The 144,179-nt window shown below is 46.7% G+C and overlaps 1 protein-coding gene across 2 annotated transcripts; it reads left to right on the top strand.

Annotated features, from left to right (window-relative positions):
• The first annotated feature begins 36,705 nt into the window (after positions 1 to 36,705).
• On the top strand, positions 36,706 to 137,591 carry TBC1D25 (TBC1 domain family member 25). 2 transcript variants are annotated; one of them, XM_085629658.1, is made up of 6 exons: positions 36,706 to 36,974; positions 70,096 to 70,205; positions 90,970 to 91,124; positions 103,960 to 104,084; positions 119,405 to 119,593; positions 133,146 to 137,591. In XM_085629658.1, exons 1-6 carry the CDS (start codon positions 36,927 to 36,929, stop codon positions 134,631 to 134,633), a joined length of 2,115 nt encoding a protein of 704 aa, XP_085485784.1. In that variant the 5' UTR covers positions 36,706 to 36,926; the 3' UTR covers positions 134,634 to 137,591. The 2 variants fall into 2 exon arrangements, with proteins under 2 accessions (XP_085485784.1, XP_085485785.1); XM_085629659.1 differs by lacking the exons at positions 36,706 to 36,974; positions 70,096 to 70,205 and adding an exon at positions 89,444 to 89,576.
• The last annotated feature ends 6,588 nt before the right edge of the window (positions 137,592 to 144,179 follow it).

The following is a 144,179-nucleotide window of genomic DNA, read 5'->3' as shown; positions in this document are numbered from 1 at the left end:
TGCACATTCCCCCGTGGTGCGGGCGAATTAATGAGTGGGTCTCCTCACACGCCCACCGTGACGTCGGATGGCCGGGGGCCGTCTGACGCATGGAAGGGGTTAATAATCTAAAATTTTAACACATTTAACAGGATGTCTTCAACCTTTAACATTCAAAGAAACTATTTTAATATTATTGAAGTTAGCTATACCTCAATAGGAATGTCAGTAGAAAAGTACAGAACAAATATAGATAACATATCAAAAGTAGCTCTAGATAAGCTAACTAGGGAGAAAAGGAAAGACAAGGACAAATATATATAAGACAACATGAAAGCATAATAAGAATTGAAGAATCACGTACACGCATGACCAAGAATAACCCACCAAAAAGGAACGCCCATACATATAGCTAATCTGAAAAAAGGGCAAGTTAAATTGAAAAGCAAGACCTAGAAAAATGACACAGAAAACAATGAATAAATAAATAAAGTCAAGTATTCGTAGCATTTGTTTCCATGGACATTGATGATTGTTGATCCAAGAAAGTACGTAGTTTTTCTGGTTGCTGAAAGGCTTTTGAGATGCCATCTTTCCAGATTCTCATAGTAGAAGGATCGGAAAGACCATATTTGAAACCAGAGGAGCGCAGTTGTGGTCTCAGCTCAGTAAATTCTTTACGTAGTTGAACAGTTCCTTTGGCAAAGTCTTGGTGTATGTAGATTTTATTTCTATTTACCATTAAAGATGGAATTTCTCTAGCTGCCTTCCAAATCATCACTAAGGTGCCGATTCCAATCCGGGTAAAAAAATTTGCGTACGAATCGTATCCGCATATTTTCACGTACGAATCGTACAAGTACCGTGCAAACTGCGAAGTACTATTCGTACGTGAAAAATACATATGAATTGCGTCGGGAAAATGGTCCGAGAGTGAGCCGTAAATTTTTACGTCCGCATAGCGTCGGGAATAGTGTCCGATAGGGAGCCGGACATTTTTACGTGCAAATCGTAAAACAGAAGTCCGAGCGCGCAAGTACGATCCGTACCGCCCGTCCGAATACACAACCGCATGTAAAAGGCCCCGTACAGAGCGAATGCTGTAGCACACATGTACACAGGTAAACTTGTGCCCGGATACGAGTCGTACAGCCCCCGCCTCACCTGGGGTACGGTCCTGGTGTACGGCACGTACATACGGGGGCTTGGGGTACGGTCCTGGGGTACGGCGCGTACATACGGGGGGCTGGGGTACGGTCCTGGGGTACGGCGCGTACATACGGGGGTGGGGGTACGGTGCGTACATACGGGGGGCTGGGGTAAGGTCCTGGGGTACGGCGCGCACATACGGGGCGCTGGGGTACGGTCCTGGGGTACGGCGCGTACATACGGGGGGCTGGGGTACGGTCCTGGGGTACGGTGCATACATACAGGGGGCTGGGGGTACGGCGCGTACATAAGGGGTGGGGGTACGGCGCATACCGGGCCCTGTTTTCCTCGTTCTTCGCAGCGTACTTAGCTTTTCCGGCACTTTTTGGCTCCCGTAAAAATATAGCCTTGCGGAGTGCTGTGGGTACGAATCGTACTTGCTGGTCCGTAAAACGCTGCCTGACTCCGTGCGGACGTCGCGTACGCGCTGTCCAGGATCGGAATTGTATGTATTTTTTAGCCGCACGGTGTTTTTTACGATTCGTACGGAAAAGGTATTTCTGTACGAATCGTACTTGCTGGTTTGTACGGTGGAATTCCCTGGTATGAGTCGTATGGAGAAAACGCTCCGTGCGATCATTTGTACCCGGGTTTTACAGGATCGGAATCGGCACCTAAATGATTATAGTGTAGAACTTTAAATATCATTTGTTGTGGTTTGCTGTGACGAGGGTTTCCGTGAGAAGGAATTCTATACTCTTTGTCTATTTAGAATTTCTCAGAAAATTGCAGCTTTAATAGACCTGGCAGCAATTTTTCTAAGTACTGCCACCAATCATTTCCTTCGACGTCTTCTGACAGTTGATAAATAAGTAAGTTGTATTGCCTGTTACGATTTTCTAAATCTAACAGTAACTGACTCATTGGTGACATTTTTGCTACCATAGGGTTACCATAGCTGTGAAGCAACAATTTTAGCTTTATTATCTTGGATTTTAATTGAGTCATCCGAAATTTTCATCGAGAGACTAGCCATGTCTTCACGTATAGTTTTTACTTCTGACGCAATAGAGTCAGTATTTAAACGTTCAGCTTGCAATTCTTCCAGCAAAGTGGACAAAGAAGGTTCATTTGAGTCCACAATCTTAGATTTAACAGGTGGTGGAGAAATAGTTTGTTTACGTTTGTTATTCCCTGTAGAGATGGTTTTTCCTTCCATTTTACTGAATTAGAACAATTAAATATATTTAAAAAAAAATAATAATAATTTTCACGAAACGTTGAAATATAGAAGCAAAACTAAGAGATATTCACCAAGTAATGAAGAGTGCAGCAGCTAAAACTGACTGTGGGAGTGGTTTCAGGCGTCAGCCTTGCCCCTTTGCTGAAGTGGAATCTCAGCAGAGCAGGAGCAGAGCAGCCGGTGGAAGCAACAGCCAAGGAAAATGCACCAAACCTGTCAGAAAAGTCTTCCCAAACCTGCTAAAGGGAAGCGCTGGGGTAAACAAGCAGAATTCTGGGCAATAGGAAAGTAAAAAATGCTTTAATCGTCTGAAATACGTAGTCTGTAAATGGGACTAATTAGAGCGTCAATGGGAGGCAGCCATCTTGATGGGCGCGTTCGTGTGACCCCCACATGCCCATCTCTAGCAACACCCAGAAGACCACCCTGGACACCTGGCCCTCCATCACCATTCAAAAAACCGTAATGACCATTCAGTCCATACACTCCGGAGTACCCTCGTATTCCTGCCCTAACCACATCTTTATCAAAGGACTGGACCACATCAGCAGAGCCCTCACTCCAAACCTGAACAAATCAATCATCACAGCCATCTACCCAGATGCCTGGAAGCATGCCACAGTACTCCCCCTCCTCAAGAAACTCTCAGCAGACCTGAAGAGGCGAGCCAACCACCAGCCTATTTCCCTGTCACCCTACCTGGCAAAAGTAATGGAAAAGATGATAAATGCCTAGCCACCGACCTCACTGACAACCACCTCCTCAACACCGCTCAGTCCGAATTCAGGTGTAACCACAGATTGCCCTAATTGCGGCCACAGATCATTAACTATAACCCGCCACTCTACCATGCACTGTGTTCTGGGTAATAATATAATTTCTGATGTTATAAGAGTTTTATTTACTGCAATAATTTCACATGCTATAACTTAGCTACTATTCAAAAGTATAGGTAGTGTATTGAGAAGGGACGACTTATAGTTAATGTAGTGTACCGAGTGAGGTGACAAGACTGTGTATGGAAGTGCGCGAGTGATATTAATCGAAAGGTGGTGCGTAAGTATAAATCTGAGTTATAAGTGTGACTTAAAGTAATATGAAAGCTGTGCATAAATTATAATTTTGAAAGATAACTATAAAGAAATTGATTTGTTATGGTTGTGTAGTTTAAGGTGTGTTTGGCACAAGTAAGATAGAAATAAAGTCGTGGCCGGCATGACTCGTGGGTGGGTGGGTCGCGCGGGGAAGAAGTTGCGCGGGGTTAAATTTAAATAAATTGAAAAATTTTTAACATACCTTCGTGGCCCCTGTCCGGTCCCGCCTCCTCTCCTCCAAACAGTAAGCAGCCAGCCTCCCACCCCTCCCCTAAGCAAATCAAAACGCTGCAATGGCAGAGTTGTGATTGGCTGGGACGCAGACCGCACAGGCGTCTATGGGGAGCCCGTTATCTTCATGTAGGCTGCATGCAGCCTACATGGAGAAAAGGACAGAGTGGGTATGACTGGTTTGGTAGAACAGTCAGCGCCCTCAGAGTTGACAAGCCACTCCTTCCCTGCCCGAGCGCAGGACCGCCCACCCGCCTGCCCGCCCCCAAACAAGCCCCATCTGCTTTTTCGCAGTGCAAGAAACAGAAAATAAAATGGTATTTATAAAACCATTTTACGTTTCTGCTTCTGGTACTGCGAGAGAGCAGTGGGGTGACGCACATGGAGGATCCGCCCATGTAGAAATAAGCGCATAAGTGGTGCATAAATAATCAAATTAAGAGATAACTATAACTGTAGAATTCTAATGTTTGTGGAGTATAATTTGGGTTTGTATGCCAAACCTAAATAAAGCTTTCCTATATACATTTATAAAAGTAGGAGTTTTGCTTGCCTTAAATATACTTACCTTGTTTTAAAGCATGCGTCGCAAAGGCATATGCATAGTAAAGCTTTGCGTGGGAAATGCGCTGCATGGTAAAGAATGCATGGTACAGGAATGTGTTGTAAACGCATGCATGGCTATGTCATACGACACATTCCAGAGCCTGGGTTTTCATCACCACTACGAATGGGGGCACACTCCAGAGCTGGAAAGTAACTCATCTCAAGTGGATAAGTATCAGGTTGGATAGATATGCTAGCGGGCAAATTACTCAAATTTGTAGAGTTGCCCTCACACACCCGTTAAGGTGTTCCTGCGGTGTCTCTGTCATTTGTTCCTACATGTGTGTGGAAGAGGTGGTGGTCATCAAACCCATGAGCAGATGTTGCCAGGCCGAAGACCACCAAACGCAAGTGAGAGGTACAGAATGGGTGCAGCTTTTCCACTTAACCCCGTCCCAGATATCCGCTAATCCTACAAGAGTTCAAGGCTGTCTGTGTAATCTCAAAAGATTTTGCCAGATTTTGCTAGATGTTAATCCATGGGATTTCAAGAACTAGATCGAAATCTGGCAAGGCTTGGAAACTCTTTGGAGCCCTTCGATGGTGTGTTCTTCCCAGTTTCCACACGATTGAAAGGTGCCATGAGACTCACGGGATGTAAGCAGGCATTACCTGTGCCCCCAGGGGTCCGCATGGCTCTGCCACACTCATTTTCTGCAACAGGTTGGCATGGTCCCTGCAAGGAGACTTGAGCTGTGGCAATTTAGGCAAGAGTAGGAAGGGCCATGGTGACCCTTGGTGTCTCAGAGGAGATTGCAACAGCTGGACCAAGTGTTGAAAGTGAGTATTGAGGTGCGGAGGTCATGGTGACACCCTAGTTATATTCCCATGTGTGGATACGTGCATGCGTAACAAGGCAAAGAAAAGATAACAACACCACACAGTAGATCATCTTCTAGCCGAAGTAAAGGTTTGCAAGTGATTCTCCACAAGGTTGACCTTAACGCGGGTTTCCACAAAGACGTCTAGATGAATCCTCGAGGTCCAGTTCCACATTCTTAAATCATGTGGGCTCTGCTGCTACAAGAGTCTCCATTTTGAAATCACAAGCGCTCCACGAATCTTGCAAATCTGCATAATGGAAGACCTGTCCGGAATGCCCAGTATCATAAATTTAAGTGAAGACATCCTTAGAACACCAGACCTGCCCTCAAGCGTACCTTATATTTGTTTAGCACAGGCGCGTGCCAGGAAGCCACTCCTCAGATCTAAGAACATCCTTAAATGATTCATAACTGTGTCCGGATGCTGTATCGAAGCGTGTTTGAATTGCTGAAGTCGGACATTGAGTTCTTCGGTAATGTCTTCTCCCCAGAGCACATAGCCCCAGATTCTAAGAAAGTTCATGGTGTTAAATCTGCAGACCTTTCATAGTCAGTACCTGAAGTCTCCTTGGTTGCCTACTGCACTTACTTTATTCATAACCTCACATCTCTGACCAAGCCACCACCAGTTATTCAAAAGGCTGATGCTGAGTGGGAATCAGAGGAGGAACCAGTGCTTGCATTTTAAACCACACAGGATGCTCTTTCAGCAGGGACAACATTCACATTTTAGAGCCTCTGAAAATCCATCACCCTATCCCTAGATACTATTTACATTGAGCTTGGAGTTGTCTGACAGCCACTCTTGCATTGAAAAGGTAGTTATCATGATCTTTGGGGACCTGCCACTTCCATTTGTATCAATGGCACTCACTTCAAAATCTGCAAAATTTACAAATCACTGATTCCACTATATCCAGGGTCATCTCCAAATTTACTCCAAGAACTATAAAGTGTACCTTAAAGGCTCAAGAATAAAACCTTCACCATATCCTATAAGTTTTAGGCTGTCAAGCCAGCCAACCGCATGGCATCAAAGACAAATTACTAGGAAGCAACTCAACTAACAAAACAGGAAAATATGTACGCCTGATAGTAAGCAACTCCAAGCCCTGGGCGTCAGCAGTGGAAGGCAGACGAATGTCTGACAATAGGGAAAGGGACCCAGGAACACAGGTGGAAGCCCATTGTGCAAGGACAGCTACACCACACAAAGGACGTCGCACATGTACTACTATGAAGAGGGACTGATCCTTACAGGAATGTCCATGGTTGTGTTTGCACCCCTCATCCCTCAAGTGATGAAACTGACTATCGCAGATTACTAAGGCATTTTTAAAACAAAAATTAAAATCTGCTGAAAAGTCTGTTTCTAAGATATCAAGAAACAAGTGGAAGATGTGATAGCTTCCCATAACAAGCAAGAAAACAGTGAAAGCCACAATCTCCAATCACCACTGACGCAAAACAATCCATGGACTATAGTGAGTGCTTACTATGCTTGCCCCCATGGTGGACAACCTCAGCAGCTACCTGGAGTCATATACTTGTATCAAAGGGTAGTGATCACGCCTCAGTGGGGACTTTTGACTTCCTGAAGCCCACTTAGGCAACCCTATTGGTTTTTTTAAAGGGCTCTCACCCACTTCAGTTTTGTCTTGGTGGCATGCTTCATCATCGAGTCCACTCCTCAGAGGCAAGAGTGAATCTGGGCGGGTGCAACCTTACCAGTCCAAGAGAGCACTTTGTGTGGTACATTTCAGAAAAGGGGATCTTGGATTTGAAATTGCCTCGGGGGCCCTGAATCACTGGTTATGTTTTCTTTTATTCCCAGACCCCCAGATAAGGGTAAACACAGATTCTTGATGCTGTTAGACCTTATTATGTACTCTGCATCAAAATGTCAGGTCGCCATCTTTCAGCCTTGATATGCCCAAACATCATCATTGGCTTTCTGTCATTATTACACTGTGTGAGATGGTTTTAATTTCAGACCCAACACCAAGGCTGTTGTCTGAAATTAGTAATATGGTAGAGGAAGCAGGAACAACAAGGAGTGACATTTTTGAGGAAAAGAGATTCAGTTACCCCATACTACCACACCCTCCCCAAGATCCACAAACAAAGACAACCACCACCCTGTCGACCTATACTTTCGGAGATAGGGTCAATTCTGGGACTTCTTTCACAATTTTGTGAATCTTTCCTGAGACCCGTAGTTCAGAAGACTCCAGCATACCTAAGTGACACAAAGAATCTGCTGATCCTGCTCAGAGAGGTACAGTTTGATCCAGATGAGAACTTCCTAGTGGGCCTTGACATTGAAGGCCTGTGCAAGCCTGCCTTATGAAGATACACTGAATGTTCTGGAAGACATTCTGTTCCAGGAAGCAAGAACACACAGCACACCCCAACACTTTGTATTGAATGAACAAGGCTGGCACTTATGGAGCACATTTTCAAATTCGAAGGTACGATCTATAAGCAGGCCCACGGTACATCAATGGGGATTACCCTTGCTCCTGGTATAGCTACATAACTTTGAAATTAAGTTTATTTTCCATTCCTTCCGGGAAAAAATCAAAATATAGAAAAGATACATTGATGATATTCTTCTTGTGTGGGAAAGGGAGTCAAATTCCATCGCACCCGTCTTCCCTTGGTTGAATATCCAGGATCTATACTTTAAATTTACCCACATAGTTAATAAGAAGGAACCCACATTCTTGAATGTGAATATCTTTGCAGAATCGGGTGGTCTGTGCAGAAACACACACCACAAACCCGCAGACAAGAATAATCTGTTAACATTTTTCATCCTATAACCTTGAAAGAAAATCTGCCCTACGGCCAGTTCTTACGCTTTAGCTGGAATTGGTCAAAGATTGGAGATTACAACCGACAATCTAAGGAACTCATTAGAAAATTACAGACCAGGGAATATCCAGAAAATATCATAAGGAAGACACAAAAGAGAGCAAGAAACCAGAACAGAGATGCCTTGCTGAAAATGACAACAAGAGATGGGACAGAAAACAAACTGATCTCTGGGACAACATTCGATATAGCTTCTAACCGCGTGAAAAGAAGTATCCAAAAACACTGGCAACTACTCAACAAAGTATCACTGTCCTTTGCTTGACCGCTGTTTCCACAGAAACGTAGCAAGAGAGATGTTTTTGTCCAGACAAGAAAAAGACCACGGAAAACCAACTCAAGTATCATTCTAACACTATGGGGCTTCTCAAGGGTGGTAGGGCCTACCCGTTTGGTTAATGGTGGGGTGGGTTGGGGTGTGTGTGGGGGGTTCCGAGAAAATCCATAGGTACTATAACAACACACAAATTGGAATTCAACATATGTTGTATACATGATCACATGCCCTTACCAAACCAATTGCACGGCCAATTTAGTACACAATTAATATAAACCTTCTTCCTTTCACAAGGGAGGATTAATATCCAAAAACAGCCCCCTATATGTCAAAGAGGAATAATGTTGACATATTGCTGAGAACTGTATCCCCACACATTATAGTATTATTATAAAATGATCTCAGTTTTTCATTAGGGAAGATTAATATCCAAGAGCACACGAGAGGCAACTCTTGGGAATGGCCATGCCATATTCCCGCTTCAGTCTTTACCTGTTATATGTAGACCACAATCCTGGGACACTTCAGGTATAACACACTTACTACAGGTAGATTCAAAAAGAGCAATGACTGAGGGTATATAAAGCTAATGATCAGCAACATCATAAGCACCACTTTAGCCAACTGGAGGCTGTGAGTGTGAATTACACTGCAGGACACACAACGATGAGGAGCAGTAAGTAGTGTATGAAGCGCAGTGATGCGTTGTCGCTAGTGTAGTGACCCGGAAGAAGCCATGTAGGGTTTGAAAAGAGGCAGAGAAACTTATCCCTGCAGAATGCATGTAACAGGGAGTGAAATAGGTTCAGAGGCAGGGCAGGGCCTTTGATGATGTGAGTGTTTTTTTCTGATCCTTGCTCTTATCAAACTATGCCACAGCAAAAAACAGGAAATGGAGGTTTCCCGAGGTTAAATTCCATCTTAACATGGATTTTTCCAACACTTTTTACAGTGTGTGACTACAAGGCTGATCTCTCCCCCAATCCCTATGGAGCAATAAGCAGGTAATTAAAAAGTATGGGGCCCGATTCACAAAGGTAAACTGAGACGAAAGTCTAACTTTACGACTTTCGGTGTTCACTAAGGGCATTTACGAGTCGTAAATGCCCTTTGTGAATACCGAAAGTCATAAAGTTCAACTTTCGGTATTCACAGTGGGCATTTGCAAGTAGTAAATGCCCTTTGTGAATACCAAAAGTTATAAAGTTAGACTTTCGTCTCAGTTTACCTTTATGAATCGGGCCCTATGCGTATAAGAACTATATGGCCATTGCGTCCATGTATATGCATCTTTTTGTTCACTTTGACGAGCTAATGATACCGCAATGGAACACAAGACAGATATCGTACTGAGAATAGATGAAGTGTCCACTTGAGGCTACGCCTCACCATATACAGTACATGAGCGTTCTTCTCATAGTTTCCTTCACTCCAAAGGGTAGTACATGTGAACTTGTGTGGGCCCGGGAATAAATAGCACGACCAGTGACTTAGGGCACCCCAAGGCAATTTTAAATCCAAGATCCTCCTACCTGAAAAGTACCACACAAAGGGCTCCCTTGGACTAACAATGTTGAGCTCGCCCAGAGACAGTCTTGCATCTGAGTCGAGGACTCGATGATGATCCATGCCACTAAGACAAACCCGGGGTGGGTGAAAGTCCTTTAAAAAAACCAATAAAGTTGTCCAAGTGGGCCTAATGAACACAAAAGTCCCCACTGAGGTGTAGTCACTCCACTTTGATATAGATATTAGACACTGTGGAAGCTGAGTGTACCCACAAACAAGCTTCTATCTCCCCCCTGTGATAGAGGCTGAAGGTCAGATAGACAACCTCAACGGAAGAAATCCCACCAAGGGTTAAAATCATCCTGTGGACACAGGGACTTCACATCATTTCTCCAATCCCTGAAAATCACTTGTGACTCCAGTACAATGGAGAAGTTGAGTGATTCACAAGGTCTCTAAGAAAGGTCATGTGCATGTGAGGTAGTAAATTCAATCTCCACTCATTCAGGCTTGGGGCGTCTGGTCAGATGATCTAGTGAAAAAGACACTAACAAAACCAAAATGACCCTACAAAGGTGACACCAGTACTGTGATATCGAGGAAGGTGACCGGGTGGTGCTACGGAACTGTCATCCAAGGAGCAAATTTAGAACCAAAACCCAGGAGAGTAACTTCCACAACAGGTTCTATGAAGCCTGTTCAGTGAATCGAGCAACAGATCTCGCTTCAGGATCTCAATGAAGCAACAGAGTGCCATCAGCTGACGTAACATAGCCGCCGACCTAGATGATAACTGTCGGAATAGTCAATCTCCAAAGACAGTGCACAAGCTTTCCTATCTTTAGCAAGCAAACACCACTGCCCTGAGGTCAGACTGTAGGAAGAATCACCTCCAGAGGGGGGAGGAGGGGCCTGCCTCCCATGTCCTGATTACGGGTGGGCGTAACTCGTGTAGTTCTGTGTAACATAATCACGCGTAAATGCTTTAGAATTACTCAAGATCAGTGGCGGCTCCTCCGCTAAGGCGAGGAACTTTGCCCCACTGCTTTTGAGCAGTGTAAAGGAAAGGAAATATAAAATGATAATAACTTTGAGTTCTTATCATTTTATGTTTCCTTTGTGGGCGGGACTGCTCCGCTCACGGAGCAGGACGGGGGAGGAGTGGTTTGCCCACTCCTAAGTGCGCAATTACTGTTTGCTCAGCCCTCTCGGGCCGCCCAAACCAGTTATGTGCACTTTCCCCATTCCCCATGCAGGCTGCATTACAACCGGCGTGGAGAACAAGCCCAGGCCCCCATTCCCTGATTGAGTGTGGAATCAGGGAAGCCTGGGTTCTTACCAATCACAACATTGCATTGCAGTGTTGTGATTGGTCAGGGGAGCCTGGCTGTTCTTCCTGACTTCCTGTCCCACGAGGAGAAAAGGAGAAAGGGTCAGAGACGCATGATCCGGCAGCAAGGTAAGTGCATAATTTATTTATCTTTTTCCATTGCTCAACCCCGCGCCTTCCCTCATCCCCTCCCCACCCCTGCCCCGCCACCCGCAAGTCAAGTTGGCCGCCACTGCTCAAGATTCCACTTGAATCATGCGAGAAGAGTAATTCTGTGTTTAGCGCTATTTCTTAACGCAAAAATACCCCCTTGCGATCAAAATGGATGCGAAGATGCATTTTGCGCTAATAAATAGTGCCAAATACAACAGACCATGAATAGCGAGCACGAGCAGCCACTCACGCTCACTAACTGGGCTCTTGCGGTCGGATTCCCCCATCGAATTACTCTTAATTATGCCAGTAGGAGTAATCGCGTAATTATCAGTAATGTAGTCTTGAGTTTATAACTGGAAAACACAACAAGCATCAAGGATGAATCCGAGACAGGGAGATCCAGTCTTGGCTCCCCTTGAAACCACTGCTTGCTGCTTGGATTTCTTGAAATGCATTTAGCCCATGTGATCTTTTGTTGAGGCAGAATTTATGTTAATTTGAAACTCCTGGATCACATTTTTAAGTTGTATTTGTTGTAAGATCTAAGAAACATACTAGTGTTTAAACTGGCCTCCGGTGCCGTATACTGTGGACGTATGGTAAACACTCACAGAGAAGACAAGTTTTACCACGTAAACACAAGAAATGAGGCACACCTTTCATTCCAAGATGTGTGTGCAGGCAGGTTTATTTTGTGTTGAGTAAAACCCTATACATGTTGTTACACATAAATTAATTTGGTAAGTTGAAATGACAGTTTTATATAAAAGACATTCCTGTGCTCCCTGCAAGGCGAATCATGGATTGCTGGTGAACAATATTGTAAATAGCATTTGCTGAAAGTGTATAGTCTTAAATCTGTGTAATTTTGTTGCACGGACATCTGTTTATATCGGTGTGCTCAAATGTCAAAATAGCTAGGCATAACATAAAAGAATAATGTACATAATTTGCCTGTTATGACTTTATATGCTGGATAATTTGCCTTTGTTTGCCGCATAATTTTTTCTATTTGTGCCATCTAATTAAATCAGCACAACTGCATAATTTGGTCTTTTTGTACCGCGTAATTCAGGTGGCCTGGGCAAAGGTATACAGCTACGCACCGTGCTATCCCAGTACTTGTACTATGCTATCTTTGTACTGAGACCTCTGTAGAGCAATGTCAATGCATTGCTATCCCAACCATAATTGTGCACTGCTATCCCAGTCTTGCAAAATCCACATAGCTGGCACATTGTATTTATATTCTTACCTGAACCGAGCATTGCTAATGCAGTACTGGGCTGCCAGTAGAGATCCCACTATGCATCTTTATCCTGACCTTCATTTTATGTTGCTGTCCCAGAACTGAGATATCCACCAATCTCTCATGAGGCATCTCCACCCTACCCTCATTCCCATTATGAACGCCAGAGAATCAAACAAACAATGGTGGCTAGGGGACCCGTTTGTCACACAATGACATGTTGCTGCCAGTAGAGACGAAATTACCAAATTTTCAATTGCCCACCTCAAGAAATGGTTCACCACCAATTTGAACCACAGATAAATTAACAAATGAAATAGGAATCTGAGAGGCAACAAGGGTCATACATGACACAATAAAGGCAAAATTGCCCGACAAAGCAATTTAAACGAGTGATTAGTATATAGTAATTATGTCCTTTATTTCATGTTCCATCAACAACTGGGAATACAGCCAACACGTTTCGCCCGTATCTGGGCTTCTTCAGGGCTGCAACATATACAAATATGAGTCACATTAGTTCATTGTTCTTGCAACTAAAATCCACAATTAAAATCTGAATTCATAATGTCTAGATACAACAATCATGTATTGACTAGACAAAGACTTCAGTTTTTTAGTTTTTCTGAAGTCTTTGTCTATTCAATACATGATTGTTGTATCTAGACACTATGAATGTTGCCTCTCAGATTCCTATGTCCATTGTTAACTCCTCTCCTAGTCGTGAGATATCTACCGAAGTCTCACAATGCATCTCTTTTCCCGATTTACATTTCGCACTCCTGTCCCACTCCTGACCTGCACTGCACACTGATATCCCAGCCCTGAGACATTCGAAAAGCTTTCACAATGCAATATTGCCCAAAGGCAAGTCCATCTGTGCCTGTCCCCGTCTGGACTGCGCTCAGCGCCAGGAACACTGACTCCCTCGCTTCTCACAGATACACCGTCACCAAGCCCCAAGACCTGGACTCCAGACTCCGCAACAACAACTGGTGCCACACCTTTCCACGATCCACGGAAGGACCTTTTCCTGCTGGCACTGTCTCTTCTCCTGCAACACCGGAGCACCCGCACGCACTACTAATGCCACGCCGACCACACCTGCTCTAGAACAACTCCACTGCAACCTGCTCCATGCACGATTACTCTGCAAGCACACTACAGAGATCTGGGACACCATCACCTTGATCATTCCTGATGTCGTCTTCCTGAGACCTGGCTCAACCCGGCATCTGCACCCAACACCACCTCAGCAACCCCGACGGCTACGAGATAGCACAACAAGATTGCATCAACAAGCACGGAGGGTGAAATTGCCATCATCCACAAAGAAACCATCCACTGCGTGACCACCGCAGACGACACCTCCCCTATCATGGAACACCTCAATTTCCAGTTCCAAACTTCTGCAATGCCATCCCTGAATTAATCGCCTTGCTTACCATTGAATCCAAACACTACATCTTCCTCAGTAACTTCAGTTTTCACCTCAATGACACCAACACTTCCATCCTCCTCTAAAGCATTAAGAATGTTGGCCTCACCCAACTAGTCACCCACCCCACACCCAGTGCAGTTCACACACTTGACCCAATCTTTACTGTCAGCGACAGAGTCAAGTGCAGCCATGTCACTGAGATCACTAGGATAGACCACGCCAAAGTCCATTTCACCATTGCAGGACCCGCCGGCATCGCCACCAAGCCGCCCAGCACCTCCCACCGCTGCTGGAACAAAGTAACAGTGAGTCTATGGACAGGCGCCCTCAACACCTCCCACCGGGACACCGTAACCAACTTAGAACAGACTGTCAAGAACTTCTCCACCTGGATCACTGATTGCGCCGACAAGGTGCCCCAATCAAGTCCACCAAACTCAATAGATCCTCCAAACAGTCCAGCAGATACCCCAAGGTAGTGCGAATGACCAAACATAACTGCAAGTGACTTGAGAGGAAATGGTGCACCAGCAAGGAGCCCACAGGCCGGACCACCTTCAAGACATCCCTCAACCAAAACCACCTACTCCTGAAAAAGTAAAAAAGGAGCACCCTTCAGGACGCATTAAAACCATTTCCAAACAAAGCAAAGAACTCTTCAACTTTGTCAGGAAGTTCTCCAATCCCTCAGCCTCCAAAAACATCATCACCCCTTCACAGAAACTCTGTGTCACCCTGGCGGACATCTTCTACGACAAGATCTCCACCATCTACAAAAACTGTGAACCTCAGCTCACCGCCGCCACGTCCACAGACCCGAACCTCGACCACCTGCTCACTAACCAGGACCAGCTCACCACACAAGACACCACAGCGACCATAAACTCCATCCACTCAGGAGTACCCTCGGACCCCTGTCCCCACCGCAACTTCAACCTCAGGAGCAAGATCATAAGCAACATGCTCACAACCATTTTCAATGCACCCATCACCACAGTCACCTTCCCCGAAATGTGGAAACAAGCAAAATTCAAACCCCTTCTCAAGAAACCATCAGTCGACTCCCCTTCCCCACCAAAGTCCTTGAAAAGACCATCAACCACCAACTCACGGAACACCTGGAGTACAACAATCTTCTGAACACCTCCCATTCCAGATTCCGCACCAACTACAACACAGAAACTGCCCTGATCACCACCACCGACGGCATTACAACCCTCCTCGCCCAGAGAGAAACCGTGGCCCTGATCCTCCTTGATCTCTCAGCAGCAATCAACATCACACACTCATCAACAGGTTTCGCCACCTCGAAATTCAAAGAGACGCTCACAGATAGCTCGCCTCCTTCCTCACTGGAAGAACTTAGAGGATCTGCCTACCCCCTTTCACCTTGGAACCCAAGAACATTGTCTGCAGCATCCCTCAATGCTCATCTCTCAGTCCTACTCTGTTCAACAACTAATAACCCCTTTGGCCAACATTGTCAGGACCCATGGACTAAATATCATATCCTATACCAACAACATCCAGCTCATCCTCTCGCTATCAAAAGACCCCTCCACCACAATGGCCAACTTCCACAAGTGCATGACAAACATCACTGACTGGATGAAAGACAACTGCCTACAAGTCAACACAGACTAAAAAAAGAAGTGCTGATCTTCAGGAACAACATCTCCCTATGGAACAACTCCTGATGGCCTTCTGAGGTAGAACCCTCACCCACTCCGACAGACCATTCTCACAGCGTTGGCATCATTCTGAACAGCAAGTTCACCATGAAAATCCAGATCAATAGAGTCTCCTCTGCCTGCTTCCTCACTTTTTGCATGTGATGGAGCAGGTAGTGCAACATTTTGTATACCTCCTCTATTCTTGCATGAAATACTAATTATATAATCTATTAACTATAATATTATTAAACGAGTGCTGCATGTATATTAATTAACATTATAAAAACACAAACTACACGTGGAATATTGCTATTTGCATGGCTAAATAACTCTTATAACAAAAATCTGTACGCATATTAATAATAGTATATGTGGTAATAGAATATCGCATGATATGTTGCTTTGTGACGTTTGCATCTTCGTGGAGGATCGAAAAAGGTGAGTATAATGGCTTTAAATGTTGCTATATGCTAGATAAACACATAAAGGGATTAGTAAGGGGTTAACATTAGAATCATCATTTCCATGTATTAATTATTCTTTTGTGTTTGTTTCACTTAAATTGACATGTGGGCCTAATTCAAGATGGTGGCTGATACCGCACGCAGAATTGGCCACCGTCTCGAGAGGCGCGGAATCAACTGCGCATGTATGGACAGTATTGTGAACTTCTTAGCGACCTTTACTCATCATGTTCCCAGTCAAGGATAAGAATTTGGTGGTCTGCCAAGATAAGGGAACAATCAACCTTACAGTAAACCGGAACAAGTCGATACTCGAGCGGACTAGTGACCTCACCCCTCGAACTGTACTGAGAATCTGGGAATAAGAATCGGACGATCCCAACCAGCCAATCACCTCTGTTCTTGGCCTAAAAATGTATCATGTTAACCTGGTTTTCATTATAAAAAGGATAGCAGGATAGGGCGGGGGCGACGCCTTTTTCTTGATGGTCCAGATGCTGCCCGACTGCTTGATGACTGCAAACCTTTCAAAACCCCACAGGCTATGATAGATGCTTGCACAATTTCTGGTCCTTTGATAAATTTGGGACTGTAACGTGCTGAGCAGATGACTTTGGACTTTGAGCCTTGGCCTGCTTTATTCGGACAATTTATGACAAACTTGGTTATGCAGAGCCAATGAATTAGAGGACCCCAAATAGCCAGATTAGGTAAATATGATGTTCTGCGATTTATTTAAATTGATCTAGAAATTCTAAACTTTGACGAGACAAATGCAAATATAAATCATTATGAATATTTAGATAAACAAAAATTGATTAACAAGAAAATATGAGTTCGTGGTTTTTCATTTAGAGCAATAAGGATTCTGATTCTTAAAATGTGTTTTAGCTGGTTCTAAATCACCATCAACCAATCCAACTAATTGGTCCGCCGATCAAGTGGGTGGAGTGCCCTGATGTTTAAGACTAGGTATCTATAGGCGATGAATGCTAATGTATATTTTGTAAAATAACTCTTCTCTCCCTATAGGTTATAAGGTGTTCCCCCCACATGTCCAGCGCTTGAATTACTCATCCCTCCTGTGTGTGGGTAGACTTGTGATTGATGACGTGTGTAAGTTGGTGTTATGGGCCCCACCAATGACTGCATGTATGAATGAGTGTGCGTGACGATGGGTCTGCGACGCAGGGAGGATATTGGTATATGTTGTTCCCCATTTTCCCAGTCTTGCGCTGGATCACATGCTTTGAAAGATCTTTGAATGGTTCCTTGTGGACACAAGGTGTACCGTTACTCAAGCCTTAGTCACCAGCTCCTTGGACTACTGCAACACACTCTATGTAGGAATCCTCAAACACCTCCTGAAGAGACTTCAGACCATACAGAACTTAGCGGCCAGACTCATCCTCAACCTCCCTAAACAAACCCACATCACCCGAAAGCTCAAGACACTCCACTGGCTCCCAATTCAGAAGAGATGTCAATTCACGATGCTGATCCACACGTGCAAGGCCCTTCAAAATCAAGGACCAACAAACATCACCCGCCGCCTGAACTTCCACCAACCCTCCAGACACCTGCACTCTGCTACCCTCTTCCTCGCATACCACCCCCGCATCCGCCAAAGCAACAGTAGAAGTCACTCCTTCTCCTACCTCGCGACCAAATCTCGGAATGACCTCCACCTCCGGACTTGCTCCTCCCTGTTTGGATTCAGGAAAGGACTCAAGACCTGGATGTTCAAATGATCACTCCCGAAGCAGCAGGGATCTCAGGGCCTGGATACCCTCATTGGTGATTAGCCATGCTTTAAAAGCTTGATTGATTGAATACTTGAAAAGTAGTTGCCTTCATGCTATATTGTGACATGGAGGCATAGTTCTTGTTGATCTGTTCCATGTGTAGGGTGGAGACTTCTTTTGTGACGATCTTGCCTAAGAAATGTGGTTGGGAAATATGGCAGGGGTAGGCCAGATTTTCTCAGTCCAAAGTCAGCTTCTTTCGTAATGGGCGAAATTGTCATGTCTTGAGGGCATTTGGAAAGGTTCCTTGGCTTTGAGAGGTGTTAACAATGAGGATGGGACGGAAGGTATATTCATGAAGGAAATTGATGATGGAAGGTGGTAGGGTGGCATCTTAATGGTAGCCTTCAGTGAGTTCAGGATGTCGGTGAGCTTTATAAAGAAGATTGTCCATTTGGCTGTGGAGTGATGGGGGATAGAGGGAAGATTAGGCATTGTTGATATAGGATGTTGTTAGCGAAAAACCATTTGTTAGCATTACAATAGACAGCTGACTGAAGGATAGGAGGAACTGGAAGAGGATAAATGTAATGTTTAACAATCTTTAACGAGAGCTTTACTTCTCTTAGTTCATTGATGTTAGGTTTGTAGAAGATGTCCTTAAATGAGGTATTGTTGACTCGGCATGCAGATCTGAGTGCTTTAAATTGAGTGAGGTAATCTTGGAACCTGATCATCTCCTTTCTGTGCTTGTTGTTGGAGAGTTCTGGGGTGTACCATGGTACCGAAGGGTTCCCTTTCAAGATCATGCTTGTGAGGATGCGCTGAATGTGTTTATTTCAGAGTAGTGTTGTAGATGTCGCGTGCTGATACCTGATGTCCTCTGGATGATATACAACAGGTTAATTATGTGTTCTTAAAGGGCGAGCATGGGAGAACCGTGAAGGTGCAAAAAGCTGGATTATATTTCTTTAGTTGCCCTTGGTGTATTGAGGTAGTATGGAGGATGGAAAAATAAATAGTTAAATGATCCATCTAATTGAGGAGTTTTGAGTTTATTTGGTATATTGTGGAGAGTGAAAGATTTCTTCATTGCCTTCGTGCAGGAGTCACCGAGTGGGTGAGGTTTCCAAGAAAGGTAGGGATGGAGCGCTGCATGGAGAATGAGGACTTTTTCAGTGACAATTCTTCAAGTTCTAGTTGTCTTCTGGGTATCTGTACATCAGTACATCAGTTTGAAGGAGGGCTGTCTGGGATCATAAGAGTGGGACGTAGCAAAAGAGGTGCTTGAAATATATGGGTGTTGGTTGAACATTGAGGGTGCAGGACCAAGAGGACTTGTGGATTATGGCTAGTCCATCTGATGCCTTTGTCTGCCCTTTTTAGGTCTCGCCTGGCGATAGCAGCGCATGCTCTGCTTTCGCCATGCAAGTGCCTTTTGCAATCGATTCTCAAAAAGCCTTACATGCATGCGTAGGGATGGACAAAGATGGCTACTCTCGCCATTTGTCCAAACCTAACAGCATGCACGTGTACGTACGGACAGTGGACAGTCCGACGCCATCTTTTGCTAAGCTTTCATTGTCATGGCAACTAAGCTTCTTATCAGAAGCTTCGTCACGCTGCTTCCTGCAACTCTGGCTCCGTCATCAGATGTGCACATGCGCGCGCATGGCGGCGTGGTTTCACTTTAAACAATGTGCTTGGGTAGACCGCGAGCGTGCTGTGCCGTAAGAATACTGCTGCCTGCATGTGTCTTAACAGTGCAATTGTGCACACTGGTCAGCCATACATCCTTCAGATATATTTGTGCACGCTGATCGCTGAGTCGTGCATGCATGCCTCTTGAGGGTTTTTGCAGACAGACTGCACAGCCATGGATGCCTCAGTGCATGCAACCTACCGTACCTTGAATGCCATGTATTGAGTGCTTTCACACAACACGCGCAATCCGGGCCAAGGAAGGCGGCAGCGCGTGCACTCATTTGACAAAGACATTTATCCACATGCAGCGGTGGGTGTTATCGCCTCTGGAGCTTGAAAGTTGATTGCATTGCTTTCGTTGCAGTTTGTCCGCAAGTGTTGCTCACACTAGGGCGTGAGACACAGCATTGTTTGCTGCATGTTTACAAACACGTCAACTAAAATTCTGTGTTTAGCACAGTGTGCCGCCCGACTTGTATTTTGCTGTTCCTGTCATTGCGTCCAGATATATGATACAACAAGTCACATCATACCTACAAGTCAGAACTATTGGCTTTGTCAATGGTTGTTAGTTGCATAAGATAAATAAGCAGCAACAAAAACTTGTATATAATATTGAAAAAACTTCCACTTAAAGCCCTGGTGACACCACGACAATGTTGCTGCTCCTGAGTTTCAAAAACAGAAGGGAAATCCAGAGAGAAAATTACACTCTTGAAAGGATTTTCCTTCCTGTACAATGCTCACCACGCGCACATCGATGTGCTGCTGTCACTGCAGTCCAGGAAAAAGAAACATTGAAAATGCAATAGGTCTTGCCTTTGATTAAGTTAAAGCCATTTGCTTTGCTAATGGTATAGCAAAGCAAATGGCTTTAACTTAATCAAAGGCAAGACCTGTTGCATTTTGAATGCTAGTTTGAGCATGTCTGGATCATAGGATGCCGAATGAAATTAGGCAGAAATAGGGCTACTGATTGGCTGGGATTGGCTCACCTGCTGACACAAGGCTTCTGTATTGGCCTGTGGGGCGCTCTTCCAGGTGTGCTATGGTATGGAGAGTCGCCGCACTCCAGGAGACTTTTAAAAGTTCCATTTATTCTTCAGTATCAATGTCGCCTCATAACCCCCACTGACGCATCCCCACTAACGAGTCTTGCTCACAGTTAAGTGAGTCAGTCTTCGATTTCGACTTTATATACAGGCTTCCCACGCAGTCCACTATGAGGCATTTTGGGATTTGTAGTGAACACAGTACAAAACATTTTAAAACAACGGGTTCCGTTAAAATGTATATGTTTCCACTCAGGAGACCATATACACATTTCATTTTGGTTTCCATTTAATAGTCTTAGCTGTCTGGTCTAGCAAGCTTTCAAGACCCGAGAAAGGTGTTGAGCTTTGGTCGCTCCGATATGGATTTGGAGATAAGTCATGAATTGGATCTGATAGTGACTAGATACTTTTTACAACAGAGGAACATCCGAGACTGACAGCACTCCAACATCTTGATGCAAATGATCGACCTATGTCTCAGAAATAACATCTTTCTTTTCAATCACCAGATATACTCACAAATCAGTGTGACAGCCATGGGAGTTTCCTTCTCTCCAAGCTATGCCAACCTTACCACGGGTTGGTGGGAGAAGACCATAGCTTGGAGAGAGGAAAATGAGGAATACACTGAGAAAAAAGCACTATGGCTCAGATTCATAGACAATCTCATCTGGATTCTTACCTTGTAAAAACTTACTTTTTTAAAGGCATGCGTGGTAAAGGCATGCGTTTTAAAGGCATTCATGGTAAAGACATGGTCGTTGTAATGACGGCGTTGTTAAGGCATGCGTTGTAATGGCATGCGTGGTTCCGTCATACAACCCCTGGGAGTGATGATTGGTCGTAACTTGACAGTCGCTGCTGACTGGCTGACAGGACAGGGGTGCCTGGTGATTGGAGGTTGCAGCGCTGCTTGGGATGTACTTTGGTGTTAACACTCATGCATGTTTAACTCAGGATTGAGTCATCCACAAAACTTTTGTAATGTTATTTTACCCTGATTTCCAGCCCACATTCATCTCTCCAGTCTGAGTTTCAGAGAAAGATGAAGCTCCAACAAATCCCCTCCATCACCACTCCCATTTCATGATGTACTGGTACTGAAACATATAACTGGCTCTAACAGTGTGCCTGCACCTAACATGCAGCAGGTACTGGTACCTCTGCACTGACACACCCAGTGTACTCTTGCAAAGCATCTCTGTTCTGACCTATAGGGCCCACTAGCATGTCAGTCCTGTACCTAAGTACAGGCACTGTCAGAATAGTACAATAAATCCTCTTCGAAGCCTTTCGATATGCTGTGGAAGCAGATTTCCCTTTCTGGTGAAATAGTTCAGGGATTTAGCACATCTGCAACAGAGATCTACGTACCCCTTTATTTTTAATTTTTTTTATTATTATTTTGTAATAGTCACTTTTGTGCCAAGGTATTTTGTATTGTTACATAAAAAAGGCTTATTGTTGACAATTCAATCAACAATTAACATTTTGGGAAAGGGGTGGGGGGACAAGGCATCTTTACAAAATAGTCAGCAATATAATGCACATTGCAAAAAAGACAACACATTATAGGGCAAGTGAGCACAGCCTGTTTTGCATGCACCTGTATGGTATGGTTTGACGTTTCCATTTTCGAATAGGCTTCTGATCTATGCCGGCAGACTTGGAAAAGTTGCGTGCACCTCTAAGTAGGCGTAATTGACTGATGTGGGGGCGTCACTAGGTTGAAGGATACATCGGGCGAGTCAGGTGTGTCTATTGTTCCATGCGCTCACCCATTGTGTGAAGGGGCCCCAAATGTTTTTGGGTCTGGACGCTAGGGGCACTAACTCCCAAAAGACTGATAGTCGCTCTTGACAATAAGTGAGACCATAGGTCCACGCATCTATTGAGGGAGCCGTGATAGTGTCCCAGTGCATGGCGATTCCGCGTTTGGCCAATAAAAGTATCATGGCAGGAGAGCGGCGCGAGGCAGGTGGGGCGCTTTTGACGTATCCCAGTAGGGCCCATGGGCGTAGGAAGTGTGGGGGAGCAAGGTAATTGAAACTCAGTGGCCCAACCCAAGGCCTCAGCAGATCACAACCAGACCATCCAAAACTTCGCCGTCTGGATCACCGACAACGCTGACATAATGGCCCCACTGAAACCTACAAAATCCAACAAGATCCCCAAACATGCCAGCTGGTACACCCCAGAACTCAGAACCACCAAGGTGCAACTGCGACCAACTAGAGAAACAATGGTGCACCACCAAAATCCCCAATGACAAAGCTGCTCACAAAACAGCCCTAAGCAACTATCACCGGCACATCAAAGAATCCAAAAAAGTAGCCATCACCACCCGCATCGACTCCGCAGCCAATCACTCTCCAAAACAGTCAAAGTATTCTCCAACCTGACAGCCACACAGAACACCATCCACCCCTCCTAAGAACTCTACAACACCCTCTCAGACTACTTCCACAGCTAGATCACCATCATCTACAACAATTTCACCCTCCAACCCACCACCCTCAACCCCAACGACCAATACCAACCAGGGAACACCAGCCAATCTATCACCACCTGGTCACCGTACACCTCCCTGACAACCCCAGCCATCATGTCTCCCATTCACGTTGGGGCACCCACCGACCTCTGCCCCCACCACCTCTACAATCTTTCGACAAACAAACCCAATCAGCATGCAGCTCACCAGCATACTCAACACCTCAATCCCCACAGCAACGTTCCCGGACAGAAGGAAACACAGACGTCAGACCCCTCCTAAAGAAAGTCTCTGCTGACCCCAATGATCTAAAAAATTATCGGCCGATCTCCTTGCTTCACTACCCGGCGAAAGCTTTCAAGAAAGCCATCAACCAGCAGCTCAATGAATTCTTGAAACAAAACCACCTTCTGGACGCCTCTCAATCAGGATTCCGTGCCAACCACAGCACTGAGAGCTTACTAATTTCCACCACAGATGACATCAGAACACTCTTCGACCATGGAGAAACAGTGGCCTTGACCTCTCTGCTGCGTTCGACACAGTCTCCCACAACACCCTCATCAAGAGACTCCACAACATAGGCATGCAGCATCCCTCAAGTGGATCGCCTCCTTCCTTACAGGACGCACACAGAGAATCCAACCGCCTTCCTTCGCCTCCACACATCATATTTGCGGCGTACCACAAGGATCATCCCTCAGCCCCACCCTGTTCAACATCTACATGACCCCCCTTGCTGATGTCGTCAGGTCCCAGATTATCTCCAATGCATATGACACTCAACTGATCCTCCCACTCACCAAGGACTCTTCCAACGCCAAAACCAACTTATGCAATGCCATGACCAACAACGCCGAATGGATGAGATACAACTGCCTTCAACTCAACTCCGACAAAAGTGCAGTACTGATCTTTGGAAAGAACACCTCTGCATGGGACCACAGCTGGTGGCCTGCAGAACTCGGACCTACACCCACCTCGACCGACCACGCACGCAAATTCTGCATCATCCTTGACAGCCAACTAAACATTAAACAACAAGTTACCGCAGTCGACTCCACCTGCTTCCACACACTTTGCATGCTCCTCAGAATCTTCAGATGTCCCCCCAACCACCACCAGAAGGAAAGATTGTCACTCAGGCACTCATCACCAGCCGCTTCGACTACAGCAACGTCCTCTACACCGGTACCTCCACCCAGCTTCTCAGAAGACTCCAGACCATACAGAACGCTGCAGCAACTCTCATCCTGGACCTCCTTAAATGAACCCACATTATCCCCCCCCCACCTGAGCGACCTCCACTGGCTCCTTATCCAGAAAAGATGCCAGTTCAAGCTCCTTACGCATGCCTACAAAGCCCAACATGACCTAGGACCTGCCTGACTCAACCATCGACTGAATTTCTACCATCCTGCTAGACACCTTCGCTCCTATTTACTCGCCCTCACACTCCCCCCTGCATCCACTGCAGCCGCAGCGGTGGCCACTCCTTCTCCAACATTGCTGCCAAGACCTGGAATGACCTTCCCCTCCATCTCCGCACAGCCCCTTCGCTGGCAGACTTCAGTAAAACACTCAAGGCCTGGATCTTCGACAGAGACCCAGTGCCCAGATACCCCTAGGGGTGACAGTGCTGCGCTTTACAAAAGGCTGTTTGATTGATTGATTGATTGATATATCCCGTGGCAACAGGCTCAAATCAAAATAGGGGAGATCAGGGGTTGTGCTCCCGCTGCAGAGATTTTTTTGAGTTCTTCAGGTCACAGATTCTAATCCTTGTAAAATAGTCTGACAGATTTACAAACCTGCTCAGTTTTGTGTGTAATTACTCTTCACATCATGATGATTTCCAACGCCAGCAGTATAGGTCGAAGGGGTATACATCTGTACATAAGCTCCTGATCAGAAATGTTAAGCCAGGTGGGTCATCTCAACCTCTCAATGTTGAAAAATATATATTTCCACTAACGCTGCATGCATGCACAAATACCACACGGTAGTATCCTGGTTTTGATGTTATTCATGTCACCTCATGCTCTGCCAGTGGAATGTTGGGAGTCAGAAGTGTCAGTTGAGAAGGGCTGAGCAGCGTGCTGGCTGCTCCTAGTGGGGTCTTGTACTGGACTTAACTGCATGACCTGTAACTATCTACAAATAAACCTCTGAAGATCCTCAACACATCTGGACCCAGTTACTCTACACACGATGTCACTGTAGGAGAGTAGGATCTGCTTCTTACGGTTGCCCCCACTTTATGCTGATGTTTCATTTTTTTTCGACTTTAGTCTTGCTGGGATCCTGCTATCCAGGGCCCTAGCCTAGCTGCTTCCTTTCTAAACTGATTGCATGTACTTTAGGTACACCACAGATTGGATTCTCGGGTACCCTTATAAGTCCCTAGTATATGGTATCCTATATACCCAGGGCATAGGTACCCCAGAGGCCTCTCAGGGGCTGCAGCATGTATTATGCCACCCCTGGGAGACCATTCAAAATGACACAACAGGTCTGCTACAGCAGCCTGTGTAGGGTGGTGTATGCACCCCTTACTTAAATATAGGTTCCCTATATCTATCCATTCCCACTGCACATATAAACCTATCAGTCACCCCTATGGCAGGCCTTATCAATCCTGAAGGCAGGGTGGTGGATTTTATGTGAGAGGGTGCCCATGCATGAGCAGAGCCCCTCTGCAGTCTTCGGAACCTTTATTCCAGGGTTGTTTGTGATACAGCCAAACCATATACTCTTAAGTGCATTATAACCTTGCGGTAAATGCTATCTTTGGTATAGCTGCATGGAAACATGTTGTGTTTGGTATCAAACACCTTGGAATCATACCACCACACCAGTAACTGGTGTGGGAAGTATGATTCCAACCTACTAGAGGGAGAAACATGACAGCACCGGTACACCCGGTTCCAGCTTCACAGACCCTGACATCACAAAAGGGATGCTGCCAGCCACAGACATGAGTCTGCCCTCCTGCTGCTGGACGAAACTCTGGCAGGGGATGGCTGGACAATAGGTTTCCTGTCACAGGCAGGTGTAACCACCTCCCAGACAGGCTTTAGTGTATTGGGGCTGGGTGGGTGCACTCCAAGAGTGCTTTGATGTCTGCACTGGGGGCACATTTGGTGTCCCTGTGCATAGTCCAGCTCAAACTGTTTGCAATGGCTTCCAGCCCCTGCTCTGGTGCTAAACTGGACAAAGGACATGGGTGTAGCCACCCCTCTGTCCTGACCCTCCCATAGGTGGGCCCCCAGAGTTTGTCCCACCCCTTCCTTGTGTATAAAGTAGGAACCCCTGGCTACAGGACTTTAGATTTACCGGGACGAAACTCTGCTACAGAATCCCAGAACTTCTACTATCTACGCGACGTTGGATGACCAAAGAATCTCCCTTGGAGTAAAGGAGTTACTCCCCTGCAAGGCAGGCACCAAAGACACATCTGTCTGGTTTGCAAGTACACAGCTCCTGAAGGACTCCGAAGACTTTGCAACACAGGTGGTGGGTTTCCAAGCTTCCCCGAGGCCGATCCGTGCGCTCAGCAATCCTGAGATCCAAAGCCCTCGTGGGGACTGTGCAACCTGAACCCCTGGACACCATGAACATTTGCAGCAGCATATGCTTTTTGGCGATCCCTGAGGCTGTGCTTTGGGCTACTTGTGGTCCAGACCCCGAGCAGTGATTCCACCGAAGATTGCTGGCCTACACTCCTCGAGTGTACCGTGGGCTGGTATTTAGTGATTCCTCTCAAGGTCCCTTCAGGATCCCCTGTCCGTCGACTTGTGGGTCCCTGAAAAGGGTACTTTAACTTTCAACAGGCTTACCTGGTTGCTCCAGACGTGCCCTGACTCTCCATTGCTTGGGGAGTCCACAGGACCTTGCTGGTCCACACCAAAGCCATTTTACTCTCACCGTGTGCGTTGCCGTTGCCAAGACTTGTTGGTCTCCAATCCGGACACTGACCCCCCAGCACTCGACATCCTTTGTGGGAGAGCTCGCCTGCAGACTGTGGTCATCGTCGATGCCTCCTGGCCCCCGTGGCAGTGGAGTCAAGCTTCACCTCATGGCACCTGAAACACCCGACATCGGTGGGCATTCGTCTGTCATGCCCCTGGTCACTAGCAAGTGACCCAAACTCTGTCCCCTCTGCTTTCAGGTTCATCTCATCTTTGATCCAGGTCTGGATCACACCATACACTTTTCCTTTCCACGGCAGCAGCACTTTGCAGCAACTCTCCATTGGAAATGACGAAGATTCCCGACACCATTTGACACCTATGCACCCGGCTTCCCTGGGTTAGGTAACACGAGTCTCCGGTGCTCACATGGGTGCTGGCCTTAGAACCTTCTAAGTCTAAAAGGGTTTGCTCCAAGTCCTCTCCTAAGTGTCCTTAATCTTTAAAATTCCAACCGCGACTTTCCCATAGGATTGTACGGAGCTCGCGGCTGTGTTCTCACACTGCACGCGTCCCCCGTGGGTCTCCTGTGTCACTACCTTGGGTGGTCCCTTGGGTCCCCAGTGATTATACTTGCTCTAGGCACTGTGTCTAGTCAAGTTGTGGTTCTTTTACCACTTTCTTAATATATGGTTTGGTCTCCCCCTGGGGCCCATTGTATATTGTGCTATTTACTGTCGTTTTAGCACTGTAATATTGTGTGACTTGCCCTCTAATCTCATAAAGAGGTTAGTAGAGAGTGTTGAGTAATAAATACATATATTTTATATATATATATATATATATTCACTGAAAAAACCATAGGTTTCACACATGTTATAGTTAGCTGGACATTTTACTGATAAAAAAACAATGAAATTCCCCCGTTATAGTTACTGTAGGCAACTATAACTCACGCGACCGCAATCCTCTGCTGATGCTAATACTGTATTTAGACACTTATTTGCCCATATCTTCTTCCATTAAATTTTAGCTATACATATATTACAAATATTTTTTTTTCATAAAGACACATATGTCATCAGCAGAGGATTACGGTCGCGTGAGTTATAGTTGCCTACAGTAACTATAACGGGGGAATTTCATTGGTTTTTTATCAGTAAAATGTCCAGCTAACTATAACATGTGTGAAACCTATGGTTTTTTCAGTGAATTAGCAAGGTTTTTTAAATGCTATTTCCTAACTATAACGTGTGTGAAACCTATGGTTTTTTCAGTGAATTTGTACGGTTTTTTAAATGCTAAGTTACTTTACGCCATTTGTGGCGTGCGCGCCCACTTAACGCAGTTCGTTCCGTGCACAGTTTTTATCAACTTTAATAAGCCCTGTACATTTGGTGGCCTTCGGCCACCAAAAGCACAGGGGGTGAGGTCAATGTGGATAGTGTTTTTTTTATTTCGATTTTATAATTTCATGTTGCCAAAATTACGTTTTTTTTCTCTATTAATAAGCACTGCACATTTGGTGGCCTGCGGCCACCAAAAGCACAGGGGGTGGAGTAAGTGTGGATAGTGTTTTTTTTATTTTTATTTTTTTACCGTAAGCGTACGGTAAGCTTACGGTAAGCGTACCCCGCGAAATTGCCGAAAAAAAAATAAAACCGTTTTTGCTCTTGGGGGATGTTTGGGGACTCCCTCAACATGACTATGTGGGAGGGAGTTGTCAAAACAGCCCCGTAACATGTTTTTGGCCATCATGTTTGATAAACAACACTCAGTGCGAGAGACAAAATGGCGGACGCCGCTTCCTGGTTTCGGCCGATTCGAATGTTTACTAAGATCTAAGAGCCAATCAGAATCGCGCTCGCGCACGCCACCGTAAGCTTACGGTAAGCGTACGGTAAGCGTACCGTAAGCGTACCGTAAGCGGGCTCAGATATATATATTGATTTAAAGGCTATTTTCTCAGAATCTACTGAACAGATTTACACCAAACCTACAAAAGGCACTTCCTTGACCTAGGGACTACCTCTCTGCCAAATTTCTAGTAATTCTGTTCAGCCGTTCGGGCTGTAGCTCGTTCTAAAGGTCCTATGGAAAAATGCATGGGAAAAACGCGTTTTGGGACCCCCCTTTTATCTCAGCCCCCGCTTGACGAATCCCCCCGAGACTTTCAGGGTAGGAGCGGAGCGTAGCGCCCCACCTATTTTGAGAAATTCGCGAGGATTCGTCGACCGGCGCCAAAGTTATTCAAAATAGAATGTTGAGGTTTTCCTATGGAAACGTGGTCCTAACTATAACTACCTACTGGCGACCGCCAGTAGGTAATATATATGTATATATATATATATATATATATATACCTTGTGTGGTTCTCCTTTCATTTGGTCATTCAAGAGGTTATAATCTGGTAAACCAAGCTGCTTTACATTCCTTCGAGACTTAGCCTGAAGGCTGCTCTCCATAGCTACCACTAGGATAGCTTTCAATAAAGGTTGTCTTAAACCTAATCATCAATAAGGGTTGTTTGGACTGGTGCAAGGTGCACACTATAACTAGTGGACAGCATATACCAGGCCAACTTCTCACAGTCAGCACTGTAAATAAAATCTAATTATAATTTCTTATCCAAAATATCCTCCTTTTTTAACCTTCTCTAATTGGAAGGTAAATGCTTGGAGATGTTTGACCTGTTTACCATTAAGAACTCCTGCTCCTCTTTCAGTCTTCATCACCAAAAGTGTCTGAACTATTTTTATGTAAATATCTTGTTTAATAGCAGCTTTCAAGCAGATACAGCATACAGTATTAACGAGGCAATGCACAAATAAGGCAAATAATACCCCAGAAGGCAGTGTTTCAGGAATGCCATTTTTCTCACCACTGTGCACATTCCTCCCTGTATTAAAAGAACCCCCAAAGTTAACCTTCCTTCTCACCCCATACCCCAAACCCCAACTTGTTCCTTTTCACACCCGTCAGAGGTAAGGGCAGTAGTATGCGGGACAGTCAATTGACGGCATCTCAGGTATGCCCAATAAAGGAGCTGTAACACCCGAATTAAAAAATTGTGGAAGTATCCACATCAGACAGGAACTAGCCAAGCAGGAGACCAATGATAAAATGCAATAATTCAACAGCATGGGGAATATTCAAGGGGGATGTGTATCACCCTTGACACATCCTCTGAATGCTTTGACTAGGGCATCCCATTCCTGGGCAACGGGGTGCCTGTGTAAGCTCACTTTCTCCTCACTATGAAGGTGTGCACTTACGGACAACAGCCAGGCAGTTGTGGTCTTGTCCCAGGACAGTGTAGTCGTGGTGTAGGGTCCTTCCAGCATATCATAACATGGCGTTTCGCTAACAGTAGGATCAGGTCTAAGAATTTAGTTGAGGTCTTATCCAAGTCTGGGCGAGAGAAGAGGCTCAGTACCAGCTCTTCCTGGTAATTATTCAATCAACGCCCTTTAGCCTGGTAAAGTAGATCGATAATCCCTGCCCAGTAGCCGGTCAGCCACCCACACGGTCATAAGACACAAGGGAGGTCCGCGTCTGGAGACCAACATGAGGACAGAGCAAAGACACCCTCTGAAAGATCCTGGAGATGCAACATGGAGCACGATACGCTCCATTAAGGATGTTGAACTGAATATGCTTGAAGAACTCATTACAAGTGACCCTATAGAGGTAGGATGTGATTTGGTGCCACTCAGAATCATGCAATGAGTGACCTATGTCACCTTCTCAGGTTGCTTGAAGGTGAATTTTGGCCTGATCCCAGTATTGTGTCTGATCTAACAGTAATATATCTAAAGAGAGGGATATTCGACTTAATAAAGGGGAATACATTTTGAGAATTGGGACGTTGTGCCTGAGAATGCTTTAAGTAGGCTGGAAACCATTGGCGGCTCCTCCATAGGGGCGTTTGGGCGCCGCCTCACTGCTTTCTCGCAGTGCGAGAAGGCAGAAACATAAATGGTAATAACTACCATTTATGTTTCTGCTTCTCGCACTGCGAGAAAGCAGAAGTGCCTGGTTGGGGGTGGGCGGTCCTGCTCGAAGGCAGGGGGGGAGTGGCTTGCCCACTGTTGTGCATACTGACTGTTTGGTCGGCCCTGGGGCCGACCAAACAGTTAGTCTGCACAACAGTAGGCAAGCCACTCCCCCCCTGCCCTCGAGCAGGTCCGCCCACTTTCCCTTTGCAGCATGCAGCAGCCTACATAGAGAAAATGCCTACATAGAGAAAATGGCCGGGTGGGGTGCTCTCAGATTCGCCTCACCAGTTGTGATTGGAGGATGGGAGGGAGGGAGGCTGCCTTACCTGATGACGTGAGGAGAGCTGCAGCCGGCCGGCCTGGAATTGGAAAACGCAGGAGTTAGGACCGGATGTCGGTACCCATCCAGAAGATGGCGCGGAACGGTAAGTTTTATTTAATATTTTTTTTCCCATTAAAACCCCTTCCGCCTCACCAGTCCCCCCACCCCCCGTGGCGCGACGACCCAATTTCAAATTACACCCCCCCTGCAACCCGCCCGTAATGCTGGCCGCGACTGCTGGAAACACATTCTCAGGCACAAACCGAAAGATTCTGAATACTCATCCTGAAAAGGTCTACGGGTACAGGGCCAGTAAAATCAGCAAACTTCATAAAGATAATTTCATTATATGACAAGAAATGGAGCACATTAATTTTTCGACCAAGTTGAAAACCCTCAGGTGACAGAGGATGCCAGACACTAAGGGCCTGATGTAGAGTATGGCAGACAGGTTACTCCTTCACAAACTTAAAGTATATTCCTCTGCCATATTACAAGTATGTTAGGCTATAATGCACTTGTAATATAACTGGGGGGATATCTGATACATGTGTGGCTGAGTAGCATGTCTGCCAAACTCTAAACCAGGCCTTAAGACATCCTCTGGTTAGTGGTTGTCATAGGAAAGGGTGAGCAAAGGGCAGGGGTCCCTTTGCATGAATTGTAGGGGGCCCCTCAGCTTTTGTTACGCCACTGGTTCATGTTTTAAGAGTCTACAAAGGCATGGTTGTGATACTTAAAGAGAACTTCATATAAAGTATCATCTGTTTTTTTCAAGAGACATGTTGTTTCGAGGCCAAACAAAATTATCCAGTCAATCTGTTGAAAGTTGTTTACTTGATTCTTTTATTATTTTACTGCTCTGCTGATTTCAAAGTCTCTTAAACAGAACTAACCCAGGCCAACACGTGTTTCGTGACCAAAATTCAATCACTTTTGTGGCTTAATCAGGGCCTTATTTTGAATGTTGTGAGTATAAATACTGGTTTAAGATTCATTGAATTCTATTTCAAATTCCGATAATAAAATTCTGTCTGTGGCACATGAGGCACGCACCATGATATTTTCTGAAGTTACCTCATTCACCGGCATAACTGCTACATCATCAAGTAAATGTTCATACGGGTCTGATCAGTTCTGCTCAAAAGAATTTGGTATCAGGAGAGCAGAAAAATAATAAAATAATCAAGTAATAAACTTTCAACAGTTTGACTGGATGATTTTATTTGACCTTGAAACAACCTGTCGCTTAAATTTTAGTTATATTAATGTGAGGGGAGTTAACCGCTATATCAGTTTCTTGAGATCTGATAGTCTGCTAACTATGCAAAAACAACAGTTGATGGACAGAATGCAGAACAATGTCATACATTCACCCCAGTACAGAGATCTGGGCCTAAATCCATTGTTTTTTTGCTCACCATGCCATTCCAGTTTGAACCCAGCCATATGCAAATCAGTCCTGACTCTGAGCCTCATGGGTACAGTCCAGCCGAACTGCCAAGCCAGGTCATCCTTGGACTGGAAACAAGCATCCTAGGACCGGTTTCGGGGTTTCACCCCTCTTCAGCCAGGATAGTTTGATTCCAGTGGCATGGAGAGCATGGGACCCACGTCTGGGCATACTCTTCCCACTCGGGGTGACAAATGCAAAAACAACAGTTGATGGACAGAATGCAGAACAATGTCATACATTCACCCCAATACAGAGATCTGGGCCTAAATCCATCGTTTTTTTGCTCACCATGCCGTTCCAGTTTGAACCCAGCCATATGCAAATCAGTCCTGACCCTGCGTCTCATGGGTACAGTCCAGCCCGAACTGCCAAGCCAGGTCCTCCCTGGACTGGAAACAAGCATCCTAGGACCGGTTTCGGGGCTTCACCCCTCTTCAGCCAGGATAGCTTGATTCCTGTCCTAGGATGCTTGTTTCCGGTCCAGGGAGGACCTGGCTTGTCAGTTCGGGCTGGACAGTTCCCATGAGGCGAAGGGTCAAGATTGATTGGCATATGGCCAGGTCTAAACTGGGGTGGCATGGTGAGCAAAAGAATGATGTATTTAACCCAGATCTCTTGACTGGGGGTGAATGTTTTGATTTGTTCTGCATTCCGTCCATCAATTGTGTGTCTTTTGCTTTCTCGCCCTAAGTGCGCCAGGTATGCCCAGACGTGGGTCCTGGGCTCACTGTGCCACTGGAATCAAGCTATCCTGGTTGAAGAGGGGTGAAACCCCAAAACCGGTCTTAGGGTGCTTGTTTCCGGTCCAGGGAGGACCTGGCTTGGCAGTTCGGGCTGGATTGTTCCCATGAGGCACAGGGTCAAGACTGATTTGCATATGGCCAGGTCTAAACTAGGGTGGCATGGTGAGCAAAAGAATGATGGATTAAACCCAGATCTCTTGACTGGGGGTGAATGTTTTGATTTGTTCTGCATTCCGTCCATCAATTGTGTGTCTTTTGCAGTATGCTAACTATAGCACACCTATCTCCCCGTCGTCTCTGTAAAAGTCTGTGTTCATTTGTACCATAACTTTTCTGTTTTTGTTTACTTGACTTATCAGTCGGGGATAATTAAGGCAGCTTTAGAGTACATTTTAAAATGATTTCATCAATTAGTTGCTGTTTGAAATATGTACTGATAAGTGGGGAAAAATACCGGCTTTCGGTGATTTGCCTTATTAGGACGAGCCTAGGCAGCGTGCATCGGTTGTCTTCAAGACATGCTGTATTCAGTCTGTGGGCTTTGAACACGCCAGCGCTTTTTCATTGGTTGTTTGGTGTACCTTCCGAAATTCCTTTGGTTTAGTTGGTGAATAGTGTACATGTGTCCCGCCTTGTGGCTGCTTTGTTCCCATCCTGGAGACTGCCCCTGCTACATGGATCCTTTAACTATTTGCCATATGATTAGTTTTAGGCGCACTACTTTTTCTTTCCACTCTCTCCTTGCAACTCACATATTGTGGGAGAGAGGCAGTAGTATGGTGCAGCAGGTATTTCACTTTCTTTTCTGCTTGTTTGTCTTGTTTTGTGTTCTTCATGCTCAGCGAAGCACACGCTTCACGTCTGCTGCACTTTATCTTTTTTTGTGTTCCTCATCTTCTACAACGTCAGCATGATAGCATAGTGCTCCACGATGGACCCGTGTGGTGGGGACCTGAGCACACCATCCTGTCCCTTACCAAATGCTGCTAGTGAGACAAACACGCACACAGGTACCAGAAGAACAATAAACAGCTGCTCTTCCATCCGACATTAGGCATTGTGTCCATTGAGAATTCTTATATGTGAATAAGTCCATAAGATTAAGGAAGTGTCGATCCTTATTGTTATATAACAAGACATTAGGTTCCATTGGAAGTCTCATACATTTAAGGAGAAAACAGTTATTCTTGATACACGGCTATTGTTGGGGTACTATAGCTATACCAGTTTCATTGCACTAACCTGTCCAATATGGCTCTAAATATCTTAGTACACCATAGTCCTTCTTTCACATCTATGAAATTAAAGGATTTGATTTCTCTGAACGGAAACCTGGCGCCCATAGCAGACGCCGATCGAGTACGATGTGAAGTAGTCATGTTATGTTTAACGGGTGAGTGAACCACAAGAGGATGAAGTTTAACACTCAATTGAGGGTGTTTATTCAACTTGCTGCACAAGCACATTGTTGTTCTTGGGACTAAAGTTGGGTGAACTCTTTTTCGGAGAACGCTATGTGTATTCCTTTTTTATTGTTATTCCATCTGCACTTGAATTTGTTCCATTCATACACGATGTAAGATATACTTTACTTTTGTCACCGGTGTGGTGTTTTCATTTTTCATTCTGCCATTTTAATTCTCACTCGCAGCGAGTTAACATGCACGTTCGTATGAGAATCCCTGAGATCACTTCACTGTATTGATTTACTGCCATTCTTGCCCTTATATGTACAGAATGGAACGTTCTATTCGATTTTTGTTTGTGTTTCAGGGTTTTATTTAATTCACGTCACCTGAACACAAAATTAATTTCACCGTGATTCTACCTACTGCTATGCTCACCCATGCATACATATTAACTCATTCTATGCCTGTGCACTCTAGGCCACTCTACTCTGCATCGATCTTGTGGGAAAAAATTGCTTGCAAAAAAGTGTGAATATATATATATGGGGAGCCCACTAATGGCTGTATTGTTTTGCAATAATTAAGAGTTGACAGCATTGAGTTTTATTACGAACCGTGGTGTGTACTTACAGACTACTGATCCCACAATGCAATTTTACACCACGTGAAGCCGCACCTGTTGGCAATAAAAGGTACGAGTGAAATATATCAGAAGTCTGTTGCCATTAATTCATGCTGCCACTCATGCCTGTGATCAAGGACGTATATAAAGTCTGAAACGCGTAAGGCAAGTTTGATTGACCTGTGTATCTGCTGACTGCGCTGCTGCCTTATTTAACGGAGGTTTACTGATGGAGAGTGCGTCCTAAGCTTTGGCACTTGTGGAACTGAATTAATATATATATATATATATATATATATATATATATATATATATATATATATATATATATATATATATATATATAGCTATTCAATCCCTGGCGGCACAGCACCCAGGATAATGTGCTGCATGGCTAAAGACTTAGAAGGTCCCAAAGGCGAGACCTATTGGCTATGACAATGCTTGTTTTTCTACTTGCCATGACATTAAAATTCCGGCCATATGGCAACCCTATCAACTCACCTTCCCTTGCTAGGTGTTACCATCTTTCCAATGATACTCACCCACCCTAGACCTTCATGAGAGCACTCTGGCAAACCATTATCACCTGCCCAAATTTGTTTTTCTCCATTGACTTTAATGGGAGCACCTTCTTAAACATTAGCAAGCTGGCATGCATGTAAAATCCCCAGTGAACACTAGGGGTTTCTTCTAGTGCTGACAAATCAGACGCCAGAGTATACTCTTCCAACACCAGATGCCTGGACAAGGATTGGACGTTTTACCATAGTTTGCCCGTTTGCAAGAATTGCACTACAAGTACCAAAATGCACTGAAGTGAACAATGCAGCAGGACAATAAAGGCAGGAGTTGAAGTATACGCCAGATAAAATATATATATTAAGAAATCTGTCATACGGACCAGGAATGGTAATTGCAATATAAAATATATAGTTGCCTTAAAGGTTCATGGTTTTAGGTATGGGTATACGTTAAATATAAATATAAATTCAGAGACCCGCAATACGTGCAAGGACCGGCAATTGCATTATAAAATATATGGTTGCTGTCAAGGAACATGCTTTTGTTGGTATAATATATTTTTTGTGGCTTTTAATAAGGTGGAGCTGTCTCTTTAAGAGCCCCGTCGGTGACTTCATGCAGTGACGTCACTCCCGGATGCAGAAGAAAGGGAAAAAGCTCGCATAACGGAGAGCATAGCCGGAAAGGAACACTTGACACCGGCGCGAGCTGCAGGGTTCCGCGCCACAGGTCCTGTCGCGCGCGGGCGCTAAAGAGGGTGAGCGCGAGGCGCCGCTGAGGCCAACGGTCCCCTCGCGCTCACCCCTCCGCGGAGGGTTACGGCGGCGGAGGGATTCGCCGGCCATGGCGGCGGAGGAAGAGGAGAGAGAAGTGGTGAGAGTCAAGGTGAAGGTGAGTAAGGTATCTTTCGTGTGTGACCATCAGTCAGGATTGTGGGTGTCAGCAGACCATTATCCCAATGCTGTGCCAAAGGATATTCTTCAAAAAGTAGTCCTTCCCGATGCCTGGTACAGTAAGAGCTGATGGGTACCATCACCCATATCTGGTTGTCTGTTATCAAAAGGTAGAATGCTGTGCAATGGTATGTCAGGGCTTCTCTGACTCACCAAACATCCGTGGAGTCTCATGCACATCTGGATGGCCATGTTTCGACGATGGCTCTGACATCTTTAATTCCCAAGCTTTCATTTGATATCCATACTTGTTTATGAGCTATAAGTCCCACGTTGCGTCAGTTTTCCCGACGTGTCTGATTACAGCGATTTCTAACGCATTCAAGTCCTGGAAACCTGTCCTCATGACCCGAAGCTTAGTGAGGGTCCCGGCCCATCACAGACCTTCCATGCTTTATATGGATTCTCACTTCTTCCTTTTATAGTCCGTCCTTCCACACTTAAGTGGAGTCTTACCCCTGCCTGTCACAGGCCTTACATTTTATTCTGGAGTCTCACACATGCCTGTCACAAGCCTTATACATTCGAATGGGGTCCCATACATGTCTTAGACATTAGAATGGAGCCTCACACATGCCTGCCAAAGACCTTGTACATTAGAATGGAGCCTCACACATACCTGCCTGCCAAAGATCTTATATATGAGAATGGAGTCTCACTCCTGTCTTGTCACCTGCCTTTTTACATTTCAGTGGAGTCTCACACATGCTTCTCTTCAGACCTTTTAGACTTCAGTGGATTTTCACTCATGCATCTTAGACTTGAATTATCTGTCATACATGCTTGGTCACATGTCCTTGTCACTACATCGAATATACACACACACACACACACACATGCACCATGATAGGCCTCGTAAACCTTGATGGAGTCTCGTACTAGCCCTGCCACAGATCTCGTACACCTTAATGTGGTTTCGCGCAGTACCTTCAACACTGCTTTTAGAAGCTTACAATTATTCTTTCATACATCACCAAGTTCTCCTCCTTAAATGGAATTAAAAAATTCTCCCCACCACGTATGTTCCCATGTATGCCTTGAGGGCATCAGTTGCTGCAAAGTTTTGCTGGTTCACTCATCGGATTTGTGTTAACATGTATTGTCAAAAACTACTTGGTCCATCAGCCGTGCCTGTTATGGGCCCTAAAACTTCTCAGGTCTATGCGTTGTGGAGCACCATGTTCCTGATTTTATTATGATGACCGCAGGGTCTTTGGCTTGCGTACGCATGTCCTTATGGTACTTATTCATGTCTGTGGTTTCCTTTGTCCCTAGATTCCAATGCTCCCGTTGCTGCTCTCTGTGATATCTTTGGCCTCTGCTGATGAGCTTATTACAGTTCTTTAGACTGCACCATTGGCCATGTAATGGTTTTCTTGGCCTTGCTGCTACCCTTGTTGTCGTTCTCCCATGCCTACCTATTTGACCCACCTTCGTCTGCCCTTGACCGCTTAACCCTGTTGCTTCTCTTGTGGTAGCCTTTTGGGCATGTTACTTACTGCTTCATCACTGTGGGGGTTTTACTAGGCCAGATACTTCTCCAGCCCAAATGTTCTACTAGGCTATTGCTGCCCCATCCCAGATGTTTTACTAGGCTGTTGCTCCTCCTCCCTATTCGAGGTCAACTAGGCTGATTGCTGCTCTATGCCTGTTGTTCTACTAGGCGATTACTGCTCCATCTCTACTAGACTATTGCTGCTCTGCCACTGTTGTTCAACAATTTTATTGCTACCCCCTTCCTGACAGTGTCCTACTAGGCTGTTGCGGCCCCATCCAGGACGGTGTCCCTCTAGCTTTTTGCTGCCCCATCCTGGACGGTGTCCCTCTAGGCTGTGTCCGCCCCATCCCGGACGGTGTCCCTCTAGGCTGTGTCCGCCCCATCCCGGACGGTGTCCCTCTAGGCTGTGTCCGCCCCATCCCGGACGGTGTCCCTCTAGGCTGTGTCCGCCCCATCCCGGACGGTGTCCCTCTAGGCTGTGTCCGCACCATCCCGGACGGTGTCCCTCTAGGCTGTGTCCGCACCATCCCGGACGGTGTCCCTACCATCCCGGACGGTTTCCCTCTAGGCTGTGTCCGCACCATCCCGGACGGTGTCCTTACCATCCCGGACGGTGTCCCTCTAGGCGGTGTCCGCACCATCCCGGACGGTGTCCCTCTAGGCGGTGTCCGCACCATCCCGGACGGTGTCCCTCTAGGCTGTGTCCGCACCATCCCGGACGGTGTCCCTCTAGGCTGTGTCCGCACCATCCCGGACGGTGTCCCTCTAGGCTGTGTCCGCACCATCCCGGACGGTGTCCCTCTAGGCTGTGTCCGCACCATCCCGGACGGTGTCCCTCTAGGCTGTGTCCGCACCATCCCGGACGGTGTCCCTCTAGGCTGTGTCCGCACCATCCCGGACGGTGTCCCTCTAGGCTGTGTCCGCACCATCCCGGACGGTGTCCCTCTAGGCTGTGTCCGCACCATCCCGGACGGTGTCCCTCTAGGTTGTGTCCGCACCATCCCGGACGGTGTCCCCCCTACGCTACTACCACCATTTCCATGGCGGTGTCCTCCTAAGCTATTGCTGCCCAGTCCATGAGGGTGTCCTACTAACCTTTTGCTGCCCCACCTATGAGCATCCACAAGCCTTGTGGTGTTGTGCAGGCATCTTCTCCCCCCCCCCCCCCCCACACACACACACACACGTTGGGTTTCTGAAGTTCATATTTTGAATCGGCTTAAGTTTATTGCTTCCACAAAAAATGCTTTCCCTCCACACAGCTGATAGTTTTATTTATCCAGCTGCCTGTGCTTTTATCCAGCTGCCTGTGCTCTAAGTTCCAGGGACACACACGACATTGTAGTGAGATTAGTAACTTATGGTGTTTTTTTCTCTGAGAGCAGCGCAGATGGTAGGAGGGTAGTCATTAACCTACATTACATTTTTAGGTCTGGTTTGACAGCGCAGCTGTCACTTGCTCTTTTAATACACAGCAACAATATTCTACAGCTTTTTTTTCTTTCACAAAATCGCAATTCACTTGCTATCTATTTGTAATACTTCACATTCTCATACAACATTCCTTTAAAGCCAGACCTCTTGGCATTGTCCATATTAGTTTTGGATCGTGATTCCAGGCCGCCTTTGGTTTGTATCGAATTTTGCCTTGATTATCCGAGGCCACTGGCATGGCTTTAGTTCCAGCTAGGTCAGCTTGTGCTAACTGTATTTTTTGTTTTCTGTCCTATGCTGTCTCAAGCCTGCTTAGTTAGCTCATGAATTCTGAAGTCTTACTTTGTATCACCAGGGCTCTTGTTTCTCCCGACTTGATAGCTGGTGATAGTTGGTGCATTTGTTAATTATTCTGAGAGAGTTCGAGTAAGTTGCACATTTTATTGAAAGGGTTGTACCTCCTCAGGTGCTATTACTTTTCCTTGTGATGAATGAGTCCTAATGTGGATAATACCCACGAATACAGTCTCCCATAAGGCCTGCTCAAGCTCTGACCTCTCTCGACTGAGACCAACACCGTTTGGACCATTTCTCGTTTGATATTTTTTTTTTTTACCTCTGAGGTATACTAGTCCGTTGGACATAGGACTCAAACCACTGAATCATTTCGAAAGAGGGCAGCCTGAGATTTTTGATCACTTTCTTTTTTGTTTCCTTTCAGAGTTTAATCATTCTCCCAGCGTTTCATTTGTTGTTTTAAATGCATTTGTGTAGCTGTTTTTACCATTTCTATAGCTGTTGGGTCTTTTGGAATCTAGGCACCCTTTCCACATATAGCTGTTTCTTATGGCTAAAGTTATGTTAATGAAGTATCATTGTGTGAGTTGTGGATCGAATGCAGTCCCCGCAGTACTCACAAACTGGACACAAGGAGGCAAATTCCTCACTGCACTGTTTTCCCTGCCTCAACCACCTGGTTTGGATAACGGTCTCAAAAGTCTCCCTAGTTTTGGTCGGAGATTTCTGAGACCTTCTGGTACTGCCTTGGAGGTTTCTTTAACAACCGATACTGCACGGGAGGTTTCTGAGACCTGCAGCACGGGATGAAAGGTTGCTGAGATGGGCCGGTACTGGCTAGGGAGTTTCTGGGACCGACTGATACTTGCTGACTGGGAGAGTTGTGAGAGCGCCCTGTATTGGGTTGGAGGTTTGTGAGGGCGCCCGGTGCTGGCTGGGTGGGAGGTTTGTGAGGGCGCCCGGTGCTGGCTGGGTGGGAGGTTTGTGAGGGCGCCCGGTGCTGGCTGGGTGGGAGGTTTGTGAGAGTGCCCGGTGCTGGCTGGCTGGGTGGGAGGTTTGTGAGAGCGCCCGGTGCTGGCTGGCTGGGTGGGAGGTTTGTGAGAGCGCCCGGTGCTGGCTGGCTGGGTGGGAGGTTTGTGAGAGCGCCCGGTGCTGGCTGGCTGGGTGGGAGGTTTGTGAGAGCGCCCGGTGCTGGCTGGCTGGGTGGGAGGTTTGTGAGAGCGCCCGGTGCTGGCTGGCTGGGTGGGAGGTTTGTGAGAGCGCCCGGTGCTGGCTGGCTGGGTGGGAGGTTTGTGAGAGCGCCCGGTGCTGGCTGGCTGGGTGGGAGGTTTGTGAGAGCGCCCGGTGCTGGCTGGCTGGGTGGGAGGTTTGTGAGAGCGCCCGGTGCTGGCTGGCTGGGTGGGAGGTTTGTGAGAGCGCCCGGTGCTGGCTGGCTGGGTGGGAGGTTTGTGAGAGCGCCCGGTGCTGGCTGGCTGGGTGGGAGGTTTGTGAGAGCGCCCGGTGCTGGCTGGCTGGGTGGGAGGTTTGTGAGAGCGCCCGGTGCTGGCTGGCTGGGTGGGAGGTTTGTGAGGCCGCCCGGTGCTGGCTGGCTGGGTGGGAGGTTTGTGTGAGACCGCCCCCCCGGTACTGACTGCGTGGGGGGGTTTGTGAGACGGCAGTACTGGCTGGGAGGCGCCTGAGTCCCACCCCTGCCAGGTACTGGCTGGGAGGTGCCTGAGTCCCCCACCCCCCCCAGGTACTGGCTGGGGGATGTGACTGAGCCTGCCCTCGGTACTGGCTGGGGAGGGGGGGCGGTTGTTCTGAGACTGCCTGGTACTGGCTGCACGGGGAGGGGGTTCTGGTACTGGCTGGACGGGGTGGGGTTCTGAGACTGCCTGGTACTGGCTGGACGGGGGGGTTCTGAGACTGGCTGGACGGGGGGGGGGTTCTGAGACTGCCTGGTACTGGCTGGACGGGGGGGGGGTTCTGAGACTGCCTGGTACTGGCTGGATGTGGGGGGGGTTCTGAGACCGCCTGGTACTGGCTGGACGGGGGGGGGGGGGTTCTGAGACCGCCTGGTACTGGCTGGACGGGGGGGGGGGGGTTCTGAGACCGCCTGGTACTGGCTGGACGGGGGGGGGGGTTCTGAGACTGGCTGGACTGGGGTGGGGGGGTGGTTCTGAGACCGCCTGGTACTGGCTGGACTGGGGTGGGGTGTGGTTCTGAGACCGCCTGGTACTGGCTGGACTGGGGGGGGGTTGGTTCTGAGACCGCCTGGTACTGGCTGGACGGGGGGGGGGGGCGGGGTGTTCTTACTGGCTGGACGGGGGGGAGGTGTGTTCTGAGACCGCCTGGTACTGGCTGGACTGGGGGGTGGGGGGGGTGTTCTTACTGGCTGGACGGGGGGAGGTGTGTTCTGAGACCGCCTGGTACTGGCTGGGCGGGGGTGGGGTGGTGTTCTGAGAGCGCCTGGTACTGGCTGGCCGGGGAGGGGTGGGCTGTTCTGGTACTGGCTGGATGGGGGGGGGGGGGCGGGCGGTTCTGAGACTGCCTGGTACTGGCTGGACGGGGGGGGGGGGGGGTTCTGAGACTGCCTGGTACTGGCTGGACGGGGGGGGGGGGTTCTGAGACCGCCTGGTACTGGCTGGACGGGGGGAGTGTTCTGGTACTGGCTGGACGGGGGTGGGGGGGGTTCTGAGACTGCCTGGACGGGGGGGGGGGGGGTTCTGAGACTGCCTGGTACTGGCTGGACTGGGGTGGGGGGTGGTTCTGAGACCGCCTGGTACTGGCTGGACTGGGGTGGGGGGTGGTTCTGAGACCGCCTGGTACTGGCTGGACTGGGGTGGGGGGTGGTTCTGAGACCGCCTGGTACTGGCTGGACTGGGGTGGGGGGTGGTTCTGAGACCGCCTGGTACTGGCTGGACTGGGGGGGGGGGTTGGTTCTGAGACCGCCTGGTACTGGCTGGACGGGGGGGCGGGGTGTTCTGAGACCGCCTGGTACTGGCTGGACGGGGGGGAGGTGTGTTCTGAGACCGCCTGGTACTGGCTGGACGGGGGGGAGGTGTGTTCTGAGACCGCCTGGTACTGGCTGGACGGGGGGGAGGTGTGTTCTGAGACCGCCTGGTACTGGCTGGATGGGGGGGGAGGTGTGTTCTGAGACCGCCTGGTACTGGCTGGATGGGGGGGAGGTGTGTTCTGAGACCGCCTGGTACTGGCTGGATGGGGGGGAGGTGTGTTCTGAGACCGCCTGGTACTGGCTGGGCGGGGGGGGGGATGTTCTGAGAGCGCCTGGTACTGGCTGGCCGGGGGGGGGGGGGTTCTGAGACTGCCTGGTACTGACTGGACAGGGGGGGGGGTTCTGAGACTGTCTGGTACTGGCTGGACGGGGGGGGGGGGGGTTCTGAGACCGCCTGGTACTGGCTGGATGGGGGGAGTGTTCTGGTACTGGCTGGACGGGGGTGGGGGGGGTTCTGAGACTGCCTGGACGGGGGGGGGGGGGTTCTGAGACTGCCTGGTACTGGCTGGACGGGAGGGGTTCTGAGACCGCCTGGTACTGGCTGGACTGGCGGGGGGGTTCTGAGACCTCCTGGTACTGTGTGGAGGGGCGGGGGGGGTTCTGAGACCGCCTGGTACTGGCTGGACTGGGGTGGGGGGTGGTTCTGAGACCGCCTGGTACTGGCTGGACTGGGGTGGGGGGTGGTTCTGAGACCGCCTGGTACTGGCTGGACTGGGGTGGGGGGTGGTTCTGAGACCGCCTGGTACTGGCTGGACTGGGGGGGGGGGTTGGTTCTGAGACCGCCTGGTACTGGCTGGACGGGGGGGCGGGGTGTTCTGAGACCGCCTGGTACTGGCTGGACGGGGGGGAGGTGTGTTCTGAGACCGCCTGGTACTGGCTGGACGGGGGGGAGGTGTGTTCTGAGACCGCCTGGTACTGGCTGGACGGGGGGGAGGTGTGTTCTGAGACCGCCTGGTACTGGCTGGATGGGGGGGGAGGTGTGTTCTGAGACCGCCTGGTACTGGCTGGATGGGGGGGAGGTGTGTTCTGAGACCGCCTGGTACTGGCTGGGCGGGGGGGGGGGGATGTTCTGAGAGCGCCTGGTACTGGCTGGCCGGGGGGGGGGGGGGTTCTGAGACTGCCTGGTACTGACTGGACAGGGGGGGGGGTTCTGAGACTGTCTGGTACTGGCTGGACGGGGGGGGGGGTTCTGAGACCGCCTGGTACTGGCTGGATGGGGGGAGTGTTCTGGTACTGGCTGGACGGGGGTGGGGGGGGTTCTGAGACTGCCTGGACGGGGGGGGGGGGGTTCTGAGACTGCCTGGTACTGGCTGGACGGGAGGGGTTCTGAGACCGCCTGGTACTGGCTGGACTGGCGGGGGGGTTCTGAGACCTCCTGGTACTGTGTGGAGGGGCGGGGGGGTTCTGAGACCGCCTGGTACTTGCCGGGAGGTTTCTCCAGTATTGTGAGATTGTTCTGGGTGTTGCAGTCACGGTCAAGTTCGTGCCACGTTCATGGTTTTCGTCATCCGCGTTTACTTAGCCATGGTTATTTCTGTTTTGTTGGAAATGTTTCTGGTAGGGAGTTGTTTGCTTAAAGCATTGAGCCAGGGTGTTTGGAATGCGTGCTTTCAGCTGGCAGATACTGTGAATCACGCTCGACTCACAATAGGCAGCTGGATGCCATGTCAGCTCTAAACGCCAACAGTGCGCGAAGACTGGACAAGCGATGGACTGTGTAGTGGTCAAAGCTTCACATGGCTTCTGGGAGCTGTGCTTTTTTATGTAAATTGCTTTATATGGAGTGTACTTTAGTAAACACTTGCACGCTTTCTTAACATGCATCTGGACATGGGTGTCTCAGGAACAAATCGAGCAGAGAATGTTTCTTGAGGGGGGCAAACAAGTCTCTCTTTGGTATTTGCACCCCTGTACACTAGGTGCATAATTGGGTAGAGTTGAACAAAATCACCTAATGCAGAATGTTGCCAGCGTAATTAAAGTTCTACCCAGGCCTACTGGTTAACTTGCATGCTTGGCTGTTACCAGGGTCGGTGCCCTCTCCCGCCTTTGTATGTGCTCAGATTTTGAGGTTAGAAAAACCACTTCCAGGCTTGACTCCAGGCCCTATCTACTGCGCTGGAGCAGCCGTCCCTCCAGCCAGGAACGCATTAGCTGTTCATCCCCTCTACTCTGGCCAGGGCTTCCACGGATGGGCCGGTGGCTCACCTGGTGACTGGATTTGGCACGAAGTTGCCTAGACTTTCGCTACTTTGTCGCCATTTAAGAGGCTTTGCCTTTCGGCAGTGGTACCTTTGTTTTGGGCCCTTGTGTGGTATGAGTGGTGAACGGCCTTGTCCTCAGTGGTCCTAAGCCCTCTTCACTCAACGAGTACATGTCCTCTTGGGCTGCATCTCCGGTGTGTGTGGTCGAAGTGCACCCGCTGTACCGATCCATGCTGGTATTCCGTGTCATCGGGGTGCTTTCTCATCTTCACTCGGCCCCTCTCGCGTAAAATCCTCCGTGTCATTTGTATCCACGCCTTCTCGCGCTGTGCATCTTCAAGCCTTGTGTCCCTTTGTGCTTGGGGCGGGCAGCCATGCCATGCCATGCCCTGGCTGATGATGCTGGCCTAAGGAAAAGGGGTGATGTCTTCTGGAAGCGGCGCGTGGCACGACTTGTCCAGCTGAATTAGTAATGTTAAGTGCTGTATTATTGTATCTCTAAGGCAGTCCGTCCCTGTCAGTGCAGGGACGTCTCTCCGGGCATGCAAGGGTTCCTTGTGTATTCTGATGTTTGCTGTCTTCCCGCAGCATTGGGGAGCAGAGCGACGACCCTTATTTCCCGCCTCCCTGCGACCTATTCCCCACCGGCGCAGCCGACCCTTCTTGACCCCAGGTTTCAAAGCGCCATCCTGCAGGGTGTCCCCCGGTGAGGCGTCCGGGCGTTGGATGTGTCCGCGTTGGTTTCAAGGCGCTGAATGGAGCAGTTCTCAGGCGCGCTGGGGCTGCTGCTGTGTCCTTCCTTTCGTTGATGTACATTTCATCACTTCTCTCAATGGCTGGTGACGTCTCAGGATAGAGCAGCGTCTGTGTTCTTCAATTGTTAAGGGGCCCTCCGTGGCCCCTGGGACCTGGTGATCTCATAGTCCTGAGGTAGCACGCTAGCGGGCAGGCCGTCCTCGGCTTAAGTGCTTCTGGCTTTCCACGATCAATATGTTGTTGCCTGCAGCCTCTCTCATTCCGCAGAGAGCAGAACATACCTTCTCAAGGGCTGGATTAAGCACCTCTGCGTGCACCCGGAGCGCTACGCTCTTCCACAGACCGGCCGTGCCGCCCGCGGGTGAGGGTAGATTCAACCTTCCCCTCTCGGCCTGTGAGGGGAGTCGGCAGGTAGCCGGCGCACGCCAGTCTTGCTTTAGTTGGTTTCGTGTTTTATAAATGTATGCCACAAAGCTGTGTTTAATGTGTGAGTGAAAGCTGACGCTGGTGCCCTCTCCAGTGTTCACCTCCGGTGCTGCCCGCTGGATCCCTTTAAGTGCTCCTGGGTTTGGATGACTAGTGTTGGGGGTAGGTTTTTAGGAACGTTCTTTGTTGGCTACAAGGCAGTGCCGCCATCTTGAATGGCTAGTAGTGTGGCACTCGGTCATGAGCCTCATGGGGTAACATTTCTCTTGCAATTGAAGATTAGAACGCCGCTGTCAGTGTGTCATCTGAATAAGGTTCTGTGCCCCCCCACAGCCAGATTGCAAACGGTGGGCGAGGTTTCAGGTGACTAAGTCACCGCAGACCACCAGTGTCTGTCGGCCTATTAGTCGTCACTGCCATCCTTGCCCAAAAATGGTTCATTAGTTGTGGAAATGAAGCACATCTCGGTTCAGGGGTGGGAGAGTATGTGCCTCCACTGCACCTGTTGCACCAGATTTGGGTGTAATAGGCGTCTGGTTGTACCAGTGTGTGTGTGTGACAACAGGTATACAAAATGCATCCTTCCATAGCGTGTAGTGGCCCCCCCCCCCCCCCCGCTGATCTGATATTGAGTTTAAGCCTCTCTAGTCCAGTGTAGGAAATAATTTGCCTACTTTTACCATTTATGCAAATTTAAAAGTAGACCTAATCAGATTAACAATATAAGATGGGCCGGAAAGAGGAGTGGCACAGAAAGGCCAGAGGAGTACGCGTGTAAGGATTGTGGTTGATAGGGTATAGTGTCCATAACATGAACACTTGCGTTCATTTAAATGTACAGAGCAGCCCATTAGGCTTGTGTGGAGGAAACTTGTGCTCGCATGTCCTGGGCATTGCTTAGTGGTTGAAGGCTATGGAGATGGATTTTTAAATCTGTCCCTCTATGCTGCGTCAGGAAGAGTATGGTATTATTTTGAGCACCCAGTGCTTTCCTTCACTTGAGTTCTTGGTAGTGCTGTCCCTTTCCACATCCAGTAATAACAACATTCCCATTCCGGATTCAGGCTAACCTCTTCATGGCTGTATTTCCTTGCTGTAACTCTCATTGCGCTGGACTGTGAACTGTGAGGCTCCTATTGGGGAATTACATCTTCCGGGTGGGATGAAACCTTGTCAATGCCCTGTGTTAAGACCGCTGGACATGTTGCTAGGGGATAGATGCCATTGCCATGGTTCACTCCCTTGCCTTTGGGTTCCTCTGTGCCATTGAGGGGCTTCAATCTAAAATGTCTTTTCCTAAAAACCTCCCTTTAAGTCTTGTCACTAAGGAGAGCTTTGCAATCTCTGGCTGAATAGCTTCTCTTCCAGTGCTGCTCTTTCCCATTTTTTTCAAGTGATTTATATTCTACATTTCCAAGTCTTTCTCCTTACTCGTTCATTTTTAAGTTTCTCTTTCATATAGCTTTTAGTTCTTTGTTTAAGACCCGTGGTGTACAATAGCCCACTGTCACTAGTTTCCTTGCTTCTCCAATGGCTTGCACGCCTCTTGTGTTTTTCCCCCTCCCCTAGAGCACTGCTCCTTTGCCATTCTTTTGATGGGGTGGCTTGTGTCCTTCCACAGCTCCGCACGGTTTATGAAGGCTTTAAATATTGAATTCATTGTTCGTTACTAAATACCTTAAGATTACCGTTTTCTTTGTTCTTTCAAACGTATTTTTCTCTAACTCTTTTTGTATAGCTCATTTTATTAACCCCTTCGATGCTGCGCAGATTCCGCCGCTGTGCTGACGGAATCTTGCGCGGGCGTGGTCATGACGGAATGGTTCCGTCATGAGCACAGCTCAACCGTGGGTCATGACGGAACCATTCCGTCATGAGCACCGAAGGGGTTAATGTCCCCACCCTACCAATCTCCACTCCTGGTCACAGAAATTACAAAATACCATAATTCAAACTTATAGTATGTGCTTATGTGGGCATTTACGTTCAGTTACTTTTCTCCTCTTCTTACTTTTTTTTTTTTTTAAGACTACATAAGCTTTAGCAAAGCCAATAGTTTAACATTCACACTTTAAAGGTGCAGCCTATTGGCTTTTTCAATGCTTGTTTTCTTCCTCTCAAGCCAGCTATTCCTTCTCATCTTCTTCCCTTTTTACAACCTTGCTCCTTCCAATATAGTTTTACCTGATTATTTTAAACATGGATATTAAGAAGGATGGATGGAAAATAAATTTGCCTTTATTTTATAAATGCCTGTAATAAGCCTTCTTGTTGTTCTTACTCCTTTTTTGTGCGCACTGATCCATTTGATTTATTGCTAATAAACAAATCCACTGCAGTGGTATAACAAAAGCCCCGCGGTGTGAGGGACCCCTGTGGCATTGTGCACAGGTCTGGGGAAGCCGGGGTGGCATATCAAAGGCAGCAGAGGCTTTGAATCCTCTGGCCTTGATATGCTGTTTTGCTAGCCACCCTGCTGGAGGAGGTGTAAACACCTCCTGCCAGAGCAGACCTTGTTCCTTACATCTGAGAGCGAGCTCTCACCTCCTGGGGGTTGGAGGGGGGTGGGGGACTAGTAGGGTTCAATGGGCACCTCCTAGGTTGTTCTCTGGGTGCATTTATTAAAACATCATTGGAATCAGTGTGGGTTTATTAATACAAGGTGTTTGATACCAAACCCTTTGGTTTCAGTGAAACCATTATGTAGCTGGGGAACTCTCTTAATCACCAGTGCCCAGTACATATATTTAAGATTGTTTCCCTGTTCACTTGTAATGTCTAAGAATTGACTTAGTCGTTGCAGGGGCATATCTGCTCATGCAGATAGGTACACATATGTAATATAATACACCCTGTCTTAGAGCTGTAAGGGCTGCTGTAGGGGTGACTTGCACATTGCATGCAGTTTCTGCTGGCATGGTACATAGGGGGTGTGCTATGTTGTGTTTTCATTTGTGTCTGCACCATTTTACATAGCCTGAAATGGCAGTCTGTATGACTGTGGTGAGGGGTCCCTTAGGCTGGCACAATACTTGTTGCAGCCCTCAGGAACCCTTCTTTAGTACCCATGCCTTGGGTACCAGGGGCAACATTTACTAGGGACTTAAAGATGTGGTAAAGCTCTTGCCAGTTGGGGATCAATTGTACAGTTTTAGGGAAAGATCTGGCACTGAGAGCCCGGTTAGCAGGAGCCCAGTGCACTTCTGTCAAATTTGTGTTGGATACTAGGCAAAAAGTGGGGGTGACCATGTCCAAAAGTGGCACTTTCCTACACTCGTCATGAACATCCTTGTTGTTCATTTTCTGCTTTTGTTTCCTTCTCTGCATTTCTCCTTTTCTGGTCGTCTTGTCCAGAAACCATTGCAAAGGTACCAAACGTTTTTCTTCCCCTGAAAAGTAAACAGCCAAAACACTATACAGTCTCTTATGCTATAGGGCTGTGTCATAGCAAGGAGTATAGTGAACTGTCAGATACCCAAGAACTATTTGAATGTGGAACAATACTTTCTCAGGAACCAATAAAAACCCCGAAAGTGGTCCGTATGGATCTGCAAAGCCTCAAAAAAGTATGTGAGGGTCCAGCACGCTCTGGATTTGCAGTACCACGAATCCCACATTGCTTAAAATGTGGAAAAATTGAAATACGATGCTACATCTGACTTGGTAGCTGCTTAGATAACCTTAATTTCAAGCAACATATTAAAATCTTTTTCACACCAAACAAAACTTTAAAAACAAATTTCAAGCTTCATGGGAATGTGTTTGTGGATTTGCAGGACTCTTTATGGAAGTCTGGCCTCTGATGTGAGAGCTGTACAACCAGAAAAAGATTTGTGGCCTGGGCTTATTGGGTAAGAGATGTCAGATTGTTAACAAACTACTCATTGAAAAAACCAAATCCATAGCCTCTAGAAAAATCCTGCCCACCCCTTGGAAGACACCATGCTGTATTCAACTCTGAACATAGAAGGGTATTGCAAACGGCGTCGCTGGATATCTTTAAGAGTACAATGTCCCAACAACAGTGCCAGTAGATCTAATAAACAGTAGGCACTTTTTCATAGACTCTGTCAGAAGAAGTTCAAGATGAGGATGTGATTGAAATACCAACTCCTTTAAGAAGATGTGAGCGTTCCTCGAGAGTCCCTAGCATGAAAATGTATGTTTATAATCTCCTAAGGTGGGAATAAGTTGAATACTCTGTCACCTTCACTTAGTGCAACCAAGTTTTTTATTCGGGCCACAATAGTCTTTATTCACTTTGAACCACTGATATGATCACACCTCTCTGAGCTATTCATCCAAATCGTTTTTCCCAGACTGAAATGGAGTGGTGGACACAAAACTAGGGAGAGGAGAAAGAAATTGTGCCTTATGAAGTTCTGGAAGGATCGGAAGAGACTGATCCTTGGCTGAAACTGTTTGCTACCAGTTGTGCAATGTGCAAAAAAAAATCATCTGCTCGAGTGAAGAAAACTGAAGAGCAATCTCTTAACTTTTGGACCATGACCTCCAAATAAATCACAGGAGGTCCTTTTGCCAGTCTCATGGAGTAATTTTATTACAGAAATTTAAGAAAAAATGTTCCACACATTTCGAATCCTGTGTAGAAAATCAAAAAAGGATATAAGGTGATAAAATTGCAAATAAGGCTTTAGTTGAGGAACCTAAAAAGAGAAGAAACCTTGGGTACACTGTAGATTGGTTTCCTGCAGCAGGATGGACTCTCTGGCCCCATCCCCAATCAATGGCCGGGATGGGGGGGTTAGTGGCGCAGGGGTTGGTTGTCCATGGCAAGTTGATCACCGGCCTTAGAGCAGGCAATGTGGACATCGCACGCCGCACATGGCCATGTGTAGGTAGGTGGGCTTGCTGCCTAGGGAGGTACTGGGGCAGGGATTGGCCAGTGCCTTCTGTCCATGGCTGCTAAGTGAGGGAGTTGACCGTCTGTAGTGGGTTGCTGCTAAGTGAGGGAGTTGACCGTCTGTAGTGGGTTGGATGCAGGGCCTCTGGCTATACCCCACTGTGCATACCGGAAGGCTATGCGCAGCAGTTGTTTGTAATCTGCTTTTAACTCACTTGCTCCTTGTTAGACCTGTCAGCCCTTTGGGTGGTCCCTCCTCATCATTATTTATTTTGTTCCACTTTTGCCTCAAACCCTGTTAGAATTTTTCCTTTTTGGGAACCACCAGACTTTTTAGTATTGATGCAGATTCAGGGAGCCATTTTATCTACCCCTGGAACTTCTGTCTGAGGGCCTGGAGCACAAAATGGTGGCCACCCATTGTCACCTGTGACATCACTGGAACCTTCCAGAACATTCCAGAACATTCCAGAACCCTGTGACAGTTGGAGGCGGTTTAGAATGTTGGGAAGGCATCTCCAGAGTTGACAGTTGGAGCTGGCAGTTGGCACCTGACTGGTGAAGAGAGAGCAGCAGAAACCTGAAGGAGGAAGGAGTGAGGCAGCAGGGGTGGAAACTTGTGCCTGGAGTGGGGTCCATAAACCCACCCTTGATACTAGTCCCTACTGACTGAGCCCAGCCTTGAGCCCTGTGTGGGAGAAAGCAAGAAAAACCATCTTAAGGACCTGGACAGCAGGAACAGGCCTTAAAAGTAAAGAACAGCAAGTTCCTGACCTGGTTACTGGTAACTACCTGAAGTCCGACGTCGAGAAGCCTGGAGACCTGGAGCCCGAGGTGGAGAAGCGGCGCTGACTGGAAAGCAGACGTCGTACCCGGAGCCGCCAGAGGTCGAGAGAGGGCGCCGACGGAGGTCGTGGAGAGTACCAGAGGTCGAGGAGGAAGTCACCCGAGGTCGAGTGTGCGGCGTCGACGGGGGAGTGAAGTCCGCCCTCCGGAGTCGCCGGAACCTGAAGAGAATCGTGCCGGAGGTCGGGAGTGGAGGTCGCACTCCGGAGTCGCCGGAACCTGAGGAAAGGAGCACCGGAGGTCGGGAGTGGAGATCGCACTCCGGAGCCGTCGGAGGTCGACATCGAGCCGAGGCCGCCGACATCGAACCGGAACCGCCTCACGGCGTCGACACGACTCCAGCGGCGTCGGAGCTTCATAAAAAGGGCAGTAAGTGGAATAGAGGGCGCCTAAGGCCCTGTGGAGCCCTAAGAGACCATCCTAGGGGCTAGAGAGGTGCTGGAACCAGCTTGATTGTGCCAGGGGTGAGCTGAGGCTAATACAGAGGGGTTGTGTAGTGTGGGAGAGCCAAATCTCTAGATTCCCCCTTGATCTACCTCAGTTTAGGCCTCAGCCTTGTCCAAGCCAGGGAGTATACCCCTCAGGCCATCCAAATCTCTACAAGCTGGGATTGGGTCAAATCATCCCATAGTACCTCAGGAATGTGAACTGATTTTCAAGTGTCACTGTTGGCTTCTATTATTTATTGAGAGCATTGTATTTATTGTATTCATCCTATTTATTGCTTCACAGTATTTATTGTTTCACAGTATTTATTGTCGCACAATATTTATTGTCTCGCAGTATTTATTGCCTCATAATATTTAATTGCCTGTTATGTAATGCACTTATATTTATGCCTTGATTATTTATGATCTACCTTATTTATTGAATCGTTGAAGTATTATTTATTTGACGTACCCTTCCACAGGAAAAGCCTTGTGTACTGTGATTGTATTATTATTTATTTAATCTGCAACTAAGAGAAAAGAAGATAAAGAGATATATTTTCAGTATAATTTTTAAGGTGTAGTGTCGTTTTTGGAACGGATGCACGCATGGTTATTGTGTGGGTATGACGTATGCTTAACACGGTGCCTTCCTTACCGCTCGAGCCAAGCTACCACAGTATGTCTGGGAGAACACCACCACCCTTCCGGTGTGGGAGTGTGTTTTTCTAACACTCCTAGACAAAACAAACTACTGTATATGTATGTATGTGTGTGTATGTATGTGTGTATATATATATATATATATATATATATATATATATTTTTTTTTTTTATACTGGCACAGTTGATTCTGAAAAGAACCATTTAATGGACTTATTTTTTTAAAACGTATTTTTTATTTTTTGTGGAAAACTGTTCTTGATTGACTATTAACATTTCTAAAATAAAGCGCGAAGAAAACTGAAGTAGAACATTATTTTGTTACATCTTTCGGTGAAATCCCACAAACTGATCATAGGAATCGAGCGCTTCCTGCTCCCCCTATACATTTTCTTTCAGCAATCAACAGCAGCGATTTGCTATGTAATTGTTGCAGAAGATGTACTCGCCATTTTGATGTCCCTCTTCCTTTTAATTTTATATTAGTGAGCTACTGTTTATGCTGGCTGTTAAGATGCTCGTGTATTTAGGAGGTCCTGAGGTATACTTTCCTTTGCTGTCCCTGCTGAGCTTCTGCCAACGCAATTTGAATGCTCCTTTATTTGACTGACTTTTTTCCCCAGTGGTGTGAGGTTTGTTAAGACAGTAGATGCAGGTGGTGACCTGGAATTGTCAGTCTGAACCTCTTCGTTTTCTTAAGATCCATAATTGAATGCTTCCTCTGGATTTATTTCCGGTTTTCCCCAGAAGCCGTCAGAAAAGTAGGCAAGGGTTTTCTTCTTTAAAAAATAAAAATACAGCAAAAACTATACAGTCTCCTTTCCTACAGAACTCTCCTATGTAAAGGAATGCATTTTGCTTAAAAATAAAGTCCGCTTTGAATGTGGAACAGCACATTTTCATAACTAATCAAACCTCTGCAGTGGTCCACGAGGATTTGCGGCTCCTCTGCAGAGTCAAGAAACTGGCATGGGCGGATCCAACACATTCTGGGCTTTCAGTTTTATATTCCAAATCCTAAAAGGCGTAACATGTGTAGAATTTTCTTATTGCAGTTATAAATTTGTACTTGGATAATCCATACCTTCAAACAGCATATTACAATTGTTTTCAGACTATACTGAACTCAAAGTCCTGTCTCTGTGATTGTGTGAAAATCACAGACCCGGAAAAAGCTGTTGTGCTGTAGTTTTGTTTCTGTCCGCGTAACTGCGGAGGACTGTTAATAATCGAAGGGGAGAAAAAGAAGAATGAGCTCTTATTAAATGAAGATTCACACATAGAAAAAGAAGCCAGCTCTTCTGGAAAATATGAAGCTAACTTCCACGTTGGCACCGTTTTCTGTCCACTTTGTTTAGAGTAGAACCTTGCAAAACCGGCACACAAAGATTTTGCAGCATCTAAACCGCAGCAGGGAATAGTTATAAAGAAGTAATCTATATTAAAGCTCCGTTTTGCCCCCAGGCAGAGATGCACTCGAGAGAAGACTTGTGGCATTTATTCAGGTAAAGAAAGCTCAACCTCCCCCCATCGTGAACACAGCCAGGAAGCCGATTGTAGCCTGACGCGTTTCAGAGCTTAAAGCTCCTTCCTCAAAGGCTCGGCATGACCAAGTGCTTGCTGACACGCCCACTTTTATATGCCATCCGATGGGCTGCTCCAATGAGCCAACCGCATAGTCTTATGGACTTTGTGGTTTGTGCCTTCGCTCAAATCCTGAATGGATGCACATTAAATTTTGCTGTGTCCCAGTTGGAAGTCCAGAATGGACCCCGGTTCGCTGAACAGTCATTAATCCTTAAGTCCTCTTCCCACGTAGTGCGCTTGCCTGTATGCCAAGAGCATGGCCCCCAGTGATATCGAGGTTGTGCAACTCCCGCGGCGGGACTGCAGTGTAAAATTAAAGCTCCGTTTTGCCCCTAGGCAGAGATGCACTCGAGAGAAGGCGTGTGGCATTTATTCAGGTAAAGAAAGCTCAACCTCCCCCCACCGTGAACACAGCCAGGAAGCCGATTGTAGCCTGACGCATTTCAGAGCTTAAAGCTCCTTCCTCAAAGGCTCGGAATGACCAAGTGCTTGCTGATACACCCACTTTTATATGCCCCTTACCTGAATAAATGCCACACGCCACAAGTCTTCTCTCGAGTGCATCTCTGCCTGGGGGCAAAACGGAGCATATATATAGATATAGATAGATATAGATAGATATAGATAGATATAGATAGATATAGATAGATATAGATAGATATAGATAGATATAGATAGATATAGATAGATATAGATAGATAGATAAAAAGGTTGCCCCGGCGGTGCGTCCTCGCGGCTGGACTGGCCGCTTAATACTCAATGAAAAGGTTGACCCTGCATGAAGACGCACACACGGAAAGGTGAACCTACTTTATTGAGGACTGCAGCATAATCCGGTTCCGACCACAAATCCGTTCAGGGGGGCCTTACACGTTTTGGATACCTTTTGTCCTTGTTGACAGGCTAGCCAAAAGGGGAAACGGCCACAGCATTGCAGAACACCTGCTTTAATTCAACAAAGTCCCGGCCCAGTGTCGTGTGCTAAAGTGCATGCTTGTAATTGCAGTTCTGCCAATGATGCAAACCCCACTGGGTGTCGCTGTAACTCTCAGAATATTAAAATTCATTGCAACATCAGTGGGTTGATTTGCAGCAAGAGGTACGGAGTGTGCTGCCCATATTTGTCCATCAAAAAAGATCCTCCCGCTCCGTCAGCGTCTCAACTTGCAAGTCGCCACAGATCCGCTGAGTCTGGCAGCGGTGCGTCCTCGCAGCAGGACCGGCTGCTTAATACTCTGCATGAACATGCACACATGGAAAGTGGAACATACTTTATATAGGACTGCAGCATAATTAGGCTCCGACCACTAATCAGTTCAGGGAGGCCTTACGCGTTTCGATCACCTTTGTCCTTCTTCACAGGCCAGTCAAATGGGGATCAGCCACAGCATAGAGAGAGCGAGAGATACACACGCACCCCCCCCCCCCCCCCAAACACCCTGCTGGTCGCTCCATCCCGCCGACTAGACCCCACAGACCGCTTCGTGTAGCGAGCCCGGAGGAGGCCCGGGGCCTTGTTCCCTGCCAACGCCTCTGGGTACCAGCGGAGCAAAATCCAGTCGGGGACTGCCGCGGGGAGAAGAGATCCAGTCACTGCCGGCAGCTCCGGTCGGAGTACAGCGATCACCAAATCGAGCCAGCTGACGTGCGGCCTCTCGACTGAGCGGCTTTCCCCCCCCCCAAGTGGCGGTAGTCCGGTCTGGTTCCTATTGGGCCCGGGACCACCCTCAAGTGTGCGGCAAGCCCAGAGTGCACGAGAGGTGGGGACGGCCATAGGCCCGGGCTGCGAGAGGCATATAGGCCGGAAGAAGCGGGCCTAGCTTTGCCCTCTTCCGGCGGACACTCTTTTGATAAGGTTAGTGTTGCCGGGAGAGTGGGGGCAACAGGATATTTCGCCAGCTGTGAGCGCTGCTCGGCTTCCAGTTCAGGGGGGCAGGAGGCCTGCTAGGACTAAAGGCCTATGGTGGACGGCCTAGGTGGCTGAGCGTGAAAGTGAGGGTGGGGTGTGAGGAGTACCTCCCCCTGACTAAGCCCTACGACGCACAACTAGGCGGAATGGTCTTTTGCCTTGACGGTGGTGACCCAAAGGCCTGCAAAGCCTAGGCCGGACGGGTTGACTGCTAAAAAGATAGATCCAGCCGCCGTCCGGTCACCGCAGGCAGCTCCAGCCGGGGCTGCGTGATCAATTTATCTATTAGAAAGCTACCTCCCTTGGTGTTGGTGACTCCAGTACAATTGGGGGTCGGTCAGACCCAAATTGCTTATAAGATCCGACTTGGTGCGGTAGCAGCCGGGGAGCCATAGGTTGGACAGGACTTGCGGCTCTCGTGTTGGTCCCAAGGGGCTAAGAGATGGGTTGAGCCAGAACCCCACTCCCCACTGTGTTGGTGCCCCGCCTTTGCAACCGAATTGATCACCCACAGCCTGAACTGGACGGGAGGTCCTAAAAGCCCGAAAGTTGAGTAGGCCCCGGAGGTCTATACCTGAATTTAGTGTGCCCGAGGGGGTCTCAGACGGAGTAGAGGTGTTAGGAGACACAGCACACTATACAGAGAGCTACAGCACTAGCCAGGGAACCAGGCCACAGAAGCCAACAAGGCACAGACGTGCTTAAAGGACCAAGTGGAGGGCACTGTGCAGTTGGGAAATGGCGTCAAAAATAAAAAATAATTCTCTGAGGAACTCCTCCTTAAGTCCAGCACCACCAGTGCAGACGCGCTCCCCTCTGTTCCGGGGCGCTCCATGGGCCCAGAGGCAGGAGATGCGGAGGCTCCAGTAACTCGTTCCTTCCTTGAAACCTTGTTCGCTTCTCTGAAAGATGATCTGCACACTATGAAAAGAGTTGGCTCAAGAGCTTAGGGAGGTTTGGAGGGACCTGGAGTCGGTGGGAGAGAGAGTGGACATGCAAGAGACACAGGCCTCCGTCAGGAATAAGGAGGTAGACCAGCTTCAACAGAAGATCCTCTGGCTCAGAGACCTGCTCCTGGACCTCCAGGAGCATACGGAGGATCTCAAAAATCGCTCCTGGCATAACATACGAATTCGGGGTGTCCCTCAGGGGGCGGAGGGGCCGAATATCGACATGTATGTTGAGGAACTTTTCCACTCCATCCTGTGAGCCCTGCCTGACCAGCGGATCCGGTTGGACCGAACGTAGAGAGTGTGTCCAAAGAGATCGGCCGAGGGGCCTCCCGGCAGACATTCTCACGTGCGTCAATGATTTCCAGCTAACGGGACAAATTCTCGGAGAGGCTCGAGATAAGCATCCCATCGAGTTTCGGGTTTCACGCCCCCCCCCCCCCCCCTCTTGTTTCAGGACTTTGCAGCCGCCACACTGCAAAAGATGACCGAGTTCAGGCCGATCACTGCTCACCTGCGCTCCACGGAGGTCCCCTATTCTTGGGTCATTCCTTCAGGTTGATCTTTAAATGGGATGGCAAGACACATCACATCTGATTGCTGCAAGAGGCCAAACGGCTGCTGAACTTCTCAGAATGATCAGAGAGATCCCACACAGCCTGAAACCAAGAACAGACCCCCGAGAGGGGAGAGATGGCAGAAAGTGGGCCGAACCCCGCTGCACCTCCGACCGGACCCAGAGACTATTGCCAGAGAGCGGAAGGCGGTCATAGCCTCACTGCAAGAGGATACTGCCAACCCAGACTGAGAGACTCCCATGGTGCAGCATGACTGCGATGGTTGAGACTGGCCCTCGCACCCGAGGGTTTGATTTATAGAGATCCTGGTCATTTCGACTGAAAGGGACGGGGCGGGGGAACGGAATGGGTCCTACTGACATCTCACACCTTCTCATGGTTTTTTTTACCCAGGACTATCATTCTGTGTGTCAGTTACTGTTATTTTTTTATTGCAATGTTATGGGGTTACTTAGTCCTCCTACAAATACGCTGCCAATCACTCAAAGGCCCTCCCAGAGCTAGATCATCATCACAGTGCCTGACAGCTCGCAAAGTGGACGGCCTTTGCGGTCATTATACTACGCCTAGCCTTCTCTTGCTACCCAATAATTCAAATGAGATGACCGTGACCCTTAAGATAGTTTTGCTTAACGTAAAAGGCTTCAACAATCCGGTTAAAAGGTGGGCCATCCTTTCATTCCTCAAACACAGATGCACATATATGGCTCCTTCAGGAGACCCACCTTTTGGCTGGTGACACTCCCAGATTGAGAGCCAGGGCATTCCCACAGAAGCTTTTCTTGTCCCACTCCACTGAAACAGCTGGGGTAGCCATCCTCGTCCCCTCCAAGTTTAATGGCAGAGTAGGGCCCTAAACAAGCGGAACTTGGGGGTAGGCTGCTGGCTCACACCTTCCTACTGGGTTCGCACACCTTCACTATTGGTACAGTATATGCCCCTGAACAAGGGGCAGTAGGGGTTTCTCCATGACGTCGTGCTGGAGCTATCTAAATCCTCCGTCAGGTCGCCGATCCTGGGGACGACCTTAATTTGGACTTTGATAACAATGACGATAGAGCGTGTCGGCGACACTGGCAAACCGGAGCTCTTACAGAAGAGGGGAGGCGGCTTCTGGTCGAGACAGGGCTGACTGACATATGGAGGATTCACCACCCCACAGACAGAGTATACTTTCTATTTGCACTCCCGTAAGACCCATGCTAGGATTGACTACTTTTTAGCCACTGATATAGTTGTCCAGCAGGTACAACAGGTAGAGATACTCCCTCGCTCACTATCTCATCACTTGGCGGTGAGCATGACACTGGCTCTCACTGGTCCTAGTCCCACACTTTCTTTTGGCGCCTCAAAGAAACAATGCTTCAACACCCTACAGTAGTGCAACGAATCACAAAAGCGATAGGCTACCTAGAGGTGAATGACACTCCTGACAACCTTGTAGCAACACTCTGGAACGCCCTGAAGGCAGTGGTTAGGAGAGAGTTTATTGCTATCACCGCATACGATAATAAAATTCGGAGAGAAAAGAGGGAGCAACTTTCCCTGAGGTGCAGGAGTTGGAATGTATTCACCAGAGAACGGGCGCCCCCAAGGTCTGGATTCATCTAAAAGCTGCATGAACCCAATTAGCAGGCATGGACATGAACAGAGCAGAGTATGCAGCATTGCCACTTAGGTATTCTTCTACACTGGGCAGGACAGAAGTGGGAGACTCTTGGCTAACAGATTAAGGACACAGCGACAGTCCTCCAATATTCCCATGGTTATCGTCTAGTCAAGAGGAGGCCTCCGACCAGGCCATTGCAGAAACGTTTCGCCAGTACTATGCATCCTTATATGGAGCACAGCAACTACTCGCCGATGGCCCCTCCCAATACCTGGGTGGCGTGAACACCACCAAACTAACATCTGACCAGGCCGAACAGCTCGAATCCCCGATCAAACTACAGGAGGTGATCTCGGCCATCTCCAAACAAAAACTGCTTAAGTCCCCGGGCCCGGATGGCTTCCCTTATTTATTCATTCATTTACTTATTTATTTAATAAAACCTTTTGCTCCACCCTGGCCCTGATACTTATGAGGATGTACAACTCGGTTGGGGTCTCCTCCCTAACCCTATCCACGATGCCGATGAAGGTCAGACGGCACTGCGCGTCCTATTGGCCCATCTCCTTCCTTAATGTGGACCTTAAACTGTTCACAGGGATCCTGGCGCAATGTCGACCCCCCCCCCCCCCCAAACCCCCCCCCCCCCCCCCCCCCCCCCGACCTACTGGGTTTGATAGACCTGGACCAATCAGCCTTTGTGCCCAGTCGTCAGTGCTCTGACAACACCAAACGCCTTCTACACATCATCGACAAAGCTGAGCGCTTGGGTATTGAACGCATGATTCTCTCTATTGACGCAGAGAAGGCGTTTGATAGGGTGCACTGGCCCGACTTAACAGCAACCATGCGGCACTTTGGCATGCCAGAGAGATTAGTAGGCTGGGTCCTCACTAGTTACACCAATCCAACTGCCTCTGTCCGAGTGAACGGCCTTAACTCAAGCCCCTTTACTATTCAGCAGGGTACACAGCAGGGCTGCCCTCTCTCCCAACTACAATTTGCCCTCTACATGGAGCCTATGGCCCAAAGAGTACGTAATGCTCCTTTGATATCTGGGGTAGTGTTTGGAGGGGAGGAATACAAGATCAGTTTATACGCGGATGACATAGTTGCTACTTTGGAAAACCCTAGAGTCTGCCTGCCTGCCTGCTCTTATGGCCGAATTGGAACAGTTTGCACAGTTGTTGGGCTTCAGGGTCAACGTCTACACAAGTCACAAGCTCTCTGCTTGTCCCTCTCTCCAGACACAACAGAGTTACTCAAACGCACCTCCCGTTTTCAATGGGCCCAGGAGACGAGCCCCTACTTAGGCCTTCAACTCGCAGCAAGCACGGAACGCACCACCTCACTGAATTCTAGAACGCTACTACGGCACTTATGGGACTGCCTCCGTAGATGGAGACCGCACTCGCTGTCCTGAGTGGGTCACATAGAGGTGAGCTAAAAAAAAAAAAAAAAGTCTTACTAAAGATATTATTTTGTTTCCAGGCCCTTCCGTTGGCCCCCCTCAGTCGTGTTGCATTCAATGCAGCGTGACTTGGAGCGCTTTATCTGGTGTGACCAAAGACCCAGATTACATCAAACTATGCTATAGACCTCCAACAGAAGGAGGACTAGTAATCCCAAATTTACAGGACTACTGCTGGGCGATGCAGTTGAGACTCCTGGTAGTGGTGAAGACCAGAGTCCGAGAAGCACTGGTTGTTTAAGGACAGAAGCTTGGCTAGACAAACCTTATGGGAGGGTTCCTTTTCTTGAAAAAGATGCAGGGCCCCGCAACATTTGTTTTTCTTTTCATTCAAGCCATTCCACCTAGATGGACTTTCAGCAGTACTTAAATGCACGTCTTGTATAGTTATGTCTGATGAATATGCTGAAAATCAATAAAGAAATTTAAATCTAAAAAAATGCAAAGACTTTCTTCCCTCAAAGTTAACTTAGAACCTTTTTTTATGTAAGAAGAAATAAAGGTAAACAAACATTAAAAACTAAAATTAGTAATTGGCTATCCATCGCATGTACGGCTCTGGCCCTTTATAGAGTGGTCGGTAATTCACTGAAAAACAGTTCCAAAGAGTTACGGATGCAGCTCTGCAAACATGATCGATTTGAGGCTGATTAGCTGTTTTGAAGACTCGTATCAAGGGGTACGTGACCATTTGAAACAACATTTATGGTGATGAGAGAAAAAAGATTAGGACGAAATTAAGATTAGGCTTAACGCCCAACACCACGAGTTAAGACTAACAGTTGTAAAAACTGAGGCAAATGATCCAAGGTTAATAAGAGACCTCGAATCTCTTTTATGTAGGAGGACAAGTTAGCAAGGGAGGTGCAGAGAGAAGAAACTACTGACCCCGACAGTGAAAACAGAGAGAGCGAGACACAGCGAGCAAAGCCCGTCCGAGAGCAGTAACTAGGACCCGCTGACGCAAAGCAGACTCACTACACTAACACCCGAAAAGACTGGTATGCAGCGACCTGGGTAAAGAGCCCAGCCTTCAAGGTTGTTTTAAATATTCCAGTCAAAATATCATTCTGCTAGAGAGTCCTATATACAGTCTTGAGAAAGATGGTGTTATAAGTTAGTGCTTTTTGAAACACAATCCGTGAAGAGGCTGGAACCATAGATTACGTATCAATGCTGCAGTATCCGGTTCCAGCTCCGATTATTGTGACATCACGGATGTGTATATTCCTTATGACATATTGTGCTGTCTTTAATGTGTGCTCTGTTTTGTGTAGTATAATGTGTAATTCATTTTTTAGATTTTGTGTCAGTGATGTTTTAAATGACTTTTAACCTATGAAATGATTTATGTATTTCATGGTATTTCTGCTACTAAATAGATCTATATTTTTTTTAAATATTGCCATGTATTGTTGACCGTGGGTGTATGATTCTATTTCCCTTATGCGCATGGTGGATGAGCAGTGCTAGGGTTTGCGTGATTAGGATGAGCATTTGGATATATGGATAGAAACGTAAAATGGGTCTTTAAAGTGTAGTCCAAAGGAAACTCTGTGATACAACTGTAGCTCGAACACAGCAAACCGTTGAAATTCAGTTATGATTCATGGCACAAGTCCGAACTCTCGCCACCCCAGTGCACTGTATATTACTCCAAACATAACATCCTCGATGGCTTGACCTACACCAGCGCCACTGGCAATCAAAGGGGCAAAAAAATCAAAGCTGGGTTGGGTGCAGGGCCTCGCTGTGGCCCATACTATGTGGCCATATTGCCCACCTGGCCCACTGTGCACAGCCGAAGGAGTGAGCTTCCTGGTGCTGGGTCTGGTTGGAGTCCAGTGCACAGTGTGGGTGCACAGTGTGGGTTGAGTTCTCGCGGCTGGTTAAGCACAGAGCCTGGCTGAACACCAGTCCGGCCCTGTGCCCAAGCCCTGCTGCGCATGGCTGAATGTGTTGCTTGCTTGTCTCCTGCAGCGGAACAAGCCAGGCCATTCACCCAAACCGGGCCAGGCAGCCAAAGGCTGTGCGTAAAGTGGATTGATAATTAAGCAAAACAAACTATGATCTAAACGGAAAAAGGATGGAAAGTAGCAAAGAAAAGTGCCACAGCATGAGACTTCCAACAAAAAAAGGTACAGCCATTAACAGCATCAAAAGCAAAGAACACAGGAAGAGTAGATGTATACTAAAACTCAAGAAACGTGGTACGTTTAATGATGCACAAATAAAAAACATGGCAGAATAGAGTGGACAGCTATTGGTAACCAGAGCAATAAGAAAATAGAGAGCAGATAAACCAAGCCAAAACCAAGACTTCTTGTAGTGATGACCTTGGTAATGTCCTCTGATGTTAATAGTGATATCTGGTGTAATATCAGGGAGAGAGGGGCAGATGGATGCTTCTGGTCCCGCCCATGATGGTTGTGGTTGCTTGCCACAAGTATCTTCGGGCCCGTCCTACTATTACAACGCAAACTGGGCCAAGCAGCTCTATGGCGCTTGATTCTCAAGCAGCCACGGGCTTCTCCAGGAGGTAGTGTGGGGTTATGAAGTCAAATCTCAACAGTCAACCAACAAGCACAATAACTTAATTGTCCAGCCCAATGCGTTTTCCTTAGGAAAAGAAAGTACTCGCACAGCAATATTTAACACTACACATTTCAACTTGGAACACAGGCCAGTGACCCTGGTGGCATTTCTCCATATGGTGCAAAATCTGTTCACCCCGTTTGTGCTAAACCCTCCCTGGGTGTCCCCTTGATGGGCTGGGGGTCTATTAAGTAGTTCTAGCTAAAAGTGAATCTGGCACAGGTGCTCTCTGACATAACCCATCCACAAGTCAAGTGCACCCTCGGTTCACTTCCTTTCAAGTCTTACCCCTAGTGGTGTAGTGGGTAAAGCAGTCATTTGTGGTGCTCCCCTCGGAGCGTATCTGGCAGCCTTATTCCTTCCTGTGGACAGGCCCATATTGAGCAAGGAGCATATAGGCCATGCATCTGTTTAGATCAATATGACTGTGCATGGTATATGGGTATGTTCCTCAGCCCCCAAGTTCCTGCCTGTGTGTGTATATCAGATATCCTGAATTTGTATTTTGGTCTTAGCGCACACACTAACCTAAGCATGTTTGCAGAAGCCCTAGGCCTGTCCATGACTATGTGAGGTCCTGGAATTGACCTGTTACCTACTGAGGCTTATCAAGGGTGTCCTCATAGTGGATAGAACTCCTGTTCCTGTTCTGGCTGTCTCCCCCTATGCCATTTTTTTAGGTCGCAGCCTACCAGACAGCTCAGCTGTCTGGTTTGCTATCCACCTCTTGAGGACATTTGGAAGGCTTCCCTGGGGAAATCCATTCCCCCCGTTGTTTACCATTAGCTTTTTGGTTTGTAACTCACATTTTCTTGCTTTGTTTGCTGGCTTTATCTGTTTTAGGCTACCCAGCTTGAGTCGTCACTTCCCTTGTCCACAACCACAACTTATTTACAGTATCCTTCCGAGTGTTCCCTTTCCGTAAATAGGCCTTTAAATCCTATTCTTATCTTGTCACATTTGCTGTGCATTCAAAGACAGAGGCCAAATGTCAGGCTCAGTCTTCCGAGGGAGCTTGGTATTTACTTTTCTTCCTCTGACTTTAAAGTGAGAGGATTTATGAGACTATTATGCTGGCTACTGGGTGTAATTCTGACGTAACGTGGAGACATATTTTAAGGCCATCAAAATAACAAAAATATACACTAGATGACATTCCACACATTATAGTTTGTGCGCTGTATACTTTTTTATCAGCAAGTGTATGTCTGTGCAAATGTAATGGTTATTTCAATTGAAGATGTGTTGTCTGTAATGGCACTGCACTACCACACCATGCATACTCCACTTTACCCCACTCCACTCTACGCCACACCGCTCCACTCTACGCCACTTCAGTCCACACCTCTCTACACTGCATCACTCTGCCAGTGTACGCTACTCCACTCTACTTTACTATGCACCACTGCACTGTATGCCACTCCACTACTCTACAATCCTACCCTCTATGCCACTGCACTCTATGCCAATGCACTCCACACTATGCTGATCCACTCTAATCTACTCTGCACCACTGCACGCTACGATACTGCACTCTATGGCACTCTACGCCACTGCACTCTGCTCCATTGTATTCCCCTCTATGCCACTGCACTCTACAACATTGCACTATCCACCAATGCACTCTACACCACTTTCTCAAAACCATTACACCGTACTCCACTGCACAGTACGACACTACTCTGCAACACTTTCCTCTATGCTACTGTACTCTGTTCCATTCCACTCTCCACCACTCTATTCAACTCTGCACCCCTGTACTCTACATCAGTGCTGTCAAGGCTACTCTACACTGGTACTGTACTTTCTACTGCTCTACTCTGACCACTGCACTCTCTGCCACTCTGTGCACCACTGCACTCTACGCCACTTTGCACCACTCTACTCTGTGCCAATACACTCTACTTTACTATGCACCACTGCACTCTACACTACTCCAGTTGTCTAGGCCACGCCACTACACTCTGCACCGCTCCAATCTGTCAGTGCGCTCTGCACCACTATGTTACGTTAACGAATTTGTAAAGTGCATGGCTGCCCCAGCAACGGGGCGTCCCAGGGCTAGCCTCAAGGAAACCAGCTGTAGAGCATTAAACAGCGAATTCCTGAATGAGCAATGGTTCTAAATGATCCTAACGGATAAGGGAAGTGTCTTCCAAAGAGTAGGCGCATTGGCTCGGATAGTGCGGCCACCTACTCTTACAACATGTGAAGCACAGGCCAAATTGAGGTTGGCTGAGCGCACAGCCCGAGTGGGTAGATACGGAAGAAGCGGATTGGTCAAAATGGGGTGGGGGGGTCCCCTTGGAGACTAGGATCTTATGGGCCATGCACAGGACCTTAAAGTGGACATGCTTGTCCACAGGAAGCCAATACAATCAGCGGATGAGACTAGACACTGGGCAGAACTTAAGGAGAGGGAGAATAACCCCCTTGCAGCACCGTTACTCTATGCTACTCCACTCTATCCGGCAAAACACACCACTCTACCCTATGCCACTCTAAAGCATTGCGCTTCATGTCACTGCACTGTACTCCACTCAATTCTACTATGCACCACTCTACTGTATGCCACTGCTCTGTACAGCACTCTACGCTGAGCTAGTGCACTCTAAGACCGTTTACTCTGTGAGACTGCACTTTCTGCCACTGAACTGTTACTCTGCAGGACTACACTCTAAGCCACTGCACGCTATTGTTCACCACATCTCTCTATGCCAATGCACTCTACGCCACTCCAGTCTGCTCTGCACTCCACTCTGTCATGCCACTCTATACCACTCTACACCTCTGCACTCTATCCTGCATCACTCCACTTTACCCTACTCTGAAAGTCTGTCACTGCACTCTCCACCACTGTACCCCACTCTACTCTGGCCCGCTCTACTCTGGCCCGCTCTACTCTGGCCCGCTCTACGCCTGTACACTCTACATCACTTTAATCAAAACCAATGCACTCCATGCTAATTTACTCTGCATCACTCCGTTCTGACTCTCTACTCCATTAAACTCTATTCCTCTCTATGCCACTCTACGGCACTACTCCACTCTTAGCAACTCCATGCCACTTTACTCCATTTTATTCTACAATTAAGTACTCCACTCTACGCCACTCCAGGACTTCACGCCATGCCACTCTACACCCTTTCACTCTACTGCACTACTCCACTTTATACCTCTCCACAACAATCTACTCTACTCTACAACACTCTTCTCAACACCTATTCCACTCCACTCTACAACACTATTCCACTCCACTCCTTTACACTCCAATTCACTCCACTCAACTCTACACCACTCCACAACTGTACACCACTCCATAATACCCAGTGGCACTCTACTTTACTACACTTCACAACACTTTCCTTTACGAGACACTCCTTGACATCACTAACATTTAGCCATGCTGAACAGCTGCTAAGGTGCTGTACAAAACTGCTAAAACATTAGCAAAGCCAATAGCTCCAGGTTAGGTGTGACCTATTAGCTATGCCAATGCTTGCTTTTCTTTGCCTCTTACTTTATCTATGCCGCACACCCCCTTCAGCCTTATCATTATCTGTGTGTGTGTGTGTGTGTGTGTGTGTGTGTGTGTGTGTATATGTGTGCACAAACTCCTCTTCGTGGTAGGTAGAGAAATTTTATTGCTTCCTTCTGCCTGCCATGACGTATTTTGGCCGGTAAAACGTCCTTGATCACATATGTTTGTTTTTTTTACTTTTAGAAATTCGTCTAAGATTTTTTTTTTTTACCCTCAAAATAGTGGACAACACTATTACTTACAGTGATGGATTGCTGAACTGCATTCAGACTTGCAAACGAGCAGTGTTTTCTCCTTTTTTTTCTTTTTCTGGTCTCTTATGCGATAGACACACCAGCAAAGATATACAAAGTGTTAACCATTTCAAGCCCACGTGGCACCTTTAAAAAAAAAAAAAAAAAAAAAAAAAATGCATAGATGACAAACTATTGAACGTATTTTGACTAAACTAGCAAAGTACATTTTCTGAGTAAAGGTCTACTTTCAAGCCAAGTATGGTATTAATCCATTGATGGGAAATTTTGCTAGTGACTACAGCCAAAACCAATGTAAGCTAGATGTGAAAATGCAACCTTTTTGCACCCATTTTAACTCTTGTTCCTAGCATCGAAGATCATGAAATTTGACATGCCATACCTTAGCTGAAAACACTTTTAATTTAACAAGTTTTGTGCTGGTTAGCCTCTGAGAACAGATACTTTTCATTGAAAAGGCACCGAACCATAACCAGTGTTGACAGCCACTGTGTAGTGTGTGTGTGTGTGTGTGTGTGTGTGTTTTATGTTTATTTTCCTTATTATATATTTTTTCCAACCCTTTTGTATTTGTGTTTTTAATACTTTTGACTCCTATTCTGTTTTTAATAGATATTCACTTCCCCCCATTACTGTATAATGTAAAGGTAGCCGAAATGTTGGCATCTGTTGTAGTGACCATGGTGATAAAGCACAGTGCACTCCGTCAACATAGAGGGGTGGTAATATTAGAGTCAATATATTGGGGGTAAACCCTGTAGAATTGCACTTGCAAACTCTTATATAGAGTTTGCTTTATTGTTAAAAGCTATAGGGTCTGCTTATTCAGCCTCCCCTTGCAGATTTATTTCACACTGCTTTTGTCTGACACCCCCACCACCACCATTTAGCTCCAAGCTAGAGCAGAGTATTTTTTGGTCCTTTTTATAAAAAAAAGTATTTCTGAGAGATGTATGTAGAACTACAGTTCAAGAGAGAGAAAGGAAGAGAGATGGAAAGCCCTACCCCCTGTCTGTGATATCGCCACCTAGTGAACTAATTCATTTCTTCACGGGTTGAAGCTCTAACGGCATGTTGAAATTGTATTTCATCTGATATGATCATTCCACGATGGATAAGGGCTAGTCTCTGTCAGGCGAACCTTGGAGAGCTGGAGGTAATGCATGATCTGAGGCACTTCAAAACTTGACCAGAGCTTTAGGAAAAACATTAACATCCATGAACATATCCAAAAAATATGGGGCTTTGGTTGTGTGTAGGGCTCGCCTACAGGCAGCTTTTAGCTGTTTTTTGTAGACCTATTGTGGAAAATACTAATCCTTACAGTGGACTTTCGGGCATCCCGTAGCATACCATTGCTTGAATCTCATTTGTTTGTTTCTTATTGAATGGCTAGTACTGTTATTTGGCATGAACCGTTGAGTGGGTTTTAGAGTTAAACTTTCACCTGAATCCTAAACACTATGGCTTATTTTGTTTTAGCTAGTAACTATGGTGTAAACAAACCTTCTTTAAAAGAAACTGTTTACCTATGTTTCCCAATGCTGCTTGCCAGTAGAATCCTGTCCATACACATACTTTTCGATACAGTAGCTTACTATCTTTATTGTGGCTCACCTCCTCATCGAGTTCTAAATGAGAAAAGCGAGCAAACAGTAGAAAAAACCGAACTTTCCTCCCAGCCATGCCTTTCTGGGAAGCATGCTTTAACCCCTCTAGGCAGCAAACCTACTCTATTTGCTTGTAGGCTATTTTCCCTTAATAGATTCCGAGAGACTTCGATCCAACTTTAGGCTCAATGAACGTCCAACAGGTTCTACACTGAGTGGGCACCCTCTGCTATAATGTGACTGAAGGCGAGTGCTGTACAAAGGTGATGTTATCTAATAATGTGCTTAGTAGCTAACAAATGTTTCATGCATGTACCTTTTTTATTAAAACTGTCCACAAGGGATTCAAAACCGTTTCAGTAGTAGTTGATGGTTGCTCAGGTTAAAGTGGAGTGGAAGCACAAGCTTAGCTGACAGTTCAGCTTGCTTGGGGCATATTTACTCATGGTTGCAGCTTTACCTTCATTGCCATTTACATAGGGACCAGTCTGCCCCATTGACCCTTTGCCCTCACCACCTACCTTTTGCTTCTCTTGTCTTTCAGAAGTGTGAGGGCTTTCTGCAGCCTGAGTTCCGCACGTTTGCCGTTGATCCCCAGATTACCTCGCTGGACGTGTTGCAGCACATCTTGATCCGGGCATTTGACCTCAATGGGTGAGTCCTTGTGCCACTTTCACACCTTAAATGGAAGGCCAGATACAGAAGTAGATTGCCTGCTTCTGGGCATACAGTTTAGGTGAAAGGATTTTCTTGTCTTGCACGTATTCAAGATGTATGCAGTCACGAGTGAATGAATGGCTTATGCCTTTGTTTATTAACCTGCAGGTCAGTCTGCTCAGTTCTCACACCATGTCTGGAGTACTTGCGTGCTTGTTTTTGCTCCTTTCTGCAAGTGAAATATAGCGAGTTGTAACTAACAGATCTGGTGCGAGATATGGGTTTGTCATCCCTTATTTATTTTGTATTCTTTTTCCGAATGCTTGTGATTTGATGTGACCTTCTTGTGTGGTTTGAAGTTATTTCCTCTCGGTGACTAGGCTTCCTCAGTGGTGTGACAAGAATGGGCTGTTTCTCTCCATGTTGTGTTTTTCTATGGACTGGTTTCTATGGTTTAACCTTCACATACACTTGTAGGTTGTTCTCTAGGATGTTTGATGTCCTTCATTCAAGAGCAAAATGTGCACTCTTCTCTGTGACTAAGTGTATCGTAGTCCTTCTTAGGGAGGGCGGTTGGTTTTTTTTTCTGTGAGGGGTTTGTTTACCCCTGTCATTATTGCTTCAGTACAAGAAGTACCCTGTGAGATTGAAAGGCGTTTAGGCCCATTGCTTTTATGTACACTGCAAGAAAAACCTATGTGTAATGGATTTTGCGAAAGTTGGCCAACAAAGATAGTCTTGTACCTAGGTTCCAAGCGGTGTTAGAGACTACAGAATGAAAGAAAATCTATGTTGGCTAGTAATAGCTATTGATGAAGTGAAGATCTAGAAGACGGCTACTGGGATGATGGGGCGGGGAGGCTTTGAGCAGAGGTTAGGCTAGGTGTCCCCAAGATTGTGACCACTTAACAGGGCTCGACAAATCCACTCGCCCGCTCGCAGTTGCAAGGTAGAATTAATGAGGACGAGCTATTTTTAGGTCCTACTCGCTCTTTCTGGCGAGTAGGAAAACAAACTAACTTTTGTCCTCTGTCTTTAAAAGCGGAGCTAATGTGACAAGATAACAAGATTTAAAGGCATTTTTATTGCTCACAAAGCGAATGAGCAATAAAGATGCCTCTAAATCTTGTTAACTTGTCACATTTGCTCCGCTTTCAGAGACGGAGGTCAAGTAGGTTGCAGTTAGGTCAAGGAGGTTTTTCAAGGTACTAGACCTGCAGGACTAGCACCATTTTTTGGATTTTTCGAGCCCTGCTTAAATGTTGGTGTCCAACTTTCCTTTCAAAGTTGGAAAAGTATCTGCACTTTGGCATGTTAATGATTCTGCATTGCTTGACCTCATCTTTACTGGGTTTCTGAGGGAATAGATGCATTAGTAACATAGGTTGAGAGCAGCATCTAAATATTTATTGCAGTAAATCTTAATGGTATATGGACCCAAGAAAATTTTAGTTTGATGGGATTTTGTGTCCGGTTACAGCTATATGGGTGCTTAGGACTTAAATTAACCCAGATTACCCACTGGTCAGTGCTTGAAGAATTGTGGTTGGGAAAGGTGGTTCCAGCGGTGATAGCCACTATAAAAACAGAGAGGGAAATCTTGTCTCCATGTATACACATTTGAGGCTAAAGTACAATTATTTTGCAGAGGACCAGTGCGTGAATGTGATCTTTGAGTAATTTGTTCTCAATTGTAAAGTCTTAAAATGTCTGTCTAATAAAATGGAATAGCGGGAATGCCTACCTCCAGTCCTCTTTGATAAAGAAAAGTGTTGTGGAATGTGTCACTGATGGTTATCATGATCCCTATAGTGAGAAATAATTATATTTGTGCAAGCTGTAGCCTGGATTGATTTTTGGAAGGTCCCAGTGTTGACTTTGAGAAGTGGAAATTGTCCTCTATGCAGTTGCCATTTCTGGTCTGAGAATCCTGCTAGATTTAAGGATAAATACTCTTGGGGATTCTATTGTGAATATAAGATGGCGTGAGACCAGGCTAGGGCATTTGCAGGAACTGCAATCTAATACAGAGGACTAATCTGTGTGTTTTGTTTATTTTTATTAGGAATTGTTTTTTAAGGAGAGGTTTAGAGGGGTTAGGAGGGTTTTAGGAAGGGACATGCAAATAGGGACACCCACCCACAAAAGAGTAAGTCAATTGCTATGCACACACTACACCTCTAATATTACTACATCCACAAAAAGTAGCAAATGGACGTGGGATGGGTAGGATTGAGGATATAGTGCATATGTTTGTTTATATAAGGACTACAAAGTTCCCATGAGAAACTATTTCAGCAATATGTAACAAAATCAATTTTGGACCATTTGTATTTGAGTCTATACGCTTGTATCTTTTAATATCTGTAATAAATCTGGCAATGGGTGTGATGTTTAGTTCTAAAACAAAACTCATGTAAAGTATCAATTTAGATGTGGTTATGTACTTCCTTTTTTTATTTCCTTCAAAGCATCCAATTTGGAGTCCGTGTGTTTACGATTGCATTTGGCTGAAGGGGTTTTCTGAGAGCAATGCAGTGTCCTACAGGAAGGACTGGAATGGGATCTCCATGGAATTTTGTGAGGATTTTGTGTTTTTATTTCCCAACAGCTGCACCTGGTTTCATAAGCAATGGCAGGCTTTGCAGTGAGAATCTGGCTGACTCTGTCGAGGGAGATGATCAACCCTGGTCTTATCTTGTGGTGCTGGATATCCTGGGTGAGGAGCTTGGGCTTACAGCACAGCTCTTTCCAGCCATAAGATATATCCTACCTGCATACATGAACAATTATTTTAGTATTACAAGGTTTTGACAGGGCTTAACCAAGCTCTTTAATGAATTCTAACATTCTTTCTTACCTGCAACCTTTACATTCCGCCCTCATAATCTACCTTCTGCAAATCAAATCGGGTGTTGGTAAAGCACGACTACTCATCCCTAAGGGTCTCAAGGCGGTGTGTGTGTGGGGGGCGGGGGGTTCGCAGGTTCCAGTCCATCAAGGAGGGGGTCTGTCGAAGAGCCAGATTTTGAGGTTTCTTGCGAAGATGGGGAGTGATGTTACCTGTCTGAGGTGGAGCGGAAGGTTGTTCCAGGCTCTGGCTGCGCGGAAGGAGAAGGGAGCGGCCTCCCGATCTGGTCTTTCTGGTGCGGGGTACCACGGCGTAGGAGAGCTGGGCTGATCGTAGGGTCCTTTGGGGTGCGTGGAATTTGAGTCTGCTATTCAGGTATGCTGGTCCGGTGTCGTGCAGGGCCTTGTGAACCTGGGTTAGCATCTTGAAGGTCACTCTAGCTTCGATGGGGAGCCAGTGGAGTGTGTGCAGGTGCTGGGAGATGTGGCAGTGTCTGGGCAGGTTAAGGACCAGTCTTGCGGTGGCGTTTTGGATGTTCTGTAGCTTGAGGGTGAGGTTTTTGTTTATTCCGGCATAGGGTGCGTTGCCGTAGTCAAGCCTGCTGGTGACCAGGGCGTGAGTGACTGTCTTTTTGTGTTCGAGGGGTATCCATTTGAAGGTCTTACGTAGGAGGCGGAGGGTGTGGAAGCAGGAGGACGAGACGGAGTTGATCTGGTGGTCCATTTTGAGCTCTGAGTCCAGGATGATTCCCAGGTTGCTTGCGTAGTCCGTGGGGGTGGGCAGGCTTCCGAGGGCGGGGTGCCACCAGGTGTCGTTCCAGGCGTCTGGGTTTGGGCCCTTGATGAGTACTTCCGTTTAATTGTGCTTTGAAGGGAGCCAAGTTTCTATTGGATAACCTCTTGAATTTAGATGCCTGTTCTAGATTATTTGAATAGCACTTATGTTACCTAAGGCTATCTTCAGACACAGAACAGGAATGTTACGAACAGCATACTCGAAAGTTCCATGTGCGCCGATATAGCGTTTTTAAAATAAAATCTGTCGATGTTTAGTTCCCAGTTTGTCTCGCTGAATTGTTTTGCACTATGTAATGTTATCTTCACCCTCTATACATATCTTTAATCTTTGTCTAAACAAACGCTGGCCTCTTGGCTTTTGTGTATTTTTAATACTGTTATTGTTCCCGTATCTCCATATAAATGCAATTTTTCAGAAGTTATTGAGTTTTTCTGTCAAGGAGTCCTTTTTAGTCCTGATGCTCCACTTGCCACTATACCCACCTCCTCTGTGCTCAGCAATCTATGTCCTAAATCACCAGGACATTTGACATTACCCCATTTCATTTTGGCCACCAATTATGTTGGAAATACTCCACTCCCACACCGGAAAGGATGGTGGTAACGGGGTCTCTCCAGACATACACAGTGGTAGCTTGGCTCGAGTGGTCAGGAATCAGGCACCGTGCTAAGCATACGTCATACCCATACAATAACCATGCGTGCATCCGTTCCAAAAACGACTCCACCGTAAAAATTATGAAAATATCTCTTATCTTCTTTTTCTCTTAGTTGCTGATTAAATAAATAATAACACAATCACCATATACAAGGCTTTTTCTGTGGAAGGGTACGTCAAATAAATACAGTCTTAACGATTTAATAAATAGGGGAGATCATAAATAATTAAGGCATAAATATAAGTGCATTACATACAGGCAATTAAATATTATGAGGCAATAAATACTGCAAGCCAATAAATATTGTGCGACAAATACTGTGGAACAATAAATACAGTGAAGCAATAAATAGGTTAAATACAATAAATACAGTGCTCTCACTAAATAATTAAAAGCTGACAGTGACACTCATAGAATCAGATCACATTTAGATTTCTATGGGCTGATTTGGCCCAGTCACAGCTTGTGGTTAGATGGATGGCTTGAGGGTGTCTACTCCCTGGCTTGGACAAGGCTGAGGCCTAAACTGAGGTAGATCAAGGGGGGAAATTCTAGAGACCTGGCTCTCTCACTCTACACAACCCCTCTGAATTAGTCTCAGCTCACCCCTGGCACAATCAAGCTGGTTCCAGCACCTCTCTAGCCCCTAGGGTAGTCTCTCAGGATTCCACAGGGCCTTAGGCGCCCTCTATTCCACTTACTGCCCTTTTTCTGAAGCTCCGACGCCGCTGGAGTCGTGTCGACGCCGTGAGGCGGTTCCGGTTCGATGTCGGCGGCCTCGGCTCGATCTCGACCTCCGGTTCGATGACGTCGGGCAGTCTTGGCTCGATGTCGACTCCCGGCGGCTCCGGAGTGCGATCCCCACTCCCGACCTCCGGTGCTCCTCTCCTCAGGTTCGGGCGACTCCGGAGTGCGATCTCCACTCCCGACCTCCGGCACGCTTCACCTCGGTCTCCGGCGACTCCGGAGGGCGGACTTCACTCCCCCGTCGACGCCGCTCACTCGACCTCGGGTGACTTCCTCCTCGACCTCTGGTACTCTCTACGACCTCCGTCGGCGACCTCTGGCGGCTCCGGGTACGACGTCTGCTTTTCCAGTCAGCGCCGCTTCTCCACCTCGGGCTCCGGGTCTCTAGGCTTCTCGACGTCGGACTCAAGGAAAACCAATAATCAGGTCAGGACTTTGCTGTTCTTTGCTTCTAAGGCCTGTTCCTGCTGTCCAGGTCCTTAAGATGGTTTTTCTTGCTTCTTCCCACACAGGGCTCCAGGCTGGGCTCAGTCAGTAGGGACTAGTATCAAGGGTGGGTTTATGGACCCCACTCCAGGCACAAGTTTCCACCCCTGCTGCCTCACTCCTTCCTCCTTCAGGTTTCTGCTGCTCTCTCTTCACCAGTCAGGTGCCAACTGCCAGCTCCAACTGCCAACTCTCTGTCTTAGCTTCCCAACATTCTAAACCGCCTCCAACTGTCACAGGGCTCCAGAATGTTGCAGAAGGTTCTAGTAGATTCCAGTGGGTGCTGATGATGTCACAGGTGGCCACCATTTTGTGCTCCAGGCCCTCAGACAGAAGTTCCAGGGGTAGATAAAATGGCTCCCTGAATCTGCATCAATACTAAAAAGTCTGGTGGTTCCCAATAAGGAAAAATACTAACAGGGCTTGAGGCAAAAGTGGGACAAAATAAATAATGGAGAGGAGGGACCACCCAGAGGGCTGACAGGTCCAACACGCGTCCCCCCTAGCTGAATGTGGGGAGAGCTACCCAACCCCTTGGGAGTTCTCATCACTAAGGCGGAAATACCTTGAGAGACCGTCTGCATTGGCGTGGTCCACTCCAGGCCGATGTTCCACCTGAAAGTCCATTCCCTGTAGGGAAATAGACCACCTCAACAACTTGGGATTCTCCCCCTTCATCTGCATCAGCCAACGAAGGGGTCTGTGGTCGGTCTGAACCAGGAAGTGCAAGCCAAACAGGTATGGCCGCAACTTCTTCAGAGCCCATACCACTGCAAAGGCTTCACGCTCTATTGCACTCCACTTCTGTTCCCTGGGAAGTAGTCTCCGGGATAGGAAGACCACGGGTTGATCCAGACCCTCTTCATTGAGTTGCGATAACACTACCCCAATGCCATGTTCTGATGCATCCGTCTGGACAATGAACTCCTTGGAAAAGTCTGGGGCCCTTAAGACCGGGGCCTCGCACATGGCTTTCTTCAGCTTCACGAAGGCCTGCTGACAAGCCTCCGTCCAGACTACCCGTCGAGGTTGCTTCTTGGACGTGAGCTCCGTGAGGGGGGCTACGATGGTACCATACCCCTTCACGAAGCGGCGGTAATATCCCGTGAGGCCCAGAAAAGCTCGGACCTCAGTCTGTGTCTTGGGGGGTTCCCAGGCCATGATGGCCTCGATCTTCGCCTGGAGGGGTTGCACCGCTCCCCTACCCACCAAGTGTCCAAGGTAAACTTCCGACCCCTGCCCGATCTGGCACTTGCTGGCCTTGATCGTCAATCCAGCTTGTCTCAGGGCCTGGAGAACAGCTTGCAGGTGACGCAAGTGATCCTCCCAGCTGTTACTGAAGACGGCTATGTCATCCAGATAAGCAGCAGAGAAACTCTCCATTCCAGTGAGGATCTGGTTCACCAGACGCTGAAACGTGGCAGGTGCGTTCTTGAGCCCAAAGGGCATCACACAGAACTGGTAGTGGCCATTGGGTGTGGAGAAGGCTGACCTTTCCCTAGCTCCATCAGTCAAAGATCTGCCAGTACCCAGAAGTAAGGTCAAAGGTACTTAGATATTGGGCAGCTCCCAGCCGGTCAATCAATTCATCCGCCCTAGGGATCGGATGAGCATCAGTTTTGGTTACTGAATTCAGTCCCCGGTAGTCCACACAGAACCTCAGTTCCGGTTGGCCACCCGGTGGTGCGGCTTTTGGTACTAACACCACCGGACTGGACCAGGGGCTGCTGGAAGGTTCGATCACTCCTAGCTCCAGCATCTTAGTGTGAGTCCGGTATTCCACCTCCTTCCAAGCATTGTGCTCCATGTCATTCCCCAGTAGACAATCGACTGGCACGGCAGGGCTTACGGCAACTCGAAGTGAACCTGCAACCCCCCCACATTCAAAGGTAACCTCGGCCACTGGATAGTGGCCTTTTCTGCCGTCAGCCATCGCGGCTGGGTGGAGTACATCGGGAATTACCTGCTCTGGAGACACCAGTTGTCTACGTACCATAGTCATACTGGCTCCTGTGTCTCTCAGAGCCTCCCCTCTTTGGCCGTTGATGGTGACCCACTGCCCATACTTTACGGTATTTGCGGGCACCTGGATCTTAGGAACCATCTCCCGTTCTCCCAGGGACACTAAAGTGACACCCGCCCACTCCCTTCCCTTAGTTAAGGGCATCTCCTCCCCGAGCACTGCACTAGCTACTCCGGGGGTCTTTCCTCCAATGGGAGGGGGTGGTCGTTTCAGGCACTTCGGATCTCCCTTATAGTGTCCAACGCCACCGCACTCGTAGCAATGGACAACCCTTGGCTGCTGACTCTGGCCAGGATTAGGGTTTCTGGATGGGTTAGCCCTAGGGGTGAATCCTGTTCCCTTTCCTTGGAAATTATTTTGGGGGCCTTTGGAGAACTCCTTTTTTCTTTTCCCCTCCCTCTTTCTTCTGAGGGGCGCCCTGTCCGGCCTTTTGAGTATCCCCTCCAGTCCCCCTTGTGGACACCCGGGTACTAGCCCAAATATCCGCCTCCTCAGCAAGCTTCCGGGGACTGGTCAGCTTGCTATCCACCAGGTGTTGACGCAGTTCAGGGAAACATTTCTCGAGCAGGTGTTCCTTCAGTACTAGATCAAACAACCCCTCGTAGTTCCTCACTTCACTGCCCTGAATCCAACCCTCTAGTGCCTTCTTTGCATAGTCCAGGAAGTCCACCCAATTCTGTGTGCCCAGTTTGTGACTACCCCTGAACTTCTGTCTGTACTTTTCGGGTGTTAGTCCAAACTTTCTTATGAGCGCCAGTTTCATGGTGGGGTAGTTGGTCTGCTCATCCTCCTCGAGGGCCAATAATGCATCCCTACCAGCTGGAGGCATGTACTTGTACAATCCCCCTCCCCAGTACTTCTCTGGAACCCCATGGGCCCTTAACGAGACCTCATAGGCCGCTAGCCACTTGGCGATATCGTCACCCACCCCATAGCTAGCTACTATGTCCTTTGGCAGGTAGGGTTTGGGTTCCCTGGTGTACTCTCGTTCTTCGCTGCCACCGTTAGGTACAGGGTGTGCCCCGATTCTCAGGATCTGAAGATCTATCTCTTTCAGCCTTATCTCATGAGCCATCCTCTGTTCCTCCTTTCTCCAGCCTTGCTAAGTCCCATGTGAGCTGTCTTTTCTCCCTCCGGTCTGTTAACTCCACTTCAGACAAGCCACCGCTAGAGGCACTGCTGCCCTTCCTGGAAAGTGTCCTGGGCCCCGCTAACAGGTTCCCCACCTCAGGTTGGTACAAACCAGCTCCCTCACTGTCGGGCTCTCTATCCCTGTCCTCCTCCTCAGCCTTGCTTTCTCGGCGTGCCTCCCCCCAAGCCCTTAAGCTGGTTTGGAGTGCACCCTTCTTTGCTCCTGGGGGACAATACACCCCCTCCCGCTGACAAAACTCCCTGAGTTGGGCCACAGTGTACGTTTCTAAATTCTCCAGTACAAACTCCATCTTGCCCACTCAGGTCAGAGGACAGTTATTTGCAGTAACTATGCAGGGGGGTACCTTATATAATACCTCCTCCCACCACCAGAGTAATTTTGGAAAAACAAAAACTCACAATTAGGAAGGCCGCTTTGAGAACTCCCGGTGTAGGCATATGGACTACCCACAGTTATTGTTGAGTATACGTAGGCACAGCTCTATCCCACCACTGAACACCAATTATGTTGGAAATACTCCACTCCCACACCGGAAAGGATGGTGGTAACGGGGTCTCTCCAGACATACACAGTGGTAGCTTGGCTCGAGTGGTCAGGAATCGGGCACCGTGCTAAGCATACGTCATACCCATACAATAACCATGCGTGCATCCGTTCCAAAAACGACTCCACCGTAAAAATTATGAAAATATCTCTTATCTTCTTTTTCTCTTAGTTGCTGATTAAATAAATAATAACACAATCACCATATACAAGGCTTTTTCTGTGGAAGGGTACGTCAAATACAGTCTTAACGATTTAATAAATAGGGGAGATCATAAATAATTAAGGCATAAATATAAGTGCATTACATACAGGCAATTAAATATTATGAGGCAATAAATACTGCAAGCCAATAAATATTGTGCGACAAATACTGTGGAACAATAAATACAGTGAAGCAATAAATAGGTTAAATACAATAAATACAGTGCTCTCACTAAATAATTAAAAGCTGACAGTGACACTCATAGAATCAGATCACATTTAGATTTCTATGGGCTGATTTGGCCCAGTCACAGCTTGTGGTTAGATGGATGGCTTGAGGGTGTCTACTCCCTGGCTTGGACAAGGCTGAGGCCTAAACTGAGGTAGATCAAGGGGGGAAATTCTAGAGACCTGGCTCTCTCACTCTACACAACCCCTCTGAATTAGTCTCAGCTCACCCCTGGCACAATCAAGCTGGTTCCAGCACCTCTCTAGCCCCTAGGGTAGTCTCTCAGGATTCCACAGGGCCTTAGGCGCCCTCTATTCCACTTACTACCCTTTTTCTGAAGCTCCGACGCCGCTGGAGTCGTGTCGACGCCGGTAGGCGGTTCCGGTTCGATGTCGGCGGCTTCGGCTCGATCTCGACCTCCGGTTCGATGACGTCGGGCAGTCTTGGCTCGATGTCGACTCCCGGCGGCTCCGGAGTGCGATCCCCACTCCCGACCTCCGGTGCTCCTCTCCTCATGTTCCGGCGACTCCGGAGTGCGACCTCCACTCCCGACCTCCGGTGCTCCTCTCCTCATGTTCCGGCGACTCCGGAGTGCGACCTCCACTCCCGACCTCCGGTGCTCCTCTCCTCAGGTTCCGGCGACTCCGGAGGGCGGACTTCACTCCCCCGTCGACGCCGCTCACTCGACCTCAGGTGACTTCCTCCTCGACCTCTGGTACTCTCTACGACCTCAGTCGGCGCCCTCTCTCGACCTCTGGCGGCTCCGGGTACGACGTCTGCTTTTCCAGTCAGCGCCGCTTCTCCACCTCGGGCTCCGGGTCTCTAGGCTTCTCGACGTCGGACTCCAGGAAAACCAATAATCAGGTCAGGACTTTGCTGTTCTTTGCTTCTAAGGCCTGTTCCTGCTGTCCAGGTCCTTAAGATGGTTTTTCTTGCTTCTTCCCACACAGGGCTCCAGGCTGGGCTCAGTCAGTAGGGACTAGTATCAAGGGTGGGTTTATGGACCCCACTCCAGGCACAAGTTTCCACCCCTGCTGCCTCACTCCTTCCTCCTTCAGGTTTCTGCTGCGCTCTCTTCACCAGTCAGGTGCCAACTGCCAGCTCCAACTGCCAACTCTCTGTCTTAGCTTCCCAACATTCTAAACCGCCTCCAACTGTCACAGGGCTCCAGAATGTTGCAGAAGGTTCTAGTAGGTTCCAGTGGGTGCTGATGATGTCACAGGTGGCCACCATTTTGTGCTCCAGGCCCTCAGACAGAAGTTCCAGGGGTAGATAAAATGGCTCCCTGAATCTGCATCAATACTAAAAAGTCTGGTGGTTCCCAAAAAGGAAAAATACTAACAGGGTTTGAGGCAAAAGTGGGACAAAATAAATAATGGAGAGGAGGGACCACCCAAAGGGCTGACAGGTCTAACAGAGGGGTATCCATTTGAAGGTCTTGCGTAGGAGGCGGAGGGTGTGGAAGCAGGAGGACGAGACGGAGTTGATCTGGTGGTCCATTTTGAGCTCTGAGTCCAGGATGATTCCCAGGTTGCGTGCGTAGTCCGTGGGGGTGGGCAGGCTTCCGAGGGCGGGGTGCCACCAGGTGTCGTTCCAGGCGTCTGGGTTTGGGCCCTTGATGAGTACTTCCGTTCAATTGTGCTTTGAAGGGAGCCAAGTTTCTATTGGATAACCTCTTGAATTTAGATGCCTGTTCTAGATTATTTGAATAGCACTTACGTTACCTAAGGCTATCTTCAGACACAGAACAGGAATGTTACGAACAGCATACTCGAAAGTTCCATGTGCGCCGATATAGCGTTTTTAAAATAAAATCTGTCGATGTTTAGTTCCCAGTTTGTCTCGCTGAATTGTTTTGCACTATGTAATGTTATCTTCACCCTCTATACATATCTTTAATCTTTGTCTAAACAAACGCTGGCCTCTTGGCTTTTGTGTATTTTTAATAGTTATTGTTCCCGTATCTCCTGAAAAATTGCATTTATATGAAGTTATTGAGTTTTTCTGTCAAGGAGTCCTTTTTAGTCCTGATGCCCCACTTGCCACTATACCCACCTCCTCTGTGCTCAGCAATCTATGTCCCAAATCACCAGGACATTTGACATTACCCCATTTCATTTTGGCCGTCTGACTCTGGACTTTTGTCCAAATAGTCGCTCGTGAGGGAGGCAGTGCATCAGCCAAAGCTTTGCTGCCTACCTGTACAAAAGACACATAGAAGTTCTTTCTTAAAGCAGTGTGTTTTGTTTCTTTTTGTAAAATACCAGCGCAGTACCATCCCTTTTTGTAAATACTATCACCCAGTTCCTTGCTATTCATTTTATTGGCCTCTTAAGTATATTGATCCCAGCAGAGTTTGCAACCTAGGTCATACACATTGCACACAAGTCTGTCGCAGGCTTCCTAAACTTAATCGCTGTTTTACCAACATAGAAACACCTCACTGCCACTCAGATGGGAAGTCATGTTAGAAGACGTGTTTTTTAAATGCTGACATTTGGAAAGGTGCACAGCAAAGATGGCAGCAATCTAGGAAGGGTTGGTCTTGAGCCCTCTAGCCCTTCTATCAAATGAAGAACCTCAGACAAAGCATTATAATGACCTTCTGTTGATGTTTGGGAATAAAAGGAAAACCTTAAAATCCTATCTAGATCCAAGCTAAAAATACTGAACTTTCATTGTTAAGAGAGTCCTAGAGAAATTCATGTTGGATTTGCTGAACGAACACATTTCCCAGAGACAACCACTTCAGGTCTTTAATGGGAGTGAACCATTTTTTCAGTGAATTATTTCATCCCACAGCAGTAATCTCTAACCTGCTGAAAAAGATAGAATCTGACCGATTGTGTCTTTTTAATCCAGCTGTACAGTCATTATTATATTTGGTCTATCTTCATACAATCAAAATGCAGAAATGGGCTGTCTGGCAATAGTAACCCGCTCTGACTCAGAAGAGGCAGGGGCATGCTAGTTGCAGTGACAGTTGCAGAAGCTGCAGTAGAACATTTGTTATCATCAAACACCAGATTAAGGTGTACACTTTGTAACTCTGACAACACCTGGAGGAAGGGAGGGATTTACCAAGTTGAATAGGGGTAGCGCTTGGGGCCAATGCCACCAAGCATTTTGCGTGCATAAGCCAAGGTAAATGAAAATGAGCACTTCGTGAATGTATAATTACAGTTCTGATTCTAGGATTTTATATTCCTCAGACTTGGCAATGCAGAAATTCCATCAGTTTGGTGTAATTGCCTTGTTTAAAAATGTAGGATTTGGTTCATGATTCTGGTGTCTGTAATATTACTTGAGTGAAATCCTACAGAGCAAGTTTGTGACTTTCAAACCCACTAAACTTGTGAATTTAGCCCTTGGTGATTTAATAAATACAAATGGAGGAAGCAGAACCGGGACTTTGCCTTACTGATGAGCCCCCTAGTGTCTCATGAGCAGGACTGTTCCGGTATGGGTCTGATGGCCTGTGCAGCCGCGCTCGGAGTGCTAGCTCAGTGGGATATCTGTGCAGCAGCACATGATTTCCTGCAACGGAGTTACATCGAGTAGCACGCAATTTGCCCACCGTTGGTGCTGGAAGCACCCATCATTAATGAGTATGTTTGCTCCTTTGAATTACTAAACTGGATGGCGTCTACTTTTTCACATGATGACAATGATATCCTGTTGGAAGCTGTCGCCACTTTTTGCACTTACACACTGATTGATTGATAAGACCAGGCCACCCAGACATTTTTTTTTATTTTTTTTTATCTCCATTTCATTATTATTTTTTGTTTTTGTTTTTCATTCCAAAAGGATTTTTTTTTAAACGAATAGACCTTTACTCTTTTTCACACCCAATTGACATTCTTCGCTTCCAGGTCGCATAAGCTCTTGTTGCTCAGACTTTTTGAACTCTGTCTTCTACTTCGATCACTGTGCGTAGGACTGCCCAAGGGGAGGGTGTTGTGAGGGTTTAGGGGTGCCAGCGGACATTGCTAAGTTAGCATTAGGCCGTGCTTTGCATCACCGCCATCTTGCCGCTTATGCACACACTACATGCCTTAGTTCCCGTAAACACTTTTGCTCGTGCTGCTTCACATGGGAACTGTCTGCCTTTCACTATTTCTGTTGTGCTGAGTTCTCGTCTGTTCATCGTGTTCAAGGCCAGAAAACCACTCCGCTGGTTAATCGCCTTTGGTCTGTCCCACATACATATAGACATAACATGGAACACAGCTGCGCTTCTGACTTTTCGGGTGCTTTTAATGTTGCATGGGATGCAAGTTATCAACACTTGGAGAAAACCTTTCCAGAGGAAGAGTTGTGCTTGTCCGGAGATGTAAATCCTATCATCTAAGACTCGAGGTAGGGGGTTCAGCTGTCCAAGCCCAGAGGTCTGCCACTGATATAATAAACATCGCTTGTAGCATGGGGAGGGTGGTAAAGCGCTATAAGGCTTCATCCACAGTCATTATAATATGCTATTCCCGTTAGTATTATATGGAATTGTAACCATGCTGATTATATTGTTTCTATGCATTACTTTGCTAGTGTTAGCACGTGTACTGCATTACAGAGCATGTTAGTTGAAATAAACATTTTAAACTATAGAGGGTCTCTGGTTACTCACACTGTGAACAGGTATGAGAATCTAAGCGAAAGAATGTCTTATTCCCACGAATTCTGAGAGGCCCTGAGTCACATGTTCTAGGATATCCAATCATTGGTAGCCCTGCTGTAGTACGGAGAACGAATGGGATACTATAGCTAGCCGGATAGGGGTTCTGTGAACTGAGGCGTGTTTTTGGTACACCACAATACACCGAAGTCCTGGTTTCCTATGCATAGTTCTGTGTATGTGCAGAATCCCTGCAACATTCCAAGATTCCATATTCAAGATAAAATGGATACAAATACTATACTTTTCTCCTACTGCTAGAGTCCAAACTGGCTGCCATATCTTTGAGCCGTATGACCTTGCCCGGGGAACCCGGCATGGGTGCCCCCTTTCTCTCCTGCTATTTGTGTCAGCGACCGAGCCCCTGGCTATTGAGTTCCTTATGTATTATATTTCTTTTCTAATTTACTGGTGTTAATTTCTGCAAAAATGTTCCTAGATATAAACACTATCCTTCTTGAACTGGTTTGGAACACTGGCTGGTGCCGTATAGTACTGACCAAACATCTCCTTCTTCCCGAATCCAGATGCCTTGGAGCCCCAGATTTGGTCTTATTATGAGATACAGCTACAATGGGCTGTATATTGGCTGGCTGGACGTCCCCTGGATCAGGTCAAAAACTGTGAATTGCAGATTTTGTAGCCCCCCACCCCAAGACACCCAGGTGGGACCAGTGGCTCTGTTGCTAGAGGTGACTCGCACTTGCCTCCATAATGGGTTACAATACACCAAGGGTGCAAACGCTAATTCCCCAGCGATAACCATTACTGAAATTCCTGGCTCAATCCTTGGCGCTTTCCCTGTGCAACATCCTCAACTGAGAGGAGGCTAGGTTAACCATTGTAGGGGACTTGTACGAGGACGGCCACTTCTTAGAGTTCCTCACATGGCAGGGTCCAAATGGCGATGCTCCAGTTGTGGCATAACCCTCGAAGTAAACCCCCAACACATACCGCACTACAGACATTTATATACTATTGACCACTTATAGTCTCATGGCTTTAAGTAGGTCTCTGGGCCCATGCCGGGGTGCCTCTACAGGCTATTCAACGCAGTTTGGGAGTGTGAATTGATTCTAGTGTTCAATTATAAAGTCTGGCAACTAGTCCTACAATACCCACCCCTAATCCTGCACAATGCATGATTCAGTTTCATTCAGTTATGCATACCCCATAGAGCCTACCTTACCTGACCAATTTCCTATGGCATCCCGAACTGTCCCCATTGTCCATCGATCCCAGGACACCTGACACACTTTTTGGGGGGAGGAGGGGGCTTCAAGTAGCTTCACTCACTCCTTTTTGGTATCTGTCCTCTTGGTGCTTGCAAGTTTTACAGCTATGTCGCTTGTCCACTCCCTCTTCTCGGGAGTTACCCTTGGCCTGAAACGGTGAAGCTTACAACCCGATTTCTGGCTCTTGCTTTATTGCTTGCGTGCCGAGCCATCATCTGTCATGGGAAGTCTAAGGCAACCACCCCACTGTCCACATGGCACGTCGATCTCCAGCACTGGACCCAGGCGGAAGTTATTGTCCTAAGACAGGAACAAAAACGTTGACGTAGTTGTGTTAATAGCCGATCACTGGGATAACCTAGTGCACAATCCTAAATTAATAGTTAACAATGAAGACATCCCACCCTGAACATGTATAGACGCATACGCAACAGCCATCTTGATGTTCAGTTGCCTCTGAACCCCCCTCCCACCCTCTCTTTTCGTTTTTCTTTTTTATATATTCCCAAGAATGCACTAAGCTGTGTGCCTTCTTCGTCCATATTCCTCATATAGGAGGGACCCACCATGCTAACCCCATCCACACTGAGCAGTTCTGAGTTTATTTATTGTTTCTTTATGAAACTTTGGATATTTTAAGAGTTGATTGCACCTCACAAAATTGTTGGTACTATGTCATCTATACATGGTAGCCTAAGCATACTAATGACCTGATCTAATGTTACCTATATAGTGCTTTGAAATCTGTGCCTTTTAATTGTAAAATCAATCTTAGTTTAAAAAACAATTTGCATTCATGTAGAAGTAGTTCAATACATCAGTAACTAAAAGGTGATGTGTGTTTTGTTTATGGGTTTATTATCATAGGATAACACATGTCACTATGTAAATGTGAATTTAGCAATTGTATCTATAAGTGCTTTACTACAGAAGTATCGGAGGACAAATATAAATTAAAAAAACAATACAAAAAGGTTTAAAAAAAATAATTTACAACAGAAATGGAAAGCCTGAGTTTGTAAATATTTATCCTTGCAAGCACATATGGGACTTTATTGTAGAGTACAATTTTATGTCTCCTGATTATTTTTCATATGCGTATCATGTTAAAATCTCTATGCATGTATAGCTCGTGTGGTTATGGATCTACATATTTATATATTTTTCTCCCACTGCAAAGTAAAAAATAAAACAAGTTAACTAATTTCTCCAAATCATATCTCTGATTCATTCTATTCCTCTTCCATAATATTCCCTATCTCTGGACTCACTCCATATCTCTACTACTACGAGCTCCCAAATAATCCTTTCCCAACTCTTCACCCTTCTGTCCATCCTTTATCGTATTCGCCCAAATAAGAGACTCTCATGTCTACCACTCCCACCACTGACAATGACAATTTATATTTCCCTCTATAAATCCACCTTTGGGTTCTGGAGTTGCATGCTACTTTCTGTAAATCACTTTAATGCCTCGTCTTGGTTAGTAAGGGCTATATCAATACAATTACAATAATTGGATGCCCTCTGGAACGTTTATTAATGCTGTAGCATGTTACACTTGGGTGTGAATTATTATTATTATGTTTCTTATATAGCGCCTGAATCGACCCCCGAAGGGTTATCTCCGCGCTTGCCTTGGGAACCCGTCCTGGCTTTTCCCTGTGAGATAGCCCCTACAGAGCATCCCCAAGGTGAAAGCCAGGCATCCCGCCGCGGGGGGCCGTTGTGGAGATTAAGCAAGCTTAATGCCCAGAGTTGCAGAGTGTGAACCCATGAATAGGTCAGGCACCGAAGCGAGAATTATCGAGTCCATGGACATTTGAGCTCAAGACCCTGCCGCATAGGGAATTGAACCCTGGTCCCGGGTCTGACCTCTGCTTCAGGGTCTGCCTGCTCTAACCAGTGAGCCACACTTCTCCACACCCTTCTGTATCTCAACAATTCATAAATAATTGATTAACAGAGGTCAATGTATACATAGTAGAACCAGGAGATGAACAATATCTTCAAACCGTTTTCATTTTGTGGAACAGTTCGCATCCTTTGATGTCCTGAGGAAATTGTTTACATCACACAAATAGATGTGGCCTCAACTTCCTCCATCCAAACAAGGCCTAGCAGCGGTCTGTTCAGAGACTTCAGTTTGTATTTACCACGAACAGCTTCAGCAGACATGGCCCTTTCCTGACAATTACTGGGGCAGCCGGTCCTGGCTTGCATTTAGGTGACACTTTTCCACAGCATCTTCAAAGCTTTTGAGAAGTCTTCTGTGCCTTGGAAAAGCTCCTGTCTGCAGCATGACGTGGAGCTCGCAAGCTGCTATTTTGAAAAACGGGCATTGGCAAAGCCAATAGGTCTTGCCTATGTAAGAGCTATTGGCTTTGATAATGTTTTTTAGACATGATGGACACCAGTGTGGCTGCTGTTCAGTATGGGTAAAAGTTAGTGTGGTGGGATACTGTTAGACCTTTCAGCCTTAGGGCGGTCTTCCCCCACACTTTTTGCCTTTTGCCATTTTTGCTGATTTCGTTTTTTCTGGCCTTAAGACTCTACACACTGACCACTGCTAGCCAGTGCTAAAGTGCATGCGCTCACTCTTTAAAACATGGTAACATTGGTTTATCTCCGATTGATATATTTAGTTTACTTACAAGACTCTATTAACGTGTCAGTACATGTGCCCATGCTCCTGTAGCCAGCAGCACTGATTATGCCTCCCGCATGAGTAGCCCTTTAAACATGTCTCAGGCCTGCCATTGCAACATGTGTGTGCAGTTTTAAACTTCCATGTCGACTTGGCAATAATTGTTTTGCCAGGCCCAAACTTTCCGTTTTTATACCCATAGGTCACCTGTAGGGTAGCCCCTGGACAGCCCAGAGGTCATGGTGCAGTGTACTTTAAAAGTATGATGTACTTGTACATGTCTGGGTATTGAAAAACTCATTTGTTTTTCACTCCTGGAAGGCCTACCTCTCCCATTGATACCTTTTTTATTTATTTTTTAAATCTTTTATTAAATTTGTGCAGTTGTTTTAAGAGTTTGCATACATATACGAGGACTTTTCCGCAAAAGATGCATTGGTTACATTGTGTACATTTTAGCAGATCATCAGTATAGTTCACTGTAGAACGCTGTCAGTTTAGTATTTGCAATACATGCCTGGTATATTTAAACAGCAGTTTCAAATTTAGAAGTAAGTGCGTTGTTCATTTTTCAGTCATCACTGCACATCATATGAGGCCTACTGTTATGTACATGAAAGTGCAATTACATTAGATAGGAATTTATGTAAGTCCGAATAATTCTAAAACAATTAACATAAGAAAAGAAAATACAAATGATAATTATTGGAAATGTCATCACCTAGTGAATTGATATATTTTGATTGCATTAAAAGATTTGTTTTCACTACACTTCAGAATTACAAAAAAACTAAACGTAATTTGTGCTTTCCTGTTTCAGAAATATCATAAAATATCCGCAATGTTAATTTTTGTTGTGTGCTATAAAAAAAGCCTTTTACTTCAAAGTCAGAGAAAGAAAAGTAAACACCAAGCTTCCTCGGAAGACGGACCCTGACATTTGACGTCTGTCTTTAAATACACAGCAAATGTGACCAGATAAGACCAAGATTTAAAGGCCTGTTTACAGAAAATGAGCACTCAAAAAGATACTCTAAACAAGCAATGCTCCACCGCATGGACAAACTCGAGCTGTACAGTCTAAAGTGAATCAAGCCAGCAAATGGAAAGCAAGCAAATGTGAGTTACAAAGCTGATGGTCTGAATGCATTTGCAGGGAAGCTTTGAGAATGCCCACAAGAAGTTGTTGGTATACCAGATTCCTAAGGTGCCTGTTAGGATTCGACCTAAACAAGGAATGCAGACAGAGCGGTGGCACATGTAAATGACACTTGTCAAGCAGCTTGTTGGTCTTTTAGCCCAGTAAATCTTTTTGGGACCATTAAATAATATTTTATACCTCTCAGTTCATTTTGATACCCATCCTAGTGTAAAGTAAAATGATTCCAGCTACTAAGGTCGAGCTTGCGAGAGCATGCGTTTATTTATCTTATACCATACCCCTCCCTGTTTCTTCTCCTCCATCTCGGGTTCTGCTCCCCCTTTCCCCACTCCGTCCCGTCTATGCAGTCTTGATCTAAAGCGCTATGAAGCTGCTTGCGCTGGCCACTTTAACACTTTTTAAAATCCTCCTGGCCCTACCTCCCCAATTAGCCACCCCCATCTGATTGCCAAAGCTAACCGCGTGCCAATGGGCGAGCCCTTTTGACTTTGTCTGTGCGTGTTATTTGCTGTGTTCAGCAGAATTTACTCCTGCTGTGGTGACCGTCACCGTTCTCATTTATATGCTAAATCTGATGAGGTGTAATCATGGACGGTGACTAGGCTTTGTTTTCTGTGCAATATTTGTCAGGAAACACATTATTCGAGAGTGAAAGACAGATGACCCAAGCGCAGGCCAAATTGAACCTACTTAAAAATACCAGATTTGGTTATAGGAAAATTGTATGCAAACATACCAGATCAACACAAGCTATAGTGGAAACTTCTTCTATGCTGGGGATTTCTGTGACAGTCATTCAGCTTCATATATACCACATTCTTGGAGGGACTACTACCGCTGTGAATGAAGCTATGTCTGGTTTTCTTGTAAGCTTCAGGGAAATGTCTATGCTATTATTTATATCAGGTAAGTAGGAATGCACTATATGGTTGGAATTGAAATGTTGGTCTCAGTCAGTGTCTTTTTCTTTCCTGGCAGTGCCCCGATACATATGGTTTGAAGATCACCTGTTGTGTTTAAAACCTGTTCCTCCATCTCCCTAGTTTTGAGTGGGAAGATGGCGGGATTGCCATCAATACTGCTTGAGCTTGTGAAATGACTGATCTCAAATAAACATCTTAGCAATATGAAAATGCTTCCATACTCCAAGCTTGCCAATGCCGTACCACTGGTCAAAGGACAAAAATTCAATATTAGTCTTTTTTACAATCTATTGTGATTCTTGATAGTGGTGCATTAATCTGACGGATTGGTCTCTGAAAGATGGCCATCCTTATTTTTCCTGCAAAACGTACAGTATTGGCAGAGGGACCTTTGCGCTCCATTAACTCTCGCTTTGCATCTTTTCAGCAAGAAGAATTTTGGAATCAGCTACCTGGGCCGGGATAAGTTGGGACAGGAAGCTTATTTGTCACTGGTGTCTGACTGGGACCTGGGCACAGCATTCGGCTGTGCCTCTACACCCTTCCTGCAGCTGAAGGTTGACATCAAGCCCTTGGAAGACAGTGAGTTGAACTGAGATGGCTGAATCAGAATGTAATGATTTAAGGCTTCTAAGCACTCCAGTATTAACCCTTCTTTGAAAATACACTTGTGTCTGTGTGGCAGGATTGGCAATATCCAGCTCTCGACATTTTATATGGCAGGTTTTAAGGGCAGTCCTGTTGCAGGGTGTTGCAGTTGCATTCTTTTTCTTATTATGTAGGCACTTACGGCACATTGTCGCCAGATTTAATAAAGGCTGAAAGGTTGTACAACAGTTTGATCCTTTAAAGTCCTTACTGCGTGCCACATGAGCAGTCTTTCTACTTCTCACCATTGGGAGATATAACTGGTCACCAGTGTATTATGTCTGCAGTTAGTTGCAGATGATAGTTTAGGTGTAGTTGACACTGTTGCGCAAGTCATGACTTTGTTAGCCTACAAGGGGTGCTTTCCCACCCACGCATGACACGAGTGGACTTGGTTTAATGCACCATGTATGAATGTGAAAGACAAGCTATTGTAGCTGTGCAAAACACTGTTCAATTTGTAATTGGCCTAGTACTATTGCTTTTGGGTTACTAACAATCCCATAAAGAGATCAGGGGTGCTGTGGAAACATCAACCTTATTTCAATATTCACAGTACTAAGAAGAATGAATATTTTTAAGATAAAAGTATTTATTACTACAGGAGAAATCTGTTTCTCAGTACATCTAAAACAACTATACAAACTATTATAAAAACAGCAACAAAACATGTTATAAATAACGAGAACAAAATGAAAATTTCCAGCATTGCTAAAATTCCATCAACAATGTTGTCTAGAACCTAAAGCCTACTTGTATGTGCTATACTATGAGAGCATGAAAGGCAGAACCACTTTCAATCTAGAGTTTCTTAGGGAGAAGACACACTGCATACCTTGTTGACATCAAAGGCTGTCTTTATCAGTGGAGGCGTGATGACCGTGTTCCTCGTGAAGGGCAAACCCCCACTGTGGTACCAGTCAGCCGGTCGTCTTCCAGGACCTGGCTTCATCAACTTCAATCTTCAGGCGAAATGTATCCGCTATGAAGTGTGTTAGCAGCAGGTGTGACCGTCTCTGGCAGAATCTTGGGTGATAATCTGGGGGGGAAGGACCTCTCCTGACAAGTGGTCAAATGGCTGTCCTTGTATCCTACATCTTATCAAATTGGAATTTCTAGCATAAGTTTAGGAATGTGTGACAGACGATGTATGCATCCCAAATGTTTCCTTAGGAACATATAAGGCCAAAGTATGTAAATTCAGACTACGTTTTTTTGGTTGTTTATCTGCATGTGTTCTTATTTACCCTGCAAACACAAGGAGATGATGGACAGAGCGCTGAAACTTTTCAGACACTCACCTCCGGTCACAGATCTGGGTTGAATCCATCATTGTTCTTTAGCTCACTTTGCCGACCTAGTTCAGACCCAGCTATATTCAAATCAGCCTTGACCCAGTGCCTCATGGGAACAGTCCAGCTCGAACTACCAACCCAGGTCTTCCCTGAACCGGAAACAAGCATCCTGGGACCGGTTTCAGGGTAACACCCCTCATCAGCCAGGCTTGCTTGAATCCAGTGGCATAGTGAGCAAGGGACCCACGTCTGGGCATACCCTGTCAAGTTAGGGCAAACTTAGCAAACACAAGGAGATGATGGATGGAGTGCTGAAACTTTTCATACACCGTCTACCCAGTCACATATCTGGGTTGAATCCATCATTGATCTTTAGCTCACTTCGCCACCCCAGTTAGTACCCAGCTATATGCGCAAACCTGCCTTGACCCTGTGCCTCATGTGAACAGTCCAGACCGAATTGCAAGTCAGTTGGCAGGGTATGCCCGGATGTGGGTCCCTTGCTCACTTTGCCACTGGTTCAAGTCCCCTGTACCACAGTTCAGACTGGTTTCATCTGTCTGCTGAATTATCCTAAATTATTTTGATCACCAGCTTCATTAACTTGTTTGTGTAATTAGTCATGTAAGTCTAGAACTGATTTTGTGCTTAGTCCAGCCTGGTCCATGGTGTCTATTGGCAAGGTGTCACGCTGAATGTTCTTGGCACCTTTCATGTAGCAAAGAGTACCATTTTGCATTTCAAAATGTCAATTATTCAAGGCAATATTCTCATTACAAGTTGGGTGGAATAGATGGGGTAATTATCACATCTCCTAAATGCTACTACCCCATGTGAGGTACTTACTAAGTCTGGTAATTGCCTTCTGTTCAAAGTCTTCAAAACCAAAATATGGCATAACCTGCAGATTTTTTTTTTTAGCAGTGAATTTCGCATGATTTTTCTTATTACCCCCAAATGTTTTCAGGTTTGATCTGCCAGATTTTACTCTGGGAAAAACTGCAAAGGTTTGATAAATTACCAGACAATTCCGATACAGTCTCCTGTTTGCACAGGGATCGATATTTAGCCCTGAACTTGTAATGAGAGCCAATATGTCAGAGTGCAATTGGTGGCTTTTTAAAGAAACTCTACTTGCACCTAGTAAAACCAGCACCTCCTCGTATCTTTTTACAAACTTCTGATTGCATTGGTATTTTGTGAATGTTTTTTTTTCTGTATTGATGTGATCTTTCCTGCCTCGGCCTGGCATAGCTGCTCACACACCCAGAGCTCATGTAAGGGAAGGCAGGACTGAGCTGGAGAGGCCCGCTCGAGCACTGGCTGTGGAGCACCTCCGGGCCCGCGCTGCTGGACTGGACACCCCGTTCACTTGTTTTGTCCTGGGGATCAGCAGTGGCTATAAACCTGGATGCAGTAGCTCTAGGGCAGGAATTGTACCTCACGCTACACACCAGCCCAGAGCAGAGGACACACAAGGCAGAGGTTTGCTGTTAATCTGGACCCACATCAGAGACTGCGTCATCCTGAGAGTCTGGGTAAACTCACCTGAGCTCTTGTGCTGCTAGTTGGACACACTCCAATTCCCCTGAATGTCAAAGGGGTGTAGTGAGGCGGGGGGCGCTGACTACAGGGCCCAGCACTACTAGCAGCAGGGTGGTGGCGACGGCTGTTTTAGTACCCAGAGGAGGCTGGGCCACCCCCTTTTTGTTCTTCACAAGGTAGGGGCGGTTTGCCCTCTTTCTTGTCTTATTGTGCAATTTATTTTTTGAACCCATAATCTGGGAAGCGCAAGTCACTGCCTTCAGTCTCATCCACTGGGTTTGGCACCCACAAAACATGTTTCTGCCACTGTGTTGATCCCTAATATGTCCACTCAACTAGGTGAAGTTGGGATATTAGAGTTTTCACTTTAAGTGCTGGAACAAGTCCAGACCAAGGTGTTCTAGAAGGGGAAACATCAAGTCCAGCAACTAAGTGTGAAATCCAGGGGCAAAGTAGGCAAGAGAAAGAGAGTGGAAGTGGGTACACGCAAAGAGGCCGTGTTTATCAACCTCCTCCACTACAATGGGCATGGGAACTGAAGATGGGGATACATTCATGGACCTAACAGATGCTATATGCAATAAAGTCCTAGAACTCTTGACCAACAAGCTCTACTCAATTTTTGCCCGTTTGAGCAGAATAGCAGTGCAAGCTGAGGTTTCACCTGTAGGGGCTGTGAAGGCTAGCAAGCTTGTGAGTGAAAACAGAGGCGTTCTATCAGCACTCTCCTTAGAGTAGGAGCCACACAAGAATATCTTCAACGCTTTAAGGTTTTATGCCCAGCAGTAGACAAGGGACTGCGGCAGAGCAAAGTTTAAAATAAACTGTAAACTACAGGCTGGTTTAATCCTACATGTTCTGTGGCCCATGAGAAATTGATATTGGTCCTTTTCTCCAAACCCTGACAATGTTCTGAGGGCAAGAAGAAACTACAAATCCACCCTGGAGGCTAGCAGATCCAAGGTAAGGGCGGAAGCTTGGGAGCGTTTGGAAAGAGCCTCAAACTAAAGGCTCTGCATTATTTTGGAAGGTCGTTAACTGACCATTTTTCACAGGGTATGAAAAGCCCTCACTGGACACTGTTATCCCAGTGCAGGTTTGAATGGATCACTACAACAATATCTTTAACCTAGGTACCATTGAGATTATTCCGGAGAACGATGAGGTTGTCTTCGGTAACCTGGAGCTATATTCCATACTTAGTGATTCCATTTCAGTTATGGGCATAATGGTCACCCTTAAACAGAGTCCTGTGGGGAAATCCCCTGGACCCGATTGAGTTCCCTTAGATCTTTTTAAGGACAATATTGCACTTTGGGCACATTTTAGTTAATGTCTTTAAAGCTTTTATTAAAGAGGCATCTATTCTGTCTTGGAAGGAAGCCATAGTCGTCCCCATTTTTAAGACCGGGGACACACCTTTACCATCCTGCTACCAGCCAATCTCCCTTCTGGACAGCTCCCTTCTACCTATGGGTAGAATTATAGCAGCCAGGTTTGAGGAATGGCTGGAGGAAAACCAGGCTCTATCTAAAGTACAGTTTGGGTTTTGACCATGGGTGGACACAATCGAACAGTGCCTGGATATCTTAGTTGCTTATTGGAAAGTATGCAAGGGAAGGAGAGCTTCCATTCACCTAGCCTTTATTAACCTCTCCTCTGTCTTGGACTTGGTCAGTAGATCCAAGTTGTGGGGTATTATGGCAAAGATGGAGATAGATCATACTATAATTGGTCTGCTACAGAGGATGCACTGGGACTCTCTGAATAGGGTGAGGTATGGCTCAGAGGGTGAACTCTCCCCTGCAATCAAATCTTCTCTCTGGGTTAGGCAGGGGTGTGTGATGGCCCCTTATTATTCGTAATCTATACTAATGATCTGGATCCTTGGTAGAGTAAAGCAGGGAAAGATATGCCCATGGTGAAGTGCATTTCCGTCCCTGATTTACTGCATGCTGCTAATGCGGTTTTAATCTCTTGACCCAAAAATGGGTTACAACCCAGTTTAGATGCTTTTTATAGTTTTATGGGGAGGGTAGGGGGCTTGATCTTAAAACTAATTTCAGCAAATATTTTCCAATGTGCTTTGGACCAATAAATATCAAAAACAGATAATTTAATTTGGGAGGTCAGAAATGTGCAGGGTAAAATCTTTTAACTACTTGGGTCCCCCCCTGGATCATAATTTAAATTGTCATACCCTTTTTAACAGTAGGGCAACCCAATGCCAAAGAGTTATATAGTCTGTTTTTATTTGTGTGCGCCGACTAGGGCACAAGATGGTCTGCAAATTGATTAGTATCTTGAAGGCATAGGGTGCTTTGCAGAGGGTCGAGCATACGTTTTTACGTAGACTTTTGTCATTGCCCCAATCTGCTCCTTCATATATGTGCCATTCTGAGGTGGGTTTGACCCCTATCGAGGACAAGATTAAGTTGGACCCCCTGGTACTCTGGATCAGGATTTGGTATGAAGAAGCTGACACACTTTCTAAAGATGTACTGAAAGATTGTCCCAGGATTACGTCCTGGCGCTCTCATGGACTAATTATGTTAATGAGAGCTTTAGGAATTTAGGTTTCCCTAAGCTTTTTCTTAATTTGGCAAATATCGTGCGTGATGCAACCGCCATCCTTCAGTTTTCTGTTTGTATGTCTTCCCTCTCTGTCTGGTTCTGTTTATTGTTTATTCTGTTTACTGTGCCTGTTCTCGATCTGCTGTTTTTAATCTTTTTTTTTTTCTTTTTATTGTACCTTGTTGTGTCTTTTTTTTAGTATTGTGCCCTTTGTGTCCATTTTCTCTGCCTTTTTCCCGCTGCTGCTGCCCCAGCGGCCCCTACCCCTCCCCCCCCCCCCTTTTGATGGCTGCGGGGCCACACTGCTGGCGTGCCAAAGGCAAGCCTCTCTGCGCCAGTCTGCGACCCTGGTTCTCTGACCCCCTCCCACCGCTGCGACTAAGCTGCCTTCCACGCTATCAACCCCGGAAAAAACAAGTGCCAGTTGTCAATGCCAGACACCATCCACGGCCATTTTTCTTGCAGACACTGCCGCTGAACCTTCACCCACCTCCGTGCCCACCCACCGGATGCCATGCACCCAAACCTCTGAGGTGCATCCTCCTCAACGTACGCTCCCTGCACAGACTGCAGTAGAGATCTGGGACCTCCTTGACACCCTATCACCGGACGTCGCCTTCCTCACAGAAACCTGGACAAACTCATCCTCCTCCCGAACATCGCTTCTGCCATGACGGATTAAAGATCCAGAGGAAGGACCGCCCAAACCACCCAGGAGGAGGGATCGCCATCTCGCACAAGAACTCCCTCCTACTCACCACTTCCAGCATGAACGACTCCTTGTCCCCCACGGCATGCCTTTACTTCCAGATCCAGACAAGCCCCAGAACGACCCCACGTGGCACCCTCACTTATAGTCCTCCCGGACCATGAACTGCATTCACCATGACCATCACTGACCTCATCGTGTCCCACACCATCGACTCCATGGACTACATACTACCCGGAGACCTGAACTTCCAACTCGACAACCTCAGCGACCAACTCGACAACCTCAGCGACCCCCAACTCCTCTGCCCTCCTGGACAACCTCGCCAACATCGGAATAAAACCGCTAGTCCCCACCCCTACCAACAAGGCAGGGGACACCCTCGCCCCCATCTTCACAGGAGGGAACAACATCCACCTCAGCCGCACCACCTCTGGATGGACCACCACTGCATACACTTCTACTTTGATCAAACCACCGCTCACAAATGTACACCACGCCCTCCACGAAGCAATTGGAGCAAGGTCACAGAGGAACACCTCAACTCCACCCTAAACCACAATCCCCCCCCCCCCCCCCTCCCACCACGACCAATGTCAACTCTGCAGCCACCAAACTACACAGATGGATCACCAACTGCGCAGACAAGCTTTCCCCCCTCCGTAACTCTGACAGACAGCGCCCCATGAAAGCCACCTGGTTCACCATCGACCTCCTAGAATCCAAACGCACCTGCAGACGTGTCGAGAGTATGGAGAAACAGCAAAACCCCAGAAGCTCGGACCACCTACAAGAACACCATGACAGAATACCACCAACCTATCAGATCCACCCAAAGGACCTTCATCCAGGACAAAATCCTTGCCAACTCAGCAACTCGAAAAAACTTTTCAGCATCATACAGGAATTCACCAAACTCCCCAGTGAAGCCACGGACGTCGCTCCTTCCCCGGACCTCTGCAACAAACTCTGCTCCTACTTCCATCTCAAGATGAAGTCCCTCAACGATAACTTCAACTAACAGACACTGAAACCACGCCTACCTCCAGCCACGCCAGCCAAGCTACCTTCTCCGCCTGGACCACAGTTGCCACTAAAGACACCGCCACGACCATGAAGAGCATTCACTCAGGAACCCACACGGACCCTTGCCCGCCACACATCTTCCACAGCCGTCGCCATAGCACCCGAGTTAAGACGCACCATCAACGCAAACTTCGAACGCGGCTCATTCCCTGACTGGAAACGTGTAGAAGTGAATCCCCCTTCTCAAGAAGTCCTCCGCAGACCCGATGAACCTCAGAAACTACAGACCTATCTCTCTCTCCTCCCCTACGCGGCCAAAGTTACAGAAGATAGTCAACATCCACACTCTCCTCGGCCTGGGCCACATGGTGGCCCTCATCCTACTAGACCTCTCTGCAGCCTTCGACAGTCTCCCACTGTACCCTTCCCGCTAGACTCCACGACGCTGGCATACAGAGTACTGCCACACTCATAACCAGCAGACTGGACTACGGAAACTCCCTCTACGCCGGAATCAACAAATCCCTGCTCTGAAAACTCCAGACTATCCAGATCACCGCTGCCAGACTCGTCCTCTGCATCCCACAACAGCAACACCTACAAGACCTCCACTGGCTCCCCGTCAAGAGAGTAACCTTCAAGCTGCTCCTTCACGCCTACAAATCCCCCCACAACACCGGACGCCAATACCTCAACGAAAGAGCCTCCTTCCACGTACCCAAGAGAAACCTCTGCTCCGCCAACATTGCCCAAACCCCACGCATCCGCAGAGCCAGAGGGGGTGGAAGAGCCTACTCCTACATCGCGGCAAAGACCTGGAACAAGCTCCCACTCAACATCAGACGTTCCCCCCCACTCTGCACACCTTCAGGAAGAGCCTCAAGACCTAGCTCTTTGGCCGATTCGGAGCTGCACCCTCCACGCTTTGATTAAACTTGGTAGTAGTACCAACTACAATTTTATTAAAACGTTGCTGGGAAGTGAATTTTAAGTAACGTCATTTTTCAGCTCGAATTGCAGATTCAATCTGACCAGGTTTCGCTTTACCTCACTACATTTACGTAGATTGCATGTTTTAGGTGGCTTTTGTTTGGGCCTGTGTCTTTTAAAACTTGTTTTTAATCTTATTTATGTCGCTAATTTTTTGTATCACTTGATCTAATTTGTGCTTAATGGCTTTGTTCAAGCCGAATTAAGTTTTGAATAGCTAACCTGTCAACATCCCATAGGAAAGCATTTATCTGATTTGGTAGGGTAAAACGATTCTATACGTTTAACCTCTTCGGTGCCCGTGACGAGCTGGACTCGTCATGGGCCGCGGTGGCGCTGTACCCATGACGAGTCCAGCTCGTCACAAACCCCGCCCGCTAATGTAACGGCCGGCACAGGGCGGGGAAAGGGGCGGGCACCGAAGGGGTTAACAATGTCCTCTTTCTTGCAGTAATATTGCTCATTTTAAAAGTGTATATATTTTAATTGTGACGCTTTTACTTACCTCATTCCGGGGCTCTGGTCTTTTTCTTTGGTGTCCCTGCCCGATCCGCCGCGGCTGCATTGCCGTTTGAGCGGCGGGAGAAAACACCTCTCTGACCCAGAACTCACTTCCGGCAGGACGCGGTCTAGTCGTCCGCCGGAAGGGAAGGTACTTAACCCGTATGTGTCATACGCGCAGCGGACAAGCCCAGCGGGCGCGCCTAAGGCAAGCCCGTCTGCGCCCGTCCGCGGCCGACCGGGGCGCGGGGCCATACCCCTTGGCTGTTTCTTGCCACCTCGCCCTTACACAAAGGAGGAGCTCACCAATCTCCGCACGAAGATCATTAAGGAGTGTGAGCATAATATGGATATTGGCAAGAATGACCATGAACTACCATGTAGGCATTGTGGATATACTCTGAGGGAACACTCCACAGGGAGACTTTCTGATACTCACAATGCACAGGGTAACAACAGGAAGATTAGCTGCGCCCTGCTCAACTGCAGGTCCCTAAATAAACATAGGCTAGAGATTCATGATCTCCTGACTGATAATAAATGGGATATGCTGTTTTTAACAGAGACCTGGCTCAATGAGGACTCGGACCCTGAATTAACGGAGGCTCTTCCCCACGGTTATAAAATCTGTAGGCAAGACAGACTTAGCGGGAGAGGTGGGGGTATTGCAATAATTTATAGGGAGAGTGTTACATGCACCCTAGAGTCCGCCAATGTTGCAGACAGTGAAACAGGAGCTTTCTCCATTTTGATTGACACTAACACGGTTATTAAAGGCCTATTAGTGTACAGACCTCCTGGTGCCAGCAAGGTCTTCACTGATAGTTTGATACATGACACCATCTCCTCAGCCATGCGCTTTAATAAATATCTCTTGCTAGGTGATTTCAATCTTCATTTGGAAGACGTCAACAATACAGCAGCACAAGAAATGCGACAAGAGTTACATACTATGCAGTTACAACTATGCTCCACCCTTCCCACACATCGTCTAGGGCATCAGCTGGATCCCATTTTCTGCAACTGGGATAATATTAAGCAGGAACCCCCCATACCTCTGATATGGACAGATCACTACCTTGTCCCTTTTTCCTTCCATCTGAAGGATTATAATAATCGGAGCCAAACCACTTGCATCAAGAGAAGACAAAAAAAATGGGCTAAATTCTCTTATAATATGTTCAGGGACAGCTTTATCCAGGAAGGCCCCCCCACTGAGTTGGGCACTACCCTCAATGAGGCTTGCGAAAACTTAGATGCACATATTACATTGGCTCTGAATTTAGCAGCTCCCTGGTCTAACAAGGGCCCGGTGCGATCAACCAAATCAGCACCATGGTTTAATGCGGAACTAAAAGAAGCCAAGGCTGCCTGTAAACGGGCAGAACGAGCCTGGAGAAAGGCCTATCTTGTAGAAGCAGGAACGCGGTATAAAGTCTGCCTTAAGAACTATCATGCCTTGATTAGGAAAACCAAGGCAACATTCTACACCGATTGTATTGACAGGGCTAACTGCTCCACTAAGGAGCTATTTATGATCTATAAAGAGATCTCAACATTAGCCTCCCTAGATGAATTGGCGGGCGCCTCTGCGCAAACCTGCAACAAAATCGCTGAGTTCTTCCAAAAAAAGGTGTTGGACATCTATTCCACTTTTCCTTGCGATGCCAGAACTGGCTCCAATAGGCTCCCCCCCCGCCCCCCCCGCCCCCCCCCCCCACCAGGAAGTCAGAAGGGGGGATGAGAAGGAAGGCTGTATCAGCCAGTTCCTTGTTCCTGAGGAGGAACTTTTGACAACAGTAGCGAGGGGAATTAAATCAGGCTCCCCGAGGGATCCCGCACCGGCCAGAATATTAGCTAGTTCTATGAGCTTCTTAGCCCCCTATATCAGACACATACTTTCTCTATCCTTTGACTCAGGCAAGGTTCCGCCTGGATGGAAACAAGCAGTCGTGCTACCCCTAAAAAAAAAAAACTCAAGTGAGTGCCACTCAGCTTAACAACCTACGCCCTATTTCCCTCTTACCCTTCTTTTCCAAACTTGCCGAAAAATTGGCCAACCAACAACTCGCAGCACTCATAGAGGCGAACAGCCTTTTCCACACTTGCCAGTCTGGCTTTCGCGCTCACCACTCCACGGAGTCAGCCCTACTTTTCTCTACAGAGGTGCTGAGGAAGCATGTGGACGAAGGGCAAGTAGCAGCACTGATACTTCTCGATCTCAGTGCTGCCTTCGACACTGTAGCACACCACACCTTGCTACAGTGTTTGAAGAGAGGGGGAGTGACGGGAAAAGCGTGGCTATGGCTAGAATCATTTCTGACTGACCGCAGCTTCTATGTGGAGCAAGGGGGCAACAGATCAGATGTTTTTGATCTTAGGCAGGGAGTCCCTCAAGGTTCTAGCCTCAGCCCCACCCTATTCAATTTATACGTTACACCTGTGGCGCTTATTGCTGAGCAGTATGGGGTTGAGGTAGTAACATATGCCGATGACACTCAGCTGGTTGTTGCCCTGACCCAGCCAGCTGAGCAGGCTGCTAGTAAATTCACATCCTGTCTCCAAGACCTTTCAGCCTGGATGGCTAGTAACTGCCTCCGCCTGAACGGTGACAAGACAGAGGTACTTATCGTCGGCAGATCTCCCTCAGTTTGGACCTCGGCCTGGTGGCCGCAGGCCTTGGGACCTCTGCCGATTCCAAGGGATCAGGTGAAAAATTTAGGCTTTTGGATTGACTCAAACCTGACTTTTGACTACCAATCCCGGTGTGTCTCTGGCATCTGCTTTGCTATCCTTCGCAAACTGAGAGACGCTTGACCTGCTCCCGGAATCTGCTAGGAAAACTTTGGTACATGCCCTAGTCACCTCTAGGTTGGACTATGGGAATGTTCTCTATTTGGGAGCAAATGCAAGCTGTCATCGAAGACTCCAGACTATCCAAAATGCCGCCGCTCGCTTGGTACTTCGGTTACCAAGAAGAGCTTCCTCGAAAAAATCCCTGGAGAAATTACACTGGCTTCCTATTAAGGAACGTGTTGATTTCAAGGCCCTATGCGTTGCCCACAGAATAATTCAGGGGAAATGCCCGGGCTTCTTGCGCAGCCTGCTCCTTCCTTATATTCCTGCTCGGCAGCTGCGCTCCCTTGGAGGTGGATTCCTATCGATTCCTAGAATCAAGAGAGCCAGGATGGGTGGGAGGTCGTTCCGCTCCTTAGCTGCCCGCAGATGGAACACCCTTCCCCCCCGACTACGGACAGAAACATCAGAACTGATTTTTCGGAAAGAGCTGAAGACGTTTCTCTTCCCCAAAGGCTAATCATCTGCTCCCTTGGTTTTGCCGAGTAGGTGCTGCTACAATCCTTGATAGCGCGGGGACACACTGTATAGTGTAACCAGGCGCTCTACAAACTCAGAAATAATAATAATGTAAACAGTATGTAGCTATTTTTGTTCTGAAAAAGAAGGGTGTAAAGTTATATAATAACGTAAAGACATTTTCACCAATTGAGTTTGTACCATTTGTACAGTTGTATGCCTTGAAAAAAGGAATCTTTGTATCCTATTTCAACTGTAAAGAAACTTTGTTTGCCAATGTTCAGTCTCATGAGAGATATGTGAAGCATATTATGGATTTTAAAGAGATGACACTATGAATTTTGTCATACATTTATATATTTTTTATTTTTCTATTTTAAACAAATTTTGTAATATAAGTGCACAAAAGGTTTTATGAATATTTTTCACATGTTTTATATTTAACATACAATGTATGGTTTTAAGAAGACTTAACACTAGAACAATAAACTTGAAACTTGTGCTTATGATGGCGCTGTGTACATCTTTTAGAAGGCTTTAAATGAAATATTTAATCAGAAAGAGACCAATTGGCTTTTTAAACTAGTGCTAGAGTTCTTTTTATACATTTCAGACTTTGTGTTATCTAGTATGCTAGTAGACTGTTGATGGTTGGTCTTTAACAATGAGCTGGTTCTCAATTAGAGATTCATACTCTAGTTTTGTTCAGACAGGGTACTTTACAGAGAAGAAAGAACATTTCTACGTTTATTTTCTTCACTATTTGGTTATGGCAGGATTGACCTGGTTGCTGACATGTCATTTTCGCCCACAGGCCCTCTGTTGGAAGACTGGGATATCATCAGCCCTAAGGATGTCATCGGAACAGACCTGCTGTCAGTGGAGAGGCGCTCTCTGGCAGCTGCAGCACTTCCCTTCACTCAGTCAATCATTTCACAGGTGGGAGCTGGGGCACGGCTGTCAAATTTTCCAGCAAATGCAAATATTTCCTACTTAATCGTCCCAGTTGAAAATTCATGCTGAATAGTGTCCAGAGGGTGTTCCTGAGTGTCATAACTAGACCTTGTAAAAAGGTCATGCCTTGCTTCAGTTAGGAAAGGAAGGAACAACAATCATGTGAGATTTATGATATTTTCCAATCAAATTCCACACAACGGGTTTTCATCCAGATGAAACTGCAAGCTCCAGACCAGATTTCTTCCAGTCGCTAGGAAGGTTGACTTTTAAGCCTAAAGAGGCTTGCACCAGGGTGCTTCAGAGGGTGAGAGTAAATACTTGATATTTATGTTGTAAATCCATTGCCCAATAGTAATATGTTCATGTTTACAGCTCAGTGTGGCCAAAGCAATCCCATTTTTTAAACAGTCCATGACGTCTGAGTGCCCTTAGTAGTAAATGCAAACTTTTCCTTACACTGGCAACTTGTATAGTCCATTTTCCTCCAAATTTAACCTAGTCTTTTAATCTTACAAGGGGGGGGGGGGCGCTGTTTTTGGTCGACAGGAGTGGGGCAGAGCGCATAGTGCATAGCGTAAGGTAGACTGGAGCAGATATTTGAGAAGGAGCCATATATAATTTACAGGACCTTGAACTGTATCCTTTTGGCCAATGGGATGCACTTTTTAAGCCATTCACTGTCCTGTTACTGGTCTTCATCCATGCTTGGATGTTACCTATTCTTTTTGTTTCTCGGTCATGATTTCATACAGCTTTTTAACTGCATTTGTTTTGGGATACACAGTAAATAGCACATGCTAGAACTCTCCATTGTCCCTAAAGGTTCAGACAGCACTGTGGCATCACTCCAAGAACACTGAATACAACAGTCTCCGTTTCCAAACTGTACTTTAATTGGGTGTCCTCTGGTGTGATTTTAGGAGTGGGCAGTTTCTGATTGCCTAACAAGGTTCCGAAATTCCGGAATGGTTGAGGTATAAACAATATACTGAAGAGTTAGACTGGGTGGAAGGTGTAGTTTTAACATACCCAGCGTTTGCTTGTGGGAGGGAAATTAGCTGAGTGGAATACTCCATCTCAGCACATTAAGTTATAGGATTACGTAGCATTACCTTTTTATTGGAGTTATAAGGGAAGAGTCATCCAGGGGTATCTAGTAATCAGTTGAGCTCTACTAGATCAAGGATCTGCTCAATGCAGCCTTTGTACAATATCGTATGCAAATGAATAAGATGTTTTCTGGTGGTCTCTTTTTTTCAACCATGTATTGCTTCTGCAAACAAGGAGGGAAAGGGTATCTTCACATGTAGGTGCAAGCTCGGTTTCTGTGGCTTTAGGTTCAGCAGAACCTGTTTTGCTGCTGTAGAGCTGCTCAGAGCAGGGAAAAACCTGATTTCTTAGTCCAGCAAGGTTGTACCTTGGGATGGATAGGTTTGGGTGGTGTGTCTCAGTTCTTTGGCGGTCTGGAAGTCCTAAACGTTTTAAGCCCCATGTTTTCAGGTTAGTAGGAAAAGTCCAGTTGGATACAAGCAAGGGTCCCAGGACCTCCGTAACAGTACTTTGTGGTGGGAGTCAAGTGTCACTCCAGCAGAGGCCACCAGCAGTGTCCAGTTCGGTACCAGTAGGTACTGGTTTAACTTGGAATCTCAAAAAAAGGCCTCTTACAGCTTATTGTGTAGCTCTGTAGCCATACAGGAGGTCAGCCAACTGACTCTTGGATGCCACCTCTTTGACATGGGCAGGTCAACCCCTTCAGGGCTCCTCTCATGTCACAGGCAGCAGGTCCAGTCCTCTACCGTTCTTCTGCAGCTACAGAAAGTGTTCTGAGGAGGGTGCTTTAAGAAGCCACATTTATGCTTTGCACTAGTTAGTGTTTGCACCTGGCCCTTCACTGATGTGGTGAAAGTTCACAAGGGTAACCCAATCCCCTTTTCAGCAGATCCTGTGTGACATATTGCAGATAATCCCACAGTGCCCCTCTCTTCCAAAATCCAAGATGAAAAAATGTTTCTCCCTTTATGCAGAGCCTGTGTATAAACCCAGAGGTGTGGCCACGCTAATGAGCTGTCCTCTGTGGTCACTTCAAACCAGTTCTTGGGGGCGACGTTCCCCCCCCCACAGAGTTTGATGCCAACCTGACAGGGAGTCACTGAACATTTACTTGTGACAGTGGTGTGCCATTTGCTAAGTTTCTGGGTACACTTTATGGAGACTAGGGCTGGCACAAGGGAAATTCTTTCAGATCCGGCCAACCCTTAAGTCCCTGTCTGGAAGCGCCAGTAACTAGAACAGGCGGTCTCTGAGCTAGAGTCGATCCATAAACATACAGGCTCCCCCAGGGTCTGGCGAGAACTAGAGAGAAAAAAGTTCCTCGTGAGGCTCCTTGACCTCGATGGGGTGAAGTACACTCTTTTTTGCGTCCCAAGCATACATTTTGCTTGAGCATCAACCGCTGTGAATGCATGCTGCCTCATAGGCTCCGCAGCAAAATCCTCTCCGGCTCTGTGAGCTCTGTTCGAACGTCTCGGGGTAAAGAGGTCCACACGGACGCAGAAATAGTCGCGACCTTCAAAGATTTTTATAGCCCTCTGTACTCCGACTTGGATGGTCCCAAAGGAGACCCAACTACTTATTTCTAGGGGGTTCCCTTGACACTCTTACCGCCAGAGCTTGCGTCCCAGCTAGACCAACCAGTAGGTATAGAGGAGGTGATTGTAGCTATCGCTTGCCTCAAATTTTCAAAAACACCAGGGCCAGATAATTTCACCGCTAAATTTGATAAAACCTTCTGTCAAGAGTTAGCCCCTCTTTTAACCTTTAGTTTTTTAATTCATTTATTATGGAGTCTGGCACACTGACAAACTTGATGATGGAGGCATCCATCTCTCTGATTCTCAAACCGTCCAAAGACCCTGGGGCCTGCGGGTCAAATAGACCCAGTCCAAAGGCCCTGAGGTACTTTGGTGACTTTTTGAGATTTCTAAATCTTTGGAAGCTTCCTCACCTTTCACCACAGACCATGCTAAGCTGGTTAGACTTGTTATCCTTCAGGATCTTTTCAAGACAAATGTATGGGCAAAGTACCTACCACTGATTCTATACTCTCAAATTTATCAGATCGCAATGCTTTTGATTGTACCCATTTTCTTCCAATTGATCCAAGCAATTTGGCGAGGCAGATCTCTACAAACATAATGGAGACCTGCCCGTATAATGAACTTTTTTAAGCAAGACAAGCTACCTTAGCTTTTAGGCTCAGATCGGCCCCTATCTTTATTGTGCAACGATTTATAACATTTACTCTTGGATTATTGCAACCAGACACGGCTATAAAGTGGCTGAATTGGTTTCCCCTTTCCAAGACACTTTTGCCTCCCAGCAGTGATACAACCACACATACCAACCTGAGCCGAGAAGACGACACACCATCCCCTTGATCTAATTACCTTACAGGTTGCCAGCTGTTTCTAATCAAGGCAGTACAGACAATTTGTATCCGACCAACCAACCCGCTCTGTTTATGGGTTGGATTCTAACAATTTTCTGATGACCAAGGACACCTGCCAGTATGCCCAGCTTTGACCTGCTTTTATGCAGTATGCATGAAACCCCTTCATCCAGATGCTCATTGAACATTCAGATATTGAAGCAATCATATTACCAAAGTATGAAATCAAAGTAATGGTTTGTCAGTGTCCTATTAACAACACCCAGTCTCTGGCAAACACTAGCAACAATTTATCAGATGGCTGCAGTATTCAGTCGCCTCTCAGGGTGCAAACTTTATCCGGGAAAAGACAGAGCATTTGTGTGGGTATCTCCGAAACGAATTTTAGATACTGTCTCTAGTATGAAATATTTAGGAGCTAGACTCAATGGTAATTACCAAGGGCTCCAGGAAGTAAACCACAATCCTATCCCTAGGAAATACCCTGGATGCTACAAAAGTGAGTCTTCCAGTCTCAATGTTGGGCAGAGCTAATGTTATAAAAAGGGTTATTGTTTCCAGAATATTATATCTATTCATATCGCTCATGATCAGTGTTCCCTCTAATTTATTTTCTTCTGTGTGCGGCAATAAAGGTGCTCTGTGCACTGCAGCTAAGGCTGCGTGCACTGAAGACAAGCAACAACTTAATATGCAAGCATGTGTGGTGTGCAAGCTACCAAAATCAGTGGCTTAGTAAGGGTGCCTAGGGCCCTAATGCAAACAAGAAAAAAATGCCCCCCCTTACATCTGGGTTGATATTAAGACACCCATTACAGGGGCACAGTGGGCTCCTTGCACCCCTGGCCAATTTGGGGAGGGGGGCGCACTGCATCTTGTTCCCTAATCGGTCTACCTATAATTTGTCTATTTGCTATCTCCATGCTGTTCTTATCTCCTCCTTGCAATTTTTTTTTTTATCTGTGTCCACTACCACTCAGCCTCTCTCACGTGTCCTTATCTCCTTCTTCCCTTTTTTTTAGGTTTCTTCTCCCCTTGCTCCATCTTACCCTCCCCACTTTTCTTTCTCTATTTCTGCTCTACCCCACTTCTCCCTCATCATGTCTACTCTCTCTTGTCTACATCCTCCCCTTCTTCCACAGACTTCCTCTAATCTCCCTGTTCTCTATTGTTCCGTCTTTACTCTGTGAAATCTATATCTTGAATATGCTTCCCTCTCACCCACCTCATTCCTCCTCTTGTCTTTGACCTCTGTTTGGCACCTCTTGGTCAACCTATCCCCTTTTAGATGTTTTATTGTTCGTTTCTTCCATTTTTCCTTCCCTACTTTTTTTCCTTTTCTACATTTAACTCCCCTTTCTTTTGCTCCCTGTTCTGCTTACTCACTTGATCCTTTTTATATCTCACTTTCATAGCTTATTTTCTCCGTATGTTCCATATATGCCTCCATTTTCCTCTGCTCGTATTTCTCCTCTCCCTCACACTCCCAAACCTTCGTTTCTCACCTTCTTTCTCTTTTTCTCTTTTTCTCTCCTATCCATTATCTTAACTTTCTTTCCAATCCCCATATTTAGCCTTTCTCTATTTTCAAATCTTTCTTTCCATTCTGTCTTTACTATCTCCTTGTTTATTTTTTAGCGCTCCCTCATCTTCCTGTACTCTCTACTTCATATCCCAATCACACCCCTCCATTCTTTTCTTCCTTAATATCTCGCCTCCACAGTTGACCTCCTTTTTCCAACCTCAACCAACCACCTATGTTTATTCTCACCCTTACGTTTTTCTTAATTTCTGCTGCCTTTTCCCCTCATTCATCAACTTCCGCCCCCGTCTCCTTGTCCTCTTTTCTACCATATGACCAGTTTCTGCACAACCCACTGAATGAATGTTTGGCCTCTGCTCCGTTGTATCCTCTGTTTTGAGTTTCACCAGTGCCTGCCTGGGACCAGTTTCATTCTCTGTTTGAATGATTCTTCCCATCCTCTCCCAGAGGAAGCGACCACCATTGCTTTCTGATTTTACTCAGTACAGTAACATGTGATATGCCTTACATTAGCTTGCAGCAAGAACATAAAACGTCCTAATATTGCCAAGTTCCTGTTTAGAGATTCTGGTCTAAATTTACTAACACTTTGCACTGAGCTTGCATCACAAAAGTTATGCAAACCCAGCACACAGTGTCGTGGTGGGTTTTACTTTCCAACACAAATCATGATTTGTGTGGGAAAGTTGCCCGCACTAACGCAAAGTAGCAATATGCCCTTCCTTGCGCCTCTTTACATCAAGGGAGTGTGCCATGGTTTGTACATGGGCATTCTCATGCAACCATCCATAGATTTTGAGGTAAATCCTCATCTACTAACCTTTACAGAATGGGATGTGAGCCAAAATGTCTTCTTGAGGCAGTTAATAACAATGGAGCCATATTTTTCAAACTTAGTATGTTTTGCACTGTACTGCACACATACAGTAGGGCAAGTCTTAAAGGTTATTTTAAATACTAGAAGAATCTCCTTCAAGTACAAAGCCTATGCTTGAAAAAACCCTCGCACCCTTGTACTAAGGTCAGGTGCATGGCTGTGGCCTTTTCTGCGTAGCCATTGACTTGCCACATAATCTGTTATCTATTGTATAATCGGCAGATTTTAAACAAAAAATAATTCTAGCTCGAATGGATCCAAAGTTTAAAAAAAAAGTGACTACCTGTATTGCTGCAAAGTGGAAGACCCTTAGCAAAGGTTAACTGTTCACCTTTCTGCTGCCAATTGTTGTATTTGCGTGTTAAATTGGTACAAATGAGGTGCAACATTTGTCCAGACAGTGTTAGCATGTGTGAAAATGCCAAAATAATATAGTAATACCGATCACATAATGTGCCGCATTGAGCTGCATATTCTTTTTCTTGCCGTATAATTCAAACCTGATGTATAATTTGGTCCTCTCCTGCTGCATAATTCCAGTGACTCGCTATGGAGCAAAGTACAGGTTGGCAAGCCAACAATTTAACATGGACAACTGAGCCAAGGGTTAGCTCTAGCTGTTAAGAGCCCGTGCACAAGCCGAGCTTTGAAAATATGACATGTCAATCCTGCAGCACCGACCAATTAAGAATATGGCACGGTGTTTTCGAAATGCAAAAATGTAAACTTGGACCGTTTCACTTAAGTCAGGGCCATTGGAATTATTAGATTCTGTGGCCATGGCTTTTGTCTCATAATCATAGATTTGCCGTACTTGCCACATAATACATAGTCTGTTGCATCATCTGCAGATTTTCACAACAAAAGAAGTTTCTAGGTGAAAAAGAGAGTTACTATAAATAAATACCAGTATTTGTAAAGCGCACAGCTACCTCCGTAGTGGTGTCCCGGCGCTGCGGGCCGTCGGGAAGATTAAGCAAGCTATTGCCCAGAGCCACATGAGTCAAATGAGGCTACATTTGTTCACATGCAATGGAAGGTCCTTCACTAACGTTAATTTGCCAACTTTCAGTGGCTTATTTCTGCATTTGGTTGTTAAACTGGTAGTAATGAGGTGAAATCTGTGCACAGAGTAAAAAACGAGAAAACAATGAAGTAATGCAATGAAAAAACATGCAGCATAATTTGCCTTTTCTTGCCGCACAATTTAGTCAAACCTGCTGCATAATTTGATGCTCTCTTGCAGCATAATTCCAGTGTACCTGACCTTAGTACATTCGATTATATGCGAAGGATTTATTAAAAGTGAGTTTTTCGACTGAACTGAGAGAGTTCCTGAAAGTTTAATTTTTTTGTTTGCAGTTTTATGTAGCAAACACGGAAAGTACTGGAGCACTTTACCTGAGCATCGAGACTAGAACATGTTTTTCCCAGTTCCAAAGTTAGCAGCTCTGGCGGTAATTCCACATACTCACCCTCTCATTGCAATGTGTAACACCATCAAACTTGTTTATTTCACTCTGCTGGGCTCATAAAACTCTCCAAACTTAAATCAGAGCAACAGCCCCCTTGTGCCATTTATGCATTTGCTGGACCTCCTGCTGCTCCGGCCAGGAAGAGAAGAGGGGAGTGTTCACACCTCCATTTTATCTCTATAGAGTCCGGGAATGACAAGCGATATCTCCGAGAGGCTGGGCGTGGAAAGCACCAATGCTGCTCGTACTCTAATATACGTCGTCCCACTATCATTCGTCAAACGATTGGATGGACTAATCACCTCTTTTGTAGGGCTAAAAAAGCGAAGAAGGTCTGATTCTTGCAACCCTCCTGTGGCGGGGGAGTAGGTTGGGTCATACCCAGCTCTCTATCGCTGGGTTGCCCTTTGCAGAAGACTGACTTAACTAATCAAGGAACAACCCTTTACACTCCGATGTTTATCAAGGCAATAGTGCACAACCCACCCAACTTACTTTTATTCCACTTCTCTGATCTGAAGCACCACCCCAAACATGTTATATATAGGAGCCTTGAAGATTGTCGCAAAAATTGTAGGATATACTGAAATACTTGAAGGTACCAATAATGTATAGATACTTTACCATACGGCAATTCATAGAATTGTTCAAAAAAATATTCATTTCACACACCAGCTTCTTTCAGGTGGAGTCTTGAAATCTTTTTTGATGATCGATCAAGAATTTAACATGCCCTCCAAGGAATTATTTTGTGACCTATAGATGAGGGCTGTACTGAACGATCAAAATCACAATTTGGCACCTGAGCGGCTGCCCAAAATCTGCACTACATTAATGGAGGGGTGCTTGAAGGTTGAAAAGCTGTTCTATTTTCATGAATGAATCTGTAGATCAATTGAGTATGTAATCCGGCAAACAGCCTCATTTGCTACAAAGTGAAATTACGCCAGAAAAACTACTAGAATTGCTGAATTTGTTCTTTTTTTTTTTTTTAAACCGTTTATTAAAAAACTCAAAAAATATACAAAGATGGGCCTACAACCTTCCGGCCGGCCGCTTGTAAACAAAAGGAGCATATGATACACATTGTAGAGCGCGCGTTGCGGCTAAGGAAGATGCACAGGAGTTAGCAGCGTTGATAGCCACACCATCCGGACCCCACTGTACGGTTTCATTTTAAACTGAAATAACAACCAGAAAAAACAAAAACCACAAGGCAATCTACAATCAGAAATAGCAGCATGTGCTCCCCTGAGAGGGGGGCCCTACCAATCCATAGGAGTATCAAGAAGGGTAAGAGATCAGGATTAGGGCTGGGTAAAACTCAATGCCCGGAACAGGGAAGATGGGTCGGCTACGGGGATGGGGCAGGCGACGGATCAGGCAATAACGGTGGAGTACAGATTCCCCCACGGTAGGCGTTCCAGGGGCCCCAGACTTTCACCCATGTCCCAGGCTTACCTCTCGCAGCATACACCACCTTTTCCCGAAACATGCACCAATCCATATGTTCCTTCCAGGCCGAGACAGTCGGGGACCTCTGAGATCCCCACAGTTGAGCAATATCACGCTTGGCCACCATATATCCCAGAGTCACCCACCACGTCTGTGGCGCCGAGTAGTCGGTAGGTTCCCACACATTCAACAGGCATCTCCTCGCTTCGGGTAGCAGCACAACATGCGTAACCACACGCAGGACCTCATGCACACCACGCCAGAATCGCTCCACCTCCGGGCATTCCCACAATATATGCAGAAAGGTCCCCAAAGCGCCACACCCACGCTTACACAACCAGTCCACAGCATAGCCCATACGCAGAAGCCTCGGCCCCGTCATGTAGACTCTGTGGAGTATCTTGAGCTGGACGAAGCGAAGGCGGGCCGGTATGGCCACCTCTTTCGGGGAGGCCACCGCAAGGGTCCAGTCCTCGTCGTCCAGCTCCAGTCCATCGGCAACCCAAGCCTCACGAAGGGCAGTCAGCAATCCCGTGCGGTCATTGATCAGTTTTTTGTAGATCAGTGAGATCGTGCTGTCCGGAACGTGTCCATCCAGCACTCTATCCTCAAGGGGGGAACACTCCGGGATGGATGCAACATCCGGGAAGACGGAGCCCAGTGCATGACGGATCTGCAAATACCGAAAGTACTCCCTGCCATGCAAGTGGAATTCCGTCTGCAGCATCTCGAACGTTTTAAATCCTCCCCTCGTCCAGAGATCCCCCACCTTGCTAATGCCTATCATGTCCCACTTCTCAAAGCCCTTCGAGGTCCACAGGGAGCCCAACTGCTCGGACGCGTATAGTGGTGACGCCCGGGTCAGACGATCCTTCCACCCCATCGCCACATTAGCCGCGTGCCACACTCGCACCATGACACGCGTGGGGCCGGTCAGCCGAGCGTCGGGCGTGCTGGAGTAGAGCGCTCGATTATAGTCCCCACCCGGGAGTAGCATCTTATCCATTTCGAATGCCGGGTTTAAAGCGGGCCCATACAGGCCGTGATTAATCGCAGCCAGCTGGGAGGCCCAATAGTATAGTTTGATATCCGGGAGGGCTATCCCGCCATCATACCATGGGAGCGTCAGCTTCGCCAGGGCGATACGCGGCCTCCCGTCCCAGAACAGGCGGCGCTGCAAACTCTCTACCTCACGGAAGTAGCGCGCTGGGACGGGGTCCATAGTATTCTGCAAAGCGTAGAGGAAGCGCGGCAGAGACATCATCTTAAACAATGCCGCCCGGCCGAGCGGCGAGAGCGGCAAGCGCCGCCAGCGCGTGACATCTTCCTTCAGGCGCTGGAGGGGGGGAAGCAAGTTCCGATCATACCGGGCCTCCGGGTCCAGAGCAATGAAGACACCCAGGTACCGAAATCCCTGCGGGGCGATCTGGATCGGACAGCCCCGCGGGAGAATGGGCGCCTCCCCAGAGAGAACATACACGCACGATTTAGCCCAGTTGATGACAAGGCCGGAGTTACGACCAAATGAATGCAAAACATCAACCAGTACTATAAGTGAGTTACGTGGGGAAGCTAGGTACAAGAGGATGTCATCAGCGTATAGGGATACGCGGTCCTCATGCTCGGGGGTCCAACGGAGACCACGGATGGAAGGCTCCCACCGCAGCCACTCTGCCAGGGGCTCCAAGGCAAGCGCAAAAAGGAGCGGCGATAAGGGGCAGCCCTGCCGCGTGCCCCGGCCCAGCTCGAACGGAGCCGATACTCTACCGTTCATCACCACCACCTGCGCCAATGGGCCCGAATACAGCAATTTGACCCAACTGATGAACCCTGCGCCAAAGCCAAACTTCGCAAGCATCGCCCAGATGTATGGCCATTCAAGCGTATCAAACGCCATGGTGGCGTCCAGGGATGCCAAAATGGCCGGCTCCCGTATGTACTGAACACGTGCAAGCACCCCATGCAAACGCCGCAAGTTAAGAGCTGTGTTACGATGGGGAATAAAGCCGGACTGATCCTGGTGAACCAGTTCGCCCACCACGCCGACCAGCCGATTGGCCAGGACCTTGGCGAGAATTTTAGGCTCCGCATTCAGTAGCGAAATGGGCCGATAGGATGTAACCCGGTCCCGAGGTCTCCCCTCCTTGTGGATAACCACGATTGTAGCCAGACGCTGGTCCAGCGGGAGGGAGCCCACCGAATGGGCCTCCAGGAACATCGATCGGAGATGTGGTGCCAGCGTATCCGGTCTCAATTTGTACAACTCGATGGGGAGACCATTAGGACCCATGGCCTTGCCGGAAGCGATCGAACGTATGGCGAGGGCGATTTCGTCGGAGGTTGGGGCGGCGTCTAACGACACTCTGTCCTCCTCCGAAAGGGAAGGCAGCGTGATATCCCTGAGCAGGGTACGGGAATCCTCTTCAGAGCAGGAAGACACCGGGGAATACACCCCACGGAAATAGTCCGCGAAGCAGGAGACAATTTCTTCCGGCTCAGTAACACACACACCGTCTGTATTCTCAATCAGCGCGACTACACGACTCGCTCTCTCCTTTTTGTCCAGCCACGCAATCAATTTACCAGCCTTATCACCCACATCATACAATCTCCCCTGTTGCTCTCTACTGAGGCCCCTGGCTGCCTCCGTGACGAGGGCCCTATAGGCCGCTTGCTTGAGTTGGAGGACATGCAATACGGCATCCGTCACCCCACTTTCTAGATTACCCTCCAACTCGGCTATCTCAGCTTCCACCCGGGTCACTTCCTCCCGCTCGCGCCTCCGGGTGTGGGAAATGAGGGACAGGGCCTCTCCTCGTAGTACTGTCTTGAATGCCTCCCACAGTGAGACAGCCGAAGGCACGGACCCCACATTCTCGTCAAAGTAGCGCTGGAGGGATTTAATCAATTCAGCGCGAATAGTGGGGTCGCGCAAGTACCAGGGATTGATCGGGACCACCCTACCCTCACCCCTCGGAAAAAGGTCCAGGTGTAACAGGAGCGGGGAATGGTCCGAGATACCCCGTGCCAAATGGCGCACCTCTCCCACCCTCCCAACATAGGCCGCCGGGACCAGGACATAATCTAGTCGTGAGAGACTACCATGGGCCCCCGAATGGAAGGTATACTGTAACTGCGTGGGATGTTTTAAACGCCAGCAATCCACCAATCCCAAAGTGTCCAATAGACCAGAGAGCCACGCTTGGGCCCGGGGGAGGTCCCTAGGGGGGTGACTATCCACAGTCCCGGAAACCACCGCATTGAAATCCCCCCCCACCACCAGAATCCCCCCCCGGAAGGCCAAGGAGGAGGCGCCCCAGGTCCGCAAAGGTAGTCGACTGCAGCCCCGGTGGGACGTATATTGACACAAAAACCACCACTTTGCCCTCCATCCTTCCCACCAAGACCGCGTAACGTCCCCTGTCGTCATGGAGCACCTCATCAATCTCCAGCGGAAGCGAGTTCTTAACCATGATGCCCACACCCCTTGAGCCAGACGTAAAGCCCGAATGGGCCACTAGGCGATAGCCACGCCGATTCATGGCGCAGAAGGAGTTGCCAATGAGGTGTGTCTCCTGCAGAAAAACTACATCGGGCGAGATTCGCTTCAAGAACTGCAGGACCACCCCACGTTTAATCCTGTCCCCCAGTCCATTCACGTTCCAGGACAACAGAGTTAGTTCCCTACCCCCCATCATAGACAAGAGCCACCATTCGTCCCCCCGAGAGCACTATAGAGCTAGCACAATGATACTTTTGCCTTGTGGTGAAAACGAACAACACCCCCCCCATCCCTACCCACCCACCCCAACAAAACTCCCCCCTCCCTGCACCCCTGCATGAGCCCGAACAGCCCCCCAACGTGCAGTGTGCCTGTCGCCTCATATATATAATAAAAACTAGCTAAGCCCCCTAGAGGAGGAGGGAGAGCCCCCAAGAGACCCCACACAACCTCCATAGGAGGGGAAATTATACAGACAGATGCTTAATCGAGAGTGGCAACATTTTTGTCCAGAGTGAAGCCCAACATCACCCCCCTCAGTCCCGATCCAGTGTGCCGTCTCCCCCCGCCACCCCCCCCCGCCCCCCCGGTCACGATCCCCAGACAGAGTGTCTAGCCAGTCTCCGGCCGCTTCGGGGCGATCAAAAAAGTGCGTGCGACCCTCTACCTCCACTCGCAGCTTGGCTGGGAAGAGCATTGCGTATTTAAGGTTCAAGTCCCGAAGACGGCGCTTGACGCCTTGGAAGCTCAGTCTCTGCTTCTGGAACGCTGGGGTGAAATCCGGATAAAAGTTCACCTCCATGTTGTCAAGCTTAACCGGCCCCAACAGTCTGGAGGCTTGCAGGATAGCGTCTCTGTCCCGAAAGTTGAAAATCCGGGCAATGAGGGGCCGCGGAGGGGCTCCGACCTTCGGCCTTTCCCCGGGAACTCTGTGTGCCCACTCCACCGCGAAGAATTTACTCAGCCCCCGTGGCTGGAGATGGGTAGCGATCAGGTCCTCCACAAATAGGTCCGCCGCCGCTTCCTCCCGTCCCTCGGGTACTCCGATGATGCGAATGTTGTTTCTCCGGGCCCGACTCTCGGAGTCCTCCAGGCGCCGATCCATAAGCGCGCTCGCCTGACTAAGCCGGCGCACCTCTGTTTGTAGCGCCGCCATATCAGTAGTAAGGCCCGATGCGGTGTGGGCCAAAGAATCAACTCTGTCGTTGGTCTTGGAAAGATCGGCCCTCACCAGGCCAACATCCACGAGGACAGAGTCGATCTTCTGTGCCAGTGTGTCGAACCGCTGGCCTACCGAGGCCTTCATCTCGGCAATGGCGCCCATGACATCCCGCAGAGTCAGATCCGTGGGCAGGTCCGGGGCATCAGGAGGGTCCTCAGGGGATTTGTGCGGTCCGCCGGGAGATCCCTTCTGGAGAGTATAGCGGTCCATACTGTTGGCCTGATGGGTGGTGCCACGCCGGGTCGGCTTGGTCTTTGCCCGGTCTCCATCTTGTATGGTGGCCATGGCCACTAGTCTCCCGGTCGCACCAGTCACGTCGTGAAGGGCAGGCAATCAGGGCCACAAGCTCCGGGGGGGGCCACCCCCGATCGGCGGTGTGGGTCACAGCCGGCAGGCAGGCCAAGTCTCCCAGCGAGACCACACCAACACAAAGAGCCCCGCGACCCAACCCTGCAGTGATTTCAAGGGGGTGCGAAAGCGAAAGCGCGGGGTGCGCGACTCGCCAGGCCCGGCCCGCCGCTGTTGTTCACTTTGTCACTGGGTCACCCCTCAGCGCAAATCCGGGGTCTGGCGAGGAGAAGGCCGCAGACTTCAATCGGTGCTCACTCCGGTGTCCGAGGTCCGATTTGACAACGGGAAACGGGTGCCACCTCAGCTCAGGCTCACCAACACATTCCCCTCATCCGAGACAGGATAAATTCAGGATAGTCGTGGGAGGTTGCGGAGGTCCTCGGGAGCCTCGCACCTACGCGGCCATCTTGGTTGCGCGCTAGGCTCCTCCTCCGCTGAATTTGTTCTTGATGATTCCTACTATCCCCAAATACCAGGTACAGCATTACCATAACATGTTTGACTTTTACATAATGCCGGCTAAGAGAAGTAAATCATGGAAGAGCAAGGACCAAGCCTGTCCAAGATGTACTTAAACTACTGCAGATAGAATTCAGAAGTTAGCTCCTTGTTTGATCCCAAGACCTTTATGGGACCATTAGCGAGTATCCAAGGGCCGAGGGGCTGAAATTAAATTCATTCCAGAACGGATCATGATTGGACACACCATTTATATACATAAACCATTTGTCTTTCTCACAATGGAAGTTGCACGCTTACTTGAAGGACAAAACCCTACTGAAGATCATGCAATGTGGTCAGAAAATTGTAGACCTGCATCGTTTTAACAAACACCAAAATACTTAGTCCTAATAAAAGGTTCAAATATATCTGTGGGGTTAAGGGTGGGGGAGGGGGATTTGGGTAGTGAAATTGTTCTACTGCTATTAGGCTTTTTATAGCCCTTAACGCGAGAAAATTGACAGTCTTTGTAATATGAATATATTAATGCTTCGTTCACAAATGTAACTTTAAAAATTTATATTTTATGCATTATGTACTTACTATACTCTGATCCTGCCAAATTTAAAAAATAAAGGTTATTTCCTACAGCTTGTTTTTGTGTGCTCCTAAATTGAAAATAAAATGGGCGCCTGAGAGCGCAGACCTCTTGACCGTTATTTTTTGAAGAGGTTCTGTTTTAAAGGCAAGTGTATATTTTTGTTTATTAAAGGGTATTTTTGGTGTTCTTTGGTTCTAGAAGAGCTATTTTTTTCAAATGAAAATGCTTTAGCCTTCACAACAGTATGTGACTGTCCAATGCATTCTGACTGTATTTTCCACAACCGTAAAAGTTGGAGAGGGTTTTAAAGATGCCCATGATGGAAAACGAATACTTCTGAAAAGTGACTCTCTTCTGTCATGCCGTAAGTCTTGTTTTATTTTACAGGTGGGCCGCACGCTCTCCAAAGTTCAACAGGCACTGAGCTGGTCCTATGGAGAAGACATCAAGCCCTTCAAGCCTCCGCTTAGTGATACCGAGTTTCACACTTACCTGAACCATGCAGGGCAGCTGAACCGACCAGAGGAGCTTCGCCTGAGAATATACCACGGTGGCGTTGAACCATCACTGCGCAAGGTAAGACTGAGAATTCATATCAGGTAAAGGACATAGTGATTAAAGGTAGACTCTGTTTCTTTCTCTCTCGTTTTGGGAGGGGGGTGGTGGGTGTTCATGTGTTCCTACCAGTATTGTTTGTCCCCATATCTTTTTTAACTTTCTAAATGTGGGTAATGTGACTGAAGCATTGCAGTAGCATCTGAACTCAGTCATTTTTTAGAAGAATATCAACTACAGGTTTTCTATGCTGCCCCAGCCCTATGTATTCTGGTTACTACATGAAAAAGAGTGATGTAGTATGGTCACACCACAAGCCAATTGACACTGTGTGAACTTTTCCATCTGTCTGCATTACCCCTGTTCTCTAGCCATCTCTATGATTTTTTTGCAGAATTGTGCCTTTTCTTTCCTCTAACCCTTATCTAAGAACTCCCTCTACCTCAGGAAATTGAGTCTGCCCTAGTGGTATGATCCTACTAGGGTGGGGAGAGGTTGCATATGATGAAAATTGACCTGTGTGTGAGGCTTCCTCTTCCAAAATGATTGGTCTCTAGTGATTTTCATCTTTAAGAGAACTTTGTCTCTGGTCAGGGAAAGCCACCCAAAATACGAAGGAATAATATACTACAGTAGCCACTGCACTTGTGTTTTTCTTTGAAGCTCTGGGAGGACGTGCACTGTTTTCTCTCCCCTGTCTACTTTTGTGATTATAGATGTGAGGCAATGACGCTCAGCTATGTAGTTTGGTCATGTTTTTGCGTAATGTGTTCTGTTGGACATTGTATTTCTACCTGTGTGGTAAGGTACTGTATTGGGCACAATAGCTTTGGAAGTAGGGGGGGCCCTGTATAAACTTGCCTGTAACAAGTAAAATATGAACTGGGGGAAAAAACTTAGGCAAATCACTTCATATATATGTATGCAGGCAAACAAAAATCTAAAACAGGAGTAGTACAATTACATAAATGTTTAACATACAACATAACATATTTATCAAATTATTTATTCATTTTTTTTAAAGATTTTTTTCATCTCTTTAGATCAATGTATATAGAAATGTCAGATTTTTTTTTTTTTTAATAGTAAAATAATTTTCACAATTTTGTCAGGTGTCCAAAATCACAGTAAATACATTGAAGATTGCACATATAATACACTAGTATACGTTTTCCCCTCTTTTTCAATTGGTGAAACATTACTTTTTAAAAACAGTGCACAATGCGGGTAGCTAAATGATGGAAAGAAGCTGGTGGTATGTTGACACTACAGGCCTTTCGACTGAGCCTTCGTCAGGAATCTTTCGCAGTATACACTGCATGGGACACAAAACAACAAAAAACTTGATTTTTAAGCCCGCAGGATTTGTATTTACATATTTTCTTAAATCCAGATCGAAGAATATTTTAAGAGCATGATCGGTGAGTTGTGGCCCGCTTGAAGAAACTAGTAATGTGCATAAAGACAATTGCCTGAAAAAGCTACACATGCAAGAGTGGAGAATGAAACGCCAAAATGTGTGATCATAGAATAAAATGTGAATAGAGTACAAAGACCTTTTAATGTGTCTGTAGCGATAGGAGGAGTGAGGAGAGAATAAGAAATCAAAAGAGAAAAAAAAGAAAAAGGAGAAAGAGGGGAGGTGGTAGATAGTTGTGATAGCTAATAGTCGATATATAGAGATCCATCGAGAAACTGTGCAAGCGCCTCATTGGAGCCCTGTGCAAGAGTAAACCAGTTTTAGGCAGGCAGAAAGGCATAAAATACCTATTCAAATGGTAATTCACTGGGGAAAATGTTACGCAAGGGTAGCTGGAATTATTAGCAATGGTCTTGGCCATTCCTGTAGAAGTACAAAAATCAGTGTGTAAATATTATACATGGGGAAATTTTATTTACTTATTTAGATTCCAAGGATTGGGGTTCTGAAAGTCGAGAATCTATTACCTTGCGTATTGTGAGATAAATCTCAGAGAACTAACTCCAACCGTATTAATAATGTGGCAGTCTAGATCAACTGTTTGGTGCATATTAAACAAATGTATAGTAGCTGCGAAGGAAGAAGAAGGATAAGGTCGAGTGTCCCGTTACATGAACTATGGTGAGTTGCTTGTGCTAATATCATTAAAACACAACTCTCAACCCACTTACCGTCCCCAAAGGGACAGCACTTGTAAGGATAAAACAACAATATATGCCCGGAACGCTTTGGGTTTCAGGGGGAGGCGCTACTCCTTCTCATAGTGTACATAGGGCATTTGCACTAACTCCATGTTAGATTTTTCTGGCATTGGGCTAGGACATGTATTGAGTGGGTTCCATGTGCATTGTGTCCTGAACACATTCTCGTTGGCCTTGTCCGGTTACATTTTTATCCCATTTGCGTTGGTTTCAACCTTCGATACTTCACCTCCCAGACCCGTGAACATCTTTAGGCAACAAAAACCGGCGTTCACACCCCGTTCTGTTGAAGACTTTGTGCTTCTCTATGGCCCAGATCAACTTCCAGGCCTTATTTGTCAGAGAATGCTGTGTTGGTGATGGAATGGACTCCCTTTCAGAATTCCCCTCACTGCCACTCGAAATATTTGTGGGCAGACCTCCATGGGGTGTGCAATCTAAGTCTGTTTCCCGACCACAACTGCATATCCTCTCCGTTGTCCCACTACTTCATATCCAGGAAGACCACCCGGTACAGACTGGAAAGGTGCTGCACACAAGAAAATGTACCTGCAGAGCACTTCAGACACAATGGATATCTTTAGAAAAGAAGATCCCTTAGCACCAAATAACATGAATAAACTGACCCTTCTGCACCACCAAACCCCAGTCCGGAGTCTTTGTCCTGGATCTAGTCCAACAGTGCGGAGAAGTGGACTTCAGGCCAGCTCTAAATAATTGCCCTCACACAAAGAGCACGGCCAGAGTCATGAGTGTACGTTTTGCCCTTAATGCCCATATCACCATGCCTCAGAAGAAGTCACACGCTGAGGAAGTGCACCTCTCACAAAGGAGTCTAGTGTCAAGCCCTGAGCACAGACAGTAAGAAAAGCCAAGACCAGGGCCACCACTGCCTTTGGGTTCTGGTCAGCCCTAGCAGATAGTTTCGGAGACAAATAAGCCTCACCTGTCGATCCTGAGCCGCTTCAAGACCCAAGCACCATCTGTCCCATCCAAAGCCAGCAGGTAAGACTCCATCAGTGCCGCTGCGCAAGACCCAGTCTATGCTGAACTCATCCTGGACACCGAAACCCTCTTTGACAATATAGCCAACCTCAAGGCCTTCTTTGAGGCGACAATCCTAGAGACACCAAAGGAAAAACAAGGGCAGAGCCTCCAGTCTTCTTCCTCTACTCGCCCTTCCCCACCACCACGCCTATGCATCCCCACTTTTCATAGGTCCTAGTTTATGGCCCCTTTGCCTCTGAACCAGCTCCCCGGACAAAGTTCCACTGATGATCCTTGGGATGACAACAATGTTGATGCCCACGATGACCCTAATCTACACTACTACCCTACATGCATGTCATACAGGAAGAGGAGAACTCTCGAAATGTGAGCGGACTGTCCTGTTCCTCCCCATGCTGAAGAGCATGTTAAAATCTGCTCCCAACAATTTTAAGGAGCCTATCAAAACTAGGGTTGTAACCTCTATGATCGTGATTAAGTTCAGACTCTCTACTAGTGAGCCAACATACAATAAAGGCAAGTTCAGCTATAGTCTCTGATGGTCCAAACTGCGCTCAAGCTTACCTCGGCCCGGTCCTCTGGTAATGCTCTCCCTCCAGACAAAAAGCAAAAACAAATGACTCTGTAGTGCAGAGGGTGGCTGGCAGTCAGAGCAGCAACCCAGTTACAGATAGCCAATACGTTGCCACCTCTGTCACAGTATGATAGGACGCAGTGGGAGAAGATGCAAGAGCTCATAAACACCTCAGAGAGAAAATGGGGATGGGGTTCGTGACTGAGTGCAAAGCCATCTCAACGCCAGCATCTGCTGCGTGTTAAAGGCCACATTCCTAGCTCTGTATCTCTGGGTTCAAGCCCAAGGTGCAGCTGCATTTTCTCAGCTTCCAGTAAGATTAGAACTATCTTTTTGGGTCCAAGTTAACAAGATGCTGGAAAAATCAAGAAAGATATGGCAACTGCAAAGTCCATGGGGTTGCTGCAGACTACCACATATATGGGCTCCTTTCACAAGCAGCTGCACACTGGGCGCAAAAGACTACCTTGCCCAAACAAACACACGTCTACCAAAGTCAGCAGCAATCCTTCCACCAGCAAGTGAGGAAGGGGAATAAGAAGGGCTACTACAGACGTAACAACCGGGATATGGTCAAAAGTAGCTCCAGCGAAGGAGCTGCCCTCTTCTAACAGTGGCTTGCTCCAACACGCCCCCTCCCCCCACACCCTCACAAATCGGCTTTCGGGGGGGGGGGGGGGGGGGAGGAGGGGGGGATATTCTAATTCCTCCTCTGCAGGGAGGAAATTGCATCCAACATGTTAGTCTTAGCTGTGGTCCAACATGGTTGTCTCAAACGACTCATAACCCTGTCAACATCCTACCTCGTATGCATGCCCTCAGCAAACAATTCCTCTTGCTTCTTGAAGACGTGGATGCACTCCTAGAGAAGGGCACCATAGAGTGTGTTAAAAATTGGGTTACTGATTGACAGGGGTGTGAACCCTGGTCAAATGGCAATCTCAATCTTAGTCAGGGTAAGGCACAAGCAAACCACATATTATCCTGTGCTCACCCTCTGGTAGCTTGGTACAGAGCAGTCTGGCTTAGCTTGAAGGCAATGTATAAAGTCTTTGCGCAACAGTTCAACCTGTGAAAACACCACAAAAATGACCTCACACAGGTTTAGAAAAATAGAGAAGAATTTAATAACTAAAACTACCAAAACAACACACATCCAACCAGGGAAACTGGATATATACATTTTAAACGTTTTAGGGTAAAATAGCGGCAAAAAGCCCAAAGCTCCAACAAGGGAGATCTGGTCGCACTGGACCGGGACGAACTTACAAGTTCAGACCAACCACAATGGAGCATGGGCTGGCTTCAGGGACCCAGTTGGGCCAGCTGAACAAAGTACATTAAATCCTGGTTGGGCAGCGTTACATGGATCTTGGGCAAAAGGACATCGTGCAATTGATTGGTTCCGCAATGCGGCAAGACTGCAGGTGCGAGGCCCTGTTGCGTTGAGGTTGATGAACCCATAGACGGAGCTTGTGATGCGAAGTCTGGGCGTCTAGGATGTGGTGCGCAGCTGGCAATGTGTCCGTTCCGAGGGGCTGCAGTTTGGAGACCAGTGTTGCCGTTGAGGGATGCGAAGACCTGTATCTGAGATGCACCGCGCTATCAGCGATGTGTCAGTTGCGAAGATTGTGAGGGTAAAGCAGACCTTCTGCGGTATGCCCCATCCACACAGCAGCAGCAATGCGTCGGTTTTGCTCAACTATTTTTGTCAGCCGAGGAAATACGTCGGTTCAGCTCAAGCACATTAGGCTCACTTTCAAGATTCCAGGACTGGGGGTGGCGGCACTTGGCAGGGTTGTCATACGGTTCTAACAAATCAAGTAGGACTGTACCAGGGCAACGTAACCGTCAGAATATGGGGACAAACTCCACACATATCAGAGTATGTTGGCCCAGTACCTAGCTAGCTCACAGTGCACCATCTGAATCCCTAACCTTCTAGGGTACCATATGGTATCTGCAACCTCAGAACATAACCACTCTAATTTCTCAAGGAAATTGTGGAAACAGATCTACCCTTTCGTTGTTACTCAGCCATGCCCAAGGGAGAGTCAAAGATATGAATTGGCTTTTCAAACATTTATTGAAACAATTGTATTCTTGTATAAAAAGCATGAGCTGCGATTATTAGTAGAGTGAAACAAAGCATTGTAACCAGCATTACAAGAATGGCGAAAAAGATGAACAGTTAAATCATTATGACGTTACTGTGTGACTATGATTATATTTATCCTTCTACCTAATACTACCAACATTATCACAAACATAGTGGGAGCACCCTCTGCCTGATCTCTTGGGCCAACTCAACCTCCGATACCTGTGTTTGATAGATCAGGAAGCTGAGCTGATGTAGAGCAGGTTACAGTCTTTTGCAGGGCAAAAGGTTAGCGTCAACAGGGCTTTATCTTAATCACAGGCACAATGTACCATGATAATCCGCAAAACTGCTGCACTTCCGAATTTGCCTCGGAGGTGGTTTATATAATTAAACCACTGTTCCAATTGCACTATGTCAGAGGTCCAGTGCCAATGTGATTGTTTTTCTTGAGACTCAGAGCTGTCTCCATCCGGACAACCAAATGCAAGGGCATAGCTTTAAGTGATCCTTACCCTTGGACAGAGTGCACAAATTACATGATTAAGTGCTTACTCGAAAATGTACTCCAAGCAGAATAAGTATGTTTATGTGTAAGTGCAAGACATGTAAAAAGTCAGTTTAGAAAAGAGGTCAAGCTTAAACGTAGAATAAATGGAGGCTTGTGTGCAGGCCCTGTTGAAATTTACAACAGGGTAGACTCACAGATGGCCGAAACCAGGTGCAAATGCAAGGTCGTCTGAAGCCTGTTTTGTTCCCCGAGATTTCAGGTAAGGCGGCCAGCCAACTAGCCCTTGGAGTCAATCTTTGGTCTGGGTTCAAGAGATGCAGGTCCAGTCCGCCTCTACCCAGGCAAAGGTCAGCTCAGCAGAGTAGCAATCCTTTCAGTAGCACAGCAGTCCTCCTCCCTGAAAGACTATCCACAGACCCAGAAGTATACTGAAGTGGTGGTGTCTGAGGTCCAGTATTCGTACACAGTTGTTCCTCTGAAGTGGGGAGAAACCTCTAGAGACATGCCTTTGAAGTGCAGATGCCCCGCCCTGCCAGCCCTTGCTCCAGACTAACTTCGGGGGTAGGCAGCCCTTTGTGTGGGGACAGGATACAGCCTGTTCAGGTGTAAGTTGGGCTAAGTCCAGCTCCTCTCTCCCATTCAAAAATAACAATTGATGGACAGAATGTAGAACAATGTCATACATTCACCCCAGTACAGAGATCTGGGCCTAAATCCATCGTTTTTTTGCTCACCATGCCGTTCCAGTTTGAACCCAGCCATATGCAAATCAGTCTTGACCCTGTGCCTCATGGGAACAGTCCAGACCGAACTGCCAAGCCAGGTCCTCCCTGGACTGGAAACAAGCATCCTAGGACCGGTTTCTGGCATTTCAGCCGTCTTCAGCCAGGCTTGCTTGATTTTCAGTGGCATGGAGAGCAAGGGACCCACGTCTGGGCATACCCTTTCCACTCGGGGTGACAAATGCAAAAATAACAATTGATGGACTCGCCCTAAGTGGGATGGGTATTCCCAGACGTGGGACCCGTGCTCACTACGCCACTGGAGTCCAGCTATCCTGGCTGATGACGGCTGATAGCCAGAAACCGGTCCTAGGATGCTTGATTCCGGTCCAGGGAAGACATGGCTTGGCAGTTCGGGCTGGTCTGTTCCCATGAGGCACAGGGTCAAGACTGATTTGCATATGGTCATTTCTAAACTGGGGTGGCGTAGTGGGCAAAAGAACGATGGATTTAACCCAGATCTCTTGACTGGGGGAGAATGTCTGCATTGTCAGCATTCCGTCCATCATTTGTTTGTTGTAACGCTTTTCGCCCTAAGTGGGATGGGTATTCCCAGACGTGGGACCCGTGCTCACTACGCCACTGGAGTCAAGCTATCCTGGCTGATGACGGCTGATAGCCAGAAACCGGTCCTAGGATGCTTGATTCCGGTCCAGGGAAGACATGGCTTGGCAGTTCGGGCTGGTCTGTTCCCATGAGGCACAGGGTCAAGACTGATTTGCATATGGTAATTTCTAAACTGGGGTGGCGTAGTGGGCAAAAGAACGATGGATTTAACCCAGATCTCTTGACTGGGGGAGAATGTCTGCATTGTCAGCATTCCGTCCATCATTTGTTTGTTGTAACCCCTCTCTCCCATTCAGTCAGGCTAGCCCACCCAGTCACACCTAAGCTCATATTGTGTGTGGCTGTCTAGGTGGAATACACGAGGCCCAACTGCCTACTAAACCCAGTCATGTGATCAGAGACAGGCCGCAGGCACCAAATAGCCAAGGCAAGAAAATGCCAACTTACCGTAAGTGGTGTTTTCAGAATTGTAATTTAAAATCAAACTTCACCATCAATACAGATTTTGAATTGGGATTCCAGAGACACCAAATATGAACCAGTTGTATCTTCCCATTTTGAAATTACGCTTATAAAATGTAATATGATAATCCCAATGTTATCCTTTGCAAGATATAGGCCTTACAGTGGTGAAAAAACTAATTTAAGAGTTTTTCACTACCAGGACATGTAAAAGTACATGTCCTGCTTTTTTCACATACAGTACACCCTGCCCTCTGAGCTGTCCAGGGCCTACCCTAGGGGTGAGTTATATGTATAAAAATGAAAGGTTTGGGCCTGGGAGGAGGTTTAACTTACCAGGTCAACATGGCAGTTTAAAACTGCACACACAGGCTATGCAGCGGCAGGCCTGAGACATGTGTAAACTGCTAAATAAGTGGGTGGCACAATCTGTGCTGCAGGCCCACTAGTAAAATTGAATTTACAGCCCCTGAGCACAGGTAGTGCACATTACTAGGGACTTATAAGTAAATTATATATTACAATTGTGGATCAGCCAATGTTACCAGGTCTGAGGAGAGAGCACAAGCACTTTAACACTGGTCAGGGTGCGCAGAATCCAAAGTCATCAAAAACGAAGTCGTCAAAAACAGGAGATCTGAAGACAAAAAGTTAGAGTAAACCTCGCCAATGGTGCCAGGTCTAACGAAGAGGATGCTGCTGCAACACCAAGGGAGCTGCACCTACGTTCTCTTACACAAAAATGACAGGTCTCTCAGGCCACCCTTTATCTGAGGCCCCTCAGCTGCTATATCTTATCTCAAAATATTCGTATGACGACTTTCAGGATATCATTTTCCTCCTCTGTGATTTCATGACAACGCTCTAACTGTGCTCATCGGTAGTACATTTGCTGTGTGGTAACTGGACAACAGTACCAGTTTGAAGTGGAGTAACGGGGAACGTTTTACCCAGTCAGCAAAAGAATCACAATTTTCCTGCAGCTGCTTTATCGGTCAGCCAACTCGTCAGGCACACAGTGCGGACTGTCGTGCACCTTAAAGGAATGATGGCCTCCTTCACCATTGTTCGACACAACTTCATATGCAGCCCCTCCAAGAGTGTCTCGTGTTTCAGGGGAGGTTTACTGGGAAGAGCAAGTTTTTTCAGGCCAAGGCATGCTGCTCTCTGCAATGGTGGAACATGTACAGTAAGCCTTTTATATACCCATCCCGCAAGTGACAATCACCAGACACCTCTCTGACGAGGTACGGTATGCATCTCAACTAAATGATTGTCCGGGGACCTTGGCCCCTTCAACAATAGAATTGCCAAATCAACTTCCTTGCGCTGCTAGTCATTCACTAGCTTGGAAAGCCTTCTGACAGGTCGATTGGGACAAAGTAGTTCCCATAAAGACAACAGTATGACCGCTTTATTTGCTAAAGCAGCATGGCAGTACATACTCCCCTTGGCTGTCTCATCCAGCCAAGGGGATTTGGCTTTGGGTACTTCTCCACAACATTCACCTTAAGGCGGAGCTTTTCCTGGAGGCAGAGAAAAAACACTGCAGGTCTGCTCAGCGGGACGCATTAACAAGTGCCCTATATAGGTATTCTAACTTCTGGGAAACCCCAATGATAGATCTGTTTGCCACCATACAAAGCAGAATGCCCAAATGTCACCTTCATGTACCCCCACCCACAGTCCCTGGGCAGTACACTATAGATGAACTGGTCTTTGATATATGCCGCTGCTTTTCCAACTGCTTCCCAACCTTTTCCACCCTCCTGGTAATGTCTGTCTTGTCTCATGACAGACTTCTACTCAGGCTGGATCTTCTCACTCAGAGGCCCAGAGCCTGGTCAGCTCAGCTTTGCGATTTGGCACCCTAGGTCCTAAAAATGTGGTTGCATCAATCTTCCCCAGGACTTGTATCCATCTTAAAGGAGGCCCACAAGCCCACAACACAAGTTTATTATGCAGCAAAATGGAAAAGGTTTGTTAACCGCTGCAGATCTAAGACCTTAGACTTGTTAAATGCTACTGTGCCGGGCATTCTTACCTATCTTTCGTGTTTGCAAAAATCTGGACTCGCCTACACCTGGCTGCTGTGCAGCCTACATACAGAACAAGGAACACTTGTCCTTAAGAAATCCAGTAGTTAACTCCTTCATGGACGGTCTCAAGTGAGTGATCTCACTCTAGTGCCTCCCACAGTCCTCACCAGGCTCATAGGACCATTTATGAATTTATTAACTCATGCCCCCTTCAATTCCTCTGATGGATGGTGGTCTTCCCTGTGGCCATTACTTACCTTAGACACAGTGAATTACAAGTGCTCATCCTACAAAAACCCATCATTCAGGCCCACAAGGTCCTCCACAAGGTGGTATCACCCATCCACTTTAACCAAATCATTGAGCTTACAGTCTCCGGAGTCTGTTGCGGACAGAGTACCGTCACATTGGATGCCAAAAGAGTGCTTTTGTACTACGTTGACATGACCGAGCCATCCTGTAAATCAGATCAGCTCTTTATTTCCCTTGTAAAGCCTCGGAGGTCATCTCACCTGCAAGGTACGCATAGCTAGGTGGAGAGTCATAATTATCTAAACTTGCTATTACAGGCTGGAAAGGGTTCTACCAGCTCTACCTAGGGCGCACTCCACCTGCAAAAACGAAGCAAACCTAGTCTTCCTAGGAAACCTCTCACTCGCTACACACGCACACCTGACGCGCGCGCACATGCGCACCTGCACTGCCTCAAGGCTCAGTCACGTATAACTGTGCTCTTTTACACCTCGACCAGCCAACCCAATGGTGTGTTAAAATGAAACAAACAGGCCAATTCCTGAAGTAGATGATCCTTCTGTGGTAAGCTGTGGATCCTTGAGGGCAGCTAGGGACTGCCTATCTCGCTGTGGACCCCACAGTTACCTAACCTCCCATTACGCAGAGTCCTGAGGTTCAGGGGGGCTGCCCTTTAGGGGGTCCCCTTTGAGCTCAATGCTATGAATATCTGTGAGATAATGGGAACCTCAGGGACCCCATCATGTTTCGTTACGCTACGGATCAGTGTTGATGGCTCCTTAGAAAGTTAATAAACTAATTTCAGGGACAGTACTTGAGTACAAAATTCAGTGACATGAAGGCAACGTCATTCACGGGCAATATTGGGAAGGGGCTCTCTCCGGGTTTATGGAACGAAGGCTCATAGGTTAATGATAGCCCCTTAAGAATGGTGTTTCGAAGAGGCTTACATATGGTGGGAAACTTATCATATTGTGAGGACAACTTGCATCTAAGCAGAGGTGGTGTTTAAGTGCATGTCCTTGAGGGCTAATAAAAGGTATCAAATATGTTTGAAGTCCTTTTACCAGTCACAGAAAACACAAGGTAGGGATCACTCCACCTTCTTTTCATTCTAAAGGTTCTCTCGACTGTAGAGATTTTAACAGCACCTATTGACCAAGCCATTTCTGTAGATCAGTTCAGAGCATGAAGCACGGTCCGGGGAGGTCTAGGTTAAGAGTGAACAACCAACTGCAAACCGCTTTCAAAGGGTTTCTTCTCCGGCAACTCCTCAGATTCAAAGAGGCAGCACTGCCGGGTAAACCGGCTGAGCAAAGTACATCCAATCGATCACGGCAGGTGTCTAAACACAAACGTAAGGATAGCTGTTCCTAGGCACTGGTATGCTCCATTAAAGAGAGACACTTCTGTATAAACTCCAAATGCCCCCTTCACACTTGCAAAATGATTTTCAGAATTCCCATCATAAAATGGATTTATTAAAGAGGGCGCATTAAAGTGCTACACTGCCCCATTCCACCCCCTAAACAGTCTCTTAACCTAGAAGTGTGATAGTTTGTGTCAAATACTTCAACCACCCCCCTCGTGTGTCTGTACTGCGGCATCCTTTGTTTCCCACAGTATCGTATCTGGTACTCAGAAAATATTATTTCATTTTTTTTATAAATCTTGTTGTAGTAAGATGTACTGATTTCCAAAATCAAGAAGCCAAATAGATCAGACCAATTCCTGTAGTCTTGCTGAATATGGCTCATAAAACCTTTGAAAGCATGGTGTGTACTAACCTTACGCTAGTAACTTTTTATAAATCTTTCTAGTCTCAGGCACCGTTCTTTGTAGAATGAGCATCCTTTTAGCTAAGAAGCTTTGTACAGTTTTGTGATTGTTAATTTTGAGAACCCATCTTTTGTTTCGACAATCATTGTTTTGAATTTCACTTTACTAATAAGTGTCTATCCAAGTTATTTTCAATGTCTGAAGCTGAAATCCAGGCTGTTTGTACCCATGTAGATCCAAAAATGTAATCAGTCAATGATTTGCCTGGCAGAGTGGAAAGGCCTATTCAAGGCCAGAAAGAAGGCAAATTGCCTTTGATTTATTGGTTTGACTCCAATATTACCGACAGACATTCCCTACAGCGTCTCTCCCCAAAAGTTACTTAATGTTCATTCAGTCAGAGGTGTAGCCACCTCTGTAGCCCTTTCAGAGGCCTGTACTGATTGCCATCTTCTGCAGTGTCTCCATTTCGCAAGATCTGTCCCCTATCACAGATAACAATGGCACTCTTTCTGAGGGAGTGAATGAGTTTTCTGAGAATTCCCCTTCGTCTGTTCTGTCCCCAGATATTTCATCTCCAGGCCCTAGGCATGCTGCTTCCTTCATTGCTTACACCAGCCCCTAAAAGTATTCCACCCCCACAGGAGTTTGGCAAGGGAAACCCATTCATGCTATTTCTGTGACTGACCATTCTGCTAGCTTTGACATGTTTTGTTTAAGAAATACATGCTTGATAACTTCTGGCTGATGCCTCTTCATCAGGCTATACAAAAAATATTTGTTAGATTCTTTACTGAACAGCATGTTGCTGTCTCCCATATCCTGTTTTGATGGACTTCTCAACATATATACTACTAAGGTTGGCCCTAATGTAAATATTTGTGAAAGTTATTTACTGCAGTAAATGCTGTAGCAAAAATTATTTATGCCCTTTCAATCCCACAGTGCACCATCTAGCTTATGGCTGCCATCCTAAGTGTATTGACTAGGAGGTATAAGGACTCCTGAGTTAGGGGCTGACTGAGGAAAGATGGGCGGAGTCTGGTGGAGCTTACCTTTTGACTCTTAAACTTAGACTTCTCAGAACTTAGACTTCTCAACTGTTAGTGATGTCAGGTGGAGCCTGGACAAGGAGACACTCCTATACCTAGGTCTATATCTCATACTTAGGTTTTAAGAGACTAATAGTGAGAGTATCGTAGATCCTTAATTGAGTAACTTCAGTCTATTTTGTTTGGAATGCCAGAAGCAATTAATGTGAGATGGCCCTTTACACTAAGAAATAATATTAAAATATTGCTTGTCTCACGTTCTGTGCAGGTGGTGTGGCGGTACTTGCTGAATGTGTATCCTGATGGACTTTCAGGACAGGAGCGGATGGATTACATGAAATGCAAGACCCGGGAGTATGAACAGCTAAAGGCAGACTGGAAAGAACACGCCAGCCAGGAAGATCTAGAGTTCATCCGAGGTAACGTCCTGAAGGATGTGCTGCGCACTGACCGAACGCACCCGTATTATGCTGGTTCAGAAGACAGCCCCCATCTTCTTTCCTTGCACGACCTTCTTGCCACCTATGCTGTCACTCATCCTCAAATTTCTTACTGCCAGGGCATGAGTGACATTGCTTCTCCCATTCTGGCTGTAATGGACAATGAAGCCCATGCCTTTATCTGCTTCTGTGGCATTATGAAGCGCTTAGAAGGGAACTTTCGCATGGATGGAGAAATGATGTCAATAAAGTTTTCACATTTGAAACTCCTGCTTCAGTACTCTGACCCAGAATTCTACAGCTACCTATTATCCATTGGTGCAGATGACCTGTTCTTCTGCTACCGCTGGCTGCTGCTGGAACTCAAGCGAGAATTTGCCTTTGAAGATGCACTCAGAATGTTGGAGGTCACATGGAGCTCCTTGCCACCTGACCCACCGGAAAAGGAGGTTGAGCTGGTAGGTCCTCCGGCTGAAACCACTGAGAGTGGAAGACCTGTGCGTCAAAGGCACATGTTAAGACCGAGTGTTGAGTTTTACCCTGGACCTGGTGACCAGACAATGGAAGTTGACAATGCTGTGAGCCCTTCAAGGATGAATGGTACATGCTCACTGATGAAGCAGTCCAGCTTTGGAGAGTTTAAGTACTACAGTGCCAACAATGAAGACAGCTCAGAGGATGACCCACCATTTGTAGTGAATGCCAGAATACTGGCAAGGACCAAACAGCCCACTGAGGAGGAGGATGACCCTGGCAGTGAAAACGAACCCCTTATTCAGGCACCCTGTTCTGCTTCCCTGAACCTCATGAGCAAGTCCTTTTCTGCTCCTTCTCTACGGCCCTCCTCTCTGCCCTCTCCAAGTCAGGAGACCTCCTCCATGTCGCAAGATCTGTCCCCTGTCACCGATAACAACGGTACTCTTTCTGAGGGAGTGAAGGAGTCTGCGGAGAATTCCCCAACGTCTTCCCTTTCCCCAGAGATGTCATCTCCAGGACTACCCGCACGGGGCATGCCGCCTCCTTCATTGCCCACACCGGCTTCTATAAGTCTGCCGCCCCCACAGGAGTTTGGTAAGGGAAACCCATTCATGCTCTTCCTATGCCTGGCCATCCTGCTGGAGCATCGAGATCACATCATAAAAAATAACATGGACTACAATGAGATTGCCATGCACTTCGACCGCCTGGTGCGGAAGCACAACCTGAACCGCATCCTACACCGAGCCAAAGCACTTTTTGCTGATTACCTGCAGTCAGAGGTGTGGGACTCTGAGGAAGGGGATGAAGCTGCAGCAGAATCCCCCATGGCTTCTTGACCATTTGCACTGGCTCTGTGCTCCCTTGGTCCAGACCACAAAAACGTTCTGGCTGTGTTTTTTTTTTTCTTAATGTGGATGCCATTTCTAAGAGCAAATTAGGTGGCGGCGAGGGTCCGTGCCTAGTCTGCAGTTAGTTTTTCTCTCTGCAAGTGCACCAGTTTTTAATGAATGACAATGCCTTACTACTTTCTCCAGTGACACCAGTGAGGGGTGTCCGAAATCGCAATATACCATGTTAAACTGTATGTTCTTGATTGCGCAATCCGCTTCCAGTTCCTGTAACTATACAGTGGTGCGTTTTTGTATGAAAAACTACCTTATCACGTGACTGTATAATCTATTTCCATGATTTCCTGCACCACGAGCTGGCCAAACAAAAAGTACAACCAAACCTTTGATGTTGGTACAGTCTATATTAGGCTTAGGTACAGTTTCTTCATGTGAACATTTAAATGATCAATAGCAAGTTGTACTTTGTTTAGGTATGTTCCTCAGAGCCATGCTTGCACAATCAGAAGCAGACTGTGTCAGGTTCTCTCCATCATCCATAGCTCAGTTGGGGTCCAATGGCATCACCTTTAAGTCAGTAGTAAAAGCCTGGGCTTGGAGAACCGTCAACATGAAAGAGGCTGTAGCTGGTTTTTGATTGGTGGGCCTGAATGCTGTCATATTTTTAAAGTTCAAGCTGCTCTGCAGGCTGCGTTTATCTGCCAAGGGAATGGCGGTGCAAAGGAATGGGCCTGTCTTTCATGAATACGTTGACAGTTGATCTTTTCCCCATGAGAAGTTGTGCTATTATTTAGTGCCCTTCTATCAGAACAAAATTCTCCTTTCATTTGCACTCTGCCTTTGGACCTATAATTTGATATGTGCCTCTAAGATCCAGCCCCCCTTGCTACACCATCTTTGTTGTGTGCTTGCCACTGGGCCTTTTTTGGTTCACAGTTCAGCAGAGAGGATAAAACATGAGGTGATGCCTCAAGGGTGCAAACCGGCTCTTTGAAAGCCTTCAACCCCATGCCTTCTAGTTTCAGCGAAGAGCATCAAACTTCATTCACCTGTTGCTTTGGCGGTCTTTTGTCATTTCACCAAAGTTATATTTTTACTGTGCTTTAAATCAATTGCCATATTGTTGTGGAACAGCAAGAGATGTATTTAAATGTGTTTCTGCAACATGGTTTGCCTCATAATGAGGCTACTAGAAAGAAATCTTGTCAATCCGTTTTTTCAACAGTGGCAAAACATGATAAACATGGAGCATCTTTAAAAGCATAGTTCTGAAGATTATCGAGTTTCAGTGCAATAATTATTCTTGTTTTTATACTTTTAGTGGTGGTGAACTTGAAGGCATGTGTCATCGTCTAGTTTTGAATCTTACTTAGATTCTCAGATTCCACTTCATCATTTGAGGGTCTGGTAAATGTTTTCATAAATGTAAACAACAAACATTTTCGCTACTAATGCCCATTGATAGCTGATGACCCATGGGGGAAAAGACTATGTGAAGCTGTGTTTTTTTCTGGCATTAAGCCACATTTCTTGTATTATTAAACCACCCTTTGGCAGCTTTTTGAAGTAGTTTTGAGTACTTCTTAGTATTATTCTTCACATGGCACAGATTGTATCTTGGTATCTTTTATATAGTCCTTGTCGAGGCGCCCTTTCTAAGGCAGCACAGTCTTTAAGGTGAAAGACCAGAGCCTTGAGAATAGATAAAATTCAGGATTGTAGAAGCACTCGTGTAGGTAATGCGGTGCAAGGCTGTCAAGGTAGTTGAATATGGGAAGGGAGTAATTTGAACGTATTCGATCATCTGCCAACATGCATGTCTGACCCCCATCATGTGATAGACGTACAGCTTATATATATTTTGCAGCACATTGCTATTCATGAGACCAGCTTTAGTAAATGTGTCTTGTGTGCCTCGGACATTGAAAAGAGCCATACCTGCTGCTAGTTCTGGCTCCTGTCAGTCTACCCAGTCTGCTTCTTCTTGGATTAAAACTTCTTTAGATAGATCTCTCTCTTAATGAGTGGCAGCCCCAGGGGCTCAGCAGATGTATTGTTGAACTGTTTCTGTGCTGAGGCACTCAACTCATTGATATCACTCTTTCCCCTGCTCAGTAGTGCCCTGGTACGTTGTTTCACCATAGCACATTAAGTAAGGCACTCTTCCTTCCTTCGTCCAGTGTCTGCTTTATACTCCTTGACACCGACTCACTCCGTTAGCATTCAGGCTGTCGGTATTGCTGCAAACCTGTTGGTAATTCAACATGTTGGTCATCCCTTTGAAGAGGAAGCTTACTAAACTCTGCTTTCGTTGAGAGGGATTGGTACTCATTCTCTCCTTTAACTTTAATCATTTTTTTATCCGCTAGGGTCCTCGTTCCAGGTAAAATTGCATCACACATGCTTTAATGCAGAGAATGGCTGACCAATTAAAACGTCTAAAGTTTTCATCTCTTCTACTGTTGGTAAAATAGGAGTCCATAACTAATGTCAAATAGCAACAATGGAATATTTATTAGAGCTGCTAAGTCTTTATTTGTGCTTCTGTTTTTGAGTCGTCTTTGTGCCTATAAGATGGATGAGATACTCTGTTATCTGCACACTGTCCATGCATCCTAAAAGACAGCCAGACTTGATAATTGTGACTATAGGTGTTAACAAAGTGCCTAACACTGGCATGGTGGGCCTGTAGAGTCCTACCTCAGTCTAGTCCATTGGGATGTATTCAGAAGATATCTTGGTGTGTTCTAATATAAATCTTACGCAAGATATGTTTTATTAGCTAAGCATGTTAAAGTGTAGCTGTTGGCTCAGCCTGTGTGACCCACTGAGTATATTGTGAGCATTCTGCTAAGATGTGAAAGCAACTGACTAAGAAAAAATACAAGTTGAGCAAAATGTTATCAAGATCATAATTAAACTATACAATTTTAGCAAATGACACAATTTACATGTCAGTAGTAAATGTATAAAGGTTATATAAACTACCCCCAAAAGGTCATTATCTGGGTGCAAAATTCAACACAGAATGTTGTTTGCTTCTCTGAAAAAGTACAACTTAGACCATAAAGTAAAACAGTTTTTTAGTGCTGAGAAACTAAGCATGTAGGTCTTTACTTGCCATTCGCAATAGCATAGTTACACTGTGCATTATTTTCTAATCCCAAATTACAGCCTCAGAGTGGGTCAATTCAGACACTACCCCCACAACCAATGCATCAAATCCAAGGCAGACTGAGGAGCTATGATCTTCCCTTCTACTGATTAACTGCCCTGTAGTCGTTACAGGGCATGGACATACTACACAAGTCTCTTTAACCAATGCCAGTCACAAGCTAAAGGGTTAACAAACACCTCTGGTAAATTGAAAATTTTCATACAAACAAATATATTGCAACTCAAATTGAAGGTGCCTTTATTTCTCCATCTTAAGATTTTCATTAATGGCTGTAAACGCTGCTTAGTCCAACACATGGTATATGTTCCCTCCTAGGAATGCTTTCACTTTTCTGTAAGTACTCCTGCAGTTGGAAGGAAAGGCAGAAAAAGACCCACTACCAGTGGCAATTTGTAGAGAATTGAAACTTGCCTGAACCTATCTAGGACTCTGAAAGAGACTGGAAAAATTCACAGTAACACAGTTGCTGTGAAGACGAGGGAAAAGTGATAGCTGGAAAAAAGACACTGCTCCTACTGGTTACCATCAACTTCAATAGAACGTACGACAATGGCATGCTTGCAATTTAGAATGTGTAAGGGAAATTGACGTCTGGGCACTTAACATCTACAACTAACTTGGAATACTCCCCCGTCTCATTTCTTCTCGCTTGACTCTATTAATACCACAAGTTTCTCTGCAGAGTGAGATTCCACATAAGCCTGTTTGTCTGTCCTAGCTAATCCCTACTTCTAGGAGATCTGTCCCATAAAGAGTTTTTATGAATATTGCAAATGCCTAGATGTGACAAGACTCCTAGAGGTGACCAAAGTTTGATGTTGTTCATCAAGGAAAGACCTCGCCTAAGCATCTCAGTAAATCAAGATGGGTGCATAGACTGTGACAACTCTTCTTGCAAGTCTACTACTCCAGGCACACATACCTTACACTGGACTAATTGTACTCCTACTTTTCCCCCCACAAAGTCTGCAGCAAGAATGTAATTGACCGACATCTTTACCATGTTTCATGATGTCTTGGTCATTGCTGTGGCTAAACTCAACCTCCCTTTGTTAGCTCTTTAAAGTCAACCCTCTAGGTCTGAGTACCTGTCAGGCCCCTTCAGCCTTTGGTTCCAAGTCTTAATGAGCTGGCAATTGAGATGCCAATTGGGGCTGCCACTGCTATTTTGGCTGTACCTCGGCTGATAATGTGGCATCAACAGCCAGAGCAGAACCCACCTTTACTTTTAAAGGATAGATCGATGCCTCATCGTAGCAGTGCTATCAAGAAGGCAGTCTATCACTTGTTTGACATCTTCCCCTGTTAACATTGAGCACAACAATCCAATACTGTGACTTTAAAAGCATACGGGTCATCCAACGCAGCCATGAAAGCTGTTGCTGCAGTGGCTATGACTGTGAATTTACCAGAGAGCCTCTGATTAACACTAGACTTTCCAGGAGATGTTCAGTAAAGGGTTTCCGATTTCCAACCAAGTCATAAACGTAGGTCTTAAATTCTTGACTTAGCAGTGTGCGACATGTAACTGTAGGTGTACATTGTTCTTATCCAGCAGACACCTGTGCGTGTCTGTTCCTTTCACGTGATCAGGCCACCGTTTCTCATTTTCTGTGCTTCTGGTTTTGAAGACATTTCAAAATGGTTGGCTGATCATTAAGTATTCGATCACAAACACTAATAAAGGAACATTGGAGATTTAAAAAGAAAATGTTTTTGTTGATTACTGCTATAAAGGTGCAACGGCTTTCAACTGATTTCCAATATATTTGGGAGTTTCCCAGCTATGCTCAGAGTAAGTATGAATTTTTATTAGAGATTCAGAAAGGTTTGTTTACACAGTCTCCTTAATTTTGCGTCCAAAAGCAAAGAATCATTGTGGAGATAAACTGACACCCTGATGCAACACTGCTTTAAGGACACCAGTCTTGAAACAACTTTGATAAGAGAGTAATGTCGATAGAGCAATATTTGACCTATCAATTAGTCTGGCAGAACCCATTCTGATCAATAAGACTGGCTTCGTCAACCTCAAAAGTTGAAGAAAACTCTTACGAGACAGCAAAGAAAGGAATAAAGGTTGAACCAATCCAGTCAGCAAGTCCACATTTCAGAACATCAGCTTGAGCCCACAATAACCGAACCTATGTTATGGTTTGTAACATCCAAAGCTAGGTATGCTACTTTAATTGCATCCTGATCAGATGTGTTCTGTGTCCTTTATAAAATCTTGTTTTACTATGCACAGAACTCTGTTTTATTGCCAGACCGACAGACCCTTCTAATGAAGGTGGCATGTTAGAGTTACTTAAAATTAAAGGACTCTACCCTAGGCTAGTCAGCTGAAATAACCATTTCTTTTGAATGTAAAACTGCTATCTAACCCTCAGACGTCATTGACCACTGTTGCACAGTGCTCTTAAAAAATGGAGGCCTGTAGACCGGCATTCTGATAACCCCTCTGACCCATCTGGAGACGGTTGTGACAAACTGGTTGATAAAGTCTTCGGCACTGGATGAGAAACTAATCGGCATGAGCTTTCCTTTGTTGGTCAAGTCTTCTCTCCTAAAAGAGTTTTCCAGTGAAGTATCCATTATCAGGCAAGGACTGTGAAAGGTTCTTGCTGCATGAATGGGCCAGTTGTAATTACATTTGGGTGACCCGAAACACTTAATTATGCTTTGATTTAAATTGGGGAGTGCTCCAAGGGACCCCTGCCCTCCCCACTCCTAAGGGATACTGTTAAAAGGTACTTTTGCATTTGCTAATCTGTGCAACCAAGGAAAACCCTGTTGTAAGGAATCCAGACACAATGGAAGACTCCTCACATATGAACTCAGACAAGTAAAGCTACACCTTTTAGTTTCTGGGTTCCAAGTTTATTGGACAAGCTTATAAACCAAAATGTCTATCGTGTAATTGGTCTGAAGACTCTGCACATGACCAGCACCTATGTGGCTTTAGTAACCTGTCTGAAACATGATCGATGAGAGGAGGGTTTTATTGTCATTTGAAATAGTAATGTGAACTATCTTGGGAAAGTAATTGTGGAGTAACTCACGCAAAATGAGTGTAAAACCTATAGGTTTGTCATGAGATCATGGCAAAGGTTGAGAAGGTTTTGGCCATTATTGAAGGCTAGTGCTGCAAAAAGGCATTCATCACCGGAGGTTCTGGATCTTGTGGTGTCTTTGGTAAGACTTTGAAGATATTCTACTGCCTGGATAAGGATGTTTAGGCAGTTGTTCCAAAGGTTCTTTAGGATGTCTGCTATGTTGTTTCAGCAGGTCTCCCTCAACGCCTTATGGTTTGTTTATGTAACATGGAAAGGTTTCTTAGAGACATTAGGCAGTACCTGGGTGCGCCTTAGGCCAGGCTCTGCTCAATGAAGATCCTGGCCAGATGACTCCTGTTATTTACAGGGTACCTCCAATGAAGATGGCAAGAATACAGAATTGACACTTCTCCAGTATTGGGGTGTCTTTCATAGATTCACATGCTTGAATATTCCCCGTCGTCGGAGTGGGAGTCCCACGGTAAATAATATAGTAATATATACAGCCATAATATATATATATATACATAAGTAATCATATAAAACAGAGATATAAGTAAGTAATAACATCAAGAATGTCCCTATATGAAATTTCCATAGAGATACATGGAAAGAGAAAAAAAGACATTCGTAGTCTATCTCTGTCATTATGTTAGTCCGAACTCCGGCCAATCAGGCGCCAGCTCCTCTCTAGAACCTTCTCCTCAGAGCTCCTCACCTCAGATTTTCTACCGCACGTCGTGTGAAAGGGAGTCTCCCTGAGCTCTGCTCAGTTTTTTCTCTTCAGGATGACTTCAAGTAAGAAGTCTTTGTTTAGACCTTGTTCTTTTGTGGAAAGCTACGTTATTCTCAGAAGATCCACACAGTAAGTGTATTTACTGTCTTTACCCTACCATGAAGTGGGTGAATATAAATTCTGTAGAATTTTTTCTACAAAAACTCTGAAAGACAGGGAAGGCCGTCTCTTGTTGTGGCTCCAGAGACTTAAGGATAAATATGAAGTAATTTTCTGAGGTAGAAAACTTTACTTCTGGCCGTTCCCACACAGCCTCAAAACGCAGTAGTGTACAGGAGTTACCTACTCCTTCCTTAAAAGAAGAAAATGTCTCTGACTATGACATCTGCCACTTCTTCTTCTTTGAATACTGCTGTGTCGCCCACGAGACATAGTTCTCAGGCTAGTGAGGTTTTCAACTTTCCAGTTTTTTCAAAGATGGCTTCATCGTCTACGATGGCTCCGTCTACGAGGGCTCCGTCTACGAGGGCTCCGTCTACGAGGGCTCCGTCTACGAGGGCTCCGTCTACGAGGGCTCCGTCTACGAGGGCTCCGTCTACGAGGGCTCCGTCTACGAGGGCTCCGTCTACGAGGGCTCCGTCTACGAGGGCTCCGTCGACGGGGGCTCCGTCGACGATGGCTCCGTCGACGATGGCTCCGTCGACGATGGCTCCGTCGACGATGGCTCCGTCGACGATGGCTCCGTCGACGATGGCTCCGTCGACGATGGTTCCGTCTACAGTGGTTCCGTCTACGGTGGTTCCGTCGACGATGGCTCCGTCGACGATGGCTCCGTCGACGATGGCTCCGTCGACGATGATTCCGTCGACGGTGGCTCCGTCTACGATGATTCCGTCTACGATGATTCCGTCGACGGTGATTCCGTCGACGGTGATTCCGTCTACGATGATTCCGTCGACGGTGATTCCGTCGACGGTGATTCCGTCGACGGTGATTCCGTCTACGGTGATTCCGTCGACGGTGATTCCGTCGACGGTGATTCCGTCTACGGTGATTCCGTCTACGGTGGTTCCGTCTACGGTGGTTCCGTCTACGGTGGTTCCGTCTACGGTGGTTTCGTCTACGGTGGTTTCGTCTACGGTGGTTTCGTCTACGATGGTTCCGTCGACTATGGTTCCATCGGCAATGAATCTTTCGATGGTGGTTTCCGTCGACGATGGTTCCGTAGACGATTCCGTCTACAAAGATCTCTTCAATAGCCTTCTATGCCTCAGAGCCCGTTGACTGCAGTCTCATCGGTAAAAATAAGGGTTTAAAAAAGACGACTTCTGCACAGAGGTCATTAAAAATCCAAATCTCTTCGACATATACAGCGACTACTTCGTCCTTTGCTGCTGTTCCTTTATTACCATTACCACCGAGTACTTGACAAGAAAGGTCGGGTGAAGTTATATCGGTGGAGGATTCCCGCCTTCCTTAACCATTGTTTTACCACTGACTCAGATCAAGATTCAGAAGAAGGTTTAGCTGAATCGGTTGTGACAACTATAATCGGCGGTTTTTCCTTTATCACCACAAGTGTCTGTGGTTCCGCTTACTCCAGTGGTGCCAACAACTATATCGGAACCGGTACCGGCTCCAATACTTTCTGTGGTAATACCTACAGTACCGCTGAGACATTCTTCAACTCGGACAGTACCTCCTCATGATACTGAAGAAGAAGAAGAAATTCCTCAGGACAGGGAGGATGGTGAGATTCTCGATGATGGTGGCGATGCTGATGATGATGATGATGGTATGGCGGAGTGGGATAACTATCATGCCCAAACACCATCTCCCTCTCCGGTGCTACCTGGTGACTCACCACCTGTTGATATGCAAGTTCCACCAGTTAAGGGATAGGACAGCACTAACGTTCAAATTAACGAAGGATTATTTCCTGTACGATTTCAAAGATCAGCCTGTTAAACAAACACATACAATCCCTATAATCGAATTTATTGGGGAGGAAGGCAAAAAGATTATGGAGGCCTCATAGTCTTCCAGCACGGGTGCCTTGATTGGAGAAAAAGGTACAAATCACCATTAGGAGCACCAGCGTGCCTCACTGGTCAAGCGAAGCCAGATTCTGTAGTCACACAGGCAGAGCAACGCCGGGCTAGAAACCCTGCATCTACGATCACTGCACCACCTGATCGTGGTGGACGTCGTTTGGATGCCATAGGGTGAAAATTCTCTTCGATGGCTTCCACCATGGTGAGAGCGGCTAATGCTTTGGCCATCCTGGGTCGTTAGGACCGTCAAGTATGGGCGGATATGTCAACACTAGTTGAGCAACTGCCGGAACCGTCAAAGACCATGGCATATGACGAAGAAGAGGTTTTATTCGGAGATCAGGTGGATGAAGCTCTCCAATCGATAAAGAAAGATACAGATACTGCTCGCTCTCTGGGCACATTGCAATTTTGATAACAACCCTTTCGGGGTGCACGCGGACGCGGCACCTCTATTTTCGAAGAGGAATCAATCAATATCGACCTTATAACCAGGGTTCAAACCGATAT

This window comes from Triturus cristatus, chromosome 10 (assembly GCF_964204655.1).
Source record: "Triturus cristatus chromosome 10, aTriCri1.1, whole genome shotgun sequence".
Taxonomy (NCBI): domain Eukaryota; kingdom Metazoa; phylum Chordata; class Amphibia; order Caudata; family Salamandridae; genus Triturus; species Triturus cristatus.
Note: the sequence above shows the minus strand (reverse complement) of the source record. Positions and strands in the feature narration are given on the sequence as shown.

Excerpts from the sequence above, each read along its gene's own strand:
- TBC1D25 (XM_085629658.1), top strand. The coding sequence starts at position 36,927 with ATGGCGGCGGAGGAAGAGGAGAGAGAAGTGGTGAGAGTCAAGGTGAAG. Across the intron at positions 104,085-119,404 it reads CTCAGTCAATCATTTCACAG|GTGGGCCGCACGCTCTCCAA; the intron begins GTGGGAGCTGGG and ends TTTATTTTACAG. Across the intron at positions 119,594-133,145 it reads TTGAACCATCACTGCGCAAG|GTGGTGTGGCGGTACTTGCT; the intron begins GTAAGACTGAGA and ends CGTTCTGTGCAG.